General features: G+C 38.8%; 3 long non-coding RNA genes and 1 pseudogene across 4 annotated transcripts; 2 read left to right on the top strand and 2 right to left on the bottom strand.

The window, feature by feature from the left end:
- The first annotated feature begins 56,433 nt into the window (after window positions 1-56,433).
- LOC140694084 (AN1-type zinc finger protein 5 pseudogene) lies at window positions 56,434-59,096 on the top strand (annotated as a pseudogene). The gene has a single exon (XR_012069840.1). The product of XR_012069840.1 is annotated as an AN1-type zinc finger protein 5 pseudogene (transcript).
- A 22,594-nt stretch (window positions 59,097-81,690) lies between these two features.
- On the bottom strand, window positions 81,691-106,946 carry LOC140694208 (uncharacterized). The gene is made up of 3 exons (XR_012069961.1): window positions 106,873-106,946; window positions 101,562-101,620; window positions 81,691-81,766 (listed from the first exon to the last, which is right to left on the bottom strand). It is a non-coding gene; the product is annotated as an uncharacterized lncRNA (long non-coding RNA).
- An 18,648-nt stretch (window positions 106,947-125,594) lies between these two features.
- On the bottom strand, window positions 125,595-141,151 carry LOC140694202 (uncharacterized). The gene is made up of 4 exons (XR_012069953.1): window positions 140,892-141,151; window positions 138,581-138,693; window positions 131,538-131,696; window positions 125,595-125,833 (listed from the first exon to the last, which is right to left on the bottom strand). It is a non-coding gene; the product is annotated as an uncharacterized lncRNA (long non-coding RNA).
- LOC140694203 (uncharacterized) lies at window positions 125,724-127,908 on the top strand. Its single transcript, XR_012069954.1, has 4 exons — window positions 125,724-125,846; window positions 126,834-126,908; window positions 127,379-127,516; window positions 127,778-127,908. It is a non-coding gene; the product is annotated as an uncharacterized lncRNA (long non-coding RNA).
- Window positions 141,152-144,179: the final 3,028 nt, after the last annotated feature.

Below are 144,179 nucleotides of genomic sequence, written 5' to 3'. Positions count from 1 at the left end.
ACTGAAGAGGAAATAGAAAACTCAGGTAACAAATTCACAAAAACTCTTCCCTTTGATGAGAATAGGGAAAACTGAGTTACTTGAAATAAATTCTGTATCTATCTTATGAAGCATGTTTTATCATTTAACCTCGAATATTTTATGACAGAAGTTCCAGGAACAAAACAGTATGAATGTTTACTCTATTCTGTATAATACTGTTGGAATAAATACAATGACAATAATTTTCTCCAATATTTTGTATTACAATTGTTTAAATGCAAACTGAAATACAGACTAATCATAGCCGAGCATAACAAATTATAGCAGGACATATATATGGTCTTCACAATAACCTTTTAGATTGTTTTATATAATTTAGGGAATCTGACAATTACTTATTTTGCATGTTAATATATTGAAGATAATAATAAGGATTATGATAGCTCTTTACAAATTGTTTTCTTGAGCATACTATTTTTGAATGTTCTTGTGAAATACCAAAAATTATGATTTTGGACAGTTTCTGTCCGGTGTTATTCCTTTGAGCTTTTTCACTTATGTTCTCATAAACTAAAACTTTTTTTTCCTTTAAAATAAGTTATTGGATCTTGGTGGACAAAAGGCTGAAATGAGATGCTCTTTACTCAATCAAACCTGCAAATACCTCTGCAGGCTTAGACATAAAACCCAGCATGGAAATAATACTTATTTCACAATGAGGTCAGAAATGATAACTGAAACCATGGAATCCTTAAGATAAGCTACCTGTGTAAGCAGGGGAAATGGCTGAAAGCCTAGTAGAAGGCTTTGTGTTGGAGGATGGTGATTGACGTTCAGAAGGCTTAGCAGAGGTCAAGTTGGCAATGTCAGGTGTTTCCCCAAGTTTACTTCATTCAATTAAGCTGGAACAACCTGCTCCTGTGAAAGACTTAGTGGCTTTCCTTACACTGGGGGGGCCCAGGCAAAGGGGATGCTTTGTTTCCTCTGTACCAGAAGCAGTGTCTGGGATAATTTAAAAAAAAGGCATTGAGTTGATTTTCATGGAGTCTCTGTGGGAAACTTCTGCACAATATAATGGCTGAGTGTGCTTACTAAATACATTTAAAAGAGACAGAAGGTGTAGGTATTTATCTACATGTATAAGCCAACCATTGCAACCTAAATTCTTTTCAAACTTAGGTTGTTTCTGAATGGGATGACCATTTGTGTGTCTGCCACATGAACTGAGCTGGTTTTCTTCCTGTTTAGTCTAATCTACTGTTGATTGCTTTGACCCCTGCCCAGTTGAGGGACAAAATGCTCTGGGTTAAGGGCTTTCTTAAGAGTGCCTATGTTCTCAGCACAAGGTTGTTTGAGCTAGGTAGACTTCAGGGTAGAAAAGTGCCCTAAATTGCTTCCTTAAAAAGTAAGTTTCATATCCTTGACAATTTTTTCTTTTTTCTTTGTGTGTCACTTTTTTTCCTTTTTGAAATTTAAAAAGTCTTCTTTTTTAGCTAAAGTAATTATTTTACAAACATGAGTGAACTTTGTGGGGGAATAGAAATGGGACATACCCTGACTGCAGCAAATGATCAGATTACAGAGATAAATTGATATATGAGAGTTTCCGGAATACTGGGTAATTACAGCACATACCTTCAGGAAATTCACACACATGCAAACAGACACCCATTCATGTCCCTGCATATGTGTGTGTGATTATATAGATTTTAATTGTAAGAAAGATTTGGGAGATAAAACCTATTTTTAAGCTGAATATCACTAATGCCATTATCAATGTGCATACCATTTACGATACATTTCTGAAAATCATAATCCTAATAACTTTTCACTAGTCAGATACTGGGCAAAATAAATATGGACAAAAATGATTTCATCCAGTAGTTCCTAAACTGGCTAATTTTTGGATTCACTTGGGCACAGCCAGCCCTCCTAAATCACAATCTTCAAAACTGAGATCCAGCAATCTATAGTTTAACAAGCTCCCCAGATGATTCTCTTAGTCAAATTTGTGGAGCCTAAAAAGCATCAGTTTAGGATAGTGTCACTGTGTTCTGATCAGTTCGATGTTGAAACAATTGTGCAGTTTACTGAAGAACCATTATGCCTGGTTTTTGTGATGCAAGTGAACACTGTAGTCCAAAACTGCCTCATTGGTGCTTCCCAGTATAGTCCCCTGACTTAGGCACTGTGAGTTCCATTTTACAGGTGAGGGAACTGATATTGTTAAAATAATTGATCATAAAGTTAATAATTAGGAAAACCAGGATTCAGTCCCAAGCTTTCTGGCTACATGTCTAGGACTCCCAGCACATTGACTCCTGGTAGCCTTGAGGCAGAACTCTTTAGAGGACTTTTCCAGTAAGATCTCTAGTTTAGATCTAGCATTTTGTCATCCCAAATAACTTTTGACAGTGTTGTATCAGTTTAGAATACATTTATTGATTTGCTATATGTCTAACTTTGTGTTGGAGGATGGGTTAGGCCTCAGAGGGAAGAGTTTTACCCTCAAAGAGTCTTGTTGGGGAGGAAAGATTTACTTGGGACGAGAGATGGAAGCAGCAGCTTAGAGTGACTAAGTGTACCTTGTGGACTTTCAGTGCAGCAGCAGTGCAGAGAAAATGATTTTGGGCTAAAATTCCAGGGAAGACTCCAGGAGAAGCAGATTTCAATTGGGTCTTCAAGAGTGGGGTTTGGAAGGTTCAGGGGAAGACATTACAAGGATGGGAACAGCAGGAACAAAGGAGTGAGTGCGTGGATGTGTTTGTGTATTTACTCACACTCACTGCGTAAGAGAGGACCGCTTTACCTGAGGAGCGGGGAGAGCGCGGGAACAGCGAGCAGAAGGTGGGGTCTTGGCCCATCCTTCAAGGTGGCCAGACTCCACAGGGCACTGAGACTGTCGAGTTAAAAAGTGCCTTTTGGAGTCGTCGCTCTCTGCTTACAGGTGTTATTTATTTTTCTCTCATGTATGCACTCTCGGCCCCCAGAAAATACTTTAACCTAATGCTCCAAAAGCCTCTGTCACTGTCCAGAATCAAATTAAGCACAGCAAATGTGACCATCGCTCTGAGACACACATGGAATTTGGGAGGTTGAAAGACACAAAAGCCTCAGCATAATAGGCAGAGAATCAGCAGGTTCCTGGGATAGGACTAATTTTTCTCTGGCTCTTTAGTAACAGGTGGTATTTATCTAAGCTGACTGCCCTGGGCAGCTGGTTCATGGGTTCTCTCAGCTGGACATCTCCCCATTTAGTCCACCACATCTGTTTCAAGCAGCAAACAAGAGACTTTCTCATCTTTAGTATCTCCACGTGGGGATCTGGGGGACAGATGAACCATTCAGCTTCCAGCAGTAGTGTTTCATGACATCTGAGGAGCTCATCTGGCCTCCTACCAGAAAAAAGAAAGGTTTTAGGTTTAGAGGTGGGCTTTGTTGTTTTTTTCTTTTTTTCCCAGGGAGTGGATTTTTCCTGTTGGGTTGATATCTTTTGAAAAAGAGATTTTATCATGATGGCTATCATGTGATCAGATTTATCTCCCATTAAAACACCCTTTCCTTGAAGCATGCACTGACATGACTGTGGCTGTCTCTTCAAGCTTTTATTGTACTGCATTAAGGAATTGTAGAATAATCTCATGAAAGATTGATCACTTCCTGTAAGCATCTTGTACCTGCAGACAGGCAATTACTGAAATATGTCTGAAAGAAAACAATGAAGCACGTTATAATGTATCGGCCAGGTATTTTTTGGCAGTGTGACTACAAAACTTGCTTGGGTGCCAACTTTTTTGGAGCCAAAAAGGACTTCTGTGCTGAGCTAGTGGATCATAGTTTGATTTGTATATGAGTAGCAATGCTTTCTTTCTAATGATAGCCAAGACTTTGACACTGCACACGTATTTCTCTTGAGGCTGTACAAGTGTGTGTTTTCTTATGTATTTCCCTGTCTAAACTGAATGGTAAATCAATCATTTGGACTAGATTCAGTCCTGGCAATTTAGAGAACCCTATATGCCCAATGCTGAGCCTGCCAGATAGTAGGTACTCAGTAAATGTTTGATGACAGACAATCTCTATTTTATAGCTGTCAAGTGGTTACAACAAAAGAGTATGATTTTAGACGATGCCATAGCCTCAGTCCTGAAAAATCTCCCTAACCGGTATAGAACTGGGTTCACCACCACCTTAACTCAGAACTTTCTGTTTACCAGTGTCTGTGCTAGAGGCTGGAGATAGAAAAAAAAGACAAGGTCCTTACTTTTAAGAAGCTGAGATTTCCTGGTGAGGGAAATATTAATACAACATCCACAACAAAAATGTTTATGTTTATTGAGCACTTTTGTAGACATTTAAGCCCTTTGTATATATTGAATCATTTAATCCAGAATGTCTTACTGACATTATTCTAGTTTTTAAGATATGTAAACTGAGGCACAGAGAGTTGTACTTTTCTGTAATTTACTCAAAGCTAGTAAGTAATGGAACTGGGATATGAATAAAAATACAAAGCCAAACATTGAATCTGTGGAGTGCTCTGATGGAGTAAGTACAAAGTGCAGAGAGGAGGCCCCCTCACCTCAGAACAGTGGGGTCAGGGGAGAGCTTCAGGAGCAGTTGATGACCAAGCTTTTTCCTCCTTATCTCTACTTTCTGGCCCTGGGAATTGGAACATCTGTTTCTCCTCAGATCTGGTCCCAGTTCTTTCCATGTCCTTTGCCCCCAGCAGGGAGCACTGTGCTCTATGCTGTGACATCTCTCCACTGATGTCTTACAAGTTATTCAACTTTCAGCAGCTCTAATTATGTCCTGCTGTATGTGGCTCTGGAGTCAGACACACTTAGATTTGAATTTTGTCTCTTTCGTTTACAAGTTGTGCAGTGTTGGTCAAGTTACTTAACTTCATAGAATTACTTATATTCATCTTTGTGGTCTATTTAAAGAATTAATTGAGATAATATGTGTAAAACATCCATCATATAGGTGGTGCTCAATAAATGCTAGTTTTATTTCTCTTGTATGCCCATTTTTTGCCTGTGTTTCTCCCCACACCTAGCATTGCTCCCCACAAATAGATGATTAATACATGTTTGTTAATTTCACTTTATGGGAGAAGAGAAGTAACTTATGCCAGTGTTATATTATTAGATCATCATATACACATCTTCCTAGGATATTTTTCTTTCCCCCTTCCTTCCTCTATCTGCATCTACCTTCCCAGCTTAGTTTAAATCCTACTTGTCTTTCAGGTCTTGGCTTAGATAGAATCCTTTCCAAACACTTTTCCCCTCTGAGTTAGGCTCCCTTTCTCCCTGCTTCTGTAGCTCCCTGGGTAATAGGGACTAAAAGGGCCAAAATTTATTTTTTTTTAATTGAAGTGAAATCCATACAATATAAAATTAACCATTTTAAAGTGCATAATTCAATGGCATTTAGTACATTTACAGTTTTGTGCCACCTCTATCTAGGTCTAAAACATTTTTATCAGCTCAAAATAAAACTTTGTAGCCACTAAACATTCATTCCCTATTCCCCCTTCCATTAGCCTTTGGCCACCACTGATCTGCTTTTTGCCTCTATGGATTTACCTGTTCTGGATATTTCCTAAAAATGGGATCATACAGCATGTGACCTTTTGTGTCTGGCTTCTTTGACTTAGACTAATGCTTTGAGGAAATAGCACTCCTTTCTATGGCTGAGTAATATTCCATCGTATGTACATAATACATCTTGTTTATTCATTAATACATTGGTGGACATTTGGGTTACTGTGAATAGTGCTATCATGAACATTTTTCTGCAAGTATTTGTGTGCTTGTTTTCAGTTTTGGGGATTATATACCTAGGAGTGGGATCGTTGAGTCATATGGTGATTCTATGTTTAACTTTTTGAGCTGCCACCAACTTTATTATTTTCCAATTTCAAAATGGTGCCCAAATCAAACCTAAAGACAAGCCCAGAAAGCCCAATGCTGGCAGATCGTGAAGGCTTTGGTTCAGGGAAAAGGCATACCAAAAGTGGTAGATATAAATCTATTTTGTAAAAATAATTTCACTTGTGAGAAAGAAAAACAATATAGACCAATCTGACTATGAGACATTCTAATGGGGGAGAGAGGAATAACCAATCCTAACCCAGCTCCCTAGAGTCCTCCCAAGGGCCCTGGGTTAACTCTTAGTAGCTGGGCTGTTTAAGATTTCACTGTTTATCTGGATTCTATGGGTTTCACTTTAAAGAGCATCAATCCAAGCCTGGTAACTTTAGCACAAAGATCTGTCTAGAGTATAGAAAACTCAGATTCTGACTTAGCAGATAATGGGTGTGGCAGAGATCATGCTGGGCACTGAAGCAGGTGCAGTTTGGGGAGGATTTAGATCAAGTTTGTTTTTTGTTAGTTCCTTCAGTAGAGGAAACAATAATTTAAGTGAAATTGTGATGTTTAGATATAAAATTATTAACTGTTCTAGGAAATGCATGATTATACCACATGCGTGCTGCAGATGGGTAGAGGCATAGAAAGAAGCAAACACCTCATGTGAGGATTATGAGAGAAAACTTCAGCAGAAAAAGGGAACTTACGGTGTTCTGCAAGATATGTAGGATTTATATCTAGAGAGGAGCAGATGAAGGTCATCTCCAGGAAGGACATGGACTGAGGCTACTAAGTTTGGCTGTGATTTGGTCCTAAACAGGTTTATTGTTTCAACAAAACTGAAAACAAAACACATAGCAGATCACAATCACTCCAGATCAAGTGAACAGATATCTGAAAAGGGGAATACATTTCCTTAAGAAAAAAAAGAACTGAAATCTGGGTTGGAAATTGTGACCACTTCAATCTGATGAAGGGGGTTTACTGCTTAGGAACCCCAAACAAAGGAACTGAATTTCTTGAAAATTGTCTCTGGTTTTAAAATGAGATGTGGAAGTCATCTTAAAATTTCTTTCTTCTTATATAAGTCTTGGGAGTAATTACAAGTGCTGTCCCTGCTGAAAGTTACTGCTCTCTGTCTCTCTGGACCAGAGGTATGAATCTCACTCTGATAAGTTGTCTGTCTAATTACAAAACCAGTAGACTCTTTAATTCTATAATTTGGCTACTTTCAGCTCATGATTATTAGGTATTCACTTTGTTTCTCTTGGAGGGGCAAGCTGGAGAACTAAAACTGTGTCAGTTGTGGACTTGAAGTAATAATCTATGCATGTGCTGAGAAAGAAGTGATGTTTTCTCCCGTAGTCTCCAATTTCCACCTAGATAAGGAACTGGACATCTGGTGCTCTTAAATCATGATTTCTGTCATTGAAAAAGGGTTTTATTTTTTCCACTTGGGTAATGTGCTTATCAAACAGTTATATTTTCATTTATGACTTTGTCTAGTCTTTGTGTAAGGGAAGAAAGTGTCTTAGGCAAGCTCCTGCTGTAACAGTGGGATCAGTCTAGTCCTAGGGGAATAGAGACACAAGATGCTTCCTTGTAGCCTAGAAACACATCACCTTGCATCTAGTTAAAAAGTGATCATAGTTGATAAATGTATTTGACTTTTGTGGTTCTCCGGGAACATGTCTATGATCTGCCTGGATAAAATCTGGATTCACATTAGAGTACCTTTATGACATTGTGTTTTACAGGAGCCTGGACATTAATCACTTACTTACTTTCCCTGGTAACCTAAAAACAGCCCAGAGGCAAAGGAAGGAGCAACAGTCTAAGTCGCAGGGTGGGTTGGAAAAATCCTTTAAGGAGGAGTGACTGCTTGTTGCTATGGCAGCTGCATTCTGTGACATTACAGGCCTTTCCCACTGCAGCTTCATTTAGGGATGCTTCAGAGTGCCAGCTTTGGACATACACAGTCTGAGGTTTAAACCAAGGCTCAGTCTTTTTAAACTGCAGTTTTCAGATCTGCAAAATGGAAATAAAAGTATTACTGACCTCTTAGAGTTTTCATGTGGATTAAATGAAATAATGTATATGGTTCATGGAGCAAAGTGCCTGGCACAAAATAAGCTCTCAGTCCACGGTGGCTGTTGTTGGAGTTCTAGGATCATATTCTGTGTCCAGCTCATAGGTCTTAGCAACTTTTTCTTTTACATTCCCATTTTAAATGGGAAGTTTCATTTTGCCAATATGTTCCACACTTTATTGTAAATATGTGCCTTATTTCAAAGTTTGGAGAGATTTATGTTTCAAAACAATGACTTATATAGATCATATGGGAATTTATAATATAGCCTAGAAAATGTATGAAAATTTTATTTATATCAGCCAAATTAATACATGAAGGAAGGAAAGGTTTTCTTTGACACTGGGTTAAAATTGTCATTTCCCCCCTATTTTTATTGAGATGTAATTGACATACAGCACGATATAAATTTAAGGTGTACTGCATGGATAAAATTTTCAACCACTACTAACTGATAGAGTTTAAAAACCTGTTTAAGTATTATCTGGATGATTTTGAGTTGTCCCCTCCTTGTCATTGACTCATTCATTTATTAATTTATTAGTGTTTAAGACCTAAAGGGTTCAGGATTGTAATAAATACTCAGTTTTCCAAACTTATGATTTAAAAATTGTTGGTTAAATAAAATTTAATAATTAAATGACAAAATCTGGAAATAGACCAAGGCTTTTTGGCCACCAGATGATCTTCCAAAACAAAATGATGAAGAATTAAGAGGAATAAATAAGGGGTGTATAGATTTCATTTTTCTTAAAATACACTTTGAGTCAAAAATTGAGGAAAAACTGGGAGAAAAATTTTTGAAGCCAGCTTTTAAAAAAGATAAATGTTGGGCTGAATACAAAGTAATATCAAGTACATATATTTATATTTTAAACAATGTTGTCAACTGCCAAAAGATTTTTTTTGTTTTGTTTTTAACGGCAATGAAAGTTTATATGTCTTTCTTTACCAAAATCTGCTTTCTTCTTCTCTTTCCCATATGACTAATAGAAGGGTATATCCCCCAATTGTGATATTTTGGCACTTAAAAAGCATTCAAGTGCTAGTTTTCCCAGAGCTTTGAACATTCCTAGTCAGTGATTTTGGTGTGTGCATAGATTTTTAAAAAATTGACCTTTATGAGGGTTAGGGAAAAATCGATGTTTACCATATGGAAAGACAACAAAACAAGGTGAGTAAATGATATATTCTTGCTTTCAAAGGAAATTAAACTACTGTGTGAATAAACAAATTGTTTAAAAATATGAAATGAAAACCCCAAAACAGAAACAAAATTTCCTTGGGGAAAGAAATTCTAAGGAAATCTGCATTGTTAAAATCCTGGACTAGGGGCTTGGAGATTTGCACACCATATTTCCCAGTAAAGATTAATGAAAATTTTCAGAAATCAGGAACTACAGAAATGGCACTTTAAAGTCTAATTTTAAAACTTGATAATTTTGTTACTATAGTGAATGCTGTTTTCAGATTTTAATTTTTTCTTATAAAAGGACTTTTTTTTAGTAAAGTATTAACTTTCTTATTAATTAGTACACATCAGTACTTTTAATAATTCAGGTTTGTACATTTGAGTATTTTCTGTAAAACAATAAATAAAAATGCTTCATAATTGTCTGAACTTCAAATAATTCATAAGGCCAACACGTTTCTGTGAGTCTTGTCCAGAATAGGTTCATCTTCCACATATACATAAGGCAAGCTTGTACTTCTCAGAGATTGAGAGAATTATTTCCTGCCATCCCCCCAACTCCAAATAGTTCTATTTCATCTTGAAGAGCTACACCCAAACCAGATTTTCATCTGAGGAAGGAGCTGTTACAGAAGTGTTAAAGAAAATAAATCCATCTTTATAAGCTGATGCTATAAAACAGTAAACAGTGTAAAATATAATTGTCTAGCCTAAGAGAAAAACAACTGGGTTGTTCTAGAGAACAAAGAACTTTGCCAAACATGGGAAAACTCTGTGAGTCAAGAAAAGAACAAACAAACAACAAAAAAAAAAGAAAAGAACAAACATAATCTTTTTTAGACTATTAAGAATATATAATTGTGAAAGGAAAAAGTACCCTGAAGAAAGAGTAAATGAGAGTATGGGGTCTTATCCGAGACTCTAGCTCTTCCTCCAGGCAGGGAAATGTCACCGTAGCTATGGGTCATCTCTGCAAAGGCCACGCCTCATGTTTTTCATGGTCTGTGTTCCCCGTGAGTCTCAGTTTACATCCTGTAGCAGCTGGGGTTGAATGAGGAATTCCCTTTCTCTCAGCAGCAGTGAAGTCTCTGCCTAGGAGCCACCTCTCCATGAAGGGATGACCAGGTAGTGGCAGCAAGAAAGAAAGAATTTGAGGAGAGAAGACAATCAGAATGTTTATTTACCATAAGCTTCAGAAGAAAAGGGTTCAGTTGTCCCTTTATATCCCATCCCCCTGGCATGCAAGCATATAAACAGAAATTTCTCTGTAAAATTGCTCCCTGGGTCCATGTCTTCAGGCAGTCTTACAGTTGAGCCTGTCTTGTAATGAAAGGGGTTCTCTGATACCATGGAACATAGCAAATGCTGGGCCACCTATGATGGATGGTCTATTACTAAATCCTGATCTGTTGGGTTTCACCATTAGGTGAAACAAACAGAGAAAATATCTGCCAGCATGACATTTGGTACAGGTTACTTTTTTAAGGAACATTGAATAGTTAAAAAGTGATTTATAGTAATGATTCGGTATAATTTATACCATAAAATTTTGTCATTGTTAATTTGCATATATTGAATCTCTCTAACTAAATTATATGTTTATTAGGGATCTTACCATGCTTTATTATCAGTATTTACTTAATGGATAAAGATTTGTAGTAGATGGTGCTTGGGAAAACAATTAATAGCAAGACCTTGGGCATGACTCAGTGTATGTTTAACGCCTGGAAACACATGACGATCGGTGGGCACTGACTTGGTCTTATAATGCTGAGTAAAGTCTCATAGAATTACATTAAATGAGAAATGAAACTTGACACTTCTGGCTTCAAAAATTTAATTTTGAAAAAGGGGATCACCACATCTCCCAAATGGCACATGTCTGCTGACTAAGCAGTACAAGATGCTGTAACTAAATCCTAAAAGTGAAGGCTGAAAACAGAAATAATTGGAGAAAAGGAAAGAAAATTGTGTTAGTAAAGTCAGCAACCACTAATCCCTGTTTTTTGATCGAAAACGTCTAGACACCACCTAACTCCATTATAGCTTTTATGAATGCTGCAAAGGAGTGTGCATTCTTATCTTATTTACAGTGTAAAGAGGATGTCTGTGTACACAAACATCTCTTGAACACTTGTCCATTTGTTGGAGTTGCCTGTTCTCTGGGCTTATTTAGAAATCTGATTTAGTGTTAACAAGCATTCTTTTTGAAGCTACACCCAGCAGCCCTCAGACTTACTACAACTGAAAAACAGACTTGCTGTTTTGTATTTTGTATTTCATGCTGTAGTTACAGCCTGTGTAAAAAATTCTCTAGGGCCAAGTAGCACTTTTCCAGCGTGTAGCAGACGCTGAAGACATCTTGCCTCTAGGACTCACATTTGAGGGGAACAATCTTGACCGCCAATATTTTTGTCCCTTTGTCCCCCTATGTCACTTATACTCTTCATATCCTGAACATTTCATTTTCAAAATAAAAATATGATCATCATAAATATGTATCCCCATGTTTCCTTTGGAAAGATTAATGTCAAACACTTATTTGAGGATTTGTATCCCAGGTACTTTGCATACAAAGTCCCTACAAAAATCTCTTCAGAGTAAAATATCATTATCCTTGTTTTACAGACAGCAAACTGAGAACTCAGGAGGGGAAGTAGCTTCTCTAAGACCTCAGCACTAGTAAACCAAGAAATCAGGATTAAACTGAAGCCTGATTCTAAAGCCCTTGTTCTTATTACATGACTCTAGGAAGTGTCATTGGTTCAGGCTTGTCTTGGGAGTATGTTGAATGGAGGCCTTTGTGATGTAATTTGCCTGTGAAGATCCTCTGCTAAGTTCTTCCTCTATCCAGGTACCTATGAGACACTTCTTTTATGTAAAACATTGCAACACTGGGGAAGGGATGGAAAGTCACATTCACAACCTACTATAAATTAGTTAACTGAATTACCCAGCAGGACTCTGAGAATAGGATACAGGACTGATGGGTTTTAATACAGAGTGGTTCAGGTAGGGAAGTTTTCACTAAAAGGGATATAATTTGAAGCTCAAGAGATTTTGTGGGGTCTAGTTTCCACCACCAGGGGTCAGTGTGCAGGTGCTAGATAAAGACAAGGCTGCATTGGGAAAACAAACTTGGACCAAGATGGTGAATGGAAGTGGAAACTCTTTTTCAGTTTGTAAGACTTGACAAAGAGCCTCTGGCAGGTAAACCCCAAACAGAACTATAAATCATAAGTTACTTAAGATTAAGTACATCTGAAGACCTGAACATATGTCTTGTCTAGATGAAGGCAGAATGTACCCACCATTATGACTGCTAACAAGTGATGCTTTTAAACAACAGTGTGACTAAGTTATAGTACACAGAAATATATAGACAACAGTCTTCTCAAACTTATTAAAAATTCCCTTATTGGTTTCACTTTTGAGTGATCACATAACAATGAGAAGAGAGAAAGTTCAACAGAAAGAGGAAGACTAAGAGATAGATTTTATAAATTATCAAGATTTAAGTACAAGCATCTCATTTTTAAATGAGAAAAAGTACTCTCTTAATGTGTTAAGGGTCATTTCAATCTTTTATCTCTTCATTCTTTTAGGCAAGACAAAGTATACAGTAAGAGGAAGGCATTCCAAGTAATGGGAATATTTAAGAAAATACATAATCCAACAAAATCTCACATTCAGTTTTATTGCTTTCAGATACTTTACTCTTAGCTCATGTGGGAACTATTTTGCTTGGTTGTCCTAGGACTATTTTGCATCAAATATGCATAGTCTTTTCTGTAGACATAGCTATTTGGACATTTTTTAAATGTGGTTTGAAAATTAACACAGTTTAGAATTTTTATGATAAAATAATTACTCTAGGAAACTGTGAGGTATTTAGATCTATTCTTATTTTCCTAAATATAAATATATTCATTTCATAGTTGGGAAAACATACTCAAAATTGTTGTTTGTGTCCTTCATGATTTAACAAGAGCATTCATCTGGGAAAGAAAGTTAGTGAAAGTTAATTGCTGTCTACTTGAAAAGCCCGAAGCAGCAGATTTTGCGCTTGGTGAGGTAATTTTCAAAAGCAGGAACAAAAAATGAGCAAGGATGTCTCACAACCATTACTGTGTCAGATGAAAGCTTCTCTCTCTCTCTCTCTCATCATGTATATGTATATGTATATGTATATGTATATGTATATGTATATGTATATGTATATGTATATGTATATGTATATGTATATGATGAACTTAAGAAAAGAGGTCCATGATCAAAATGACTGTTTATAACCCAAACACACACACACACAAAACAAAACTGTATCAGAACACATACTATCATAAAAGGTTTCATTTGTGTCAGTGGACTTTGAGTGATGCCTTTCTAGAGTCTAAAAGTACAAATTACCTTCTGGTTAAAATACCTGCCTGTATTAGCTTTGACTTATTTCATGCAGGCCTTTCAGCACTGGGACTTAACATTCTGACCTAATATTTAAGGTATTAATCCTAATTTTAATCCAATGCCAAGACTCTCTGTTGTTATTGAATCAATTCAGGTTAATTCAGAATTATGTTGCTCCCACCCAGAATCAATAGACCCACTGTTGATTCTCTCCAAATCTGACCACCCAGTTTTGTGAGAATCTGCAGTGAATTAGAAAGTCTGTCATTGCTGGGGAGACTGGGCAGCTCAGATATGGTCTGTCATTCTCTCTGTGCAATACCCACTCTTTGTCTGCCGTCTCCTAAACTAACCTGACATAACTGAGCCTGCCAGTCAATGAGATCTTTATTCTCCTGGAAGGAATGCCTTGCACACCAGTGATATTAAGAAATTTCTGGACAATGTTTAGTGGCTGAAGAATAATCCAAGTTTCTATTAAAAAGCCATCTGGGTAATTAACAGCACATTTGCTCTCAGCCTCCTCCCAGTTTGTCCATTAGTGGCATAAAAGCTCAGGACAAAGGGTAATGTGGTTCAGTTGTATTTTACAAGAATTCTTCAGGAAGTTGAAAACACATGATAGTTTTCCAATGATATATATGTTTACGGGTCTTAAGCAACAAATAGGCAAATCCATGAGCTTTAAACTGAAGCTTTCTGCTGCCACCAGCTATTTAAATTAAGAAAGCTGATATGGAATATTGACAATCTACCCCTAGAATTGACTAGCGAGCTGCTGGATTGCCTCCCAAACATGTATAGACAGGGATGTCTCCATATTTAAGTTAAAAAAAAAATTTCCCTGAATATTTACAAATGTGAAAAAAATCCAGTACTTTTATACACTTTTAACTGATGGTTGGAGGCTTTTCTGGGATCTCTTTTAAATGTATTTTCATGGGTAGTAGCCCCAGGCAGCATATTTCTGCACCATTGCCAAATAAACTCTGTTTTTCTTATTGATGCTTTCTCTGTTAGTTTGCCTTTTTTCTTAACTGCTTGTACAGAGAAACTTTGAAGTCCTAGATATTTGAAGATAAAAGTTAAAAACACTTCTGGAAAGTTAAATGAGGATTTAGTGTGTCTCTTTCTGTCTTTTGGATTTATTTTCAAGCAGTGATCAGCTAAACAGCACAGGAACCTGGAATTTATAGGGATTACCTTGCCGCAGAGTACTTGTGTGTGTGTGTTGGGGGATGTGGTGGTGTGCAGATGGGGGCAATGTTAGGATTACAGCCAGTGTATTTGCAAATATACTCCAGTAGGTTGGGAGGTTATGAGAAAGTGAAAGAAAGAAATAGTAGAGAAGTATGGGGGTGGAGAGAGAGAGAGGAGACAGGGAAGAGAGGAGGGGACAAGGGAGGGGAGAGAAAGAGAAAGCAAAAGAAAAATCTCTCTTAGATAAAGGTCTGTATATTTTGGAGGTCTCAGATCCTGCAAGGCATTAGTTTTAGGTACCTTTTACTATGTGCCACTTTCATGGATGTTTCATATAACTTTTATAAGAGTGCTATAAAGTAGGTGCTATCATTTTTAGATGATGCTTTGAGAGGTTAAGGTCACGCAGCTAGTAAGTAGTGGAGCCTTCTTGTCTCTCTGGCCTCCAGTCACACTCCTTGCTCTCTGGCTGCCTTTCTCTTTCTCAAGCACACAGTTCTTCAGACTTGGTAACCCTGTCACCTGGAGTGCTCTTCCCCTAACTCTTTCTATGACTGGGTTTTCTCTGTCCAGCAAATGTCCATTTAAGAAAACATGCTTTGGAAGGGACCCACCTGAGCTGAGTCCTAGCTACATTTATTCATTCACTCACACATTCTTTCGATACTTACTAAATGTCTATTATGCCCCAGTCCCTGCTGAAGGCAAGATGGGGAGAGAAGATATTTCCAAACTTTTCCCTCCAGGGGCTTACAGTTTTGTTAAGGGAGAAAAACAATCAAATACTCACACAGCTGAAAAATTATAACAATTCCTGACAACCCAACTAACTCTTGGGTTGAGATCTGAAGGATGACGTGATGTGATGGAGTCAGAGAGAAGAGGAAAAACCAAGTGCAGGCTGTAGGCAGCCCAGACCTGGTTCCAGGAGAGAGTGTGGTGAGTGTGGCTGGGTCTTACAGAGCAGGGAGAAGTAAGATGGGGCAACCTAGGGCACGTCACAGAACCTTCGAGGACAGACCCTGAACAGTGGGAGACCACAAAGAGTTGGGATATATTTGGCTGCCATGACCCATGGGTTGCACTCAGTGGATACAGAGAGAGGGCTGAATGTCCCTTGCCATTGTATATAAGGGACTTGAGCATCTGCTGATTTTGGTATCTGCAGAGGAGCCTGAAACCAACCCCGGGGATACCAAGGGAAGAGTGGTGTACTTTGGTATTTCCCTTGCAGAGAAGCTCTTCCCTTTTCTTCCTTCCCTCTCCTCCTCTCCCCGTCCCCCCTCCACCTTCTCTCTGCACCCAGACTGCTGTCATTCAGGAAATTACCTATCACTTCCTCTTCTGGTGAGATTTCATTGTGACTTACAGTGGCACCTTTACCCCAGGACACCTTCAGCACCATGAGTTCAGGAGAAGGTCTGGAGGGCTCAGCCAACATTGGTCACCTCTCCTCTAGGACAGCTTTAGGTATGCGCTGCTTTGGCCCAGCAAGCACATGAAGGAAAGCACAGTTTTATTCCTAAACTGAATTCTGTTTTAGAAACATAGACTCTGAGAGAAGCCAAGGAACAAAACTGTTTAACTATCCATTTTTGACTAAATAGTTTTTCAGTTTCACTGAGTAAGGAGGTCAGCTGCCTCAGCTGCCAAAGTGTGAGGGGGACAGAGAATTAGAGGCCTCAGGCCCTGACAGAGGCTGTTCCCGGCCAGAAGGGCTGGGCCTCTCCTCAGCAGAACAAATATTTGTTAGCACTTTACACAAGAATACTCTTGAGCTCATTGTATTTTCATTGCAAATGATCTGTAAATAGCAAAGCAGTTATGTGTACCTGAAATTTGTTACTTGTTTGAAGACAACATATAGATAGAAGATGAGAGAAGTGAGTTTTGGAAGCGGGAGGAGTGCCACAAAAAAGCAAACACCGAATCCCCCAGCAGAGCCTCTCTTTGCCAGGGTAGATAGTTAAAAGGACACCCCAAAGTGAATCCCAAATGAATGCTCCATCCAGCCTCTCCCTTGGCAGGTTAAGTGGACCTAGACCTATAAACCCAACTGTCAGTACAAGTTGTCTCTGAGAGGAGTAAACAGACAGCCCCACCCTGGCTCCCATTCAGGGGTCTCTGGAGCAACCTCGGGGGTTCTCTTCCTGTAGGACCTCCCAGTGCTCAGGCCCTGTGGCCTCTAACTCATGAGCAACTTCTGGAAGGGAAGAGAATGCAATCCCATCTGCTGGAAACAACGTGTCTTCCTCCCTTTCAAGAGCTAGAAATGTCAACGTAGGCCAATGTGCTGGATAGATGAGGATCATGTGTAGAGTGCACTTTCCTGTATGTTTTTGGATCATGCATTTCCATTTTAAAATGAAAAAGAAAGGAAAACATTTTAAATAGAGAATACTTGGCTTGAGAAAAGAGAAAATTTTTATCTCTATAGAAGTATAACAACACTCTTCACATTGTAAGGGAAGGTACTGCAGTATTTTTGTCTCTGCAGCTTTAAAATTATATTTACATATATTCTACATAAGGGTTACCCTGCATGGTGTGAAGCTTCTGGAAGTATCTCTATCACTCTTCCAAAGCAGTCCCCCAACTGAAGCATGAAACCTCATCATTAATAGATTTTTCAAAATGCTAACATTTTTACTTGTTTGAAAAGTTCTCTAGAGATATGGTTAACAAACATATAATCCATCCATTTAAATTGTATAATTCAATGCTTTTTGCAGTGTTCACAGGGTTATGCAATCATCATCACAGTCTAATTTTAGATCAGTTTTGTTCCCCTAAAGAGAAAATCCCATATTTGTTAGCAGTCCCTCCCCATTCTTTTCCACCCACTCCATCCCTGGTGGTAGGCAACCACTAATCTCCTTTCTGTCTCTATAAATCTGCCTTTGCTGGGCATTTCACATAAATGGGATGATACAGTATGTGGCCTTTTGTGACAGTTTTTTTCTTTTTCACTTGTTATATCTTTAAGTTTCATCCACTTTGTCACATGTATCAGGACCTCATTTCTTTTTATTGCTGAATAATATTTCATCATGTAGTTATACCACATTTTATTTTTTGATTCATCTGTAAATGAACATTTGGGTTACTTCTACTTTTTAGCTCTTATGAATAATGCTGCTTCAAATATTTATGTACAGGTTTTTTCTTTTCCCTGAGTGTACCTGTATTTTTATTTCTCTTGGGTAGATACTTAAAAATAGAATTTCTAGATCGTATGGGAACATTGTGCCTAACATTTTGAGGAACTGCCAGACTGTTTTCCAAAGAGCTACACCATTTTACATTGGCACTAGCAAAGGGGTTTCAGTTTCTCCATATTCTCACCCATACTTGTGATTGTGTGTTTACTGTTTCTTTATGTTAAACATTATTCTTCCTTTACTACTATTTTGCAATTCAAATCCCCATCTTATCCCCTCTCCTTCCCTTCCTCTATCAAGTTCCCAACATGATAGCATGAATTCATTTATCAAATGGCTTTCTTGTGAGAGTGGGTTGTTCTTAACTTCAGTGCATCTCTGCACCAGGGTGGGCTGGGGAGAAAGTGTGGGAAGGGACCAGGCACCAGAAGAAACACGAGGCCCATGGGGCTTTGTGTACTTCACAGACTTTTAGCCCAAGGCCTGGGTGGGAGACAGGGTTGTGGAATTTCAATCAGTAAGCGTATCTCTGGTTCTTTGAAGAAGCAGTTGGAATTGTATTAGCTGTCTCTATGGCTAAGTACATTTTCAAGGACTTCTGGAACTCAGAATGATCCAGCTTGGTAGAACTCTGCGTAAGATCTCTAGTCAGTCACTGCCCACTGTGAGACAGAGGTCTGAGGACTCTTTGTTTACTGGTCCATGTCAGAAATTGAGAACAAGAGTTGAGAAATGTTTTTAATAATATGACACTGTGAAATCCAAGCAGGATGAACTCATGACTGGTGAACTCATCTCGTTAAATAGGGTTCAACTTGTTCACATGTTCTTCGCTCATTGTCTGATTCTCCTGGTGCGTTGCATGTGGCCTGAGCTGCGTTCTAGACATATGTAGTAGAACTGGGACAGATGGGAATTAAAAATAAGATTAGTCCTTGGCCACAGTGTGAAAGCCACTGTGACAAACTAATGCTTTTCAGCATTTTCCTTTCATCACCTGCGTTAGACTTTGATGCAGGAGTGGAGGGGTCCAGGGTATAGGAGAATAATGGTAATGGTGGCCGTTACCCAAGCACTCACAGGATGCTCGGCTCTGTGCTTTCCTTACAGCAACTAATTTAATTGATATGATTACTATTTCCATTCTAGGAAACTAGGGGAATGGAAAAAGTACTGGCTGCGGGTGGGTTTCTATTTTGATCATGAGTCAGTCCTACCCCAGCTTAATCCCTTCTAGTCAGGAGGGTTCTGATTTGGATCCTGCTCCCCTCTCCTCACCTTGGCTCTCCCTGTCTTGGCCTCTGGCTCTGCCGGCCCCTTTTGCTGGCTGATTGACAGGATCCCAGAGAAGTGGGGAAGTCCTGGGGGGCAAGGCGTGGGGATGCAAATAGGAAGAATCAAGGCAGGAAAAAAAGCAGGAAAGAACCCAGAGGAGCAAAGGAGAGCATGGTCAGAGGTCATTCTTTAAGGGAAGAATTGTGGCAACTCATGGAAAGTGGAAGTTGGGGGGAAGAAATATAAAGGACTACATGGGAGGGAATTGCCCATTTTGTTTCTCCACAACCTGAGGGACAATCCATGCAACTTTGTATGCTTTTGGAATGAGGTAAGTATTTTCCTTTTGCAAATGTGGTCCTGGGTGAGAGCAGGGCAGGCTACTTAGCATATTTTGACTTAGATTTAGATGACCCAGGGCCCTTAAAACTCATGTAGCTTGGGACATGCTGTATACACTAGAGAGAGGGGAGCCTCAGAGTTCTGTCTGGTATTTCAGGAGGGCTGGAGTTAGGGGTGGGAAGGGGAGAGAGTCTCCCTGCTTATTCTCTGCCCACAGAGTAACCACATGGGTGTGGAACACTTTATTCCCTCCCTGCTCCACCTGTATGTCTGCAAAATGTTACCCTGCAGAAGTCTGTTTTTTTTGTTTGTTTGTTTGTTTGTTTTTTCAAAGCCAGGATCATCTTTGCTCCATGCAACTTTTCTGAGATGGGCTTGTTCTAAGCACCTTTGCATTGTTTTTCATCAAAATAATTATTTTAATGACTTGTAAAGTGGTCTTATTTAGGGATTGGAGGTTAATGACCCATAAGAAGAGTGGCTGACCTTGACCCAACTTCTGTAGGTTTTAACCTTAAATTCATTTCCATTCAGTGAACATCATGCGGCTCCTCCTACAGCTCTACGCAGATGTGTTGGTCATTTAAAATCACATACCAAATCGATGCTTTCATTGAAAACTGTTCTTATACATCCATCCTTTCACATTGGCCTGCCAAATAGCAGTACTGGCTGTTCTTCACTGGGTTTTCAGGTAGGTTGCTAGAGATGAGATGTGCTATGTAGAATGTTTAGGAGACTTTCCTGAGAGATTTTTTGAGATGCATGTTTGCCGGCTGGAGAAAACATCAGTCTTTTATAAGTCAGATTTTTCAATTTAAAATGGAATGTTTTGCTTCTGGGGATTCTCCTCCATGGGATTGTAAAGTGCCCCTGTGTCCATGTGTAATTTATTCAACAAGAGTTTGTTTTGGGAGCATCTCAGTGGCTGGGAATTAAGAATCCTCTGTTTCAATTCCAACCTCACCAGTGGCTTCTGTGTGACCTTAGGGAAATTAGTTAACCTTCTTGGATTTTATGTGCTTCAGAATGAGGATCAGACCATTGCCTCAGAGTCTGGGCTCAAGACTCAATAAGGGGCTGAAGCCCAGTGTGATCCCCAGGTGAAGGCTGCTAAAACCAGGCTTGTGCTCTGGTGTGGAAGGCCCTCCCCAAGTTCAGAAATGCAGTATCTAAGCTGTCAGCCTGCAGTCCTGCGGGGGGGGGCTTACTGTATATGAACAATAGTTTAGAGTTGAGGAGTGGGTCATGATTTTTAAAGGATGTTATGTATTGAATCTTCTCATTTGATTTTCTCCATCCTGGGGAAGGCAAGATTTTTTTGTCATCTCAATTCTATACATTTAGTTTAGCTCATGGAACTTGAAAGAGGAGTTAGAAGTTAAAGGACTCAGTAGTAAATAGGACATGGTACATTCTTCCATAATCTAGCCCCATGGAATGATACTTCCTATGGCAATATTTACACTTTTAGTATAAACTACCCTTTGGTCGTATCTAGAATTAGAGTGGCTATGTTTAAATCTTGGCTCTGTCACTCAATGAGGAATGTTAGGCAAGTTCCTTAAGCTTCTCTAAGCCTCATTCTTCTGATTTGTAAAATGAGGATAATGAGAGCACTTATAATTTTGTTTTGAGGATTAAATGAAATTATATATATACTTAGTATACTATCTATTGTATAGTAAACTCCAAATTATTGCCATTTTATTACATTTTATTTTCTTATATATTGTTTTGCCAATATACCATCAGTTATTCTTCTTTTAAGTGTATATTTTAAATATATATATAACACATATCAGTTTATTTATATATCAGAAAAGTACAGAAAGAAAATATAAAAATGATTTGTGCTGTTTCCACTCAGATGACCCCTGTTGACATTTAAAAAAAAAACCACTTGAAAAGTTGGAAACATCATTAGTAGATATGTTTCATTAGTAGGTTGTATAAGATGGAAGGTGGGACCCTTCTCCCTTTTTGCAAGATAATTCCTATTATCATTTAGGTATTTCCAGAAAAATATGCACATTCCCACATAGAAGCATCAAACTTTTTCCTTTTCACACATAAGATATCATATGAAGCACACTGTTCTGCCATTGATGTTCACTACTTCTGTGTCTGGGAGCTTTCCCCCAGTGAGCTATTCATGTCTCTTACCTGCCCTCCCACTGTTCCATCCTACAGATATATCACAGTTCAGGTCTCTTACCTTCCCGCCCAGTGTTCCATCCAACAGATATCATAGTTTAGTTATCCTGTCGTGTATTAGCAGACACTGGGTTGTTTTCAGTTGTAGCTGGTTTGCAGTTTAATTACCCTTCAGTGACTGTCCCTGTATGCATGTCTTGGGGAAGTTTTGCAACTGTATCAATAATGTAAATTCCTAGCCCTGGGCTTGCTGAGTCAGGGGTTTTATCTTTGACAGTTACTTGATAGATCCTTCTCTACCAATTTACACCAATTTAACACTTCCACTAAAGGCCACTTCCTATGTCCAATTGCAGGTCCTGGGTATCCTCCAAATATAAGCATTTTCAAGATTAAAAAATGGCATTGTGTGATTTTATTTTTGATAAGTGAAGAATGTCTCTTTCTGGTGCTGATTTTATTTTGAGTGAGGCCAAACAGCTTGTCCTTTATTTACTGAGCATTTGTCTTTTTTTCTTTACTGTAAACTGTATGTTTTTATACTTTGTCCACTTTTCTATTAGATTATTTATCTTTTTCTTATTTACTTATGTTACTTTTAATAATTAAATATGTGGTTTTAAGGGATCTATTAAATCATAAGTAATTTTAATTATATCTTGAAATAAAAACTTTGCTTAGGAGATGTAGTAGACAAAAATTGTGTTTGCTAGCTCAGTATCTGTTTCCCCTTCTGAAAACAGCCCCCAGATTTTTCTTTCAGGTAACAGCATGTTTTTACTACATTTATCTGGGGTTTCTCTGGATCTGAACACATGAGCTAGACTTGCTCACCAAATCCCTCCAGCCCCCCTGGCCACAGAGCCGAGACAGAGACCCACATCTGGCCAAAGGGAGCCTTTCCATGACTTTGCCATATTTATTTGAAAAGAAGTGCTCTTTCTCTCATTCCACTGCAGTTGCTGAGAAGGATAGAAAGGATGCTGTAGGAGAAACAGAACAATGGAACCTTAAGTTAGGAAGCAGAAGAAGGCAAGCATATAATCAATAATCATCTCCTCTAATACCTTATAGGTAACATTGGCTTGATTTTGGAAGTTAGGTATGAAAGAAAGACATGAAGATATGCAAAGGCAAGTGGAAGAAATGCTATTAAGATGATTGAAATTGAGAATAATCCTGGCAGATCTGTGAGTGCCAGGCAACAGTTTATTCAAGAAGGGGAAATACGTACTTGTTTTGAGTAACTGCACTATGTAGCAATTCCACTCTTGGGCATATATCTGGAGAAAACTAACTGGAAATGATACATGCAACCCAGTGCTCCTAGCAGTGCTATTTACAATAGTCAAGACATGGAAACAACCTAAATGTCCATCCACAGATGAGTGGATAAAGGAGATGTGGTGTATAATATATACAATGGAATATATAGTCAGCCATAAAAAAGAATGAAATATTGCCATCTGTAGCAACATGGATGGACCTAGAGAAAATTAAATTAATTGAAGTAAGTCAGACAGAGAAAGGCAAATATATTATATCATTTATATGTAGAATCTGAAAAAAAATGATACAAATGAACTTATTTACAAACCAGAAATAGACTCACAGACATAGGAAACAAACTATGGTTACCAAAGGGGAAAAGTATGGGGGAGGAGGGATAAATTGAGAGTTTGGGGTTAACATATACACACTACTATACATAAAATAGATAAACAACAAGGACCTACCACATAGTGCAGGGAAATAGGTTCATTATCTTATAATAACCTATAGTGGAAAAGAATCTGAAAAAGAATATATATGTATATGTATAACTGAACACTTTGTTGTACACCTGAAACTAACACAACTATATTTCCATAAAAATAAATTTAAAAAAATAATCCTGGCAGAGCTGTGAATGCCAGGCAAGTTTATTCAAGAAGGGGAAATGGGTACTTGTTTTGAGTAACTGCACCATTATCTCTATGTTGTGAAATGGCCAAATCTTAACAAAAGGCTGGTATAATAAATATTAACCTACAGTCTTAGGGACAGACTTCCTGTGCATGTGATTCAATGTGCAGGAGTCTTTTTTTTTTTTTTTTTGGTAAAGTCACACACATTGATAACTACAGAAGTGTTTGAAATGAAGGATGTCTCTTATTTTCATTCTCTCATTTTTTTCTCCCTCCTCTTCTGTATTAATTGGGAATCTGGGATTTCTATTTCACCATATGTCAGAGGGTGAGGTACTACCACATAACACATATTTTAATAGCCAGAGTCCAAAATTAAAAACATGTAAAGCCAGGACTTAAGAGTACAGTTTCATAATGCTGCTTGCTTTTGGCTTTGAGCACCAGTTTATGACCATATTCCTTTTGGCCGGAAGTTTAACTTTCAGTGAGAAGAGGAAAGTGGTAAAATTTGTAAGATAAACTCATAATATTAAGCTTCTAAAACAAGAATTAGCTAAGTGAAAAAGCATCAAATCTGCTCAGAGTAAGTAAAGCTTGTAATTCATATCCACTTAAAAATGGGTTTTTTTTCTTTTTTACAGTGTGATAGTAGCTGGAGTGACAGATCAGCAAAATTCAAACCATATAATAAAACCAGCCACACTGATTAAAGAGAAAAGTTTACCCAATATAGATCAAAATGATTTTCTCTCTTCAGGATAAACTCAGACCAGGACCATATGGGCTAAATTCTGACCAATGAGCCATGGACTGAATTAAAAGGGGAGCTCTGCATTGCTTTTTCTTCCTTTGGGACTTGACTGTGAGGTGAGGCTGAAGACCAAGATTGCCACCTACTTATTGTCTTTTATAATTTCATCTATTTTGATGGAAGCCATTGTCCCAAATATGTCTTTCCCTTTTCCATATTTTTTATTGCTATGTATAAAAATGACTGTAGGGTCTGGCATTATTGGGAGTGAAACATTTTAAATATGTGAATTTTCTAAGCTACTATAGATCCAAACTTTTACACTTTAATGATTTTATTTTACTTTATTTTTTAGGGGATAGGTTTAGAGGAGGTACTGGGGATTGGACCCAGGACATTGTGCATGCTAAGCATGTGCTCTACCACTGGGCTGTACCCTCCCCCCACATTTTAAATAGTTTTAAGAGAACATTTTCTAAGGGATACTTTCACTTCCTGGTGTCATTACTAGGAGTTATTATTGTTCTTTGTGTCAATATAATTCTATGTCCACGTAACAGCCCTCAGGTCGGACTACCAACGTTGCTAGCCAGCCATTGCTGGTGTATCCAAGAGTGACCCTTACTTTTTCTAGTTTCAATCCTTAAATATGAAGTGGTGAATATACCTGTAAATTAGTTAGGGGACATATTTTTACAGCAAATTTTTGGCCATGATGTGTTAGTATACCATGGAGAGTGTTCCTATGCAGAGCACGTATTTGAATTAGACGACCTAAAAGGGCTTCAGTGACTGGTCCCTCAAGACTTGGTAAGAAGAATTCTTTCCCGTTTCCTAGATTAGTTTCCTTCCTCCTTGTTGCCTGGCTACTTCTTGTTCATTCCTTTGCTCTTAGCCACTTCCTGTGAGGGACCCTCCATGACTGCTCGGCTAGGTCTCCTGTGCACTCGTAACACGTGGACTGCCTGCATCATCTCTTAGTGTGTCACATTTTACTGTCGTTTCTTAAGTGATGTCTGTGTTTCTCAGTAGAGGCCAGACAGGCTGGCATTGTGCACACTAAGGTTTCCCTAGAACAAGCACACCGTGCTCTGAACATAGCAGGTATTTTACAAATATTTGTTTAATGAATGGTTGAATGCTTCATACTTAAGTCAAAGTGACTGTAATCCCTGCCTCACTGGGCCACACAGCTAGAGTGAAGGCCCTCCAGGGCCCAAGAACAGTCACATTGGCAACAAAATGCTGATATCTTTGTCTTCAGAGAAAGAGTAGATTATGCTACAAACTTTGGTGTGTTTGAAATGTCACATTACATTTTATATGGATGAAATTACTTCTATTTTCTAAGTTTCCTTCCTGCCCTGCTAGTGGGAGGGCATTTAAAACTCCATCGTTATGGGAGCTTGTTCCTTTTCATGATTGTACCAAGAATCTGGAGGGCTTGTATGGTTGGTACCTGGAGAAGTGGAGGATCTCTGATCTTCAGTCCACCATTGTTGCCACTGCTATTGCAATCATTCAGACCCACACACTGCTTCAAAGGTAGGCATCTGGGCTGTCAGCTGGTCAAAGGGGACCCAGGGAAATCTCTCTGCCCTCATAATCATCACCTCTGAAATCCTGTCACCGTCCTGTGGGATCTGATCATCTCTGCTCTCTTCCCTGTCCTGTGAAATCTCTCCCTTAATTCTGTTGAAAACATTTGCTTGCTCCCTTCTTTCCTAGCCCAGTCATCTCAAATAGTTCTTGTAAAGAATGATTCAGTAAAACAAAAGCCAGGAAAGGTGGTGAGCTCTAAGCAGTTTCTGCTCTATTCTGCGATACAAATGCCTCAAAGGAGAGGGTGCCCAGAGGCCTAGCTATTTGCTTAAAATAAGGAAAATGAAAGAACAAAATATAAATGAATAACAACAAAATTATCCTGTATTATTATGGACTGAACTGTGTCCCAGCAAAATACATATGCTGAAGTCCTAACCCTGTGTAACTGTATTTGGAGATAGGGTCTGTAGGAGGTAATTAAGGTCATAATGATGAGGCCCTAGTCCAACTTGATTAATGTCTTTAGAAGAGGCAGGGATACCTGAGCTCTCTCTCTCTCTCCTCTATATAAGGGTACAGCAAGAAGGCAGCTGTCTGCAAACCAGGGAGAAGGCTCTTACTGGGAACAGAAATCTGCTGATACCTTGATCTTCGATTTCCAGCCTCCAAAATGGTGAGAAAATAAATTTCTGTTGTTTAAGCCATCCAGTCTGTGGTGTTTTGTTACTGCAGCTCAAGATGGTGAAGGTAAGTACTTCTTGTTGACTGCATGTTCCCACCCAACAGAGCTACTGGGATGCCCAGCAGAACCATTCCATCCATTAGGCACCTAAGACACACTGTGGGACTTAAAGCATGGATTTAAGAGCCTATGCAACCATTGAGAACTGAAAAAATACAGTAATTGGTTCAAAATAAGAAAACCACAAAACTGAAATTAGAAACATGTTTAATGGAAGATCTATAAAATGTAACATCATGCCCTTCATTAATTGCTAAATTTAGAATCCATAACAAAGTTACTACATGTGAATATAATTTATAGGTTCAATTTTTCTCACATCTCAAGATTTCCCATGTATTCACCATGATTTCTGAGGAAGTATAACTAATAGTAAATTGAGTTATGTAAAGATAATTTTTCAAAAACAAAATTATTTGCTTTTTCAAAGCAAAATGATATTTAATATGGGGATATGAGAACATTTTAATAGGTTTGATATGGTATGAGATGAAATCCCTGAATTTCTAAACTCTGCCTGTGCCTCCAGCTCTCTCACTTCCCTTGGCAGTGTCCTGGGACCTCTCTGTTTGAGAATGTGATGTAATTCTGACACTGACTGCCTGGAATTAGCACAGACTTCTCAGGTTAAGGATGCCCTCCAGCAACACTGCCATCACTTCAGACACCAGCCACCAGCTTTGGGGCTTTCCAGACCACCTGTACTTCTGACCAGCTGGCTACAAATGTGGGGGTTCCCACTCCCCGTCTCAAGTTTGGTAATTTGCTAGAATGATTCATAGAATTCAGGAAAGTACTATAGTTATGGTTAAAATGTTATCACCAAGGATACAAAACAAGCCAAATGAAGAGATGCATAGGGTGAGGTCTGGGATGGTCCCAAACATGAAGCTTCTGTGTCTTTAGTATGCATCACCCTCCTGGCACTCCAGTGTATATCACCAGCCAGGAAACTCACCTGAACTTCAGGTGTCCAGAGTTTCCACTGGAGTTTCATTATGTTTACATGTGGTTTTTCTGACGTGGCCAGATCCCAAAACTCAGTAATGGTCCAATAGAACTTCTTGACCAATCTCCACTTAATTGTCTGGATTACTGGAAGCTTGCCATTATCTCTACTAGTAAGTAACATTCCCTGGTTCTTCTGATACACTGAGAGCTAACTGCAGGTAACATGCTTTTTCCTGGTACTCCTGGGTACATCTATTTTCTTTGGGTGATTTGCATGTTTTCCTGGAGTTGGCTGAGTTTATCTGAAATTTCTGCCTGCCAGTCATATTGGTATTGCTATTATGTTATTTAATTGAATATTATGTAAACATTTTAAATGGGAGTGCTGAAACCAAGTTGAATACTTTAAAAAAGGTTGATAAAGGTGTTTGCTAAAAGAAATTGCTGTTAAATTAGGTGTAAGACAACTGTAAAAGACTAAAAATAAATGACAAAATCCTAAAGTTTTTCTGCCCTCAGATTGCTTTGAAAATGTCCTTAATTTTCTAATTTAAAGAAATTAAAATGGAAAATCAGAGACAGTATACTCATGCATTATAGATGTGGTTATATAAGAAAGAAGATTTGGAATTCTAAACAAGATCCATTCTCACAGAGAAGCCCTTAGTCCAACAATGACAAAAAATACAAATTTGTGTAGATTTATGTATTTATAAGAGAATAATATAAAAATTTAATTTTATGAATGTAGTAATTTTTATGATTGTATACTTTAATTAGATTTTTCTATTTACTAACCAACTACTATAAAATGAGTCACGTTGTCTAAATAATCTTGGTGGTCTGTCAGTTTAACATTCCAGGATTTTAAATACTGCTTAAACGGAAATGACTTTTACAGCACTCAGACTGAATAGCCTTCGTGGGGATTTGCTTAAGCAGGTGAGACATAAGTGACGTCACCACAATGAGCTTCTGATGGCATCTAATTTCCTATTATCATAAAAAAGACTGAAATGGACAATTCTTGTCCATTGTATTTGAACAATGATTCTGACACTTTTCAGAAGTTCTCTATTATGAAGGTATGAACATAACCTCTAAGGATGAGCCACAGAGAAATCATTGTCTCTTTTCCTTTCTCTCCTCTGCCTCTTCCCCTGTTTTTTCTTTCTAAATTACTTTCCTGTAGAGAATTGAAGAAAAAGATACAAGGACAAATCTGCTAAGAATTTTATTTTTTAGGTTATCATCTTATATCTTTGCTGAGTACACTGTGACATCATGTGCAAATATTATTTTAAAAAGCTAATAAAAATGATTTAAAATAATCTATAATTCTCCTTCCCAAGTAGACATTTTATTAAGCTGAAGCTAATTTTATAGTCATATTAATGTTGAAGCCTAGTAAATAGAGTAGAAATCAAAAGATTAGAGGGAAACTAATTAATATGGGAGAAATTCTATTTGTCAAGTAGCAAACAAAATTCATTATAGACCAAGTAATAATGCAAGTCAGAATAGAATTCTTATGTTTTGCAAAGGTTATGGAAAAGTGAACTTATGTTAAATAATTAATATAGGGAGGCTATATGGAAAAAATAGTGATTTTTGGAGTTAATAAAATTAGAATGAAATGCCTGTTCTGCCATTTACTCTCATCTAAGCTTGAACAACTCAACCTTTCTTTGTCTTGGTTTTCTCATCCATAAAAAAGGAACAAAAACACCAACCTTGCAGGGCACTAAACAGTGAAATATAAATCCTGTTTCTCCACTGTACATTATGGAATTGGAGACATGCTCTACTGAGAAATTTTGTACTCTATTAAAGTGTTAAAAATCTCATATATGTTAAGGGAAAAAATACATATGTATTTCCTGTCCAGAGCAAGGGGTATCCTTACAGATTGTATGACCCTGGCCAGCAGTGAATCAACTTCTCTCTTGTAAGAATTCAAACTGGGAGCCATAGGTTTGTAGATAGTAGGCTTTTGAATGAAAGGGGACAAAGAGTTAGCCACCTTGTTGGGTCAAGTGGAAGCTAATTATTATGCAGAGAAAGATGAACTATAGATAAAGGAGTTATGAAAGATACTGAGATGACTCCATTCTGAATATTATTTTAAACACTTCCTTACATTAGCCCCGCTTACAGATAATGAAATCAAGGAAATTGAGTTAATAAGAGGTAGACCTAACTTCAGGCATTCTCAGGTGGAGTCTAAACTCTAAAGCATTCTATTCCATCATCACCAATAGCATGTAGAAGAGGCACGGGAAGAGGAGCCTTGATTCTAGTCCAGTGCCTGTGAGGCCCTGCTGGGCACAGAGCTCCTCTTACAGATTTCTTTGGTGCTTGTTGTCCAAGAGCACAAATTTATGATAAGAAAGTGATTTAGTAGATCCTTATTTTTCCTTAAGATTTTTTTCCCCTTGATGGTCACCAGTTTTGGAATTTGGGGAAAATAAGGTAGAGTACAGACTACCCAGAAGAGCAGTAGAGCTGCCAAGAGCAATTCTATTGGGTCTCAGGGAACGATTCCAGGTAGGCTGGGGGATCCACCCAGAAGTGCGTAGGGCCCAATAAGGCAGCCTTTGGGGAATGTTGCTTAACTGGCCTGTCCTTGGCACCAGAATCTTGCCTGCAAGCAAGAGTTTAAACTCATTGGATCTGGATATTTTAATCAAATGTCATCTAGAGGGGTTTTACATTTTGCTTTTGTTAAGACAACAAAGGATAAAAAGAAAATAAATTTATGCTATGAAATGGAGAATTGTATGCTATTTAAAGACAATTTACAGCAATGCATTGCAAACTGTGTTCTGAAGAAAACTTATTTAGGGAGATACTTATTGAAACCAGGCTTCTTGGTTTAAGTAAATTGAGGAAACACTGGGTTAAAGTTAAGCATTTCTCCTTAGTCAAGACTTTACTACGTTAATGTGAATCCTGAAGCTCCAAGCCGAACACAGGATACTTTCCTTTTCTCCCCGCTCTCTCCAGCATTTATCATTCATGGACTTTGAATGATGGCCATTCTGCCTGGTGTGAGGTGATATCTCATTGTAGTTTTTTTTCTTTTTTTTAACATTTTTTATTGATTTATAATCATTTTACAATGTGTCAAATTCCAGTGTTCAGCACAATTTTTCAGTCATTCATGGACATATACACACTCATTGTCACATTTTTTTCTCTGTGGGTTATAACATTTTGTGTATATTTGATTTGCATTTCTTTGATAATTAATGATATTGAACTTTTTTATGTGCCTATAGGTCATTCGCATTTTTTCATTGAAAAATTGCTTTTTTAGTTCTTCAGCCCATTTTTGGATTGGGTTGTTTGCCTTTTTCTTATTAAGTTGTATGAGCTGTTTATATATTCCAGAGATTAAACCCTTGTTAGTCTCATCATTTGCAAATATTTTCTCCCATTCTGTAGGTTGTCTTTTTGCTTTGCTTATGGTTTTCTTTGCTATGGAAAAACTTCTAAGTTGGTCCCATTTGTTTATTTTCACTTTTATTTCTATTGCTTGGGTAGACTGCCCTAGGAGAACATGGCTGCAATTTATGTTGGATAACGCTTTGCCCATGTTTTCTTCTAAGAGGTTTCTACTGTCTTGTCTTATGTTTACACCCTGTGAGAACATACTGGAGAGATACCAAGGGACTTGCTTAAGCAGTGTAGGTTTCTTCCTTTGGACAAAAGAGGTTCTTTAAGATGTTTGACCAAGTGATACATTGTTCAAGGCTGGGCTTTGGGAAGATTAAGATGAGGGTAGTATATTTGGCTGGATTGCCACAGAAGAGTGAGTGAAAGAGTTAGAACAGGCATTTGGGGGGTCATAATTGCCATTTCAAAAATAAATATAGGGCAAATCCATTAATAACTTCTGCAGTGGTTATAGTAAAAATGATCAGGGTGTATTGCATTAGAATCAGTTTCTTAATATCTCGGAGAGGGCATGGGCAGGGGGTGTGGTAGGGTGATGTGGGCTATCATGAAAGTGGGGACAGTCTCCCTTTATAGAGTCTTAGGTCTGCTCTGCTTCCTCTGTCTTGGCCATTTACCATTTCTCCATCTACTTTTGGTCTTTATATTGTGGTACAGATTTCTCTTATTTGCTATGTTACTTGGCTGTGATTTTTAAAAGGAGAAAGGATGGAAATACCTTTTGGCCACCATCTTGAACTACACAAACCCTGGTATAGGCAGCTGGAACATTTCCTCAGTAAATAGTTATAACAACTCTCTGAAGCAAGGATTACCCCTTACCTATAGATGAGAAAGTTGAGTAGGAATATACAGCTGATCAGAGGTGGAAGAAAAATCCAAACCCAAGACTATTTGACTCCAGGCTTGCTGCTTTAGGGTCATGGGACTGTATGTACATTTCTATTATATCTGTTCAAAAGTCTTCAGTGGCTTACCACTTCTCTCCAAGGATAAACCAGATCATTGCAATGGACTGCAAGGCCTTACATGATCTGCCACTTTCTCCCATTACTCTTTGATCAAATATCTTACCACTCCCTCTCATCTTCCTCCACTTTTACGTTGGCCTCTTTGTAATTCCTTATACCAACCAATCTGGCTCCCACCTTTGGGCCTTTGCAGTAGCCTTTCCTGCACTGTGGAACACCCTTACCCATAAATACTACTTTGTGATGACCTCACCTCCTTTAGGTCTATGCTCAAATCTTCATCTTTATATTTGGGACTATCCTGATCATTCCATTTATTTATTAATTAATTAATTAATTATTTTTTTTAGCAGGGGGAGGTAATTAGGTTAATTTGTTTACTTAATTTTAGAGGAGGTACTGGGGGTTGAACCCAGGACCTCATGCATGCTAAGCATGTGCTCTACCAATTGAGTTATATCCTCTGCCTCCCCCGATAATCCTATTTAAATTGCAGCCTACCTCCCCACTCCCTCATTCCCAAACCCTCTTGCTCTGCTCTATTTTTTCACAGCACTAATCATCATCTTCTACACTATAGTTTACTTTTTTAAAAACTATGTTTATTGTGTGTTTCTCCCAAGTAGAATGGAGGCACAGTTTCTGTCCTTTGTTGGTTGTTCACGGAAATATGTCAAGCATTCGAAAATGGCACCTATAAACCTAGCAAACATGCAGAAAAAAACATCAAATGGATTATTTTTCCTGCTTTTGTGTCTCCCATGGTTCATTGGAAAAGTGCTTGGAGTGCGTTAAAAGTCACGTCACGGCTAGAATGTCTCTTCACATATTCTCCTAGGAAGACATTGAAGAATGTGCAAGCTGTAGACATAGGCTGGATTTCTTCACTTCATATGTAAAATGAAGATATGAGGTATGTGAGCTACCGGTGAGTCAGATATTCTTTGTTGCAAGTTCAAGGAAAATTATTAAGATCTGAAAGTTTAATATCTGTATTATTTTAATTGTTGAGCAGATTTTAATTGCCTGGTAGTTTTTATTGACTCAGTGTTACGCACTGGTTTTCTCTACAGTGATTTCAATGGGAAGACAAAGTAGAGTTCTCTCCAGTATCAGAAACAAAACTTAAACAAAACGAACACAATGTCACAGCATTCCAGAGTTCTACCTTTGAACGTGTGCACTAAAGGTTGGGGGCTGGTTGGGGTTGTCACTAAAAAAAGAATTTACAAAATGTATTTTAGGTCATTTGGTGAGCTGGAATCTCCACCCCCCTCCCCATCCTCCAACCATTGAATCCCTGTGAAGAGCCTACATTATCTGTAATTGAGCTACTTTCAATAAAAAATTGCTGGATTTAACAACGGTCAGCAAAGCCAAGATGCTGCCTCCATTGAAGTAGCATTAAAGCTGCACTCTGAACTTCAGACTTCAAAAGAACTCTTTTTCTCATAGTTTGTAATAGAAAAGGTTTCTAGGCACAGCCTTTTAGTACCCTGTATAGTTCTCAGTACTTCATAGCTCCTCAAATTTAATTGAACTCGCACTCTCTAATCATCCAATTTCTACATGTAGTGCATCTCAACTGAGGACCTCCTGTGGACCTGAGGTCATTTAGCATGCTCTTTGGTGACCATACTTCCTCTCTGAGTGATTACAGGTAATGGTTTCAACCCATTACCTCAAGGAGGACTCTGTTTTTAAGCCTCCAATTGTACTGATAGTTTGCCACCTCACCCCCACCTCATAACATAATGCTTTCTAGACTGAAATGGAAAATGAGTACTTCCCTACTGAGTTTAAGATGTGAGCCACAATTTAGTTCCTGGGGGTCAGAGTCATATGCAAACACCTCAAGTTTCTTTAAAGGACTGGAAATAATATGAATTACTTTTCATCCATTTTTGGTCCACTGGTTCTCAAATTTTCTTATTAAGAGTTGCCTGAAGGCTGTATTAATTACAGATTCCTGGGTTCCACCTGCAGAGATTGTGATTACCTCACTGCAGAGAGGAGCTCAGGAATCTACAAATGTCACAAGCACCCCAGGGGATTCATATGCAGGTGCTTTGAGAAACAGGAGAGCTTATCACACGGCATCACTAGTGTGGAGTTTGAGAAGGTCTGTGACCATTCCCATGTGTAATACTATGAATGTAGCTGTTGGTGAAACTTTTCCCCTCTGTAATTTTATTCTGCCTAGGGATTGCCTAAAGTTCAGTGAGAACACATGAAAATGAAGAATATTGACAGGTCAGCAGGATTCTGATAGAACAGACTATCATAGTCCCCGCTTATCCATGGTTTCACTTTCCATGGTTTCAACTACCTGTAGCCAACTGTGATCCAAAAAGATTACATGGAAAATTCCAGAAGTAAACAATTCAGAAGTTTCAAATTGAGCACTGTTCTGAGTAGCCTGATGAAATTTCACACCATCCCACTCTGTACCCCCAGGAAACTCAACCGTTGGCAGTGTCTGCTCCTGGCCTCCAACCATTGACATCATTCTGGCTCCGTGATCCAGGAGCACCACGAGCAGTTGATCCTTCTCTGATTTAGGGTCAGGAGGTCAATAGTAGCCTAACACTGTGTCACAGTGCCTATGTCATTCACCTCATTTCACCTCATCACGTTGGCATTTTTTCCATAGCACATGATCACAAGAAGAAGGGTGAGTACAGCACAATAAGATATTTTGAGAGAGAGAAAGGGAAACATATACACAGAAAGAAAGGGGGAGAAGAGAGACAGGAGGAAGACCACATTCACATAACTTTTTTTTACAGTATATTGTTATTATTTTTCTATTTTATTAATCATTATTGTTAATCTCTTACTGTGCCTAACTTACAAACTAAACTTTATCATAAATATGTATGTGTACGAAAAAACATAGTATATGTAGGGTTTGGTACTATCCGCGGCATCAGGCATTCACTTGGAACATATCCCTCATTGATAAGGGGGTACTACTGTGCACTGAATTGGTGTCAGAGTGAGAAAATTAATTTTTTTTTAATTTTGAGGATTTCCCCCAAAGATTAGTTTCTCTTTTATCTCATTGTTTGCAACTTGCTCTAGCTTATAAATAAATGAGCTAGTTCCTAATCTATTTTTTTCTGTTCCCACCATACCATGAGATCTATGTGTCACTCTTAATTTTAAGTTTTTATTATGACCAAAGTCACTGAGCTACTCCAGCATACTGCTGGCATGTTAGACAACAAATATAAAAAAGTAATATAATCATGAGCCTAGAAAAAAGTGAAATGCCAGTATTCCACCAAATAGATTAGCAATTACGCTAGCAGAAATAAAGGACAGACATGGCTTCAGGGAGTCCTTTTGATCTGTACTTCATGGTGGAAAAAAACTTAATGTGTTTATACATGATTCTCAGTGACCTCAAGAAACTGCTTTTGTCACTGAAATACAGAGCACCCACAAAGTAACAAGCATCAGAAAATTTTGCTCTTGTAGTAGCTGTTTCATGTCATTTACAAATTCAGACCATTGAAATTGTCAAAGTAGTTTAGTGACAAAGTGGTCAGTTTCAAACTCCAGTGTTCCTCACTTTTTTAGGAAGTGGCACCATAACCTAACAAAAACATTTTTTTAAAGTAGCCACTGCATTTATTTCCCATTATACATTTGATATAATGTATAGTTCCTTATAGTAGCTTGTATTGGTCGCTGCTAATGAACATTTCCCTTCTTACCAGGACATTGTGTCCTTTTCACCAATTTAAAATAATTATTTATTAAAAAAAACAAAGTTCATTCTCATTCTTTTTCACTAACCCTCCTCCAAGAAAAAAGACATTAATTTTATTTTTAGTGTCCATTGAATTTAGTGTGCAGCTTATTCACCTCAAAAGTTGTGAGAACATTTCAGATTATTTTGAATTAAATTAGAAATTCTCTATAGACAATTGTTCATTGACTCTAGATAGAAAAAATTGAAATGCCTTAATTCATTATAAGAAATTACAGAGACAAAAATATTTATCATTATTAAATGATTTTGAGTCCAACTCATTCTGTTGACAAAAAAAATCATATAAGACATCTGGGTTGGGTGGGGACTAGACATTTGTATTTTTTAAAACCATGGACATGATTCTGACACACAGCTATGTTGAAACCCACCATTTAGACAAATAGGAGCCATTCGATGCCTGAGGCACATTGCGCAAGATGAGGTTTTAGGTAGTGAGGGATACATGAAAAGGCTTGTGCTAAAGGGACGCATTTAAGATTAAAAGTTGGAAAGTAACTTTTCCAACTTTTAATGTTTATTTAAATCAAATCATTTATTCAAATTTATGTAAGTAGTTTAATTATGTTTAAGCTGTAAGGTATAGTGTCTTAAAAAAATATAAGACTAGATTATACAAAATCCATCCTCCTGCTGTGAGCAGTACACTGTATTCCCGATTTGACAAGCTAAGAAATTGAAAGTAGGTGTCTTACCCCTGATTAGAAAGTAAACTGGAGTCAGGATCAGGGTTGCACTTTGTGGCCCTAGATACCTTAGTTCCCTGTTGCACTGATAGACCCCTGTGCCTTCTTTCTGTCCCCTTTTTCTGTTTTTCATGGTTGGGTCTGTCATATGATTAGCTATGCTCTTGTCTGAACCTGCCGTAGGAAGGTAAGTCCTTGGACGGTAGAGGCAGTGTTGTGGGCTCTGTGGAAGTGCCTGACCTGCTGCCCATCCATTGCAGACTTACCGTAAGTACATGTGGAAGTGGGAGCCACCTCTTGGAGGGCTAGGAAGAGGATCAGGAGAGAGATCCTCTGAAGCAGAGAACCCTGAAGATGTAGCTCTAGTTCTAGCCCTGCCGCTTATTAGCAGGTTGATATGTAACCTTCCTGAGTCTCAGTTTTCACATCAACAAAATGGGAAAACTCTGTCCCACACTCTTCTCACAAGGTCATCATGTGGGTCATGTAACATGATAAAAGACCAAACAGTCTGTGGATTAACAGGTACTTAAAAAAAAATTATGCAAGATGACATGGTGAGGTCAGTGGAAAGAAAAGGGCTTGGGATCAGAAGGCCTAGCTCTAGAACCAGCTTGAGACTTACTTATTTTACTTCTATATACATTAATGCTTAATTCTCTAACCCTCTATTTCCTCATCTCTAGAATGAAAATATTTATACCTGGCACACCTGCTTGAATGAAATGACTCATTATGTGAAAGTAGAGGTAATGAGCTTTTAACTGCACTAGGCAGAAGGGAAATAACCCTGAACAAGACAGCTTGACTCTTGTCACGGTGGAGCCTGCAGTCTCTTGGAAGAGATGATGGCTGTAAAACTACTTTGCCAACTGTAAAGCAGTAAGAAATGTGTAGTATTATAATTACTGTTAATGTTACAACATAGAAGGCCATTCTAGGTAGACTTGAAAAATCAGCCATTCACCTTGTTCTATGGTTCCAAATGTTCCAAATATAGGCAAATGCTCAGCAATTTCTGAACTGGTTTTCAGAAACTACATGAGATCTGCTTTAAAAAGTTGAATTTATTTGGGTTTCCATATTTAATTATTAAATATATGTGTGAAAATACGTAGCAGAATGTTTCAGATGTTTATAAAAAAGTAGTTATGTTGACACCAAATCAGATTCTCTAAGTGTGTAATGGAATGCTGGGTATCAGGAGGGTCTAAGAGAAATGCCACTACCGTTCTCAGGCCACTGGGACACCATAAGGAATTCCTTGTCATTTTAGTAAGTGTGGCTAATTCCATCACGTCCTGATGGGCTGTGTCAGGGGTCATAATGCTCTCCTAGAGGCATGGAGAGTATGGCTGCTGTTGGTTTACCTACAATAGTAAAGACTACGAGGAATAGTCCATCGTATCTGCTAAGAGTTTGTCTTAAGCAATTTTTTTACATGAAATGTAATTGATTTACAAGATTATATGTTTCAAGTGTACAACATAGTGATTCGCTATTTCTATAGCTTACAATTTATATAAAGTTATTATAAAATGTTGGCTATACTCCCTGTGCTGTGCATTACATCCTTGAACTCATTTATTTTATACCTAATAGTTTACATCCCTTAATCATCTTCATTGATCTTACCCCCACTCCTTAAAGTGATTTTCATTTAATATAATGTTTAAAATAAAGGCTAAAGTTGAGGTAGCTTTTTGGCTTTTTCAAAAATAATTCAAGTTGCGTTTATATTAGTTTTCTTTTCAGTGTGTTCTGGGTGACAGCATACAAAATTAGCTTTCTGATTCTGTTTCTTATATATTTGAGTGGATTTATACAAAAGGGTCTAAAATAAAAAGGAAAGCCTTTGCATTCAATGGGCAACTTCTGTTTTATATAGTCCTTCTTTTAATTGTTTCTTATTGATACTACTATAACTGCAAAAAAAATCCACAAAAAAACAAGCAAACCCAAAAATCAACCCCATACTCACCTTTATGTGTGAAATTGGGTGCATCTTCATAACCATTGAAAGTATTAGTAAAGTGAGAATACTGACACTCATGCTGTAGGAAATACAGGCATGGAAATAGAAAGTAGAGGAAAGCCTTGGTAAGCTGTCTGGTTTGGCTGCCATATCACTCAGACAGATGCCTTTTCACATGGAAACTTCATAGCATTTCGTAAATGATGCTCCTCCCCCGTGGGCAGCAGGAGGTGAACTCTCCAGTTAGGACTGTGTTAGGCTGTCAAAAGAGGAGGGGCTAGTTGGGTGGAGGTCTCCCCTTGGCACCTATTTAAGCCAGGAGGGGATGACATTTGGCATCCATGTGCTCAGCAATGGACTTCAAAGCAAATCCTTACAACAATTTTCAGGTTAGTGAGGACATCACACTCAAGTCCTGTCTGGTGCTTGGGAAAGTGTTGCTGTGTTTTGAGTGCAGTCTCTTTTGCTCAAAGCTTACTTTTGGGCCATTAGGGTAATTGATGCTCAGAAACTCTAAAACTCTTGGTGCTGTTTTCCTGCTGGCTTTAGAAGTCCTTGGCCTGATGCTCTCGTGTATAACACAAGGTCTTGCAGCAAGGAAGCTTCAAAGGCAAATGCTCACAAGGAAAGGAAGAGGGAAAAAGTCCCTGAGCCAGGGAACAATTCTTCAACAACTCCTCCTTTACCTGTAATGGTGATACGTGTTGTTTCACCCAGTGGGGCAGAGTTAGAGAATGAGAGAGTGCTATTTTTCTGGCTAATAGTTTCAGTATTTTTCTTTTTCAACCCAAAGCTTACTTCCTGGTCACCTTTCCACAAACTCTCTGATAAACTAATGGATCTAAGACATAACTGATTCCTGCCAATGTTCCACCAGGGTAATCTCTGAGCCCTGAGCCTGTCCTGCCACTCCGAGAGGCAGGTGACCAGTGGGTTTCAGTATCCCAGTTAGTAAGGACAAATAAGCTGGCCACACACAGCTGTTTTTTGTGTTAGGCCATCGCCCTCAGCACCCTTCTCTATCCCCAGCACCTGGAATGATGTGGCGGTTGTATTAGGCAGTTGACACATATTGGTACAGTGAATGAGTACAGGTGTCTCCCCTGTCTAAACAGAAGATGTAGCCAAAGAGGACAAAATTATCAACTTTACCAGAAGTGGATGTTTTGCATTTCTGAGAACCACAGACTTGAGGTGATAGCTAGTTCATGAAGCCTCTGACCTTCCCAAGAATATCTTCAGAGGTATTTCTTTGGATATAAGACTTGTAAACAGATAATAATGTTATAAATCTTATGGGAACTCAGAGAAGAAAGCATGAGCTACATATGGAAGAGAAGATATTGAACCATGATGTTGAAGTATGCCTGGTTTACCCGAGGAGGTGAGGAAGGGCATCCTGAAAAGAAAGGACAATACATTGCAAAGGAGACAAAGCATAATTGACATGGCCCCTGGGGGAGGGGCAGGGGCAGGGAAGGGTGGGTGGGAAATCAGGTCAATTGTGTTGGTGGGGGGCATCCTGAGAGGAACCATGCTGTCAAACATGAACTTCTTTTAGGTTCTAAGAAGGAAGTGGTAGAAGAATTGTCGGCCGTGTGGTGATAGAATTGGATACTGAAGGACTTCTGGGTAATCTCCGAGCGCTGAGGCTGTCCTGTCCCTCTGAGAGGCAGCTGAGTGGGCTTCAGTATCCCAGTTAATAAGGACAGATAACCTGGCAACACACAGGGAATTTATTAGCAGCTTATTTGCCATCACAGAGAGTGTGTGACATAAAGGACACACGGTCATTGTTTTAATAACGTGTGAGGTGTTGTTTGGTTTGGGGGATGAAGCTGACTAAAATGTAAAGACAAATGATTGTAAATGAAGACAGAGGTGCTGCCATTCAGAGGCTTACAGTGTAGCTGGGAGAGGTGCTGGGAAGCAATTCCTTTCCAGCACTGGTAGAAATCAGTGCAATTGTAATGGGAGAGTCTCATTTCATGCTGTCCCTTTCCTTAATAGGGAGTAGGTGGCTATTTCTAAAGCTGCCACAGAAGATGTCCCAGCTCGAATGCACAAGTGTTGTGAAACTTGATCCAAGTAAGTTGGCAAGGAAATGGAGGCTGCATTTAGCAAACCCCAGGTAGACACTAGGACTCTGGCTGGGGCAGGCGGGTGGTAAATGCTCACTGAGTGTGGGAAGAATTGTGTCTGTTGTGGGAAAATCTCTGAGCTGGAATTACTGAGGTCTGGATTCTTAATCCTGTGGTGTTGGAAAATTCATTTAATTTTTCTGGGCCTCGGTCTCCTTATCTGTGAAACAAAAGAACTGAATGAGATGCTTTCTAAAGTGAATGTTATGGTTTATTATTTCATGAACTGCAGGGAAAATTCTTACCCACATCTGGCATTGGAAAATATGGGGAGTTTTCAAATAAACAAGTGGGGATGCTTGGCTTTCAACTGAACAAAAACATCAAGGCATATCCTGTACATTTTATTAGAGAAAAAGAATCAAGGTGAGAAGGAAGAGGTTCTCCCTCAGTGAATCTAGGAGCTGTGTCAGCCCCCAGCAGTGTCTGAGGTCAGAAGGCCCATCCTGTCCTCATGTCCAGGAGGGCATTTTCCCCATGCAAATGCCAAGATGGCACTCTCACTAACCTGTGGGTGAAAAGCTGTCTGTTTTGGATCTTTACATTTAAGATTTTATTGAGACACACTCCACAGGGGGAAGGTTGTTCTTAAGAAGGGACTTTGCTGAGAATCTAGTGAGTTTGGGATGACACATCTTGGGGGTTATTAGTTGCATGATTTGACCTGAAATGAGCAGTCCAATTTAGTCAGATAAAAGCATGGAATGTTTATGTTCTCTTTGATATGAGAGTTTTCAGGACTCTTTAGCCCAAATAATTTACATAAAGGCAAGAAATAGTGAGAGAAGAGTTAAATGTCTGAGGATAGTTACTGCAAACTGGAGAGAGTGGAGACTGACATATGAGGGATGCCCAGAACCTGAGCCCTTAGTGGGATAAAGTGGGGGTCGGGGAAGAGGACTGCGGTACTGGGTATTGGGCTGGTGGATGGAGATGCCAATGAGAAAGTCCCAACCAAAAAAGTGAATTTCCTTCTTGGTTATGCCTCCAATCAGAGTACATATGTGGTGTGGAAAGTAAAAGAAACAACCAACCAGGGAAATCAGACTAAGTTAATCAGGTTATTTTCCAGGAACTCAAACCAATCCATTCAGCATCTAGCTCTGTCATAAGAAAGTGTTTGATCTGCTCCCCTGTGTCTTGAAGGTTTTTGGACTGAAAAACAGACTTATGATTTAAAAGGATGAGGCCATTGTTGTGGGCCCTAAACGCTACAGAGTGCATTTGCTTCCACGTGGGTTAACTCATCTTTGGTCTTTTTAATAAAGCAGTGGAGTTTTGGAGACTTAGACACTAAGCAGGGTCTCCTGGGACTCTGATTAAATGAATAGTGAGTCATACTGGTGATAATAGATCAGAGACAAGTGGATGTAGGATTCCAAAAACTTGGTTGTGGAGCCTGTAATAATGGCTCTGTTCATGGACTGTTATTAGATGTTTTGATGTCTTCAGGTTCCCTGTTAAAACCAGACAGGCTTTATCCTGAGAGTCCTGCCTGAATGGAACCTCCTCCTCCCCTTGGTATCCAAATTGTAGCAGCCAATTCTTTCCAAATATCTGTGATGATCTGCACTATAGCTGTTGGGTCATACAACTCCCATAATGTGGACTGGAGGAGACGTGTGGAAGAGGCTGTACTGTTTCCATGGCCCAAGAATAATGTCCACTCGGGGAAAATGACTATGATCTTGGGAAGAAATGCAACTTATGGGTTTTCTTACTTGCATCAAGTAACTTTTAGGTGATTCAGCATTGAGAGGGTTATGATCTGTATTACGAGGAGCTTGCCGGGCTGTTGTGAATCCTTAACCATCTCTTTTGGGGAACTCTGTCTGTGGGTCATTCATAAACTCAGAATGAAAAGAATTAAAAAATGGAAACCCCTAAACAATAACAAGCACAGTAAATGAAAAACTTAATCAGAATAGTAACAAAGACTTTATTTTAAAAGCTAGAATGAACATAAATAGTATAAGAAAACTAACAGGGGGGTAAAAATATATCGGGTTAAGGAAAGCCAGAATACAGTGTTGAAAACAAAATAAAGAGGTGAGAAAACTAAACCAGAGAATTGGGAAAATAACAAAACAAAACAAAAGTTCACACTGTTAAAAAGGATTAAAGTAGCCAACCTAATAGGAAATTCAGAATATTCTGCCGGGAGAATAGTTTGGAATCATATACAAGTACATGTGATATGTGATTATCTTTGGGTGAATGGGAGTATGATTTTAAAAAAGATTCATTTTGCTTGTTTGTAATATGTGATTTCTCTGAAATTATCCTGCATTGTATATGCAATTAAAATTACAAGGAAAACTGCTGATGAAAGACATGAAATTAAAATTAGTAGACAACATTCAAAAACAAAAAAGCATTAAATTAGACTAAATGGTAAAAGCAGGAAGACAAAGAAAGCAGGGAATAATGAATATTCCACAAAACTGTACAAACCAGAAATTAAGAGAATAAAAAATGTACTACAAGAATGTTAATATTTATAGAATTTGAGATATTATGGGATTTTTGAAAAGGAGAAAATGAAAAAGCTTAAAGAGTTGTTGGGGTCAATGCTTTTTTTCAGGGGCAAAGCTGGAGCACCCCCTCAGCTTGAGGTTCCCACCCACGTCCTCCGGGAGGAGATCCCAAGGCAGAGAGCAAATCTAGCCTCTCCAGCTCTCCTCATGTTGAGGGTCCCGGCTTCTGTGACTCTCTCAAAGTATCCAGCAAATAGTGTGACAGAATCAAATTCCCCTTGCTCCATACACCAACAACAGAGCTGTCAGCAGTGCAGGCATCCTCACAGTTTCTGAAAATGCCTGGAGCCTGGCAGCTGCACGTTGCTGCCATTCTACATTGTCTGGGCTGTTTCGTCCCTGCACTGAGCGGCTGCTGCAGTGTTTGGAGGCCGGCGCTGAACTTCACACATCCCAAGAGAGGAAGGAAAGGAGGAACGAGAGAACGGATGTGGTCTGGGCATCTCCTTCGGGTCAGGCGTTGTGCTGGGAATGTCACTCCTATGCTCCTTCTTTTGATCTTTCCTGTATCTCACAAAGTAAACATTTTAATGCCGGTTTTGCAGATGTTGAATCGGAGGCATAAAGTTCATGTCATTAGCTCAAGGTTACATCCAGTAGCAGAAGTCTAGTTCTAAAACCCTTGAGAGAGAACTCCTTTCTAGAGGAAGAAGTAAGTCTATGAGGATGGAGGCTTCCAACTGAAGCCAGGTCAGGGCACAGGGTGTCAGAACACATCTTCCTGGCGGTCCTGGTTAGTGTGAGGGTGAGCTTGAGAGGGTCCAAACATGTTAGCTCTTCTGCCAGAGAGGAGGAAGGCCTGCAGCCATGAGAAAGTAGCAGAGAGACTAGAAGTCAGGCTGGCAGAGGCCCTTACAGAGTGGCCACCAGACCATGGGTAGCCACTGGCATCACCTGTGAGCTTGTCAGAAATGCAGTCTCAGGCCTCATTCTGACCTGTTGAACTGGGGACTGCTGAATCTGGGTATGGACATAGGAAACTGACCAAGCTCTTTGCGTGATTTCTAAACACAACAAAGTGTGAGAACCTCTGCTGTAAGCAGGGAGTTGGGTGTGGGATTTGGAGGCAGGGTGAGGAAGCTGAGCTGCTGGGGGAGAGGATGATGAGTGGATGAGGGCTCTGAGCTTGTCTACAATATGAGAGATGGGGTTTGATGGGAAGGATAAGAAAAATCAGGCACCGAGATGATGGGGCCAGACATGGTTGTGGGAAATGGCCTCTGTTTCCAATAGCTGAGTGTCACCAGCAATCCCTTTCCTTTCCCTGAGCCTCACTTCTTTAGGCTCAGGTGATGGAGGGGCTATTGTCACTCATCTCATGGGCTTGCATTAAGGCTGCAAACAAATTAATATGTGTGTGTCCTTGACATATAGTCAGTGCTCAAATAGTAGTGTTCGAGTTTGGATTTAAACAGAGAGCTGAGTGGGTGGGGTGGAAGAGTGATGGGGGACAGCAGTGTCCTTTACCCTCTTGGTGACTTTGGCCACTCAGGCAACTCCTGTGGTTGAAATGTTCCACTCCCTTCCCCAGGCCTTCAGCCTTCCTGAGGCCCTTGTGTGAGGGGCCCTACTCTGTGAGGCCAGAGTAGTTCAGGGATGACCATACAACCCCACTGGAACCAGTCCCTGGTCTTTTACAAAAGCCTTTTGTAGGAAGGAAGGCTTATTTCCTTGGAGATTTAAATCTGGGAGGATATAGCCTGTTGGTGCTGCTGGTGACCATGTTTTCATCACAAGACCCCTGTAAATGAAGCCATAGTGGAGGACTGCAGACTTGAGAGACAGAGACATCATCTGAGCCTTTGGATTAATGTCGCTTCCTGCGTAAACCAGTCTGATTTGGGTTTTCTGACTTTTGACACCCTGAATTTCCACAGTGGGGTTGATGGTGATGGACTGGGTCATTTTTAATTAGATTTGACAGGGCAGACCTCTCTGAGCATCTAGGCATCTATAGACCAATGTGCTGATAGTGCACACCATTTCCCAGGGCAGGATTGGGGTGATTTTTTGTTAGAAACAATTTTTTCTTTGTTAATGGCAAAATATTGAATATACAATTTCAACTTTTCCTAGAAATGTGAGGCAGTCCACTGACCACACTTCTTCTTTGTCTCAGCCCCTCAGTATTGGAGATGGAACATTTCCTCCTCTCAACTCACAGGGAGGATGGTGAGGGAGCTCACAGCTGTGCTTTTGCACACACATGCACCTCATTTGTCTTCCTTTAGTAAGGTGAGGTTTTGTCCTCTTTCCTGTAACTTGGTTTAGCGTCTTTTCTAACCCAACAGGTTTCCAAAATCTCGAATCTTGTGAGGTCAATTGCAGAGTTATTTGTCAAATAAAATCATGAATTTATTATGATATCCTCATACTGGAAGCTGATGGTGACTAATAGCTTCCGGAGGCCAGGTGGTCCTCTCAAAAGAGACCGGAGTGAGGAGAATCCAAGTGTGTGACCAGATTTGTTTTCCTGGCATGTGTGTCTTCTGCTTGAACACACCCACATGATTCACAGGAGAGGTAAAATGGGAGGCTTTATTTGAATAAAAGGCCTGAAGGTAGGCTAAAGTCTCCACATAAACCCAAGGTCATCTTTGTCCTCCATCTGGGTAGGAATTAGGAATTGTGCATGAGGGGGAGACTAGGGGAGGCATGGGGCCCTTAAAATGACTAAGTTTACTAGCTCCTCTGAATCAGCTTCCTGTACTTCATCTTGGGGAGAAAAAATTCAGAGCAAGTGACAAAAAAATACTTCCAGGCTTTTTGAATATCCTCAGGGGGAAGTCTTCTAAACTTTCAGAAATCTTTCAAATTGAAGCTTAAAGAGAATGTGTGTGAGCTCTTGTGTGCTTTCCACACAAATTCTGCTTTTACTGTTAGTTGCATGGGGACTTAACTCTCCTGAAAATGCCTCTTTGCATTTACTGTGGATCATGAGATGAATAATGCTAGCGGTCAAAACCAAATTGTCTGCTGTGCCATATAGAGTCTCATGTTAACTGGATTACTGGAGTACTGTATTGTATGCTTAAAGGTTTGCTCAGAGGACAAATCTTAAGTTGTGCTCTTGTGCCAAAAATATATGTAAATAATAGGGTGAGAGGGAAGTTTGGAGGTGGTGTCTGTTTCCTGGGTGTCTACGTACCTCCAAAACCATCAAGTTGTATACATTAATTATATACAGCTTTTTGTATGTCAAAAATAAAAATCAAACTGGCCCATCTTTCCCAAAATGGAATTCTTCACTTCTTTTTCAATTCTAGTAATAAGGAGAGTTATGGTTGCTCCAGAGATGCTGATCAGTGTGCACTTCCAGCAGCAGAAATTAGAGGGATGGGATGTGTTTCTCTAAACAGATACATGTGTATCTCTTCCCTTATGTTCTACTTACATGGGCCATGCATGCATTACTCTGTAGTCATCGTTTGTTAAATAATGTGCTATTAATATTTTGCTTCCAAGATTTTGGTAACTTCATAACATACCCTATTATTCCTTAAAATCTTTTAAAAATTGAAGTATAGTTGATTTATAATGTTGTGTCAGTTTCTGGTGTACAGCTTAGTGATTCAGTTATACATACATGTACACACATTCTTTGTCATATTCTTTTTCATTATAGGTTATTATGAGGTATTTAATACAGTCCCCTGTGACAAATGAACTTATTTACATAAGAGAAACAGACTCACAGACATTGAAAACAAACTTATGGTTACCAAAGGGGAAAGGGGATGGAGGAGGGATAAATTAGGAGTTTGGGATTAGCAGATATACACTGCTATATATAGAACAGATAAACAACAAGATCCTACTATATAGCACAGGGAACTATATGCAATACCCTATTATTTTTAATTATGAATTTTTAGACATGTCTTTAGACATAAAATCTTTAGAGATAAGAGTACAGAGAATAGTGTAATGAATTGCCATAAACCTATCACTGAGATTTAATACATATTTGCTTCATTTTTCAAAGTATTTGAAAGTCAATCACCGACCTATACCATTCCACTCCTAATATTTTCTTATGTGCACCTCTAAAAGAATTTTTCTATAACAACACTAGTGTCACCACACCTATAAAAATTAATAATTTTTATTAGTAAATATAAGTAGTAAAGTTTTTTAACTTTATGTAACAGAGAATGTATTTTACGTGTCAAGTTTTTAAGTTTATACTCAGAATCTTCTTGAAATTTATATCATTATCAACAGACAATAGTTTTGTTTTTTATATTTGGAAGAACCTTGACAGAACATTATGGAATGAAACACTTCTAGTGTTCCATCCTAGAGGTTTTATTGAAAATCTCACGGAATAAATCTACATCATTTTTCTCTCACATTCTTTAACATAATGTTTTCTTGTTCAAAATACATGTGCTCTTATCGTGAATAATCATCTATTCCTTTATGATTTGTTTTGGTAGGAATTGGCTTAATCTGAGAACAGCTGAATCTCCTCTCAAGTCCTACTCCTGGTGTACATGAGAACAGATGACATATTAAACTGTTTCCATTCTATGGGGTTTAAGTCACTAATATGTTGGAGGGTCAGGTGTAAGAATTACCACATTAGACCAACGAAGTTCTCTCTAAGGACCTTGTTAGAAACCATGTATTTTCACAATGTCTGTGGATGCTTTATAAGAACAGCTACTAAAAGGTGACCAATACAAAAGCTCATCCTGAACATTGGGAAAGAGCTCTAGAATCCCAATAAAAGGCAAGTGTTGAGTTCCAGCTTGCATCTTACCTGCTGTGTGAACTTGGATCAGCCAACTGACTTCTCTGAGCCTCAGTTACCTAATTTGTTAAGTGGAACAAATCACAAAGTTATGGGGATTAAATGATATATTAAAAAAAACCAATACTCCATTGATGTAAAGTGATAGGGGCTGGGCTACAGACAGACTTCCAACTTCCAGAACCATGAGAACATAGGCCTCTGTTAAGACATAAAGCCTGTGGTCTCTTGCCATGGTCACCCAAACTGCCTGACATAGGGTGTAAGAAAAGAATGTGTCCTGTGGGTGGTGATCTCTTCTCTATTTTAGCTAAAAGATCAGGAAAGTGGGTGTACTTAGTAATAGCAGGAAAGTAGGTGAAGCATCATGTAGAGGAGGAACCCTGGCCAAGAATGACAGCTGGAACTTCTAATCTTGCCTCGGGCCTTGCCTGTCTGAGTGATCCTGTGCAAGTAAAAAAGATGAAAACTTTTAGAATCTTAGTTTCCTAATTTCTAAAATGAAGACATTTTAACAACATATCTTTCAAGGTCTTTTTCCCTCTTAGAAGTTGGTTCAAGTTCCATGATCTTTTCTGCCTTCATCTGATAAAGCAGTGGGGCACTTGAGAGCTGTCTGGGAGAATTATGGAGGCATGCACCATATAAGTGAGACTGAACCTCACCTGTCTTGAATAATACCTGCTGTTTACCTGTGAGTAAACATGCTAGTTTCTCTCTGGCATTCTCTCTGGTCACCAAGTTTTCTGGTACCTGGTCTTTGCTTTAAATAGTCTGTAGATAGAAATCATAGATTTTTTTTAATTTGATGTATATTTGATTTACAATGTTGTGTTAGTTTCTGGTGTACAACATAGTGGTTGAGTTATACATCTATATATACACGTTCTTTTTCATTATGGTTTATTACAAAGTACTGTATATAGTTTCCCTGTGCTATATAGTAGGACTTTGTTGTTTGTCTTTTTTATATATAGTAGTTTTTATCTGCTAATCCCAAACTCCTACTTTATTCTCCCTTCCCCTTTGGTAACCATAAATTTGTTTTCTATGTCTATGAATCTGTTTCTGTTTTGTAAATAAGTTAATCTTGTTTCATTTTTTTAGATTTCACTTATAAGTGATATCATATGACAGTTGCCCTTCTCTGTCACATTTACTTCACTTAGGATGACAATCTCCAGGTCCATCCATGTTGCTGTAAATGACATTCTCATTCTTTTTTGTGACTGAGTAGTATTCTACCATGTATATATACCACAACTTTATCCACTTATCTGTTGATGGACATTTAGGTTGCCTCCATGTCTTGGCTATTGTCAATAGTGCTGCTATGAACATTGTGGTGCATGTATCTTTTTGAATTAGAGTTCCCTCCAGATATATGCCCAGGAGTAGAATGGCTTGATTGTATGGTAATTCTGTTTTTAGTTTTTAAGGCATCTCCTTAATGTTTTCCATAATGGCTGCACTAAATTACATTTGTACCAACAGTGTAGAAGGGTCCCCTTCTCTCCACAGCATTTCTTCTTTGTGGACTTTTAAATGATAGTCATTCTGACCAGTGTGAGGTGATACCTCATTGTAGTTTTCATTTGCAAGAAATGATACATTTTTTAATTCAATAGACATAAGCTGTGGTGGGGTTACTAATCCAGGTAAATGTATGTTAAAACTTACTTTATACCTTGAGAAAGTGTTTCACTTGTTTTGAGCCTGGCCTTGTCACAGTGATTTTAAATACACACACACACACACACACACACAGAGACATTAAATGGTGGCCCCTCTAAAGCTCTATCACCTGGAACCTGTGAATATGACCTTAGGACCATGGTATTTGCTGTAATTCATGAAGGATCTTGCGGTAAACCTGAATTTCCCAGGTGGGCCTTGAATCCAATGACAAGTGTCTTATAACAGGCAGAAGAGGAGAAGCCACAGAAGAGCAGAAGGCTGGTGGAGACAGAGGTAGAGATTTCATTTGGTGCAGCCACAAGCCAAAGAAGGGATGCCTGGACCCACCAGAAGCTGGAAGATGCGAGAAGGATTCTCCCCTGATGCCTTCAGAGGGAGCAGGGCCCTGCTAACACTGATTTCAGACTTCTGGCCTCCAGAACTGTGAGAGAATAAATTTCTGTTGTTTTAAGCCTCCTAGCTAACTCATGGTGAGTTGTTGTGGCAACCCTAGGAAACTAATACACATACTCTTTTATTGTCTATACTTTCATTTTATACCACTTCCCAATAGATCCACTAACTAGATTGAAACGATTTTGTATCTTACAGAAGACAGGCGTGTTTCAGGAGTTAAGCTGTGGATGTTTCTGGCGCTGAAGGGTGAGTACTTATCAGCACACCGATACGCTTCTGGTTGAATATTGAGGGGGATCTTCCTGGTGATTAATGTTGGATCAGTTCTGAAAGATGGAAGGACAGTGGTAATGTTGAGTAAGATGAGGTTTTTAGTGTGAACAGGATTTTTCAGCCTCAGTCCCAGTGATGTTTGGGGCCTGGTAATTCTTTATTGTTGGGGGCTGTTCTGTGCATTGTAGGGGGTTTAACGGCATCTCTGGACTCCATGCACTAGATGCCTGTAGTCCTCCCTGCCAAGTCCCCACCTGTGACAACTGAAATTGTCTCCACACGTTGTCAAATGTTTCCTGGGGGCAGAGTCTTCACGCCTCCCCCATTAAGAACTGCTGCTTTAAAAGATGACAGATGTATAGGCTCTGGGATAAGGACAACAGTACAGCAAAAACGGCAGAGGATTTTCAAAGCAGAACCATTTTCTTAACAATCATAAATGACTCTGTAACTTAAAAGCGGATGTACATGAGAAAACATCTGCCATTGCTATGATTATCACTCTGACAGTTTTTAATGTGAAAGAGGATCACCCTGTGACAGAAAAGAGATCTTTTCTCAGAGTGGAAAATGATATATATGTCTGTTTATATACATATATATTATACACATACACACACGTATACATATATACACACATTTGTGTACATATATATGTATGAATGTATGTGTGTGTTTTATACACATATGTAGATATGTGTATGCATGCATGAGTACATGTGTATGGCATGTATATGTGCGTGCATATGTGCAAATGCTTTGTTAATGAAGAGGCCTGCAGGGGTTTCATATTCTTCGTTGTCCTGCTCAGGAATTCTGAAGTTACAGAGCATAATGAGTCATTTCTAATGATGACGGATTAAATGATAAGCCTTTGAGAAAACTCTTCTTTCAGAACAGGTACAGGGCACATTAGTATAAGCAGGTTGAAATGGAACAATAGTGGTGCTATTGTTTTCCAAAAGCCCTCATGTCTCTCATGGATCTAAGACTCGTCCAACTAATATGAAAGCAGAATTTTGTTCTTTCATTCTGTTCCCTGCAAAGTGCTTGTTCCCTATTTGGAGCATTGTAGTCCTCCCCATGCAGTGCTGTGAGCCACCCAGCTGGGAACCACTCTGCCTGCTCACACACACAGTTGCCCAATGTGTCTCATAAGCTGCATATAATTACAGTGAGTGCATCCTTCTAAGGATACATTTGTGGTGAGCCTGGGTCCTTCTGGAAGAATGTTCACATGCAGAGAAAAATGCTCCTTTGACAGTATCTAAAATCCTCTTTAAGTAGAGAAGTGTCTATTTATCTTTACCTTTAAAATACATTTCACACAGTGCAGATAGAGGCTGAAATGTGCTAAAGGCTGTTTCCTGGCTTGGCAGTTGGACCGAACTGGCTGATCTAATGGTTCTCTGAGATCTTGTTAGAATGACACCCCTTTCCAGAGACAACGAGAATCATGAGATAAGCTCTGGAAACAAATCAAGGATTTTGTGAGCAAAATCCTGGGGTCCCAGGGAGCAAGGAAAACTGTAGGGAGTGTCTTCTCAAAACTGACTTTTGAAATTGAGTTTTGTGAGTCACAAGTGTTCCTCAGATTGTCTACAGATGTTACAAATACTCCAGATGGTAACTGAGACCCAGGTAAATTAGCTTAGAAATGAAGGAGAACATCAGGCCGGCAGACAGCTATGCGGTTTGCTTGCACAGGGTTATTGGGGGCAGTTTGAGAATTCCTTTTCTGCTTACAGCTCATTCTCATGTTTGGAATGACTAGCAGTCCACTGGTGGTGGGAGCAGTGCAGTGCCCTGAGGCTGTAGCCCAGTTTGGAGTCATGTCCCAGGTGCATGTCATCTGGGAAATACCTTTGTGCCTGAAATAATTATTAGGATGCCCAGTTCTGGTTATAGAACACACTAGCAGGTTTTTTTTTTTAATTGAAGTATAGTTGATTTACAATGTTGTGTTAATTTCTGGTGCACAGCATAGTGATTCAGTTATACATATGTATATATTCTTTTTCATTATAGGTTATTACAAGCTATTGAATATAGTTCCCTATACTATATGGTAAGACCTTGTTGTTTATCTATTTTATATACAGTAGTTTCTGTCTGCTGATCCCAAACACCTAATGTATCCCTCTCCCCTCTTGCCCCTTTGGTAACCATCAGTTGGTTTTCCGTGCCTGTGTGTCTTAGAGATGATCACGCTAGCAGACTTTTGAAGAGAACGGCACCTGCTCTCAGCCTGCGGTCCCAGGCCACAGGGTGCGGCCGTTTCAGTGCCAGTGTGTCAACCGCTGTGTGGATGTCGCTGGCGTAGGCTGGGTTTTTCCACCGTTAACTGGACAAGAACTTGTTCCTTACACTTTTGTTTGTAGAAGTGCTGGCTTCTGCCCACACAAGCAACTCCAAACTCCAAACTGTAAGTCTCATTTGTGGTTACTGGGATGGGAGCTGATGGAAAATTTGACCATAAAGACAAAAAACGTCATGTGAAAAAAAAAGTCCTTTCGTACAGAAATCAGGAAAGGATTCAAATAATATATTTGTGTAACCAGCACTTGCTTCCCTAACATTCACAGCAGCCTTCCGGCTACATGAGCCGGGTGGTGACAACACTGCCACCACCAACACTTTATGATCTGAATCCCCACAGCAGGGTCACCGGTCTCTCAAAACTAGCCTTTCCCTGCCAGAGTCTGAGGGTCTCCCCCTCTCTCTTTCCCACCTTGGATGCTCTCCTGGCGCTGCTCTGCCTCAGAAGTGGGTCTCTGCAGCCTCACCTCAGCTCCAGAAGTGGAGCGCCCCTCGCACCACAGTGTTATAAGTTCTTCTGTCTCTAAAGCAGGAATGACTCGCTCCTGCCTGGTGGATGCATCGTGTTAGGCCCCGCAAAACTCTCCTGCTGCCTCCAAGTTATACAGTAATAACAGTAGCCGTCATATTTATATCTGATATAGGAAATGACTGTTTCTCTTATAGATAAGTTATAATATGACCTTACAATAAGATACTGTATCTTAATATTAAAAAAAACTGTGCATGGACTCATCTTTAGAGAACTTCACTCTTTTTATCAAACTAACAAAGTCTAAAGTAAAAACATATTTTTATTTTTTTTTAATTGAAGTATAGTCCGTTTACAATGTCATGTTAATTTCTGGTGTACAGCATAGTGATTCAGTTATACATGTATATATATATATTTCTTTTTATATTCTTTTTCATTATAGGCTATTGCAAAGTATTGAATATAGTTGCCTGTGCTATACACTAGGATCTTGTTGTTTATCTATTTTATATATTATAGTTAGTATCTGCAAATTCTGACCTCCAAGTTTATCCTTCCAGATCCCCTTCCTCCTTTGGTAACCATAAATTTGTTTTCTGTGTCTGTGAATCTATTTCTGTTTTGTAAATAAGTTTATTTGTCTCATTTTTTCAGATTCCATGTGTAAGCAATATCATATGGTATTTTTCTTTCTCTTTCTGGCTTGCTTCACTTAGTATGATAGTCTCTACATCCATCCATGTTGATGCAAATAACAGTATTCCATTCTTTTTTATGGCTGAGTCATATTCCATTGTGTATATATACCATATCTTCTTTCCAGTCATCTGTTGATGAACACTTAGGTTGTTTCCATGTCTTGGCTATTGTGAATAGTGCTGCTGTGAACGCTGAGGTGCATGCATTTTTTCAAATTAGAATTCCTTCCAGATATAGAAAGTATGTCTTTAGAATACAAACTCCACATGCCTCAACCCCCCAACCAGGAGGCTTTTCTGGAAAATCCACAACATTTTCTTTCAGGGGGCTAGGTTTGTGTTTGTGTTTTCAGCGTCCTGGAAGCCATTCTTTAAGGAACCTTGTGACTGCTTTCCTAGGACCTGGGTCATTGGACAATTAGGGTGTCCCCACCACCTCTACTCTCAATTGATCCTGGGTCTGTCACGCCAAAATTTGCTTCAAAAGTCACTCTCCATCTACGCTGCATATGCCACTGCTCTCCATTTTGAGAATAAAAGCTAGCAAAGTGTTGCTTCTCTTCTTTTTTTCTTCTTTTCTTTCATACTCTGAAATGGAAATCTCATCCATGGGAGACACAGTGGAGGCACTAAGAGGCTGTAGGGTGAAGCCACGTGGATCTTGAGTGCTGGGGGCTGACTTACTGCTTTGCAAATCTCCATGTTGCACTATAACCACCTTCCACCTGACTTTCCACTGGATCTCTGAGTCTCAGATTGGGGAGGAATGTGTCACCTTGTGGTTATGTGGCTAAATCGTTTATTCTCATAAAACATTGAGCGCAGTCAATGTTTGACAGACAGCCCGCCATTGCACCTCACCATCATCATCTCCATGAGAGAGCTGAATTGGCTTTTTGTGCCAAGATGGATAAAGGGCTTTTTAAGTGGCTGGGGTGGGAAGAGGGGGACCAAGTCAGGAAGCTGCCTCTCTCCCATCCCAGCACATCTTCCCTCTGCTTCTCGGTCTTCCTTGAACTGGAAGGTCTTCCTGAAGTTGTCTGTCAGGGGCTAAAGTAATGGTTGTAGAGCAGAGTCAATCAGAGGAGAGCAGTTTGTTATTTATGTTTGGAACTAACAGATCCCATAAGATCCCAGAACTGCGCATTGGAGCTGCTTTCATTTTTTTTTTTTTTCTTATTTCTAGGGATACGTGACTTTCAAAATGGAAACTTGAGGAGTTAAAAAAAAAGTCATCAAATCACTTTATAAAGACTTCTTTTTTCCTTCTAATTTCTTTTATCTCATACAAGTCTTCATGGAAATTCACAAAGCTTTAAAATATGCCTAAAAATCCCAACAAGAATTGTGTCTATTTGTCTTCTGTCTTACCCACTGCAGAATGGCTCTCTAGGGTTGGCAGTTCTCACAGTAAATTCTTCAGTTTGGGGTCTCCACAGCTATTTTTGAGTACAATTTTAATTTTTTCTCTGAATGTGATTATAATCGAGGTAGAACTATTCAAAAGACTTAGAGTCTTAATTAATTGATTTTCTTAAAACATCAGGTGAATTTTTGAGCAATAATTATAAAAATTAGTGGAAATTTGAGTGGTGGTCAGCTAACGTGCATGCCCCCAGCATGGCACCTCACCTCAACCTGGTCTCACTGGGGAATGACCCTCACGGCACTTTTAAAATTAACATTCTCATTCCTTCCATTGGATAAATGGTTAACTTCAGGAGAAAAGGAATCAGATAGCATTTACTACTAGGTACTTTATATATTCTGCCAGGGAACTTTACGTTTTAAATATTTGAACTTGGTAGACTAAAGAAGAGGAGAATGGGACAGAAAATGTCAAATATGCACCTTGTACTTTGTGCATGTGAGAAGTCACCTTGCTGTACTAGGAACCCCGCACCCCTCTCTCTCCCCCTCAAAAACCCAGTGGCTGGAATGAATCAGGGGTCATTTTTATCTCATGCAAAGGCAGGATGGAGATAGGTAGTTTGGGACCGGCATGGTGACTTCATGATTCATCAAGGATTTGGGCTTTGCCTTTGCCATCCTTGAGGAATGTGTCTCTTGTCCTCACGCTCCCAAGATGACATCTGAGCCCAAGCCAACTTGTACACATATCAGGGAGAAGAAGGGAAAGGGGAAAGGACAAAAAAAAGTCCCACCGGCATCAGTAGCCTTGCAAGAGTTTTCAAAACCCTGTCCGGTCTCTCTGCTTATACGTCACTGTCTATAGCTTGTGACCACCCCTCGCTATAAAGGAGGCTGGAAAACACAGTCATTTATTTGGTTCTTTGTAACTGAGCACTTGCAACCCTGGAAAAAATTGGGTTCTGCTGGACAAGGAGAGAATGAGTTGACTCTTGAAGAGGAGTCACCAGCTCTGCACTCTTCTTATCATACAGCGTATAAACATCCCAGTTAGAGAAACACTTTATCGACTAGAGTCAACCCCTGAATCTTGACCAGGACTTTTTAGTTTGTCTTCTGTCTCTCCCCACTGAGGAACATGGCTCTATGGGGTTAGGAGCTCTCACAGAGAACTCTTCAGCTGTGTACATCCACAACCTGTTCTGAAGCATTTTCCACTGTTAGAGCCATTTATATTTAAACCCATTTCTACTGGTAGAACAACCCATCTAACAACCCTGAGCATTAAACACCTTAAAACTACTCATAATTCACTGACCGAGCGGCGGGCGGAGAGAGCGCGTCAGTCCGCCGGAGCGGGGAGCTGTGTGCACCTCCGCTTGGGACTCGTCGCTCCCGGGAGCCGCGCAGCTCCCTTCGCGGTAGCAGAAGCGACAGAGAGCGCCATCCGCGGACCCTCGCGGCGCCCAGGCCTCGTTGCGCGCGCCCCGCTCGCTCTCGGAGTCGGCCCAGCCCGCCGCCGGTGGAGGCTGAGGCGACGACGGGCGACCGCCGCGAGCCGCCTTAGCCGCTGCGGCCTTCGATCCTCCCTCCGCCTCCTTCTTTGCCCCCCCCGCTTCCCTCCTCCCACTTCCCGAGCTCCAGCGTGTCCCGGCCACGCTCGGTGTCGCTGCGGGAACAAAGGAGGAACCCGCGGCGGCGACACCACCTCCGCCTGCGGCTACGACCTGCTGCCGGCCGGCCGCGGCGGCTCCAGGGCGGCCGGCTTACCTATCCCGGAGGCCTCGGCCCGGCTCTACTGCGCCGGCGTCGCGCGCGAGCCCGGCTCCTGCCCCCGCAGGGAGAACAATGGCTCAGGAGACTAACCAGACCCCAGGGCCCATGCTGTGTAGTACAGGATGTGGCTTTTATGGGAATCCTAGGACAAATGGAATGTGTTCTGTTTGCTTCAAAGAATATCTTCAGAGACAGCAGAAGAGTGGCAGAATGAGCCCAATGGGAACAGCTAGTGGTTCCAACAGTCCTACCTCAGATTCTGCATCTGTACAAAGGGCCGACACTAGTTTAAACAACTGTGAAGGTACTGCTGGCAGCACAACTGAAAAATCAAGAAATGTGCCTGTGGCTGCCTTGCCTGTAACGCAGCAAATGACAGAAATGAGCATTTCAAGAGAAGACAAAATAACTACCCCGAAAACAGAGGTGTCAGAGCCAGTTGTCACTCAGCCCAGTCCATCAGTTTCTCAGCCCAGTACTTCTCAAAGTGAAGAAAAAGCTCCTGAGTTGCCCAAACCAAAGAAGAACAGATGTTTCATGTGCAGAAAGTTGGCCTTACAGGGTTTGACTGCCGATGTGGAAATTTGTTTTGTGGACTTCACCGTTACTCTGACAAGCACAACTGTCCTTATGATTACAAAGCAGAAGCTGCAGCAAAAATCAGAAAAGAGAATCCAGTTGTTGTGGCTGAAAAAATCCAGAGAATATAAATTACTACTTGTGAAGAGACTGAAACATTGTTTTTATTTTAATATATCGTAGGAAAACATTAAAGAGCAGATGCATGGCCATTTTTCTTTGATGTTCTCCAGAGTTTTACTTCACACTTGTCTGTCTTATAGTTGATATTTTAGTTTGTTTGGGTGTTTGTTACAGGCAGAATTGGATAGATACAGCCCTACAAAATGTATATGCCCTCCCTTGAATAAAATTGGATGAAAATCTGCACAGCAAATTGAAATACACAGATAACAGGGACAAAATTTAGTTCCCTCGTGCCAAACAATATATGTGAAATATCTGCATGTTTGCAGCATATCTGCCTTTGGGAATGTAATCAAGGTGTAGTCTTTGGCTAGTGTTATGTGCCTGTATTTTTTTTTTAAATGGTACACCAGAAAAGGACTGGCAGAAGTTTAACTTCTACCATAGTTAAACTTCACGCTGTTAATTTCTACATGTTCTTTGGAAGCAGGAAGAAAGCTATAAAGTGGATCAGACCTTTCCGTGAAACCAGTATTCGGTGCCATATGTGAGCCTAGTTAATTAGTCTTCTAAAAGCTGTCAAATAAGACATTCTGTGAGAGGTATACATCGCAACTGGTTACAAAGAGTAAACATCAAGCCAACAGGGTCTTGAGCTATCTTTGAAACTTACTGTGCTGGCCTGCACCAGAAGATATCTGCATTATTCTCATTGCTAAAAATGCATAGCACAGAACTGCACTAGGATTAACTTGTTTACAAGAAGAAATTAAAACTCTACGTTTGGTTTTCACATACAGTAGCTCTGTTGAATAACATGCATCTGAATTTTAAGTTGCAAAGGTATCTCAATAATTTTTCATGTGCATATTTTGTTGAGTGTTTTGGTTCAAGAAAGAATGTTTAAAGCTTTTTTAAAGACTTCAGTTCTTAATGTAACTGTACCCTTCTGCATGGAAAATCATAACCAAAATGGCTGCAGTAGACTTCTTAGTGGTATCCAGCACCACTTGCAGAGGGCTGCTTTATCATATTAATTGTACTTGGGTGTAGGACTCTAGTGTTCTTGGGTGTATTGCATGGGCTGCATTATTTACAGCATTGTACAATAAAAACTAGAAGAGGCAGTATACTTCACTGATGCTTGTCTGGTAATATCACTTCTGTGTTATAATGGAAGGTTTTTTGTGATGTATGAAACGTGTTTTTTTATATATAAATGAGTATAGTTAGATTAGTGTCGTGGTAATGCCTGTTTTCATCTGTAAATTGTTAAGTATGTACACGAGGCAATACTGATTTACTGCAGTGTTCAGTCTTAGTTTTTACTTTTATTCTTAAAGCATTCAGTTTTGCTTTCAATTTTCTGTATCTTAGTTTCAGTTAGATCTGCAGATGTGTACAGATAGTTCATATTTATGTATTGCACATAATCATGCTATTCAGCATTGATGCTATATTGTATTATGTAAATAATAAAAGCCATGTACAGAGGGAAACTTCCACTTGTTCATTGGGTTTTTAAGCCATAGTTAGAAATCCTAAAGGGGGATAATTAGAAAATGTTACATATTCAACTTTTTAGTTGCATATGTAGGCTTTGCATGGTTATATTGTAAACTTTTCCATTGCCATCCCTGAACATGATATATTCAAGTGAGAACCATGAGATGAGTGTTGTGAAACATCTTAAGTATGGTATGTAGTAGACAATTTAATTTTGAAGGAATGTATAGGCAACTTTTAGGATCAAAACAGTCTTAGAACTTGGGCCATATTTGTTCAGTCTTCACATCTCTTCTTTAATTTTTTTATTTCATTTTTTGCTTTATAAGTAACACTTCATGCATGACAATTTGTGTACAAAAACCGGCAAAGTTTTACCTGTTAGGGGTTTGGTTCTAATGTTGAGATGGACCCATGGGCTTGGTCTTTGCAGGTCACAGGTGTCATGTGAGATAAGAAAGAATAAGGAATAACAGTGACATGCTGACCTTGCCAATGCAGTTGCTGAAGTGAGATAGCAGAACCGTGGCTTCTCAGTGATGGAATTTGAAATGGAAATGCCTGATGCACTACCATCTGTCACAGTTCTTTGAATGCTGCTACTTTTGCTTCAGGTGGGAGGAAATATATACTGTACTTAGGATGAGCTAAAGGATAGTTATCTCCTAAAATACGAAGGATATTGAAGTCACAGTTGAGCTGAAGTTCTGGTATTTGGAAGACAAACTTAATTTTTATTCAAAGTTTCAAGATGTATTTTCCCTCTTAATGCTATCTCTGTCATCAAACATTTGATAGATTTTTAAATCTTAAGGTTTTGAAATCAGAGTAGTGGGTATACAGAAGACTTAGATGGGAAGATGATGGACCCTTCAACTTCATTGGTCTGTAATGATCTTTGAAATAAGTAGCATGAAATTGTAATAATTTCCATAATCATTTCTTATGAGAAACATTAATTTAGAACATTTGGCTTTGTGGATTTGATTGGTCAGGAAAATCAGTTGTGGAGAAGAATCAAATGTGTAAAGTAAGGCAGCTAGGAAGATTCAATTTCACCTAGACTCCTGTACTCAAACCTAAATTTTTCTCAGGCAGGACTATAAATGGGCTTTAACTTTGTAGTGATGTACACTGAGATAGAAAACATTTCAAGAATATACCACTTTTCACCTTACAGATTCACTTCACATCCCCACTCCAAAACTGTTTTGGGAGGACAGTGATAGGAATTAGCTGTATGGCCTAGAGCTAGTCCTTTTGTCAAATCTATTCTTCAGTGGACTTCATCTGCAAAACTAGAGCCTCTGGTTTGAGCTGGTGTTTCCCACAGCATGAATTTGGAAAGGAAACAATTTTGAGTGGGATGGCATAGTGGTTAAGATTATTGTCCCTGGAGCCCTGTTTCTCTATCTGTAAATAAGTATAGTAACAATGCCCAGCACATAGTAAGTGTTCCCTGTTAAATTTTTTAAGAACTTGGGTTTTTTTAGAGCAATTTTAGGTTCACAGCAAAATTGAAAGAGGTAAGTGCAGACTTCCCATGTACCCTCTCCTGCCACACGTACACAGCTCCTCCGTTACCAACACCTACCACAAGAGTGGTACATTTGTTAAAATTAATGAAAGTACATTGACACATCATAATGACCCAAAGTCCATAGTTTGTAATTCACCATTGTTTTCTATGGGTTTGGACTAATCTATAATGACATATCAATCATTATAATACAGAGTATTTTCACTGCCCTAAAAAATCTGCTCCGCCTACTCCTCCGCTCCACCCCAGCCCCTGACAACTACTGATCTTTTTACTGCCCCCATAATTTTGCCTTTTCCAGAATGTCATATGGGATCAAAAAGTATGTATGTAACCTTTTCAGATTGGCTTTAGTTACTGTTACTCATTTAAGTTTCCTCCATGTCTTTTCATGGCTTGATAACATTTCTTTTTAGTGTTGAATAATCCATTTTCCAGATGTCCCTCAGTTTATCCATATACCTACTGAAGTACAACTTGAAGCTTCAAAGTTTGGGCAATTACGAATAAAGCTGTCATCAACAGCAGTGTGCAGGTTTTGTGTGGAAAAACTTTTCAACTCCTATGAGTAAATGCCAAATGTTATTGCTGGATTGTATGGTAAGAATATATTTGATTTTGTAAGAAACCACCAAACTGGCTTCCAAAATGGTTGTACCATTTTGCATTCCTGCCAGCAGTGAATGAGAGTTTCTATTGTTCCACATCTTCACCAGTATTTAGTGGTGTCAGTGTTCTGGGGTTTTGGCCATTCTAATAGATGTGCAGTTAAATTTCATTGTTTGAATTTGTATTTCCCTGATGACATGATGTTGAGCATCTTACAGGATTCTTAATTTGCCATCTGTGTATCTTTGATGAAGTGTCTAGTAAGGTCTTTGGACCATTTTTTAGTTGAGGCTGTTTTCTTACTGAATTTTAAGAGTTCTATATTTTGGATAAGAGTTCTTTATCAGATGTGTCTTTTGCAAGTATTTTCTCCTAGTCTGTAACTTGTTCTCTTGGGGTATTGTTGATTTTAATGTCCTAGAGTAATGATTTCTAGAACTTGGAAAGAGAATTGTTTGATAACAAGATTGGTTGCAGTAAGTCTTACATAGTGAAAAGGTAAAGGTCTGTAACTTTTAAAAACTTTAATGTGATTAGAATCATTTTTTTCAGCTGCATTAAATGAAGTTATTTGCAAGAAAACTAAAAATGAGCAAATGTCTACTAAGTAATCTGATAGCAACATGTTAAGCATGCTGTTATAATTGTATTTTTTGAATTGGTACTACATTCACAGGGTTCAAAAATGGATTTATTGATATACACTGAAGCATAGCTTCTCTCATCCTGTCACATGTGTCCCACTCCAAAGACACATTTTAGGTACCTGTCATAAGTTGGAAGGTTTCTCTCTTCCACATCATGTAAACATCTGACTGTGTACAGAGACTTAATTTGACTCTTGTTTGCCTAATTGTTTGCAAAGTTCTTACAGCGATTTTTGTTCATAAATTTAGCTTATAATTTTGGAGAGAATGATGGGTGTGGTTTCTGGTTGATGAGCAATAGATTATACAGCCTTAATAGAAGGGTTTCTGTGGGTGAAGTAGCACATTGTTAATGAAAGTAATTTGAAATTTGAAAAAAAAATAAAATAAATAAAAATAAAATAAAACTACTCATATAGTTTACTCTTTAGCTTACAACGTGATTTACACCATCCTCCCAAAGAGGCAGTCAACTGAGCATAGCCACCTGTTCCCCCCAGCCTCACCCCTACCTGGCCTTTAGGTAGAAACAGCATCAGCCTCTCAACCACTGCAGGGCTTGCTTTGAAGTCACAATTTGCTAAGCTGTCCTGGTCAAAGCAGCAACAGTTAAGTCTGCCTTTTTAACTGGAATATTTGTCTGTGAATTTCTAAGTTAATGCATTTTGACACTAACCTGGTTTTTTGATCTTGATTTTCTTCAAGTCCAATTTATGTTCTTAGTGCCTCAGAACTTCCCTGAAGTAGTCTTCCACCTAAATGATGCTACTTTTTCATGTAAACCCTGGGCTGTCGTCTTTACTACCCCATTACCTGAAGAAAAAGGTACTTTACAGTGTTTTTCCTGCCACATCATCTATAAGGTAAATCACTCCTTTACTCTTACCATTGCTAAATTATCTGCCTATGGCAAGAGATCACAGAGAAACTACTAACAGGGGTCTATCCACACTGCCTGCAGTCTCACGGGTCTGGCAAGAAACTCTTTCTATTCCAGACTTCTCCCTGTTCATGGCGCTCTCTTCTTTAGCAAGTTCCCTCTCATGATGCTTGCATCCTGAATGTCTCCTTTCTCTCTGCACCCGTAACTACATCACTAGCTCTGAACCCCTTCACCCATATCATGACAGTGAAATTATCTTAAATAATGAAGTAAAAGAGAAATGATGAGCAGAGTGTGAGAAAGACTTTCCAAAGAAAACCCTGGAATGTTTCTGATGTATTTTAGCCATGTGCACCTTTTTTTTTTAAGCTCTTTATTCATGAATTTGTGGTAGTTCCCCAAATTATATCTTTTTTTACCAAGTAAATTTAAAGTTCACTAAATTGCCTCAGATTTGATGAAGGACCAAGCTCTGAAATGTGATTGTTTAAGTGAGGCATAGATTAGCAAAATGATTTCCTTTTCTCTACGCATGGAAAAGATTATGCCACATTTAGTGAGGACATACTGGAATTCTTGACTGCAGTTAAACCAAGTTAGTATTTTCCTTTAGGTAGATGCAGAGTGGTTGAGTCTGGTGAATGATTCCATATAGGTGAAAACTTGGCGAGGAGCCTTATAACCTCAGACTGTGAATCTGAGCTGAGCCATAATTTCCACACATCCCTCCACATATCTTAGAATACATATGGGGACTAAGTTTTAAAGAGATACTGGAATTATTTCCATTTACTCAAGAACTGAACAGAGCTATTAGGAAGAAATCTTCAAGTCTTCTGTGGGATGAAAATAATTCTTACACTGCTGCAAGACAGTGATGGAAGTTTTGTGAGCCAAGAGGAAGGCAGCTGAAAAGGAAAAGAAATGTCATTACGAGCATTTTCCACTCCTTCAAGTCGTTAAAATTGGCTAAAACTATTGAGAATGATTTTTCATTGCAATAGCTCCTCCTACTGTAACCTGTCAAAATAATGGTTCCCTTTCTTTCTTGATTTTTAAGTGTTACACTGAAGTAAGGTAAGTTTATTCAGAATCATGACTGTGCTGATGTTTCTAGAAGCATTCACGCTCTCAGGTGCCCCTTTCTTTCTTAATGAGCATAGGTTTTTTTTAAAAAACAAATTTTTAGAGCAGTTTTAAGTTTACAATAAAATTGAGAGGGAGGTACAGAGATTAGAGTTTGGACATCCACACACAAGAATAGCCTCCTCGTTAACAGCATCACTCGCCAGTATGGTCCATTTTTTACTAACGATGAGGCTACACTGACACATCACAATCATCCAAGTCCACAGTTCACCTAAGGGCTCACTCTTGGTGTCGTATATTCAGTGGATTTAGACAAATGTGCACGATTGGTTCTTAGTAGTGATAATACTGAGTCAACAAGAAAGTATACTTTTTATTTGATAATTATTAGCAAATTTCTCTCCAAAAAGGCTGCCCCAATTTTGACTCCCCAGTAAAGGCGTCTGAGAGTGCTCAAAACTCCAAGCCCTGACCAGAGCTTGATATTTTAAAAGTTTTAATTTGGTGGCCCTCTGAGAGGTAAGATCACCTATTATATTGGCAAATCATTAGTACAGGATTTAAATCTTAAAGTCCCGGGCAGTTTCCAGGAGCCTCATTCATGAAGTGCTATCTATATTTGAAAAACATGACCTAATTTCTTCCTTCATTTGGCTTGCCTTTCTTTCCACTGTTTAATTTCCAGGTGAAAATACCCTCCTCCTCCTCCCCTCTACGTCCTTCCAGGCTTCTGCTGAGTCCTGTTTGTTAGCCCAAAGTCAAACAAACAAGGGATGATCTTGTCATCACAGTCCCTTATTGCCAGAGAAACTTCTCTAGGCTAGTCCTGTCTCAAATCAGCAGAGACTGCGATGTTCAAATTGGAGTGTGTATAAAAGTCAGAGCATTGTGAAAAAGATTTGTGGGGTCTCCTTAGTAGGGTCTCATCCTGTAGATCTAAGATGGAGCCTTTAGGCTGTAATGAGGCTTTGGGAGGGGCAGCTAAAAAGCCAATACCTGATGGCAGTTAAGAAAGGATTTTATTCACCTGGTGACCACTCAGTCACCTGTAAACAACTCCACTGAAGCTCCTTGGTGCAGCCGCATCACATGCCCTTCCAACTGCTCTCTTCACTTCATACCATCTGGACCACTGTAACCTCAATGGAATTGGCAGAACTGTCAGGGGCATCACCATAACTGCGGTATGTAATTGTGTCTTGGGAAGGGAAGGAGGGAAAGGGGGCATCCAGAAGTAGCTCTTGTTTGTCTCGGAGTTTTTCAGCTCTCTCATCAAGTTTGTAGATGTTGCTATTAATTGGTTCAGCTGGCCTGGCTCTGCTGGCTTCTGATTCCTTTTGCTGGCTTGATCTGCACTTAGCACAGTTCCCAGCTCATGTATGTAGTCAATACATGTTTATTGAAGGTTCATATGTGCCTGCAGCAGATGTCTTTGGAGAGTCTGACTCTGGGTGGGCATTTGGGTCCTAGAGGTATGAAGGCAACCAAGGTGGACGTGGTCCTTGCCCCAGGAGGGTTCACATTCTAATTGTCAAGTCCACTGCAAACTGTAGTTCTATCAAGTGCTACAAAGAAGAACATACAAGCTATTGTGGGAATGAGTAATCTAACTGGGGGATCAAGCTCAGAAAAGTGTTCCTTTGGAGGATTCAAGACCAAAAAGGAATAAAGTGAATCTTTAAGTCAATATTATCATCTGTTTTGGAGTACTTTAAGTCATTCTAATGGAGAGCTTTCCAGGACTGATGGGTTTGTCTTCTAGAGTAGATGTATAATGTATAGGGCTTCTTAGTCTGGCTCCCTGGTTCATTCTTAAAGTAGGCATCTTTTGCCTCTTTTTGCCCAATATCCAGGCATGTGCTAAGTTCCCTGTGATCTTTCAAATATCAGAGCTAATTTTAGGCCCCAGATGTGGCTTCCAGCCAGAGCGGTCATGTGACCAGCTCCTGATGTGCTCCTGGAAGCACAATGACTACTCTCTGGAATGCTGATCAGACTTCTCTGAGCAGTGTGTTTTGTAGACAGATGACCCCATGGATGGATGAATGGTGAACAGCTTGAACATCCTTATGCACTTGTTTTTCAGATATCTCTTCATCACTGTATATAGGGACATCTGCCATTGGGATTCTGTGAAATAAATTAACTTATTATGATTTGACCAGTCTGCACAGATGACCTGGATACTCTGGTTTTCTTTGCTCCTACTATGCAAATAAGTAGTTACTAATACCTATTAAAGTAATCCAAAAAAAGTATGTGCTGTGGACACAGTGACATAATTAAGAATGCTCTCTGATCCACAGGGAGAAAGCTTTTAATGTGCTTATCACTGATACCATTGTAAGCACGTGAATCCAGAAGTGGCTGTGGAGTTGCAGAGTGAAACCTCTCTGAGCTAATTTCATATAGAATCTGAAACTCCAGCAGTACTCAAATTTGAGAATGCATAAACATTAGAGTGTCTGTAAGGGATTGATGCCCTCTGGCATCATAAGATGAAATATTAAGAAGCAATGGTTTGTGCTTATCAAAATCTGATGATACCCATTTACCCTTCTGGAGAGTGGCCTTGGACTGACTTAGAATTCCTGAAGTGACTCAGCGATTGTCCAGGTCAACTCGACATAACTGATTAAAGACCTAAACTGTTCCAGGGACACTGTGCTGGATGCTGGGAGGTGATAAGAATGAACAAAGTAAGGTTTCCACCCTCAATATTCAATTAACCCCAGGGAATTTGTGGTATAGAAATCACAGTGCAGTTGACCAATATCAAGACAGTTTACTGTAATACCCCTTGTAACATAGGACAAGGTGCAGTAGGTGTGGTTAGTGACCAGGGGGTGAATAACACAGTAACGCCAGCCTTGATGGAGTGACCAGAGAGCATCTCATTTTTACATCTTTCCTAAAATTTTCACATCTAATATAACAGAGCAGTTCCAAACTAAATGAAATCTCTCTGGAAATTATTTTATTGGTCTACTGTTCACTTTTTAACATTTAGTGCAGTTGTTGCCTCTCTTGTGTGGCCACCCTGCCTGCCCTCTCACTTTGATTCACACTATGCCCTCTATCTTCCCACGGCTGAGGCGGCTCAAGCCGCAATGAACACTGCCTTCTGAGAATCAGAACTTTGGAGTATTAGAGAACAACTAAAAAAAATCAATCAACTAAAAAAAAAATTCTCTGCATAGCCCATTTGGATCCAGTCAGCTATTGCACTCATTCCGTTAAAAACAGGAATGTACTTTTTGCACCAGGGAAAGGTGGGTGGGGGAGGGGAGTAGGAAGCAGGCATCTCAGTCTTAAATAAGCTGTCCTGGCAGGAGTTCTACCAGTGGAGGTTGCTGACACCGTGTCGGTCTGCACTGAAGGCCCATGCTGAAGTGGAATGAGGGTGACTTCTTGCAGGGAAGGAGACAGAGCAGCCTGAACCTGTACTCCTACAAGTGTCAAAACCATTGCTCTGGCTGAACTGTAGCTCTTGACCAACTTATCCCAGAAGGCTGTCAATGGTACTCCTGCAGATGCCCAAACACAGCCATGTCCGGAAGGGGGGAAGGCAGGAGGGGTGATTGAGCTCCTCCGCTGAGAAGTTGATGGAGTTAGAATGTTGGGATGGACAAAGATGGAAGGTTGTTCCAAGTGCTTTTTTGGTGCACTTGGAGAGTTAATAAACGGTTCTGTGATTTGAGCTGGGCCTGCCTGGGACTTCAAATTCCTACTCCCTACATTACATAGCCGGCTAGCATTTGGGGGCTTCTCTGCCTAGAAACCATCATGATCATTCAGTGTCAGGTAGTGTGAATGCTTACATTTTCTGGTTTTAATGAATGAGTATCATAGTTTCTCAAGATGACTTTTCCTGTTTTAGAGTCTGTATTTCATAAAGGGAGTTTGATGTAATGTAAAGGGTGTGGGCTTTGGGGTCAAGTGGACTCCAAAGTGGGATTTGTCTTCAAATCCTGGCTAGGGCCTCTGGTAGTGCTATGACTCTGGGGCAAGTTACTGAAACTCCCTGAGCCTTAGTTTCCTCATCTATCGGGTTGTGAGGAAAATGCTCACCTTGTAGGATATAGTGATTAGCAGTGATGTATATAAGGCATTTAACATAATATCTGGCCAAGAGTAGGTGCTGAATAAATTACTGAATCATTTATTTCCTTGAATCTGCCAGCAGGGCTTTGGTATAATCTTCTATAGTCATGGTCAGGGCTCAGCTGTCTAAAATGAGTTATGTATGTGGCAAAGAGTACCTTTCTCTTCTTTCCATGATCCTCTGGGTGAGCCTGGGCAGAATGGATTTCAGAAGTTGCTCTCTTTAGAATCTCCCAAATGGGGGGGGCGGGGTAGAGAGTGGGAAGGGATAGACTGGGATTTCAAAATTGTAGAACAGATAAACAAGATTACACTGTATAGCACAGGGAAATATACACAAAATGTTATGATAAATCACAGAGAAAAAAATGTGACAATGAGTGTGTATATGTCCATGAATGATTGAAAAATTGTGCTGAACACTGGAATTTGACACAACACTGTAAAATGATTATGAATCAATAAAAATGTAAAAAAAAAAAAAGAATCTCCCAAACAGGGCTGCATCTGGTTGCCTTAGAGGCAGAAAATCACTCTAAGGTTGTGGTCCTATCTGTGAAATGTCAGTCTCCAAACTGTGCCTGAGGATGGTGAAAAGACTTCCTTCCATAACTGTGCAAGCTGGTCAGATATCTTGGCACCACATGAAGCATGGTTTTATGGGAGCTCACTACTGTACATGTTTTGGCTGTAGAGATGGGAACTCTAGATCTTTTTGTTCAGGATTATCTATTTTGTTTTTGGAAAAACAGGCAGAAAAGTTATTGGAGTTTGACTGGCAGCAAGTATTAGCACACTGCTTGTCTACCCCTGAGATGCTATTTCCTGTGCGAGATGGCCCCAATTCCGGAGTAAAGGGCACACCCAGTTGCCTGCAAATTATATTGATGCTGAACTCATGCTGGCTGCTTGATTCCTTTCTTCATCTTGTCACCTCGGTATGGATTGGTTACAAATGGGCCAGATGCTGCAGGGGAGGCAGAGGTGACCACAGGCTCCTCACCTGTGTACGCAGCTTCTGTGGGAGGGCACAAGGGGCATACACCCCAAGTGTGGAAAGAACTACTGTACAAAGTACTGGATGAGAAATGTCTTAGGAGGTGTAACAGCCGAGTGCCATGGAGATTCCAAGGAAGGCAATGCTAAATCCAGGGGTGGAGAGTTGGGACATTTTTGGAGAGGAAAACTCCTTCCTTGTGGTTAGAATATCACGTGTTGGGTAGCAGTAAACCAGGTAAGAGGCAAGTAGGTCTTAAATAAAACCATGCTCTGTTATTGAAAAAGCAGCATTGGACTAATATGACTCTTGGTCACTTTAACATATAAGAACAGAAAAGGGAACCACTAGTGAACTAGGGCTCCCCAAGACACACACTGCAGACTCTTCCAGGAGACAAAAATGGGATTTCTTTTTAGTGCAAGAGATTATAGCTTATTAATTGAAGCTTAAATACATAAACCTAAATAGAATGAGTGCACAGATTTCTGAAGGCCAGTATCTCTCTGGAGGGTAAGTAAATTTTTTTTAGAAATGTTACCAGTGTTAACAGTGTCAAGGATCCATAAATCCACCATTCTGTGTTTAGTTCATAACACCTTCAATCCTAAAATAAAGCAAGCCTGGGTGTATGACATATTGATAGGGTCTTAACTGGCTTAAAATAAATAAAATTTTTTTTCTTTAAGAAAAGGTCTACTTTTTCTTTCTCAAAACATTGATGGCAGAAACATGGAGAGATGTACCAAATTAAAGGGGGACCCACGTCCCCATTTTATCTGAGTTTTATTGTGGGCCTGGAGTGGCCTTTGTATTTCTCCTCAGGGCTTTGTGTTCTTCTGGCAGGGATGGGATTTTATAATTGAAGATTTTTCCATCTGACTTTGGCCCTTCAAGTAAATACTGTATAAGCTTTTCATTTTAAATCATGCTGAGTTTGAAGGGAGTCAAAGCAGATGTGCAGTTCCTGTCTCCACCAGGAGACTCCCCTGCAAGCAATCTCAGCTGCTCCTGGTCTTTATCTGCAGGGGATGAAGATAGACAAAAAAGGGATTTTGTGACTGTGCCATTCAGTGCCTTTTAATGCTGCCCCAGTTACTCACCGTCCACCAGGAACATCCCCCAAAGGATCAGTGCTTAACGCACCTTTCAGCATAAACCCCGAACGGCCCCAGCTCCACGCCTCCCTGCTTTCTCCTCTCTCCTGTGCTGTCTTTGTGCTCTGTCTCCTCCCCACTCCTCCCCACCATCCTCTCTGAAACCTGAGTTGTTGCTCACTTGCTGCCTGGGACGCCCTTTATCCCACTCTCCATGGTAATTTTCCAATTGTCTTCCATTCCACAGCCCCATTAAACACCTCTTTTCTCTCTTGTATCCACAACCTTTCCCTCCCCACTGGCTTATCTTTTCCTTCTGCTCATAAACATCTTGTTTTTTTCATGTCTTAACAAACAAAGATTAAAAACAAAGAAACAGCGACAATGAAAAACCTTCCTAGACACGTAATGGTCATTTCTGATTTCTTTGATATCCAGACTTCTGATGAGACGAGGCTGTATTTCTAAGCTGTTACTTATTCCACTAAATGTTGCTTTCCTCTCCAAGCTCTTCAGACAAACTGCTCTTCCGAAGGTTACCTGAGGCTCCCTGAGATCAGATGCATTGCAGTCTCTCCACGCCCATGTGAGCTGACTTTGTACAAACTCTGACATTGTCAACCCTTCCTCCAGCCCCCTCATCCTCCATCCTTTAGATCTTCTCCACTGCTGGCTCCTTGTCTCCCATCTGTTCCTCAGAGGCATGTGTTTCCCAGGGTTCCGTGCTGACCTCCTGTTTGCCAGGCTACGTTTTCCCCCAACTTGTCTCATTTAGGCCCAAAGCTTTGACTGTCATGTCAACACAGATGACTCCTAAATCTGGCTTTCTAACCCCAATTTCTCTCCTAATTACAATTCTTTCCTGAGACTGTTGAAAAAATCTGTGGATATGCATCCAGGCTTTTTAAACTCAAAGCATATACGTCCAGTTCATCTCCAGTTTATTTTCCCATCTAACCCTGCCTCTCCCCTGGCAGCCCTCATCTTTGGTAGTAGTGTCCATCTCAAAGACAGGCAGGCTGGGCCCCTTTGACCTGGTTGACATGTTCTCCACCTTCACTCTTGTTGTCTGGTCAATCCAAAGTACCCCCAGTCCAGTAGTGGTGGGGTCAGAGAGTTCTGTGTCACTAAAGGGGGCTGGGGTCTGAGGAATATATTTTGGACATCAGACTGTACGTTTTCCCAGAGAAATGTACAATGAGCAGAGATTGCGGGCACCACGATCCACAGAGGGGCTGTGGGAAAGGGACTCAGATCAGGTTCGGGAGGTGCTTGGAAGACAGTGATTCTCTGATGCCCTCACATGGACTTCTAGAACAGTCTCAGAAAGGCTCTATCCCCTTTCTTATTGTGGTCATTCATTCACCTGCTTGTGCTTTACTTAGGATGACCTGTAATTCTATTAGAAATCTATTTGGCCCTGAGAAGTGACTTTGCATTTTCATTGGTAAATAATTTTTTTTAATTAAAATTATCTAGTACAGGCTACTTTCAAGCTGTGATCAGCGCAGTGTTCTTTCAGTGAATGGAGGTGATTCCCATTCTGTAATGTGTGCCCTTCAGTGTTTAATAAAGCTTGTAATAAAAGATGTTTCTAACATCAGCAACAAAAAGTCCTCAAGTGCTAGGGAAGCTATAATTTTTCTGCCTTGTGATATATTGAAAAGCATCCAACATCTGCAGGTTAGTGGTCTTCAGGGTATGTTAGAAGGAAATGTAAAAGATTGTGGTGATTCTGAGTTCATTTGGGAAGTCTTTAACTGTTGGTGAGTTAAAAAATAGACCAAAGAAACAAATGAAATGCTCAAAAGATTATTTTATCCTCAAACTCTTTGAACATCCTAGGTACTAGATTTCTCACGAGATTTTAAAAGTCTGGTAAGATTTGAAATTTTACAAGGGTACAAATTTGAATTAGATATATGATTGAAAAGTTTTAACTTAAAAACACTAAAAATCTTTGTTTCTATGATTTATAAATTCAAATCAATTTATAAAATAATTCCTTTTCAATTTTGTCTTAGTAGAACAACAATGTTTTCCAAACTAAAGAAATTAAATATAGGATGTTGGGAAGTCATAGGATGAATTAAGAATGGGTTAAAATTCAAAATTCTATGACTAACTGAATCAAATCAATGACTACTCTAAATATGGATCATAATTTTATATCTCTATATAAATATGGATGAGAATTTTAAAATAATTTTAACATGTACCATATATAAAATCTGAATGGTAAATTCTTTCTTTATAAGAACAAATTCAAGTTTTTGTTTTCATGATGGCATGTGGCTAGAAGCTTGGTCTCTGGGACCATACTGCTAGAATTCAAATTCTAGATCTGCTGCTCACTAGCTGTGTGGCCTTTGCAAGTTTCTGAACTTCTCAGCCTCAGTTTAGCTATCTTTAAAACAGGGATAATCATAATAGTTATCATCTTTTGAGCATTTTAATGTCTATCAGCACTATTTCAAACGTTTTACATATATTATAGTAATTAATTTTCATTAATATTCCTATTTTGTTGATGAAAGACACAAAAACACAGAGAGGTTAAGTAACTTGCTTAAGGTCATGCAGCTAGTTAAGGGTGTAACCAGCACCAGCCCTATCTCACTCCAGTATCCATGCTATGCTCTTAAATGCTTAACTACTAGGCTAAACTCTCTGGAAATACATCTTAGGGAATCTGCTTGTTGGATTTATTATTATAATTAAATATAAAGTCCATATAAATGGAATTGTCTCGTTAAGTTAGATGAGCACTTTTGTGTTCAGTTAATGTTAGCAGATGAATTATTATTATTATCATCACCATTATCATTAATTGGCTTTTCACTTGGTTGCTGAGATACATTTACCATAAATGGACTCCCAGTTGTCTTTCACATTAACTATCATCATAAGATCTATTCAAAAGTATGCAGCTGTTTCTAAAATAAAAATTTCTGGCATTTCCAACCACAGTGTTTTGCAGTAACAGGTATTTTGAGGTATATAGTTTCTAAGCTGTGTCAGCAGAAAGCCATTCTGGTCAATTTTTTAATATTTGACATCTAGCACGATTTGTTTTTCCATCTTGCAAGGTCCAAAAATGTATTAGGAATGACCAGATCTTAAGAAGCTATGAATTCAGTTTTTAAAATTAATTTGAAGTAGTGTTGATAATAAAAATGTGCATAAATGTAATAGTGTATAAAAGTCTTGTATCCACCGTAAAGACTGACACATTGAAATTTTTATGTCAATGCTGAATCCTTATTCGGCAACAGCAGTGTCTCATTTAATACATCAGGAACATGAAACTCCACAGGGGGTGAATGTTCCGATACTTTATGTTGTCTCCTCTGCATATCTTTTTCATGTTAGCCCCATGCTGCATAGCAGCCTCCTGTTCAATCTGTCTTAAGAGCCTCAGTTGCTTAAATCAAGATCTCCATTCACATAAACTTGATTTTGCCTTATCACATGCTTTACTAAGACCTTTGCTTGTGAGATTTTGGTAGACTGAGCTTCCCTGTAATACGAAAAACAGCTTTCAAGTTTGGCTGTTTTCCTGTTTCCAAATCAGCTCCATTCTGAAATATGAGTTTCTTCCTTAGAAAAGCTTTTATTTTTCTTCTTTACAGCTGACTTTCTCTTTTCCACTATCACCACACCTGTGTCATATTATCCTGTAAATGCATATTGAGTGCAAATGTATTTTTCTCTTTGAGGGATATAAAGTAACATGTATTCAGAAATATGAATCCATTTCTACAGAGTATATGCAATCAATCATTGCATGAATGAATGAAACTTTGGTACTAATCTGGTACTTTCAAATAGCTTCTTAATAATTTTAGATATTGATAAATTAGTGTGCCATTAACTTGTATGTATATGGCTCCCTTTTGTAACAAGGATGTGTTTTAGAATAGTTTTTCCCCAAAAGATTTTAAATGCAATTAGAGAATGAAGTAGGTATGAGTGGATAAATAAATAGCTTAGAATAGATGGCTACTATGAATAAAAATCAGAAGTGAATTCTTCAACTGATAAATATGTTTCCTAAAAGCTGTTCATTCTAGGGACTTAAGAATTTGCCTTCCAAAAATGAACCAGCTGTTTCTCACCTCGATGAGCAACTAGAAGCATATGGTGAAACTTAATAACTTTAGTATATAGCACCTTTCACTCAGGCATCTCCAAATACTTAATAGATACTAAGCTTCTGCTAGACACCAACTCAATGGCACTTTTCAGAAAACAAGCCATTCTCTCAACCAACTAAAACTGAAGTAAGATTTTGGTGGTGATAGGTCTGCCAAGGTAGTCATGGCAATTCCTCATTAGCTATTGTCTAGGGAGGAAGGAGGGTGGGAATGAGCTAAATGCTGCACAAACAGGATCTGGAGGACTGCTACAACATCCCTCAATGTTAGGGGCATGTATATCCCATAGTCAGTTCACTATTGGAAAACCAAAATCCTCTGTCTACATCTGGGCTTAAAAAATTGAGTCATAACCCCACACTCCAAATTCCACCTTAGTTTCCCATTTAAACATAATTAGAGCTTTTTCTGTTTTGTTTTGTTTTTTTTCCTTAACTGGCTAAACAGTGCTGCTCCCTGCTATTGAAACCCTTTCTCCCTATTCCTGTTTGCAAGCTATTGTTTAACCACAATTGCTCATTCTCCTCTTGGGAAGTCTACACTGTGCAATTTTTCCACACTTTTTCTATATTTCTCAGCTACCAAAGACTCAATAGTGCCCATTTCTCAAGGACTTCAGCACCTTCCTTCATTTAATAAATATTTATTGTCTGCCTACCATAACAGAGCCAGAGAAAAGCTGGTAATTTTGTTCCCTGCTCTATTGAAGTGTAGATTGGCAGGCTTGATTGTTCACTCATCCATATCTGTGTTTCTCACGGATTCAGCTGGATATAATTTTCACATGCTCACCCAGCCTATGTACAGGCAACTGTTCCATGTATCATTAAAAAATGAATTTAATTTATAAATGTTGACAGGTCTTGAGTGTTAATAAGAATTGCTTTGGATTTTTAAGTCTGTAACAGGGGCACACATTCGAGAATCTGCTTTTACCTTCTGAAAAGCTATATTAGGTGTCGGCAGCCTTGAGTGAGTAGGCCGTGGGGCCCAGGCCAAAGTTCACAATAGCTTGCACCTGGTAACAGGTAAATGTATGCGTGTGCTAGTAGCATGAGTCAGCATTATGAATAATATGCATGTGCCAGTGCATGAGTCAGCGTTATGAACACTGCACATGTGCCACTAGCATTATAAAAGTATAAGTGCGTGCACCTGAGGCATGCATGCCACCTGCTTGTACTGCAATAAAGTGCTGTTTTGCTCCATGTCGGCTCCTTGCGCCTTCTTCCAGCTGGGCAGCTCACCTCCTCGAATCCCTCTTCAGCCACCCTCGGCTGACATTAGGTTAATGATTTGTTGCTCTTTCAGTCTTTGGACTTTGAAGGATAGTGTTTCAAAAGACATTGCTAATCATGTATTCAATAACGTATAGAAATAAACTAGATGTGTGACTACTTTATTAACTACAAAGATCTTCCAGGGTTGTGTGTGCATTTGTGTGTTTGTCACTGAAAGCATGTCAATAAGTGTTTTCCTGCAAACATCAAGGGCTGTCAAGGAAAACCTCAGGGATCAAGAACATGTGCAGGACACCTGACCTAGCCTGAGGATCAGCCCTGGTCCCTGTGGGAGGGAGACTGTAATGGAGATTGGATGGATCTTGATTAGCAGGTCAGATGCAAGCAAGAGTGATTCCGCTGGAGGGAGCAGCACGTCAAGGGGACAGAGGTTGTACTGCAAGAAGGTCAGTGAGAGGTGGCTTCAGAGACCAAGATGGATGGTTTGAGATGAGTCTGAAGAGGTGGGCAGGAGTAGGGTCATCAGGCCTTTAGAGCCACCTTAAGGATTTTGGCCTTTATCATATTGGGTCACCATTTTCCACTCTCTACCATCTCCCACCATTACTCGTCAGAACCTCAACCTCTCTTTTGTTGATTGTTCTCAATCACTGGCCTCATGATTCCTCAGCACCTCTCACTATTCCTTCACAGCTGGTGTAGGTATACCAGCTAGCACAAAAATTGTTAACCTCAGTGCTGGGTGGAGAGTACTAAGGAAGGGACCAACAAGGAAAGGCTCACAGAAAATATGATGTTTGATCATCAGCATTTCTACAGGTAGACATGGGCATTAAAAATCACACCCGGATGCTGCTGTCATTCTGTGAAGACTTAGCATTCAGAGGCTTTAACGCAGGGTGAGGGTGTGATCAGTTTGATCTCTTAGGAAGATACCTCTTAGGGGTAATTTGGAGAAAGGACAGAGCAGGCAGGGACCAGAGACAGCTTCCAGTTAGGAATAGGTCTTGATAGTTTAAATCAGACATAAGGAGGACGCAAAACTCAGGAACTATTTTGGCAAAAAGAGTGCTAGATGAAAGAGATTTTCAAAGAGAAAGATCTATAGGATTTGAGGACCAAGGAAAGCCAAGATTGACTTACAAGAGTTCTTTCTTTTGGCTAAGAATATGAATAATGAAGGCAATATAAGAAGTGGTAATGACAGAGGGTAGGATATATTTGGTGGTGAAAAAGGATAACTGAATGGGGATGAGGAGGAAGAAAGAATGGGGTGATATTTGAGATAGGTTGGGTTCAGCATCTGTGATTAATAGGAATTTCAGACTATCTTTACTTTCCCAACTTCCATCTCCCCCTCTAATATCTCACCAGTGACTCATGTCAGTTAATTCAAGGACTTCAGTTGGCAAGGCTTCCAGATTCACATTTCTCATTTCAGCCTCTCTTCTGAGCTCCAGGTATGCATGTCTAGGTTCCTGGCACAAATCTATGCCAGATCTGGTGCTCTCAGGGACCTCAGATTCAACATATTTAATTGGCTCTCCACGGCTCTTTCAAAGACCCCTGTCTCAGTTAAAGTGAGATGATGCTTTGAGGCATTATTTTCAATACCTCCTCTATCATGCCTACATCCAAAATCATTGCCAAGTTCAGATGATTACATGTCTCAGACTTGCTAAATCTTGTTTCCCTTCTTCCCTATTTACACTACCCTTGTCTTAGTTTGTGCCTTCAATATGACTCAGCTGTCCTCTCCACCACATGTCTCTCCTACTTCCGTTCCATCCTGCACGTGGACGCCCAACTCATTCTCTCAAAGCTCAGATCATCTAATCATGTTTTTTCTAGGCAAGCAATAACAACACCAACCAACTGACCAAAGACAACAACAAAACCACACACACACAACTTTGATAATTCTTTGCCTAACAAAATGTCCATTTTATTTTCAAAGAAGATGTGTTCTTCATGCTTTGTTTCCAGCCTACTTTTTTCCATTTCCTTCCAGCAGGCAGTTTCCTGCACCCAATGCTCTATTCAATGTAATCCACTTGCTGTTTTTCTCCCTAATTAAACCGCTCACCTCTGTAACCTTTGCAGTGCCTGAAACACTGCTCAGAACATGGCAGGTACTCAACAGATGCATTTGTATTTGGAAATGAGGTAATGATAACTGTGTCTGAGTGAAGGGAGGATTCCTGTATTTTAGGGGATGGAGCAAAACAGTAACAAAAAAGGTATAAGATTTACTTCCTTTTAAAGATTCATTAACATTTAAAAATAAGTTAAAAAGATACTATTATACATGTGTCCCTCATCAGAGTGAAGGAATGTTTTTACCCTGAAACTTGGGTTGAAGTAAAGTAGAGCCCTCAGGTTCTAGACTTCTTCTTGGTTTATAAATAGTTTTATAGATTTGTGCACTTTGTTTGTAGGGGTGATATGGGCAGCTGATGGAATGTATCACTCTGGAATTTACTGTTTGTTAGTCCATTCTTTTTTTTTTAATTGAAGTACAGTCAATTATAATGTGTCAATTTCTTGTGTACAGCACAATATCCCAGTAGTTTTTTTCTTCTTCTCCCCTCTTCCTTCTTCTTCCTTCTCCCTCTCCCTGCCTCCTCTCCCCCTCCTCTCTGCCTCCCTTCTTTTTCTTCTTCTTCCTACATTATGTAGCAATTCATTCCTTTTCTTTCCTGAGAAAGTTAAAATTGTTAATTAGATTATGCCCAATATGTGCTTTGATCACTTCAGAAATGCCATAATTACAATTAAATTTTAAATGTCCCCAAATACACAAGGTAATGATACAGATAAGTGGAGTACTAAATCCCCAAGCCCTATTTTAGGACATTTAGCTTCAACATTCCCCCATACTAAACCTTTCAGGAGTTCTGTTATAAACAGTGGAATGATATGCTTTATGTCTTAAACCCTTCTTTCCTTAGTGTCAGGAAAATATGTAACTATAAAAGAAACTAGAAACAATACCCACAAGAAAAGCCATCAGTGTTCTAAAAACTGGAAATTCAGATACTGATCAAGTTGACTATAAGTACTAGATTATGTAGAAAAGATGTTCAGACTAATTTTCCTAATTTCCATTGAGCAACACCTGTTTAGAATTCAGGAATATTTAGGGGTCTTCATTTCATGGCTGCAAGAGTGACCCAGAAAATAGGGTGATTTGTCTAAAACCCCATGTTTACCTGATGGCTTTGGTGGGGTATCATGTGGGCGAGCAGTAATTTCTAGCTTACAGTTGGGGTGACCATTTCTACGACATTTCCCGGAATGTGGAGGAAGCTCATCAAAGGTCACAATGTGTATAATAATGCTGCATAATTGAGATTGCCCTGAAGGCCACGTTTGTACTTTCTTCTCTGAGCCGAGGAGCTGGTGATGGGGGCAAGGATGGTAACAATGGCCATCAGAACTCACTCTCTCCCTGAACTTTCAGAGAACCACTTTTCATATGTTATATGTTTCAGATTATATTTGAAAACTGAAGTTGGCTGAATATATAAATAGAAGTCTAGGGAGCGTTTGTCTTTTTCTGTCTTCTTAGTGTGGTCAGGTCTTCTCAGTGATCTTATGAACAATAAATAGTTTAATTTTTTTCTTTTTCTAAGAGTCAGTCTGAGGTGTAGATGAACTTCTTATGTGGCTAAAGCTTGTATATCATTGTAATAAGAGACTGTCATTAAAAACTTTCTAGAAACAAGTTCTTACTGTATACTTGCTGAGGAAAGTAAATTAATCATACATGCCAGCTATTTAATATTGTAATTGGGTGTATTTATAGATGCATCATCGATGTGACACCAACAATTATTGGCAATGGATACATCATTAATGATCATTTATACTCTGAGGATCTTGCTTCAGTCTTATTAATGCTTTATTGTGGAAAGGTGGCAAGTTCATTAGACCGTATGTATATGCATGTGTGTATATACAATATATGTATTTTTAGGCTAAGATAAATGTTTCTACATTTTCTTTCTTAGCTGTTTTCACAACATAAAATGATGCTCTTTTAGAGCTTTAGAGAGAATAAAGGATGCCATTGGGGAAGAAGTGCATTGTAAGAAGGGAGATGGGGGTCATGTGAGGGAAAGGGGCAGAGGGACAGTGAGAAGGAGAGATCAGCGGAGCTGTGTGTGAGAGACCTGAGTGTGACCTGAGGGGCGTTTGAGGCCCTTGCCTCACCAGTTACCTCTGATCGCTTCTTCGGTATCACTACACAAAGTTCAAAATTAAGTAGAAGCCAAGGTCAGACAGGACTAGCAGGAGGCTGTTTTCTTTCCATTACAGTAAGATCTTCTTTCTTCATTCAGCCCTTTATTGCTTTGTTTCATCTTTCCACTGCTTGAAGCTGTTGCTGTGTTATCTGTGGAGTAGAAACAGTATCTCTGATTTTAGAACTAGAACCCTGGTCATATACGAATGAGCACAAAGGTGGTGCTATCCATGCTTTCAAGGGCAATTCATCTATTAGGCTAACACCCATGGACTCATCTTTCCAAAGAAGCAAAGGAAAAAAAAAACACATTCTCTACCATTCTGTAACTCCAGGGTTATTTTACTAACTAGATAAAGCTCTTTAAAATTAGACTTTAAATAAATCTTATTTCATTCCGATTAATTTGAAGAAAAAGCACTGGTTTCTACAGAACTTCTTTCTCCAATAGATTATTTGTGTGCAAAATTTAGAAGAACATATTAAGTTATTTAGGAGCGTGAGTACTTGGTGGGGGATGGGCAGTGTAGCTTCTATTTTGTTATGCTGTTTAGTTTTAATGCCAAATTGTTTTATGAAAATCACATTGTCATGAATCACTCATGCAGAATCTATTTGGTTGTAGGCCATGTAGGTTTACATTAATATTATTTTCATTATTGAATAAATCAGGATTTTTCAGAGGTTTAATAGTCTGTTTTAAAGAAGCTTTTTTCCCAAACATGTCTCAAAGGGCTCATAGGACTGTTTTTTTCATGTGTGATAAATTTATTTGTGTTGGTTTGCATGGATATAGCAATGATGCGCATGGGGAAATGAGGAGATGTGTTAAAGCAGCCATCTCTGTTAAGCATGGTAATAAATGTTTTCTTAGATATTTTCCCCCTTAGTTAACATAGATTCTTAACAAAAAACTCAGTGGATAGTCATTACCTTAAATTCTGGGTATGATAATTTCCTGCCATTTTTTTCTCCAAAATCTGTCTGACTGTTAAATTCTCTTCTTCCCAAATTATTCTTATAGAGAGAATCTTCTTGAATATATAAAGGCAAATATAAGATGTCTTTTCTTTGAAGCATAAGGGTAAAGCAGCCCAAATAAGGAATCTGTAAGAATAGAAAATGAATCTTTAAAATTATCTAGGAACAGGAGATAGATCAAATGTTTCCAATTTATCCTGGAATTTGGCATATGGCCTATTTAAAATAAAAGATAATTGGGGTCAAACCCAATGGCCTTGGGGATTCTTTTGACCACCCACCTCACCTCATGATGTGTGTGTGTGAGGGGATAGATGTAATTATATATCTTCTGATCTTACTGGAACTACTACTGGCTATGAAGGCAAGAAGAAGTCCCATAGTGATTTGAGGCTGATTAACTTTAGCCCATTTGTTCACATGTTTTGCCCTTGAACCAGCCTCAGTGTGTACACTTCTGTTCATCTATATTTAGCTCTGAGAATCGTTGGCTTTGTCATTTTCTAGACACAGGGCTTTTTTTTTTTCCTGAGCTTTGGGGGAATTTATTGAGAGCAGCTTTCTTGTACCAAGACGATGCTGAGCTTTTCCCCATCACTGGCAAGTGTCAAAGCAGGTGGCCTCTTGATTGCCACTAGTGTGGGGTGTGAAGATTTCAAGTGAATTAGTTTTGAATAAAGAATCTGAAAGAACAGATCTGATATGATCACAAAGTATCTCATGATTTTGTAAGCTAGTTGCTTTTCCTTTATATTTCAAAGTTTATTGATTCCATGCCTAATAATGAACTTACATGCAGTGTGATTTTTATCAAATGTGGATAAAGATGAAACTCAATGGGAAAATTTACCTGATGTCATTCTTTTCTCCTGTGTACATTTTTATTCATTTAACAAGTATGAAATGAATGTCTGCAAGTGAGATGGAAAAATAGGTGGCATGCATGCTGTACTTTCTCCTCTTGAGCTCAGAGCAGACATCACTAATCAATCATCTGCAGTCTTGCTTGGTGTAGTCTAGTCATGAATTCACAATCTTTCTCTGTGTACTTCTCCCTAGACAGACACTGCCACTAAAGTGGAAATGGGAAATAAGACATTTGTTATTCCTACTTTATTTACTCAGCTCCATTCTAGGCATTGCAGGGAAACATAAGTGTGAGACCTAAATCTTTAAAGAGCTTATAGTCTATTTAAAGAAAAACAAAAACAAATAAAACAATTAGAGAGCAGCATAAGGCTTTAAATTTCAATTTAAAATGAATTGTAATTAGAAGAGGGAAATATTTCAATCATCTGTCATATATTTAATCAACACAGCAATAATGTTTCATTTATTCTGATCCAGTCATTTGAAATTTTATCTGTTCATTTCTTCAATTTATCAATAATTCATGAACTTTGAATAGCTCTTGAAGAACATCTCTGTGTCCTTGAACACAATTTCCTAGATATTTTGAAGACGATTTTGTTTCCTTTGTTCCTCTGTTTTAGCTTCATTTCAGGATTAACTTGGCTAAAGATCAGAAGATAGACAGCCTAGTCAAAAGTTACAATGTATTAATAAATTTCAAGGGCTTCCAATGTTTATGTTCAGAGATGTCTGTGAAGAGCTAATGAAAATCTGAACTTAAAATAAAATATCCTTAAATTGGATTAATTTGGAACTTATGATAATCTGGTCAGGGCCTGGGTAGATGGTGACCAGTCTGTTAAGTATTTGAAAGGACTTAGAAAATGTTAATGCTGCAAATAAAGTTATAAGACAAAGTCCTTAATGATGTTAGAGTATTGTTTTTAACAACTTTAGAAGCATCTGCTTTAGTTTTTACAGTATAAGTGCATGTAATCAGAGGTTTGCCTTTTGAATTCTATTTTGATACAGTAATTATAAAGCCTACTAAATTATGACCTTTTCTAGGCATTGTTTCTTGACCTCGTTCAAATTCCATTGTGTACTTAGAATTAATCATAACATTTCATTAAAGAATTTATAATTCAGAAATTAAGCAAATGTATTGACTTCCCCTTATGTAGTATGAGACACTATCTTGATGCTGGTGGTCTTCTTTACCTTATTTCATTCAAAAAAAATTATTTCCCCAATCATATTTTAAACTCCAAAAAGAGGCATTGGATCTTAAAGGTCCTGGAAACCAGATGGCTTAAAATTAGATGTCTAGATGGCATTAGGGTCCTAGCTCCACCTCCTTCAGGAGTGAGGGAGGCAGTAGAAAAACTAAGAACTTTGATGTCCATCAGACCCAAGGCCAGGTCTCAGGTTGGCCTTGCTCTCTAGGTGTGTAAATGCAGGAACTAAACTCATTTCTTCATTTATGAAATGAGGATAATTCCTGTCATCAAGGGGCTAGTCAGTCATGATTTAGTATAATAATTTTTGTAGAGAATTTGGCATAGGACCTGTATGTTAGATAATATACTTTTGGTTATAAGAAAAGTAAACCGATTGCAGCTAACTTCACATAAAATCAACTTATTACAGTTTCTCTCTCTCTGTCTCTCTGTTTCTCTCAAATCTAAAGTTATTGCTACGTCTTGGGCAGAGGAAATATCAGGGCAGTGTTGGGGTTCTCAGCAGTAGGATTGCATGATTATTTTCTACAAGGGTTTATGTTAATAAAGCTCAGGTTTAGCCAGCCTCTGTTTACATTTCAGAGGGAGAGAATCCCATGAGCTCATCTAGGTCTGATATAGATCAATCAGCTATGGCTGGGAAGTGTGGAAACACTGATGACATAGCTCCTGGGGCCCCACTCTGTGTAAAGTGTGCCTCCCTCAGAGGGGGAGTCAGGCAGCGAACCGTTTACTGTGTTCCACCACATAGCTCCTGATGCTCCTGCTCTTGCTCGTGCATTTGTATTCACACAAGCCCACCCTACTTTCTCCTATTTTCAGATATAAACTGCTATTTGGTTAGAATTAAACTGATTAATCTAACTTCCCTCTGAAATCTTCCATGGAGTCCAAGCAGAACCTAACTGCTCAAAGGAAAGGAAAACTGGTGGGCCAGCCAGAATCATAGATTAAATTTGAGTCTTAGAACTGATTTTCTGGACCTTCCCATTCAGTTAGTAATCTAGAGTCTGGCCTCTGTAGTGGTACAGTGGAGATTTCTGAATTCCTTTATCTACCTTTAGTCTATCAACAGTGTGGCCACCTCTGAGTGATAGACTTTCTTCTGTAACATAGAGCAAAAGCCCAAGAGAGTTGGAGGATTTAACTCAAGTCCACCCTTTCAGGCCACAGGTATTGTGAGGAGACAGACACTTTTAAGGGAAGCTTGGAATGGAACACAAGTTGCCCAATTTCTCTCTCAGACCGAAGTTCAGAATAAAGGAGACCATCATTTCAGTTGATGGGAATTTGAGGGTAGAGTGGATTTTATCATGTTCATATCTGGGAGTCTAGGAAGAAGTGGCCCTAAGCAGTGGTTCTCAAAGTGTGGTCCCAGGATTACCAGTAATCAGTATCACCTGGGAACTTGGTGGAAATGAAGATTATCATGCCCAACTCTAGACCTACTGAATCTGAAACTCTGTGATGAGGCTCGGCAGTCTGTGTTTTAACAACCCCTACAGATGTTCTGATGATTGCCTAAGTCTGAGAACTACAACCCCTCTCCTCCTTCCCTGCCCCATCTCTGCTGCCCCTATTTAGGGAAGAGGAGACTGGAACCAGAGACAAGTTTGTTCCCCAAAGGCCCTTGAGATTCTGCATGTAAAAGATAATTGTGGTCTTCTGACTCTTTACCGCTAGCATCACAGTACACAGAGGTGCCGTATGGAGGCTCCTCAGGTTTCAACTGTATTCCTCTTACATCCTGTGGGGAAGTAGCAACCATATTTTCCCCATGCTATGAGAAATACTCTAGCAAAACAAAGATCTGTGCCCCCCCTTACCCACAACTCTTGAAACGGCATATGGAAGAATTGCCTTCTAATGCAGTGAAATCATTATTTGTCCCTAGGAAGAAAAATTCCTCTTTTGGGCACTAAAGTCTTCAATCAATAGAGTTTAAAATCTTGACCATGAAGCAGTTACTTTGCAAATGAATCATTAGGTATGTTGATGAGAAACACCAGCTCCACCTACCCAGACAGCTCCCCAGATTTCTTATATTCTGACCATTAAAGAAATGGCAATATATTTGGGCTGTAGGCCTACAGTATACATTGCATCCCTCAAGACAGTATCCCAGAATCATCACTATAGCTGAGTCATAAGGTCAGTGTCATCTTTCTAAAAAGTCATCTACCTCTGGATGACACTGAAAGTAAGAGGACTATAAATGTCATAGGGATGAGCCCATTACCACACTATGTAAGAAGTCAAAGCAGTGTGTAAGGGATTCAGTAAATCCATGTGCAGAAATGATGGTGGTTTATCAGCCACGCAGCCTACAGCATTCTGTTATAGCAGCCTAAGACAGTAAATAACAAGCAGTGAACCGAGGGGTACAAGTTGGGGACACCAGGGATGACTGTGGAGGAATTCCTCAACCACAAGGCTTCTTATAAGTAAATGGGGGGTTAAGAGGGTCAGTATTATCAGGTGTGGCATTCTCTGGCTTGGGGACCTGGTACCAGACATCAGCAAGAATGTAGAACTGAACTCTACTTTGAATAGCATGAACCTAGAAAACCAAAATTATTTGTCCAAGGTTACACAAGTGACTACTGTCAGATTGAGAGCTAGTATTCCTCTCAAACTAGCCATTCATTAGGACATATTCAGCACAGGGAAATATAACCATTATTTTGTAATGGTTTTAAGGGGATATAATCTATAAAAATATTGAATCACTATGCTGTACACCTAAAACTGACATAATATTATAAATCAAGTATGTTTCAATTTTAAAAAAAATAGGCAGCTGGTTTTCACTGATGACCAACATGTTCACAAAAGTCATTCCAAGGAGCAACACAAAAGCAGTGATATCAGCATATAGCAAAATCAAATTCTTTCTGGGATAATTAATTACAGAAATTGTAGTCACACAATGGCTCAAACTTCAGTGATCCCAAAATCTAATTTTCATAATCTCATCAGCAATATCACTTTAAATTTCCAGTGACCAGTTTAATAGTAAGGAAAGATAGTCAACTATAAAATTACCAAGATTTCATTGCTTTTACAAAAAGCAGTAGAAAGCAGTTCCTGGCATGTTACAAAATATCATAATTAAAATATGTCTATTTATTACAATAGCAGGATAGTGATGCCATAGCCTAGTTCTTTATTTCCTTTAGTAACAGTCATTTGTAAAATTCAATAACTTCCAGAAGTTACCTGTTATTAGTACATAATGGAATACCATATATGATTAATGACAAAAGAGAAAATGGGGCAATGACTATATATTTTACTGAAAGACAAAAATTAAAGTTTTCATTTGGGAAAAAACAATTCAGAAATGAATCAATATTTTGCTAGCACTCAGTTGAAGTTTTGGAGACAATTACTGAAGTTCTACTTATGAGTAAATTACAGTTATATTCAACATCGAAATGTTGGTTGAATCTGTCTCTATTATTGAAAATATCAATATGAAATTCAAACATCAAAATTCAAAAACCTTCTCACTTGTTTTAATAGTAGTAGCTTCATTTGAGCAGAGAACATGTAATCCAACCTCGACAAACTGTGTACCAAGAAACTATGATGAATTTGCAGATTATTTTTCCCAACTATGGACAATATCCAGCACTAGATTTTTTTTTTTTAAAGATCACTTGATTTTGGAATTGAATTTGGAATCAGCTTTCCTGGGTTCTTCAGGGTGGTGAAAGAGTTAATGGCACCTTACTGTTTTTCATTATCTCCTGATGGGAGTGTCTTCCAACAACTAATTGCTCCTATTTTGCCTTCTCCAAGCCACCTAATTTTTATCCATGTCCTTAATTGCTTCAGCCATTGCCACCATATGTGTCAGCCCACAAGTAACAATCTCAGTATCATTTGCTGCAAGATGATCCTCGTTCCAGGTGGTTTCATAGCAAGATGAACAAAGGTGAATGAGAAAGTAATTTATTTTTTAAAAACCAGAATGCCAGTTTACTAATGGACAGTTAGAATTGTAACTGTCACACAGACTAAAATATGCATCAGTAAGAGTTGGGCTGATAGGAATATTCTGGTCTGTGTGACAGTCATGAATTTTATTGTAGCTTACACATTTGTTAGCATGTAGGCTGGTGTATAAGGAAAGCCAACTTTCATCCAAAGAGTGAGTAAAGGAAAATTTTCTATTTGAACATTAGTAGTACCAGGCTGATAAAACCTGGGGCCATAGCCATTTCCAAATGGGGTGAGCCTATTATAATTTTAGAATAGAGTCCTATTGTGCACCTGAAAGTTAAGAGATTGTTATTTAATCACATTATGTCAAAAATAATCCAAATTTTACATGTAGGGGACTATAGCAATAATATTTTGGCATATCTAATTATTTTTTCAAGGATGTAGTTCCTGAAACATAGGATCATTAAAGATTAAAATTAATACCTTGAATCTTGGAAAAGAATAGTCAGCCAACATAGTGTGCAAAGCACTGAATAATCTCAATTCAAGTCATATTTGATGATACATCTCAGAATAAAGAATTTATATTTCACTTATGTGTTGAAAGCAGATATTAGCACTTTGGCATGACAATTGTAGTGCATCCATTTTTGTTTTATTATTTTAATTAACTCAGCAAATTCTTATTTATTTTATAACAAAATCCAGTCTAAACAAATAGTATTTATTAAAATTAACCCAGTATTTACATTAACATTTTATTGTGTACCTGAAAGACCACATGCAAACATATATTAGTAATTTGAATCCATTTGTGAAAATGATTTATATGTTTGACTATATCTAAATAGCCAGCATTTTATCTATGATATTGGTAATGTCTTATTTTCCTAGGTGTTGTGCAACATTCATAAGTGCTGAGAAGTTTGAGGTTACATTTTGAACATGGATGTAATTTTTTGGGAAGCTGATAGAAAGTATTATTGCCCTCCTGTAAAAAACACACACAGACACAGATAAATACACGTAGTTTTTCTGACCATTTTTAAAGACACAGAGAAAGAGTTGATGAGTAAACAAGATGGTAAAATGATTTTGAGTGATACCATGTCCTTTAAAACAAATCACATAAGTTGTGTTAACAAGCAGGAAGTTAGTCCAGTTGACCCTTAAACAACACGGGGAAGGTTAAAGGGGCTGACCCTCTGCATGGTGGAAAATCTGCATATAACTTTTATCGCCCCTCCTTACCTGTGATTCCACATCTGCAGATTAAACCGACCAGCAGATCCTATAGTACTATGATATTTACTACTGAAAAAAATCCATGTATTAGGGGACCTGTGCAGTTTAAATCTGTGTTGTTCAGGGGTCAACTGTGTATTGAAAAAGCAGTGCAACTGACTTCAGATCATCTATCTTAATTCATCCATTTGTTCATGCCTCCACTCATCTACCAACATACCCTTTCAGGGTCCGTTCAGAGAAAATGAAAATTGGTCCTTTCTGTTGACAAGTGCACAGTCAAGACAGGAAGATTATTTAATCCTTTAAGCAGTGAATATTACTTTAGGTCATTGGTCTTAGCTTGTTCTTATATTATTGTGTAGTGTGATCCTTCCCCCTTTCAACTTAGGTTTCTATTCACTATAGCTCTAATTTTTTGTTTTAATGCTTTGCCTTCCTTCGCTGCATTCATCACTTCTCACTGAATTTCTCTGGATACATTTTCTGATAGGTAATCTGCCCTCTTCTTGGTTTTACTCTTTGATGCTTGTTAATTGTTCTCTTCTGGACCTCATGGCCATCCATTGCTTGGTTACCCACCCTCTCCTAAACTTTCTGCCTCTGATGGGTCTGGCTTCTGTTTTACTGGAAGGTAAACCATGAACCAGAAGGATAGGGACCTGGGTCCAGATAAAGATGGTGACCATGGTTGCAATAACCATCACCATAGGCTGATGTTTCCCTTAGGGGAAGGGCTTTCAGAAGTCATAGTTTTAAAAGATGAGTGGATTAGTTAGTCCCTGCCAAAAACTGTCAAAATGCAGAAAGAGAGGGAGAGGGGTTTGGAGGAGATTGAGATTACTTTGGCAGTTTTCCAGAATGTAACTTTAGGATAAAAATGCTTATAAATTTTCTAAATTTAGTTTTCCTGTATACGATGAGATGTAACATTTTCCTCAGTAAAACTTAAGGCATTCCAGTAGTCTCTGGGACTTTGGAGTTGGTTTTGTTTGGATGGAGCAATGTACTGAGACCAGCCTTAAAGAGAGAAAAGGAGTCTGGTTGTATTCAGGATGACTGTACTGTGGTGCCATCCTGGTCAACTTCAACTTACTCCCTGACGCTGTTCCTGACATGATAAATCATAGTTGCTATTAATAGTTCAAGGAATGACACATTTTTTTCTTGAACATTGGGATCCTTCAGGGTAGATGTTGCTAAACTTCTGATCATGATGTTTAGCAGGGACTTGAAACTGGTGCGCATCACAATTATCTACACACCTTTAACAAGATACAGCCTCTAGACAGGGCCACAGACCAGACCCACACAGTCAGCTTCTGCCAAAGGGACCTGCATGTGTGCATTTTCAATAAGTTTCTTAAGTATTTCTGAAGTTCAGGATGGTTTGAAAGCTTTCATGCCTTCCTTTGTCATGACCTCAGGGGCAAGGAATTCTGACCATGTGCTCTGCTTTTGAAAGTAGGAAAAGTGGATGTGGAACTTAGAAGCCTGGTTGTATAAGGTGTTGAGGTCATTTTGCTGAGGGTGCAATAGAAAAGGAAAGAAAAGGAAAGCCTAGGAGGAAGTGCTGAAGAGTGCATTTAGTGGAGGACCTTGGAGGAGGAGTTTTGTTGGGGAAGAAGACAAAGGCAGACCGTCAAAGATGTCAAGAGCTCCGTCTTACTTGAGGAGGGTGGAATTATTCATCAGGGCTGATGCTCCAGGACGGTGAGAATGCCGCAAAGGCAGGTGGACTTGGTGATCCAGAGGTTTTCAGGGATGTTCAAGGGAGAAAATAGTGTTGGAGGTAGAAATCAGGTCGCAAAAGTTGAAGGCTAGTCCTATCAATCCTGACTGTGCCTCATAATCACTTGTGAAGAATTAAAACCAAAAGAATTTCCGATTTCTAGCCCAGATGTGCTAAACTGGGATTTCCAGATGAGAGGCCTGAACATTTGTTATCTGGATTTTCAGAAAGCTACACAGGGCATTTGGTACAGAAGCTGAGCCCAGGGGCTGGGGAGGAAGTGGAACATAAGGAGGGCGGCAGGAATATAGACCACTCTCTGAAAACAGAGGCAGGGAGGAAGAAAAAGCAGATTGCAGAGAATGAGAGGTAGGTAGAGCAGGTGGAAGGAAACTTCTATGCTTTTGTATTTTCTCTGGAAGGAAATGAACATGTTTGAAGGGAAAGAATGGTTGAGACCAAGAGGTTACAACAGCAACTAAGAAAGAGTAGTTGAAGTAAAGTCCTTGAGAAAATTGCATTAAAACCTACCTTGGTGTAAGGGGAAGGTTAGGTCAACAATCAGCTCTCATTTCATTGTTAAAATAGCTGAAGGTCACCCTGAAGAGCCAGAAAAGTAATTGGTTCTTATCTGTAGCTACTGAGGGTTCACCTGTTTGAATGTTGCTTTTCAGTGTAAACCCTTCAACCCACTTCCCAGCTTTGACAATGAGGGGCCAATGTCAGGCTTGAACAAGCTAGAATGGACCTGTGGGGGTGATCCTGAAGAAGTTCAGGAAGGCCTGAGAAAGGTGGCTGAATGCTAGGTGTTTCCATAGGTTTATGGAAATGGTAATTAGGCAGAGTTTAAGCTTCTGTAGACTTTCAGGTATATTAACCTGTAACTTGTCTATTAACAAGTTATAAATCTTCTGTATTTCTCCACAAAGATAGCCATTGATTCCGAACAATGATTTTTTCATCACATTTGAGTGCTGAGCAGCACTTATTTCTGCTCTCAAAGAAAGTTACCTTTTGCTCTAAGATGATTGATTTTTTATTTTAGGGGACTTCCTTTCTCCTGCCTTAAACTGTAGGAAATGTGGGGGCGATGGGTATTCAGCACGTATTGCAAGTAAATCATTAGAACTCTTGCAAACACACCTTATAGCTGTCAGCCAGCTTATTCTCAGTGAATGGCTCTTTGGCAAAATGTGTTTAAGCTGGTGACAATGAATACAAAACACGGGGTCGAATTTTAACACATGTCATGCCCAGGCAATAGCTTAGTTCACCCAGCTACTACTTATTTTCCTTTTCTAGGTGCAGCAAACAAAATTTCAAAGAAAATAACCTAACTATTAAATTGTTTTCAATAAAGTCTAGGGCAATGTGGCTGCTGCTTGTCATTGTGTTTATCTATTCCCTTACTTGTTGTGGGGGACAGTCATGCCTACCTCCCCTTTTATTGTATCATGCCCTCTGTTTAAGGATTAAGAAATGCAGGTGAGCTTATTTAAGCTAATGATTTCAGAGTTAGACCTAAGCAGTAAATTTTGTTAGATTCTCTTTTTCATTCAGCTGTTGCATTTTGTAAGATAAAGTTAAAATCCACTGGGCCCTTGAAAAATATGTCAAAGGGATGCATAATCTACTTGTTAACTTTACAGTCTTTTTGAAGCAAGGGCCCAGGATTGAGAACTCACAGAATTTCTCCTGGGTGTTTATATTGCCTGGTGAGAAAGAGGTGAGACTTGTTCCTGGGGCCTCTTGGAGGAGGATTTTCTGTCTAAAGTCTAGTAGATGCATATGTTCTATAGTAATGCCACGTGGACCATTTGTGGTTATTTTAGATGTTACTCTAGTAAGAAATTACTTTTCCCCCAAATTTTGAAGACTTTATTGCTAAATTCTAAATAATTTTTACAAGATCATTTATTTATTCTGCCAGCAAATGGAGTACCTTCTGCTGTGTGCTAGGCACTGAGAGTGGTGTTGAAGTCACAGAAATGAATAAAATGGATCCTGAATGCAAGAAAATCACAATCTGATAGAGCACGCTGGCTTGTCTGTTACTAATGGTTAGTACTTTAGAAATATTTTAATATTATGCATATTTGAATGAAAACCTGTACTTTCCATGCTGGTGTGACCATTTAAGAGTGGATTGCTAATCCCCGAGAATCAATTAGGAAGCCTGGAATAGTCTTTGAAAGGAAATGCCTTCACCTGCGAAGCAATTGAAAGCCCCACCTCCCCCTCGCCCAAACCAGAGGGCAACCAGGAGGTGCAAGAACGTCAGTCCTCCTTAAGAAGTTACCTCGCCTTACTTGACCATCACTTCAGTTCTCTCCCTGTGATAAATCACTTCAGTTTAAATGGAAGAGGATTTCTGTTGTCAAAAGCCCATGGTAGGATGAGTTCCTTCGGTGAAAATCCAAGCCCCACCAATATTGAAAGTGAAAAGGAAATATACTAAGAGGAGAAATCTATCCAAAGATTGATTTTGTTTCCTTCAACAGCCAAAGTGGGTTTTGAAGATCAATAAGTCCTTTGCAGTGCTGCCAAAAGCCAGCAAACGTGCCAAGTCATAAGCTGTCCGAGGAGTAACTACAGGAAGGCTGCCGGGTCTGAGGCAGCTGCTTCACCGTCTGGCTGCCACTGGCCTCGCCACGGCATGGAGCCGGAGCTGGAGCCGTAAATCTTCACCTTGTCGCCGCCGCGGGGTGACTTAGGCTTACGGGCAGCACGTGGATGTGAGTACTTCAGATCTGGGGAGCCTCTCTGACCTGGTGACTGAGTTCACACACTCATGTAAGAACCTAAATATGAGGAAAAGCAAGTCCTATTCTTCCTTTTAATCTCATTTCCCCAGGAAGAGATGGGCCCCAAACTGTGCCATCCTTTCCAGAAATGCTGGAGCTGGTGTGATGGCTTTTCGGGGTTTTGGAGCATGTACGAGGGGTCCTGGCTAACTGGCAGAGATGTCAAATCCATGGGAGTGATTTGAAGCTTATTTTGCAAGTAGCTCAATATGGGCTTCTATGAAGCAAATGCCATTATTAAAATAAGTTTTCCATGGGTGTTCAGGTGGAGAGGAGAGAAACAAGTGGCTCTCCTGAAAAGACAGACAACTGTTTCAGTTGTCAGAATGTTCTCTCAAGAAACCAGGATTATTTGCTGGATTTTGATAGAAATCTTAGGAAAGTAGTGGATAACTTATGTTGAAGTAACTGAAACAAATTTTAAAATTGGTTAAGTAACTTCTATGAACAACCACAAAGAACTATTTTGCAACCAAAAAGGTTGTGTGATGCATGAGTGAAGTGTCTCTGAAACGACATCACTAGATGTGCAGTCGCTGTTCTCGGTTGCATCGCTGCTGGACTAAGGGGAAGTGGTGCAGAATGTGGCAGAACGTGACTTGGGCCCATCTCTCAGCTCTGTTAAATGAACCTTATGGATTGGCACATCAGTGAAATAGATGGGGTCTCCGATTTGCATGATAAAGAATTTGTTTCACTTGCTATGTATTTATTTATTTATTCATTCATTTATACAGTACCTAATTAACTCACCCAGCAAGGGGCTGGGTGAATAAGTCACCATGAAAAATATCGCAGTCTACAACCTTAAGGCACGTAGCACCGAGTTAGTGGGAGAGAGACCTGCAGGTGCCGTTAATGAGGAAGCCAAGCAGAACAAAACTGAAAGCTTACATTTTGTCAGAAGTTATTTACTGAAAGTGAGGTGGAAATGGTTGGCCATTTAAGCAGTGCTGGAAAGATTTGGAAAGGCTAGCAGGTAGCACTAATTTGCCTTGATGAAGCTGAACCATCCTCAAAAGTTGCCCTGTGGCAGATAATGAGGACCAGGAACACATAAGAAAGTCCTGCGGGCTGGAGGCCACTGAGGGTGGTTGTCTCAAAACAGGACACTTCTGTCTTCTTAAGAGATGATAACTCAGGAAGCATGGAGTGGGAAATAATTTCCAGCCTTGCCAAAGGCACATAAGAGGGAAATGTTAACAGGCAAAAAGTCACTAGTAATGAGTCAACATCATGGGGATCGGGGTGAGAACACAATCTTGCAGTGCACCACTGAGGCGGTGGGGTGTAGCAGAATTACTGTGGCTTTTTGTAACTCTGTTTAACCTTTAGAGGAGCTGCCGAAATGTTTCCAAAGTGACTGTTATCCCATTTGATATTTCCACAAGCAATGTATGAGGGATCAAATTTTACCTCATTCTCGTCAACCCTTTTTAATTCTAGCCATTCCAGTGGGTAGGGAGTGGTGTTTTATTGTGCTTTCGATTTGCATTTCCATTACGGCTACTGATGTTGAGCATCTTTTCGTGTTGTTGTTAGCCATTTGTATGTTTTCTTTGAAGAAATGTCTGGATACTCTACCTGGCTTGTCTTTTACTATTGAGCTGTTAGGTGTTCTTTAAGTGGTCTAGGACAGTTGCACATCAGGTAAATGCTTTGCAAATATTTCCTCCCATTCTCAGGTGTTTTTTTTTTTCATTTTCGTGCTTTCCTTTGAAGCACAGATTTAAAATTTTTGATTAGATCCACTTTATTTTTTTTATTATTTGTTTTTGCTTTTGTATCTAAGAAATCCTTGTCTAACCCAAGGTCATGTAAATACTCCTATAGTATGACTTTTGAAATAGGAACTCTTGGATATGGATAGCTGAAATGTGATACATCCAAACAGTGGAATATTAATCTTAAACATAAAGGAATAAAGTACTAATACATGCTACAAACTGGTTGAACTTGGAAAACAGTATTTTAAGGACAAGTAGCCAGCCACAAAACAGCAAGTGTTATACAAGTCTATTTACATGAAAGGTCCAGCACAGGCAAATCTATAGAGACAGAAAGTAGGTTAGTGGTTGCCTATGGTTGCAAGGTTGGGGATGGGAGGGTGGGGGATGGAAAGGATTGTGGGGAAAAAAGGAGTAATTGCTAATGGAGACAGATTTTTTTTTGTTTTTGGTGAAGATCTAAAATTTACTGATGGTCGCATAAGTTTGAATATACGAATATACTAAAGGACATGAATTTTATACCTTAAGGGGGGTAAATTGTATGGTATGTGAATTAGCTCAGTCAAATTGTTATGTGTATTCTTAAAAAAAAAGATTCTGTGAGCAAGACCTCTGCCAAGTCTTTCATATTAATTATATTGTTTAATGATTACAGCAGCCCTGTTAGGGGGGATTATTATTACCATTTTACAGATGAAAAAACTGAGGCTTAGAGAGGTTAAGTAACTTGTCCCAGGTCATATACTTTGTAAATAACAGATTAAGGCAGGCAATGTGTTTGCAAAGCCCAAAGCTAACCACGGACCTCTTCTAGCTAAGGAGACTTTTTATTTCAGCTCAGCTGACCTCTGCGGGTCATTTTTTCCATCGTTGGTCATACTTTTTGTATCAGTATAGGGAAAGAAAAATGGAGGCTAAAAGCTATCTAAATAATGTGAGTAGCCTTATAAATTTGTACCTACTAAAGAAGAAGCAGAATGATGGATGCCAGCTACTTAAGATGACAGCTCAAATCTCCATGTGTTTTTTTCTGCATAGACACATTCTTCAAGAGAATTTATGTCTATGAACATTTTTTAAAAAGACTGTTGGAGAGAATGGCTTGTTTATAACACTGATTTGTGCTGCAATGAATTAAGGCAGGGGCATAAGGCTCTATTTTGCTCTTTTAAAACTCTTTTGCCATCTTGTTCTCAGCGTCCCCTCAACATAGTTTTCAGGCTGTGAAATTCTGTACATCTTTGTGAAGCCCAAGACTTGACCTTTGAGAGGGAGAAGTCTTAATTTATTATGCTGACACAACACAGCATAACTCTTATTTTGCTTGGAGATCTCATTCAGTGTCATCACCAACATGTGCAACAAGAGATATGTCATGTTTATCGCTAGAATATTCCTTTTATTTCCAGTTACAGTTTTCCCATAAAATTTCTACTGAAAATAATCTCCATGCAGTCATTGAATATTATTGCTTGGAACAGAAATGCTAAAACAATTTGCTTATTTAGGATCCTGAGTATTTCCCAACATTTTGAAGCATCTCAATCCTCCACAAAATATCTTTCCAGCCAGAGCAGTAGTAATATAAGTCTGTGGCTTTTCTTGTCGTGTATTTTATGGGACTATTACCTCTCACGTGTATTTTGTATTCCTCCCACGTGTATTGGAGAACAACGGGGAAATAATTCTATTTGGACTCTTCTAGATATTTTATAGCTATGATTGACATTCTCTCAAGAATTGTTCATTAAAAAATAAAATTTCCCAATGAGATTCTTGGATGGTGAAAGGCAGAGTCTGCACATCATACTGAAATACATCTTCAAAGTTAGACCTTGTTTTCTCCCTATCTTTTTCTATATGTACAAGTTCCCTCTTGACCTGGGTAAGCAAGCTGGGAGGGTGACCTTGCCCCAGGAGGCCAAGGGCAAGAGAAGCAGGGTCCCTGGAGAACCCTGAAGGTCAAGTTCTGGGAACAAAATTCAAAGGGTTGATGAGGGGGGAAGGTTGCATTGGAAGAAGCTGAAAACAAAGGTCAGAGAGGAAGAGCCTGGCAGAACTAGCAGGACACGGGCAGAGGAAGCAGTGATTTGGGTGATTTCCATAAATGGAGGCGAATGTGTAAAACTTGGTACTTGTGATCTGATGCAGTGAAATGACTGTGGTTTTGGAGTTGGATCTGAGTTCAAATCTTGCTTAGTAAACTAGCTCCAAGAAGTGATATTCCCCTCTGCACCTGACCTTATCTATTTGATGAGCGTCTTCATCATCACATCAACATCATTACAATAGCTGTCACTTTTCAAATACCCGTTATATGCTAGTTATATGCTACATAGAAAATTGTGTTTAACCACTCATACAATCCAATGAGGTATTTCTTTTTTATCCTCACTTTGCAGATGGGGGAAATCAAAGCTCAGGGAAATTTTAATTTGCTCAAGGTCCTTTCCAACAGCTGAAAAGTAATAGAACCAGGATTTTAACCCAAGTCTGTTGGACTCTGTAGTCCACTGGACCACTGGCTCAGAATGATCTGGAATACATGTTACCAGAGGCTCCAAGACTCCCCCATGAAACTTCTGTGCTTGCATGTCTGTGGTGGGTCCCAGAAGTGTGCATTTGAACTCAGCTCTCAGGTGACTCTTATGCTCTACATAAAAGTACTTGCTCCTCAAGGTGGGGTCTGTGATCTAGGGGCAGCAGCCTCAGCACCCACTGGGAGCTTGTTAAAAATGTAAATTCTCAGCCCCTACCCCAGTCCTGCTGAATTAGAGTCTGCATTAGAGCTAACCAGGTCCCAAGGTGATTCATGTGCCCTTAAGTTTTAGGGAGACCTGTTCTACAGCGCTGTTGTGAGGATGAGAGTTACCAAATGTAAAGTATCTACCATACCAAAAGTACTCTTTGTTACCATTCCCTTTTTGATCAAGTAGAAAACGGTGTTCTGGGAGAGCCCACAAGCATAGAGTTAAGGGTAAACACCTGTTCTGCTCTCCCCTTCCTCTGGGATCTATGTCAAGTGCTGTTTTGGGATTTCCCAGTGTATGCCACACCCCCTTCCTTTCCTGAAGGCAGGTTGTGATGTCCTTCCTCCACCAGCACTGGAGTCAGAAGATATGGCTTTGACTCTTGGCTTGGCTAATTATTGTCTGTGTCTTTGGGAAAATTAATTAGCATTTTAATGGCCCTCAGGTTTATCAATTATAGAGAGAAAATGATGATGAAAGTAATACATTTTATCACACTAAAACTGAGTTAGTCCTCTCTGCCTATAGCATTCTTGGGGGTATCAATTGGAGAAGTAAGCAAGAAACAGAAAAGTCTTAGAATGTCTTTTCTAAATTTTTAACACTTCAGTCCTTTGAATACACTTATTTAAAACAAAGGCCATAAAGAAGGACATTTTATAATGATTAAAGGAGTGATACAAGATGAGGATATTACACTCATTAATATCTATGCATCCAATATAGGAGCACCTAAGTACATAAAACAATTACTAACACAGATAAAGGGGGACATTGATGGGAATACAATCATAGCTGGAGATTTTAACACCACATTAACATCACTAGACAGATCTTCCAGACAGAAAAGAAATAATGCAACAGAGAAGTAATACAATAGGAAAATTAGATTTGGTGAATATTTTCAGAGCATTATACATTCTTTTCAAGTGCACATGGAACATTTTCCAGGACTGATCATGTACTTGGGCACAAAAGAAACCTCAGAAATTTTAAGAAGATAGAAAAAATCTCAAGCATCTTTACTGACCACAATGCCATGAAACTACAAATCAACAACAGAGAAACAAAGGAGAACAAAAGGAAAGCATGGAGATTAAACAATATGTTATTAAGAAACCAATGGGTCAATGAAGAAATCAAAGCTGAAATTAAAAAATACCTTGAGACAAATGCAAATGAAAGCACAACCACAAAATTTATGGGACACAGCAAAGGCAGTGCTAAGAGGGAAGTTTATAGTGATACAGGCCTTTCTCAAAAAAGAAGAACAATCTCAAACAATTTAACCCACCAGCTGAATGAACTAGAAAAAGAAGAGCAAAACAACCACAAAAGGCAGCAGAAGGAAGGAAATTATAAAGATCAGGGAGGAAATAAATAAAATACAGATTAAAAAGACCATAGAAAAAATAAATTAAACCAAAAGCTGTTTTTTTGAAAAAGTAAATAAAATTGACAAACCTCTGGCCAAACTCACAAAGAAGAAAAAGGAGGGAGCACAAATAAGCAAAATAAGAAAGGATAATGGAGAAATTACAACAAATAAAATAGAAATACAGAAAATCATACAAGAATATTATGAAAAACTATATGGAACCAAACTAGACAATGTAGAGGAGACAGACAAGTTTCTGGAAACATACTGTCCACCAAGACTGAATCAAGAAGAAACTGGCCACTTGAACAAACTGATCACTAGAGATGAAATAGAAATAGCAATAAAAAACCTCCCCACAAATAAAAGTCCTGGACCAGATGGCTTCACTGGGGAATTCTACAAAATGTACAAAGAAGAACTCATACCAGTCCTTCTCAAACTCTTCCAGAAGATTGAAAAGGAGGGAATACTCCCAAACTCATTCTATGAAGCTACCATCACCCTGATACCAAAACCAGGCAAAGACATTACCAAAAAGAATTATAGGCCAATATCACTGATGAACATAGACGCCAAAATCCTCACCAAAATATTAGCAAATAGAATCCAACAACACATAAAAAAGATTATACATCATGATCAGGTGGGGTTCATCCCAGGACACAAGGGTGGTTCAACATATGCAAATCAATCAATGTAATACGTCACATCAACAAGAGAAAGGACAAAAAACACATGATCATATCAATAGATGCAGAAAAAGCACTTGATAAAATTCAACACCCATTTATGATAAAAACTCTTGACAAAGTGGGTATAGAGGGGACGTATCTCAATATCATAAAAGCTATATATGACAAGCCTACAGCCAAAATAGCACTCAACGGTGAAAAACTCAGAAGCTTCCCACTAAAATCTGGGACAAGACAAGGATGCCCACTATCATCACTGCTATTCAACATAGTCCTGGAAGTCCTAGCCACAGCAATCAGGCAATAGAGAGAAATAAAAGGGATCCAAATTGGAAAAGAAGAGGTGAAAGTGTCACCATATGCCAATGACATGTTACTATATCTAGAAAGCCCTAAAAGGTCCACACAAAAACTACTAGAGCTGATTGAAGAATTCAGCAAGGTAGCACATTACAAGATTAACGTTCAAAAATCAGTGGCATTTCTTTACACTAACAATGAATCAACAGAAGAAGAAAGTAAAGAAACAATCCCCTTTAAAATAGCACCCAAAGTAATAAAATACCTAGGAATAAATCTAACCAAGGAGGTGAAAGAATTATACACGCAAAACTATAAACCACTGATGAGAGAAATTAAAGAAGACTTTTAAAAAATGAAAAGATATCCCATGCTCTTGGATTGGAAGAATCAATATTGTTAAAATGGTCACACTGCCCACGGCAATCTACTGATTTAATGCAATCCCTATCAAATTACCCAGGCTATATTTTACAAAACTAAAACAAATCATAATGAAATTTATATGGAACCATCAAAGACCTAGAATTGCCAAAACATTAGTGAAGAAAAAGAAAGAGCCTGGGGGAATAACTCTCCCAGACTTCAGGAAATACTATAGACCTACAGTCATCAGGACAGCATGGTGTTGGTACAAAAACAGACATATAGACCAATGGAACAAAATAGAGAGCCCAGAAATGAACGCACAAATTTTTACTCAACTAATCTTCGACAAAGGAGGCAAGAATATACAATGGAAAAAAGACAGTCTCTTCAGCAAATGGTGTTGGGAAAACTGGACAGCAGCATGTAAAGCAATGAAGCTAGAACACTCCCTTACACCATACACAAAAAATAAACTCAAAATGGATCAAAGACTTAAACACAAGACAAGATACAATAAACCTCCTAGAGGAAATTATAGGCAAAACATTATCTGACATACATCTCAAAAATGTTCTCCTAGAATAGTCTACTCAAACAATAGAAATAAAAGCAAGAATAAACAAATGGGATGTAATGAAACTTAACAAGCTTCTGTACAGCAAAGGAAACCATAAATAAAACAAAAAGACAACCTACGGAATGGGAAAAAAAATTTTTGCAAATGAAACTGACAAAGGCTTGATCTCCATAATATATAAGCAGCTCATACAACTTAATAAGAAACAACCAAACAACCCAATCCAAAAATGGGCAAAAGACCTAAACAAGCAATTCTCCAAGGAAGGCATACCAATGATCAATAGGCACATGAAAAAATGCTCAGTATCACTAATTATCAGAGAAATGCAAATCAAAACTACAATGAGGTGTCACCTCACACCAGTCAGAATGGCCGTCATTCAAAAATCCACAAATGACAAATGCTGGAGAGGCTGTGGAGAAAGGGGAACCCTCCTACACTGCTAGTGGGAATGCAGTTTGGTGCAGCCACTATGGAAAACAGTATGGAGATTCCACAAAAGAGTAGGAATAGACTTACTGTATGACCCAGGAATCCCGCTCCTGGGCTTATATCCAGAGGGAACCCTACTTCAGGATGACACCTGCACCCCAATGTTCACAGGAGTACTATTTACAACAGCCAAGACATGGAAACAGCCTAAATGTCCATCAATGGATGACTGGATAAAGAAATGGTATATTTATACAATGGAATATTATTCAGCCATAAAAACTGACAACGTAATGCCATTTGCAGCATCCTGGATGTTCCTGGAGAATGTCATTCTTAGTGAAGTAAGCCAGAAAGAGAAAGAAAAATATCGTATGAGATTGTTCATATGTGGAATCTAAAAACAAAAACAAAAACAAACAAACAAAGCATAAATACAAAACAGAAATAGACTCATAGACAGAATACAAACTTGTGTTTGCCATGGGGGCGAAGGGTGGGAAGGGATAGATGGGATTTCAGAATTGTAGAATAGATAAACAAGATTATACTGTATAGCACAGAGAAATATACACAAGATCTTATGGTAGCTCACAGAAAAAATGTGACAATGAATATATATATGTTCATGTATAACTGAAAAATTATGTTCTACATTGCAATTTGACACATTTTTAGATGATTACAAATCAATAAAAAATTTTTAAAAAAGAAAAGCCCAAAGTTAACAGAACAGAAATTTCATCTTAGTTAGCTGAGCAATTAAACCATAACATGGAAACCATCCCTTCATGGTCAATGGGCTCACCTTGGGTCCTGTCCATTGTCATCTGAGGAGACATCATCTATATGAACTTGGTCACATTCCTAAAATGGAATTAAAATGATACATGTTAATTTTCAAAAAGCATCTACATTTTGGGGGGAAAAAACAAAAAACAAGAAACCACATACATAGCTATTTTTTACTACAACTGGAGTGTTTTCCAACCATGTCAATCAGTAGGTGGCAGTCTTGTTAAATTCACATTTTTACCTACTTTAGGTCCTTTTTCACTATTAGAAACTAGCATGTCATTAAGAACTACTGTTACTCAGCTTCAGAAAACACAGTTTTGTGCTTAGAAGAGAAAGTGACTGAAAACAATCAGCATATGTATTCCATGAACCTCAGGTACCTGAAGACATTGCGCTGGTCAGAGAGCTGATTCAGTCAGTGCCGAAGCATAACTGAAACCAGACATTTTGGTAAACCTAACATGGTAGAAAAACTAAACCTGCTGCTAACTGCCAATGAAATTATGACCTTTGATTGCTGTCAAGCCACACACCAACACAGCCCGAGGCCAGTGTGCGGAGGAGCCCAGACCAGAAAATCTGTTACTGGTTTGCCATTGATTTGAGAGATGCAGGTTTTATTCTTTGTGTGTGAGCATGTGCGTGTGTGTGTAGGAAAAAAGCATGGAAGATGACTTCACAACCTAAATAAAAATAATCAAACATATTTTATTTATTTTTTACCATTTTTAAAACTTTTTTACTCTTTTTTTCCTACTGTTTCACTATTATTACACATTCATTTAAAATACTGGATTTCTGAGTTGATTAGACAATAATGTGATTTGAACAGACCTGGTTTTTAAATCCCAAACTGCGGGTAAACTATTTAGAATAGAAGGTGTGATTGTGGGCTGAAGCCCCACTGGACAGTTTCATGGTTATGAACATGCGGACACAGAAGCTCCCCATGTCTTACTGGTGTGTCCCAAGCCCTGAGCATCTTTATGGGAAGAGCAGACCCTCTATAAATACTCGTTGAACAGACGAATGCATACTAATATGGAGACAAGGTCTCCAGTCCAGAAACAAGTAGCACGCACTTGGCATGCGTGAATATTTTAGTCATGATCCTTCTTTAGGCAGTCAGCCTCCAGACACCCCAGAGGGCTTTATGACAGTTACTTCCATGAAAAGTTTTAGTTAAAAAATATTCGAAGAAATTTGCAAGCCTGCAACCTGTATTGTAAAAGGTTCTTCTGACTAAAGCTCTGGTCATCTTTACTGTGTAGTTCATTTTATAAAATCTAACCTATCCCTTGAGTGCTTTACATGCAACTTGTAACAAAGATAACACAGGTAAAGCACCGCCATAATAAAAGGTGTATTTTTATTTTGTCGGTACCTTCTGAACAAATTATTTTCTCTCCATGGATTTGCGAGGAAGGGAGCAGGAAATAGAAGTGGAAAGAAACTCAAACCAGCTGTTGCTTTAACAGAATTAAAATTGTGACCCCCCCAACCTCTTCTCTAAAGCATCTATTTTCCAGTCAACACTCTCCCAGCAAGCAGCAAGTTCCAAGGAGGAAAAGACTTGGAACTTGAAACCCTCTCCTGCTCTCCTGAGGTCCATAACCCCAGATAAGAAAAAAGGAATAGAAGTCCAGGAGGCCTCACAGGCATTTAAAATACAGGTCATTCCTGGAAAACATGTTTGGGAATTTCTCAGTTATTAATTTAATCATAATTTGGAAGATGAATGATAGCTGTGTCTTTTCAACAATGTACTTCTGGGTTTAAAAAGTTAGTAAATTCCAAGTTTCTACTATAAGCCATTTAACCAGCCAGAAATACAAAAATGGTGCTGTTGGTAAAAGGCTCTTTCAGAGTGCAGGGCTAGTGTACAATGCAAACAAATGCAAAAAAGCGTACCCCCTTCAAAGAAACGAAGCCATAGCACCGTAGTGGAGGAGTTTCCTCTCTTGGGAGAAAGAATAGAGGGGAGGAGGAAGCTGAGGATTTAGAAAAGATACGTTAAAAAGAATTTAATTCAAGGAATCAGAGCTGACTTAAAGTTATGTGGTTAATTCTTGGGGTGGGAAGAATTCTTTGGAAAAGCAGGCTTTTCTTAAGCTGATGCAGTCGATAATTTCCATCACTAATAGAGCAGCCTTATCTTCTCAGGGCTGGGGATGACTCCAGTCTTCCTATTGTTGGGCCACATCTTTTATTTGTTTTCTCCTGCCAGCTTTAGTCAAGACTTTTTGTTCCCAGGCTGATGTCCTTATTTGAAGTATTGTTCAGAAGCGTCATTCGCTCTAATTAAGTAAGTGTCGACAGTTTCTAGCCTTTACCTGCAGATACCAAACTCACTTCACAGTGATCTGATTAAAGCGAAGTTTGGTGTGATGGCCACAAGGAAATCCTCCCTCCCTCTTTTCAGCAGAATTTTTGTAGAACAATTTATTTAAAATTTTTTTTAAAATTATTTGTAGGTTTATTTTTTGGGGGGTAATTAGGGGTGTGTGTGTGTGTGTATTTTAATGGAGGTACTGGGGATTGAACCCAGGACCTCGTGCATGCTAAGCACACACTACCACTCAGCTATACCCTCCTCTGCATAGAAACATTTTAATCAAAATAGATTAAAAAATCAAGAGCATTTTAACCCTGGAATTTGACACAACATTGTAAAGGGCCTGAGTAGTGCTTTTAGGAATTAAAAAAATCAATCATTAAAATGTCTATGGAAAATGTACTTTTGGAGTTGGTGTTCACCCAACAATAGACAAGTATTCTGTTGCACAGACTTTGACAAGATACATCCTAAAGCCTCATCACCACTAAGTCTTTGTATGAGTTTACAAATAATGGCAAAAATGTCTTGGGAAATAAGTTGTGTATTTTTTTAAAAAATTAATGAAAAACTAGGATATCATGATTTTGATGATGACCTATTAAAAACTTTAATTCCTCAAAGAATGGAGAATATTAAGATACCAAAATACCATTTCCTGTCCCAGAAGAGCCGTGTGATGTGTGCACCTGTACTAAATGCATCTGCGCCCATGTTAGAATTGGTGGGTCTCTGCATTCTGACTTCCTGGAATTGTTCCCATTGTGGGGCTGAGACCCCCCCACCCCCACCTTCTCCAACTTTTCAGAAGCCATCTAGCTTTTTGTTTGTCTTCCTAAGAGCCTCATTTTAGGTTTTCATTTTTGCTTTCTATAGTTGGTTGTTTTTAGTTTCTGCATTCGTTACAAACCCAGAACTTGAGGGAGGGGGAGCAGAAGGGGCCCCAGACCCATCAGGACAACAGCAGCAGCAAACGTTCAAAGCCCCAGTGGAAGAATCGAGATACTCAGAGGACAAAAATGAAAGCTTTCTACGGTCTCAAGTGCCAAATATATTCCTAAAAACCCTAGTCAGGTGCTTCATGCACAGAGTGCGGAACATACAGGAGTCCACGAGAAAATAAGTTTTTATTTCAGAAAGACTGAATGTGTTGAAAATGTACTTTTGAAAAAAACTTCCAAAAAGTATGTGGTAGGGTTTTAAAGAGTTCAAGTCGTCACCGAATCCAAGTCTCAGCAGAGCACTCACACAGGGTCCACCGCTGCCAGTTCAGCCAGTTCAGCATATTTTATGCAGTAATCTGTCCCGTTGAACCTTGAAATGCCCAAAGGGCCCCTAATCCGTTTGGGTGTCAGACTTGGGGCAGAAAGTACTCCTCGTAGATTCTGCACTCAACACCCATCTAAGCTGTTTGATGGGTGCCTTTGCTTAGAAAGGTGGTCATTTACTCATTCATGTGTTTGATTATTTACTAAGGGGCAGCCGTGATCTGGCTACTGTTCTAGATGCTAAGGACACACCATGAACACAAAAATCCTTACCATCTTGGAATTCACATTCTAGTTGGGAGAGATACCCAAGCAAGAGAATATGCAAAATGTACAATCTGTTAGATAGGGGTAAGTGCGAAGGAGAAAAAGACAGCAGGTGAGGGGAATATGCAGGCTGTGAAGGTGTCTGGGAAAGAGCTCTGCAGGCCAAGGGAAGAGCAAGTTCAGAGGCCCTTAGGCAGGAGGGGAGGAATCATGTGGGCCAGCAGGTGACAGTGAGGAGCTGGCTTTGCCTTGAAAGTAGCATCAAGTGATGGTTCCCTGCCCTTAAGACACTTACAGCTTTGCAGGAAAGACAGAAGCTAATTAACTAACCACATGTGTGAGAAATTAATTGCAGTTGTGGGAAATGCCGCAGTCCCTTCTTGGAGCCCAAAGGAATATCCTCTTGCTAAGTAGTGGAAATCTGTTTAGTCCAAGAGGGTTGCAGAGGTCTGGAAAACTGAAATGATAGTTTGCTAGATCAGGAGGGACAGCCCAGCCCACTGTTCATCTTGCTGCCTTTGTGATGAAAGGACTCTAATAGAGATATGCAGTGGAGGACGAGAGATGGTGCACATTCACTGAAGCTGTGGTAATGGAAGCAAAGCATAGCTCTTTGATCCTAGACTGTCAATGCTGGTCCTCTACTTCTGAATGGCTGTGGGTGGGAATGGGGGAAGGTGGTACTTTCCGGGCAAGCCAAACTTCTCTCTAGGAAATACCCGGGCCTTAGAGATGCAAAGGGACTCTGCTCCGTGGCACCACGGGCCACGTCAGCCGGACGCGCACAGGAGAGGCGGCGCGCAGGCCCAGGCGGGCGGCTCAATTGTCAGAAGCAGAGTCTGCTATCAGGCCAGGGCCCACGCAGAGGAAAGCCCAGAGACCTGCAGGCGGCCGGCGACCGGAAACCCTTGGTGACAGGCACCGAGGAAGACCGTGTCAGCACCTATCTGCTAGGATCTGCGTCTCAGGGGTCAAAGCCGCTTCTCGCTGCACCTGCCCAGCCTCTCTGGCAGCAGGCATTGACCAGGGAACTTCTTACCACCCATGCCTGACCCAGGGCCTCCCCCAATCCTCTCCGCTCCCTCTCTGGCTGCAGACTGGCCCCTCAGGGCCCCTCTCCATCCACACCTGAGGAGTCCTCTGGCTCCGCGCGGGGCGAGCTCACTTCCCCCTCCCTCCCCTGCAGGCTGTCCGGCGAGCCCGCCCTCCGCCAGCGCCGTGGGGTTGGCAAGGGCCCCGCGGGGGTCTCGGGCTCCCAGCCCACTGCCCGCCCTCCCTGCCACCCACTAGGCATCGGCCGGGGACGCCCATCTCCAAGAGGGGCTTCCGCTGAGAAAGGACGCCCCTCGCCGAGAGAGACCCTCAATCCGAAGTCACCAGGCCCTCCGCACCCTCCTCGCCGTGCCATGCAACTCCGCCCCCGAGCCGCCCTTCCTATCTCCGTGCAGTACCCCTCGCCCCTCGCTGGGAAGAACGCAGTGATTCCAGCAGCCGTGGTGGCTCTTTGAGCCCAAGGAGCGGGCGGGGCAGCCATTGGCGGAGGCCGCTGCCTCCGGCTGTCAATCCCGGAGCCCGGCCCCGCCCCACCAGCGGAGCTTAGCAGGACGCAGGGCCGCGGGGGCTGTCGGGACGGCTCCAAGATGGCCGGGCGCTTGGATTCCGCGTCTGCTGGCGGCCCCGAGCCCCATTCACTGCCGCCGCTGCTGAGCGGAGCCGCCAGTCGGCCCAGCGACTCCTGGGGCTGTCCCTGCGGGACGGAAGGCCGCCATGGCGACCCTGGAAAAGCCGGTGAAGGCCTTGGAGTCCCTCAAGTCCTTCCAGCAACAGCAAAGGCCGCCTCAGCCCCCTCAGCCGGCGCCGCCGCCGCCGCCGCCTCAGCCCCCTTAGCTGGAACCGCCGCCGCCTCAAGCCCCTCAGCCGGCACCGCAGCCGCCGCCGTCTCAGCTCACTCAGCCGGAACCGCCGCCGCCTCAGCCCTCTCAGCCGGTACCGCCGCCGTCGCCTCAGGCCCCTCAGCCGGTACCGCCGCCGCCTCAGGCCTCTCAGCCGGTACCGTCGCCGCCTCAGCCCCCTCAGCCGGCGCCGCCGCCCGCCGGGCCGTGGCCCAGGAGCCGCTGCACAGACGGTGAGTCCCTGCGGACCCCGACCCCAGGGCCGCAGACCCTGCGCGGGTCTGTGTCCCTCCCTCGGCCTTCCCCAAAAGCCCGGGCGGTCCGGGCCCCAGGCCGCTGCTTTCCCAGCTGCGAAACTCGGGAAGGAGCAGGACTGTGTTGTGAGCCAAGGCCGCGCTTCCCGTTTGGCTTCCTGTGGGCCACTCCCCACCCCTCTCTTCCTGGGTCCAGGTGTAAGATTTTATCTTCCCTTTTCAACCGACGTTTTGAAACAGTGTTTCAGGTAACTGTCAAAACGCTAAGCATGCAAAACCCTAGGTTAACTTGAGGGAGTAGGAGAGAAGAGAAAAGGAGCGAAGTTCACTGGTCACTTGCTGTGGGGGTGGGTTAGATGGTCACAGTGGTGAGCGTTTACTGTCACATGGCTCCATATACTTATCATTATAGTTATTACTGTTACTAACCCCGGACAGCACAGGTGTGGAGGAGGCATGACCACGGAACATGTGCTCATTGAGCTTAATTTTACACAAACAGTAAGATTTCCACAGAATCAAGACAGGCAGTAAATGCCAGCTGCAGAGGACAGCCTGTGCAGGGTTGGGAAACAGCATGGCATGATCAGAACTTTAGCTTGATTGGCTTGAAATGTAGAGGGAAAGGGAAACTTCACACTGATGAATCAGAGAGGATACAGCTGTTTTTATTAAACTAAAATGGTTAAATCAGTCTTGTTGGTTAATGATTTGCCTTAGCTATGTGAATTTGGAGTCTGCAAGTATTTTATAAGTTCTATAAGAGGCTTATTTTTAATTTCAGAACTCTTAAGATATTAGAAATTCAACTTTATTTTATAAGAATTTTTTTAAAAAATTTATGTAAGTGCTTATTAAACTCAATTAGAACAGAGTTCCTTTAACATAGGAGACTTTATTATTTCATGTATTAATACCCTCTAGAGGTACACAATGAAAAGTGTAGGCCTTTCTGATTTATAAACAGACACACAGACACAGGGAAAACAAAGAGCATGTAGCTTCAGTAACAGTTCAAGAGAAAACTCAGAAACAGAAATTTTCCCTGGTCAAAATATCAAAAAAAAGCACCTGGGGCTTATATCCCTTAATTGGTTTGAGCTCTAAATGGACAAATACACAAATTTTTTTTTAAATTGCTAAAAACAAGATTCTCTGTCACGTTGAATAATAGAGTATTTTGAAGTTTAAATAAATACCAATAATAGAGGTATGAGGGAGGAAAAATATAAAATACTGATACTTTTTTTTTTATTTGACCTTAAGATGCATTCTTAAGTACATAGGAGAGGAATGTCATGATGTGTGCAGCTCACTTGCATATGGTTCTACATTATTAACAATGATTGAATTTACGTGGTGGGCATATGGGAATTTATCATCCTATTAAACAGTTTTCTGTACTTCTGAGATTTATCATAATAAAACATTGGAAGGAATCTGTTAGACATAATGCTCTATGTGAAGTAATTTGTTTCCTTTGTGAAATTCTAGGAAGGTTAAAATGCACGTTCATAACATCAAGAAAATCACAAGCGTTTACGATGTAATCAGAACTATCTGAGGAGCTGTGATACCTGGTGAGTTGGTGAATTTTTTAAAATGTCTTAAAACATTTTGTTTTTACAAAGATTACAGGAGTAAGAGAAGATGAATTTTAATCAACTCTTGATATTTTTTTCCTGGTTGATGTGATATAATTAAATGTGAGAAAAAAAAGGTAAATTCTAAAAGGAGACTCTGCCTTGGTGGTTTTCTATGGAGGAAACTCAAGCAGGAGAAAGTTTAATTTAAAAATATAAATTACTGTTCTTTATAATACATTCTAAGTTGTCATTGTTTTGAATGTCTTCCTTTCCAGACAGGTGTGTTATTCTGGGAGGTCATCAGGACACCTGGCTATTTGGAGGTATTGACCCAACCAGTGGAGTTGCTGGTTTGTAAGAAGTTGTCTAGAATTTTGGAAAACTGATTAGTAGAGGTAAATAATGTTTCCTTGGCAAGTGATGACAGAAAGTGACTCAGTGAATTTTCCTTTGTTTTTAGGCAGGTGTACCTAACCATGTATGTTAACAATGATTACAGGCAGAAGACCAAGAAGAACTACCATGTTTGCCAGCTGGGATGCAGAAGAATTTGGACTTCTGGGTTCCACAAATGGGCTGAGGTAACTAAGATAGAAAACTTCTTATTTTCTTGGTCAACATGTATCTCAGGGTAATCAGATGTGTTCCATTACCTGATATGGTTTTAATTTGTATAAATACTCAAGAAAATTTAAGAAATAGAGTTTGTTTTTGCTTTTACATCAGTTTGGCAAAACAGAACAACCTCTTAATTACTGGGCAAAAGCCAATTTTTTCATTATTGCTAAAATATTTTAGTTTCTATTTGTATTTGTTTTGTGACAAGTAAGTAAAATCTGTAAGCTCAGAAAATAGTCAAACCTAGGAAGCTGCTTCTGACAGGTGAATTAGCTTATCGAAAAGCTGATATAGATCCTTGGCATTAATTTTCAAGTTTTTACAGTTTCCTTGGATTTCTTCTGTCTAGGAAAACAACATGCTCTTTTAAGATGACTATACTCTGAGTATAGTCTCTCCCTTATGGATTCCATACTAAATTGTAACCATAGGTGTATTTTACCATTTACAAAAGTGCCTGATTGGGGAGTATAATACAATGATTTTGTAAATTGAATTACTCTAATATTTTAAGGATTTATTTTTAATTCAGTTATGATTAATTTTCATTTGTCACTGGCTCTTAATGCTTTATTTTAAATTGTCTCTCATAGGCTCCCTTCTTTCATCTTCTTCCCTTAGGCTCTCTGTCCAGTAACTCTGAGCTCTTACATGTTCAAGGTAGGCTTGTGTATTTTTTTTAAAGGCAGGTGCACCAAAAAGCACTGTCCTTTGACCATCCTCTGCTTTGTTCATCATTTATGAGTCCAAATTTTATAGAATTGATTTAAAGAATGTCATATCTTTCTTGCCATTGTGTCTGGTTTTTAAAATACTTTCCTTCTGAATCATTTCCTCATACTTTAAAATAATAATATGAATCAAATAAGTATGGGGATAAAATCACAATTACTTGTATCACATTTGATTCCATTTATACTGCAAAGTCTTACTATTATGTTGGTGTTACGAAATTGCATCTCATAATACACTTATTTAGATGAATCAGATCTTATTCATTAAGGTCATTTACTTTTAGAAATATGTAATTTCTTGTGAATACATGTATACAGAAATACATGTGTCTTTCTATAATCTAAGCAGCTTAAAATATAGGTAAAATAATCCAAGATATAAGATAATATGCCTTGTATTAATTTAAATTCATGTGAGTTAAAAGACAACTTGAATATTATTTCCCATTTTCTACTAGCTTCTTGATCATATTCAGCAGTACATTTACTTTCTTTACATATAGTTAAGGAATCTTCTTTATTTCTACTGTAACTCTGTCATAATGGAAACTCTCAGCAGAATCAGCTGTCATCTATCCTGTGTGCAGCGGCGAGAATCCTCATTTGTGGGATGACCACTCACAGCTTTAAATGTTTTTACTGTAACTGTTCTTATAAGGTAGCAAGCTAGAGAGAGAGAAAGAGAAGAGTTCTCTCCTCATATTCCCATCTGTGTGTGATGACGTTAGTCTTCCTCTGTTGTATTTTTCTAGAATGTGTGTGCATGTGTGCGTGAGAGAGAAATGTCTTGTCTTTGTCCTAATAGCCACTCTTCTCTCCCTCTAGTTGTTTCTCTATCCTCTCCTTTTTTTTTTTTCTTTTTTTCTTCATCAGTATCTTCTTTTTCAAAAAATTCTGGATAAATCAAATTTCCATCTTCCTCACTTTTAATATGGTAAAGTTACTTGGATCCCCAACATCAAGGGATCTCATACTTTAATGTATGTAAGGATTGCCAAGGACACCTTTTAAAAATACAGATTTCCAGGCCTTTGAGCAGTTCTTATCCAGTAGATACAGGGTGAGGTTGAGCATCTCCAAGCCTTCCCCCTTCATATTATGGTGCAGGGGTTCAGGGACAGTTTTCCTCTGCATCTCCCTGCTGTTGCTATGAACAGTGGCTACAGCATCACTAATATTTTCTTTCTTGTTTTAATTGCATTAATATTGTTAACCAGTTAATAGCATTTTCTTAAAATTATGGTCAGAGGCATAGGCATTTGATTTATAATGGTATCTGCAGACCACTCTTTTATTGAATTAATTTGTTTTGTTTCTATTTCCACAATTGTAAATGCTGGGAGTTAAGTGACCACTTTACTTCAACTACAGGAGAATGTGAAAACACTCCAGGAGAGAGGGGTTGCATATATCAATGCAAACTTGTCCACAGAAGGTAAATTTTATTTCAGATTGTCATTAAATAGTATACCAGCATTTAAATCTATCAACTCCAACTCATAAACTAAGATTATCCTCTTTCTATGAGATGCCTCAATAATACCTCCATTTTTCCATTTTACCAGAGAGAAAATTATTATGAATCATAACTAAGCTATTGATCCTGACTTCTTTATTATGTGTACCATTTGCCTATCTTGGATTACTACTTAAAACTTTAGTACTTTTCACATTCTTCCTGTGGAGCTATTTTTAAGTTGGGCTAAAATATTTCATACAGAAATACTTCCTATATGTATTGGAACGACTCTGAAATAAGCACCCACTACAGACTTCCTTTTAACCCTGACATGTGGCATGTGCATCTGTAGGCTTTCATCGTATTACAGTTATTTCTAGGTAAGTGTCACAGGACACATGTTAGTTACTGACATACTCTAATGTCTTGATGTTGAATTGAATGAATGAATAAAAAATGAACATTATGGCCTTAATGTTTCCTTTGCCAAAGACCCCTAAGTACTGCTGCCGTAATGAGCAATGACCCTTACTGTTACTGTGGGAGCTGTGGCCTTAGCAGCAGAGTCCGCTTCTGCAGTCTCCTATCCCGAGTGTGTGCTGCAGCCTCTCTGGCTCCTGAAGTTATTTCCACCTTTGTGTTTTAGTTTTACCCAGACTGTCTCTCTGTCTGTCTATGTATCTATCTATTTATCTATGTATCTATTCTAAAATTTTATTTATTTGTTTTTACTGAAGTATATTTGACTTGTAAAATTAGTTTCAGGTGTACAGCAAAGTTATTATATATATACGTATACATTGTTTTTAGAATCTTTTTCATTATAGGTTATTATAAGATATTGAATGTAATTCCCTGTGCTATACAGTAGGTCCTTGTTGTTTATCTGTTTTATATGTAATAGTGTATATATGTTAATCCCAAACTCCTAATATATCATATATCTCTCCCCTTCCCCCTTTCCCCTTGGGTAACCATAGTTTCTTTTCTATGTCTGTGAGTCTATTTCTGGTTTGTAAATAAGTTCCTTTGTATTTTTTTTTTTTACATTCCACATATAAGTGATATAATTTGATATTTGCCTTTCTTTGTCTGACATACTTCATTTAATATGATTACTCTCTAGGGTCCACCCTATTTTTTATTCTCCAGGAATGATGCCTTCATTTTGAAGTCTGTTATATCATGTTTATAATTAGAAAATAAAGTTAGAATTAAATATAGGTTTGAAGTCCATTTGGAGGTATTAAAATACTCTCTTATTTAATTTGCAGGCAATTATACTCTCAGAGTGGACTGTACACCACTTCTTTTCCAGTTGGTATATAAACTGACAAAAGAGGTATGTAAATAGATCTGTCATAATGTTTTCTGATGAGTAGATAAATCAATAACTTTTGTTTTCTAAATCACTGATATTTAAACTGGTGACAGACATAGCTGATTTGTATAAATAACAAATCAGAACGAGCTTTAATACACTACTTATGTGACATAACTATGAGAACAGTAGTGCTAGTGTCTGTTCGAATAATAGTTCCTAGTAATTATATACATTTGTTATAATGTGCAGGGTCTATTGTTTAATGGGGCAGAGTCTCTTTGATATAACAAAGAATACTGAGCTGGGATGGGGAAGCCTTGGCTGTGAAGATTGCCTTGGCTATTCATTCATTCATTCATTCATTCAGCAAGTATTTATTGTGTGGTTACTATGTATCAGGTCCTATGAAATGAAGTCTAGCAGCAACAGTGATAAAAGGACAAGGTTACTGAATCCAAATACTTTGTCATCTAGAGAGGCCACAGACCTGTAAATGAGGACTCAGACTTCACTTGAATAGTGGATACTACATACAGTGGAGGACAATTATGGAAGAGAGAAGCTAAGACCCTGGGGTAGCTGGTGAGCTTGGGAAGCATTAGAAGGTGTTTACAGAAGGATTAGTGGTTAGGCTGTAAAATGGAAGGATGTGACAGTCGGGAGAAGGTTTTTCCTCAGAGGACACAGGACCTAATAAAGATGTGGATGTGTGAAAGAACATATTTCCTGACCTCTGGGTAATGCAATATGACCTAAATGTAAGGTGTTGGTGAAAAAACTGGTAAGAAATGGGGCCTGACACATAGGCCTAAATGTTCATAAATCTGGTGATGGAGAAATTAAAGAATCTTTAACAAGGTTGTACATTATCATATTTATTCATTAGAAAGATTATTCTGTATCAGTGCAGTGAATAGGTTAAGCTGTAGTAAGTCTAAAAGCAAAATGGAAGTAATTCCACATGCTTATTTAGCAAACAGGAATTTATAACTACAAGTTATTGATGTAAAAATTACTCTGAAAACTCTAATGCACTCTGAATCTCTAAAAATTATGTAATCTACTCATTGAGTATATGTGTGCTTCATTTAAATATTCCCCCATTATAGAATTTAACTGTAGAGAAGTTTCTTTCAAGTAGGTATCACTTAGATGACAGTGGGAAGTAGATGTCACATCTCTGTGGGTTCTGTTTCCCAGTCGCCCTTTGTCTTGCCCTGTCCTTTTCACTATTAGTGTCTTTAACATCTCATCCTCCCAAGTGAGCATCCTCCCATGCCCATCACAACTCCCACCATGCTGGAAAGCTTAGGTCCTTGATCCTTTTATTGAAATGTCCCATAAAAACATCTTATCTAAAAGCACGCTGTAAAGACAGTCCCTGTTGGAGAATCCTTCTCAGGAGATACATTTACACTCTGTCCTACAGAGGAGGCTCCTGCCTTTATAGGAGGGGTAGTAAGAATTTTAGGGCCAAGAAGAAGCTTAGGTCTATCCCCTTTGTACCTTTATTCAATAAGTATTAAATGTGTAAGTGGTTACCATAGTGACAGGATGAATCAAACCTAGATTCTGCTATTAGGGTGTTAACTGTGTAGCCAGGAGAGACTATGATAAAGAATTTTCAAATCCAAGATAGAGATTAAAATCACCAAAGTGAATACAGATAAAAGCGGTGTGGGAAGCCAGAAAGAAATGTCTCAATTTATCATTTTACACGTTGGAATTAAACAGCCTGCTTAATAGGAAATTGCAAAAATTTTTCCCACTTTAAAGGCTCTTTTATGTTAATTTGAATTTAATTTTCATGCCACTTTAGATATAATGTATTTGTCTTTCAGAGTTTTTGTTTTAGGTATTTTTTTAACAGTTTAACTGGAAAATTTAAATGTATCTTTAGAAGTTACATTATCAGGATGAAGTAACTGTCCAGAAGAGAAGAGTGAAATTTTATAATCTTGTTTGATTTGATTGTCAGTGGAGGAATCAGACATCATTCATCTGGAGAAATGCTATTGGTTGCTGAAGGCTCAATCGCGAACTGGATGATTTGATTTAGAGACATTTGGCCCATTGGTTTCACCACCAATTCGTCCATCTCTGAGTGAATGTGGGAATCCTTCTATTTTCTACAAATGTTCTTCGCTAAACACGTGAGCCCTGTTCTACCTTTGGAGCCTTGTGTATGTCGGTTTACCTTTCTGCACCTGAATATTCTCATATATAAACTCAATTTGACCAAGACAGTTGTTATGAAACTGCTCCAGTGTGGTGCCTCAGCGTCTGGTGCAGGGGTCAGGGTAATGGACATTGAATAGGCAAAGCTCTAGCTTCCACGCATGACCCCACCTCTTCCTCAGCTGAGGAGTCTCTACTGTATTTCTTTTATATAGAAGAAGTTTCCACTGCTGTATCCTTCCCCCACCCTTAAAAAATTAGGAAACCACTGGACTTGACCATCTCTAAGGTCCCCACTTAGCTCTGATCTTTTCACTGCTATATATATATGTTTTTCAAATGAGGTTTACAAAGAGTAGTTGTGGGTGATAATCACAAAAACTGTATTTGAAATCTGAAAGCTTGGGTTCTGCTTCTGATTCAGACCTTTTTAAAAAAACCTATTATTTTTAGCAAGTCAGTTAACTACTTCTTAGCTTCAATTTTCTGCTCTTTGAGGGCACAGAATTAGATTCTTAAATAATCTCTATTCTTCAGATTTCTAGTGTGTTTTAGAAATACTTGTTAGGGGAGCTAGAACAGACAGGGCTTCTTCAGAAGTGCAGTTGTGTTTTTACCTTTTTAGAATTGGAGATTGAGAAATCATTTCATTTGAAAACAAAATGATTCCATTTATTTTTTATGAAAAGTTTAAAAACCACAGGATTAGATTATAAATTGCCCTTTATTTGTGAAATTTAATATATTTATACAGATTAAGTGGTACAATGAAGACTGCAGTACAGAATTTCTTTCTCTTATAGTGTGTTTTCTTTGCTTCATGAAGGAGCTGTATGAAGCTTGTTAATATCACAGTATATGTTTGATAAAGTTCAACTTTTCTTCTTTTTTCCTTTTTCTTCTTAATCTTTCCAAATTAGGATAATTGTGGTCTCTGACTTTTTTCCAGGTAAAATTTTAAAACATATTTTTTTCTTTTTTAAATACTACAATCATTTTTGACTTTTGGAACTAATATAAGATAGAGACAGGTAGGCAGACAAAACCAAACACTGAATGGTAGTATTTTCTTCTAGGAAGTTAAATTTTGGTTATAATTATGCCAGGAAAAACAAAAAAAAAAAACTTCATAAGACAGTGGAAACTACTGTTAACTTAAAAATTAAGTCAGTTTATGGGAGTCATGCCTCCTTTCATAAGCATGCCATTATTAACAGGAGCTTTGTTGGCTGTGATTTATTGTGTGTTTTCCTATTTTACAGGTTTATTTAATGCCTTTGGTGAAAATCATGACAGCCTCATAGATTTTAAGGAGATATTCTGTGGGTTAATAGCCTGTTGCAGAGGGCCTCTGGCTGAAAGACGGAAATGTAAGTGTGTTAAACATCACAAAATTTGGAAACTATACAGGAAAAAAAATCAGCATTCATTCATGTAAAAAACCATTTGATTAAGGCTTGAATTAATCACTTTGACAAATAGCAGTCTCTTCCTGAGGTTTTACTGAGGTCAGTGTGAAGATTCAATCATCTATTCTTTTTTACTGTGGAGTAATTTAGGATCTTTGTTATTAATAATGGTTGATTTTCCAGATGAATGTATAATTCATGATAAATGAACTACGTCAGTCATGATGTGTTTGAAAATGTTAAGCATATAGAAAATATTTTTTAGTAGTCTATATAGAAAATTTGTCTTGCTTAACTTGAATTCCAGCTTATTTTCTATCACTTGTGTGTACTGATATTTTATTAGCAAAATTAAACTTACGATAAAACATTTTTATTAAATACTAAAATTGTCTTTTAAACCTAGCTAAAATGTTATAGTGTAATTTATAAGCATATTACAGTAATAAATCTTAACCGTATTTGGGGAAATGCAGCAGTTTACATTTAATTGGAACCTAATTCTTATATATTAACTAGGATCATTATTTCTGTATCTTTCTAAAATAGAACTTCACAAATACTGCATATTTTGGGTATGATACTTAATATTTTCATATTCTTTAGTAATGTTGTACTGTGATGCACTCAGTTAATTTAATAGTATAATTATTACAGGAGTGTTTGAAGTAGATAATTATTTAATCTTAAAAATTTAGATTTCTTTTTTCTTCCCTGATAGTATACAATTACTCTAACCTGGCTTTGTGATAGATTATTTGTTCACATTAAAGTTCTGATATTAAAGAGGCTGAAGTCTTTGTTTCTCAATTGAGGTTAATTATTGCCTTAATTTTTTTTTATTTATTTTTTCCAGTGTACTAGTGGAAGTTGACCAACTAGACTAACTAGTAATTTTGCTGATATTGATGTTAACTAGCAAAGTGCTGATATTTTGGATTCTTAGCTTGTTGTATATAAACTTCATTGAAGATTTGAAATGGTTCTTTGGCAAAAATATTGGGTGCATGTTAACTACATTGGAGAGCCTCTTTATAGAGTCATCCCTCATTATCTGCTGAGGATTGGTTCTGAGACCCTCTCAGATACCAAATCCATGGATGCTCAAGTCCTTATGTAAAGTGACATAGTATTTGCATATAACATATGCACATCCTCCTGTATACTTTAAATCATCTGTAGGTTACTTATAATACCTAATACAATGTAATTAATTGTAAATATAATGTAAATGATATGTAAATAGTTGTCAGTGCATAGCAAATTCAAGTTTTGCTTTTGAGAAGTTTCTGGGAAATTTTTTTTTTTTGATCTGTGGTTGTTTGTAACAGGTACAGAGGGCTAACTGTACCAGCCTTTTGTTGATTCTTAAAGTAGATGGAATATTTTCAGCATTATAAGAATCAATTCTGATCAGTTTTAAATATTATAAATTAATTTAAAGGCTTGAATTACCTTCTTAAAATCTGTGAGATATTGTAGAGTAACTTGGCCCTTCTTTTTCAGTTTGCAAGAAATTTAACTTTAGATTTAGGTGAAGGATAGTGTTCTCTAACCTGGCTAATGACATAAGGAGAGAGACTTGGGAAGTGTATAGGACTTCCTACAAGTTCAAAGGACTTTAATGACACAATCTCCTCCAAATAAGAACTTAATCCAGAATGTAGTTGTTTGAGGAACCAAGTAATTTTACTAGGGCAGCTTCTAATAAAATGCATTATACGTCAGAATATTAAAGTGATTTTCCTCTGTATGAGTCTTTTCTTTAGTTTGCTTCAAGGTATTTGACGTTGACGGTGATGGAGTTCTTTCTAAGGTTGAACTGAGAGACACGTGGTTGCACATTTAGAGGTCTGGATGGACAACAGCACCGATGATATCCTGGTAAAGTCTGATTGTATACATTTTCTTGCATCTAAACTTTCAACAGGAACATAGAGTGAAGAATTTTTCAAAAGAGGTTGAGAAAAAGGTTTCTTACTACTTCTAGTTGCTATATTATGCTACTCAAAATATTCATAGCCAAAGATGCAAAATTGGGAAGAGAATTTGCCTTAGAAAATTTAATAAACTAAATGTATTATGTTAAAAAAATGAAACCACAGGAAAATTCTCATAAATTTTTAAGGCAAACAAGCAATCTATTTCTGGTAATTAAAAAATATATATATACTTGACCAAAAAGTATTTTATAGTTCGGCTACTGGTGAATAAAAATAATACCTGCTGTTTCCTAACTACTAATTTGGGTGTCTGTTTTTAAAGGAATTACATGTGGATCTATCCAACATTGTAGAAGACACATTGAATGTGCATGACACCACAAAGGTGAGTCTAGCAGAGACTAATTTATTCTTTTCTAAAAATACGTTATATTCTGAATTGGCATATATACCTTACATATACATACTTGAATCTTTTCTACATCATCCCTGCTAAATGCTTATTTGGACCTGTGGTTACAATGCCTCCAAGTTGTCTCAAAGGAAAGCCCATTCCATCTTTAAACAACTCCATTAAGTTTTATTTACATAAAAACATTTACTATATTTTATAAGCTAGCCACTTAATAAAAATTAAGTAGACACAGCCCTTACCGTCTGTATTTTATAATCTTTACTTCTCCCGTTTTAATACATTATGGTAAGAATAATTAAACTGTAAATTAGTACGTATTTATGCATGATTGTGCATGTGTGTAGAAGAATTTGTTAATCTGTAATTTGCTCACAAAATCACTCAACTTGGAAAGCAAGCTTCGTATTATAAAAATTACCTCACTCAATTCAGATTGTGCCAAAGGTATGTTTTTAGGTAACCCTACAACTACAGATGCTGAATTATTAATCTTTCCCCAAATCACATTTAAACTGAAATCATAAGAAATTTTTACTGTTGGCTTTGCAGCTATCAGTGACTGTCTAGAAGTGGTCAGAATTTGTTTTCATCCAGTGGTCTTAGTGTCAGGAAGAGCTCCTTTTATTGCTTACCATTTAAATAAGAGTTGGAAAACTCCCAAATGGAGCTTTTCTAGTGCCATATGACAGCAATCAGAACATGCAGGAATAATCTTGAAGGTTTGATTTGTAACATTGTTTTTACCTGGCTCTTTACTGCCCCCTCTTGATGTTAGAAAATACTCTATTGCAGAATACCTTGGTTAGTAGGGCAAAAGGAAATGAAATAAAGCCCAATCACTTGAGGCTATGAAAGATTCTGTAAGAGTTTATGTTTTAAAGAGTTTGAGTGTTAACTCTGCTATCCTTTTAGAATATTGATAATGTGCTACTCATAAAGCACTATTTTGATGATAAAATGTTTTCCTCTGTCTTTGGGCCAGCAAGCAAGTTCTTGGAGGAGTTATTTAAAAACCCTGTTTCAACAATGTGAATCCCAGTCTTGTACATCTATTTTGTTTTAATGAAAGACAAAAAATATATAAATAGTCCAGTCATACAGAACACAAATAAACTATATATGGAAACATTTTTGTTCTACTAATACAAAAAATACAGTTTAATCAAATTTACAGTATTCTTTATGTGTATTAAAGAAATGGGGTGTTTTATAGTGATGCCCAATGATAAAGTTTTATGAAAGTAATACACATACATTTCTGGAAATATTGCAAATTGCTGCATTTTGGGTGGCAGTATGACTTTAAAATAGTTAATGACATGAATACTTCTGTACTTTTTTACTTGTAATATCAGTCCTAAGAATTTGTCCTTTCAAAGACCATCATTTTTTATGTATGAAATATGTCAAAGTGAAGAGTTACTGTGTGAGGGTACTAAATTGCAGATAATATTTAAGATTTTTTTCCCCTTAGTTTTGATGTTACTTGTTTTTAAATGACAGGGGATAAAATACCCACAGGAGTCTGAATCTTGGAAGCAGAGCTTGAGAATCTTCAAAGCCGTGTAATTTAAACCTGTGAATTTCTGTAATCTAACTCAGTATAGGCAGTGAACCTATTGAACAGTTGAGTTTAAAAATAAATCTCAGAAATTGTTTAAAAATGGCAAGTTTTATTTCTTTTATAATAATCACTTTGTATCTTTTAAAACAACAGGTGGTCAAGAATAACAAGACAGAAACCCCAGAGTTGGAATTATTTCCTCAGTATCTTCTCTTCCTGTGACAGCAGCCTGCCGCTTGGACACAGCAGTCTAACATCTGGATGAATATGGGTATGATGTTCCTGAGAATGTTTCCTCAACATTTACCAAGAGGTAACTTAAGAATGCAGCAAGGATACCATGTGTTTCCTTTAAAAAATAAAAAACAAAAGCCTCAAATTCTGGTGCTCAAAATCTGCTGCCACTGTACTAGTAACATATTTCCATCTATTTTCATATGGAATCAATAAATCACTGTGGGGCTTAGATCTGTGGGCATGCACAAGACTAGATGGGATAGAGGCAAAATCTCAGCAGCCCACTGAGAATGGTCCCGTTTTGGTTTGTGAACATACAAAGATAATGAGTAGAAGTAAATTATACATACTTTGTTTCCTTGAGAACAAGCCATTATACGTTATGTGCTTGACCTAAATTACAGTCTGCCAGTCAATGACTACTCATCTCCACTCAGATTTCTAAGAAGTAGTTTCCTGGGCAGTATCCTCTTTTTTTTTTTTTTTAAGCAAAACATGATATATTCCTCATGCTAGGTCCAAGGTGCCTTTAAAAAGACAGATAATACAAAACAAAGAATATATTTTTGAAAATGACACATTTCCTCTGAAAAACATCACACCTATCAAAATGACATATAAATAAGTTCTCATTTTATGTATTACATGCAAAAATCTCCCTTTTGTTTCTCTGAAGTTAAATTTTATTGATGGCAGGACTTGCTCAATGCTTTTGCCTTGCAAATATTTGAAGTAGTTTTGAGGTCATCCATTTACACAAAAACTTCATGTTACCAGTGCCAGAATGTCATTATAATATAATAGTATGCAAGAACTACCTATGGACCCAAACCACCCCTGTAAGTGGAATCCTTCCTTTGAAATTTAATAGGGTTTGTTTTATGTCTTAAAGGTTATGTTCAGATATTATATGGAGACTCTTTACACTGTTTGGTAAGAGTTACAGGAGAGCAGTAGACTCGGCCTAGCTAAATTTCGTTTTCAGTGAACACATCAAAATCACAGAACAGAGAAGTAAGAATCTCTAAGAAACACTCTTGATTTAATTTTCCATTGAATAATAGCTTTACATTGCTTTCATGTACCCATAGCACATATCTTTTAAAATTCTCTTTGAAAGGTAACATGAGAGGCAAGATGTGTTGTTGCACTTTCAGTTAAGTATCCTTTGTAACTCTTGCTGAGCCTAAATTTTTGCTGCTTCTGTAAATTCCACTAGATTTGTTGGTGCTATTCAGATGTGCAAAATTATGTATAATAAGTGGCTGCCTGCTTAATGAGCGATGCTACAAAAACTGTCTAGAATTCAAATACATTTCTTATGTGGCTTAGGACAATAGAAATTGGACACTACACTTGCAAATGCTTCTGAATCCTAGAACTGGGTCATTACTATGTTACTGACTTCAAAGATCATCCTGCTCACTGCACAACAGGCCAGTAAATCAGGAGATGAGTTGTTGGGGCAAGAAATAGCGATTTTATTTGGAAAGCCAGCAGATTGAGACCGCAGACTAAGGTTTTGCAGAATCATCCTGCTCCAGTCAGAATATAGGCTCCTTTTATACAAAAAAAAAAAAGGAGGGGGTATGGTTGGTTGTTGCAAACTTCTTGCTGTAGGAATTCTTTGTTCTTGCAGCTGTCCACGTGGGTCAGTTCATGGTGTCCCTGTAAACCTCCAACAAAACAGAGATTATTTTCTATTCTGCAACTTACCTTTATGTGCGGAAGTGTTAATATCCTTAAAGGTCAGAGCCTTGAGAAAGGCTCTCCTATTTACCAGACAGGCTAAGGGCAACATTGTTTTACAAAAGGTGCAGAGATAGGAAGAATAAGCCTAGAAAACAGGGCACAGTGGTTAAAGCTAAAGGAACAGATGCAATATAGAGTCAGATTTGTTTTCCATTACAATTATGCTACAAATTTGTTTTTAATTTGAAATTTTATTTCTTACTAATTCATTGTGAAATCAATCATTAATCATTTTGAAGTTTATAAAAATATGCTTTCTTGTTGTAATCTTATAACTAATCCTCTGATGTATAATTGGAGAAATGTGCTCCCTTCAGGAATTATCTTCTGCTTGCTAATAGTAAATGACTTGTTTGGCTAGATGTTTAAAAATTGATCATAGTTGCGTTTTGTTCTCCATAATGTAGTTTTCATCTTTCTCATTACTCTTATTTATCAACTGTTTACTAGGCTGTTTTATTCCTTTTGAAGTGACAGGTATACAAACCTTGCCACAGTTACATTGACTTAAACATAGCCTTTTCAACCGACAAGGCTGCAAAAGTCATTGTTAGATGATTTTTCAGCCAGTTTTCAGTGAGTTAATTCTTTTTGGAAGCTCTGAAAAAGCAGATGATGCCAATACTTCATTTTTATTTTTTAGTAGGTGAAGACTCAAAGCACATTTAATGGGAGGAAAAAAGCTAAGTCACCATTAAATAGGTGGGAAATTATCTAGAGTGTATAATTGTACCCTAGATGTGTTATATTGATATGTTACATGTGCTTTTGTTTTGGGTTGCTCAGTAAACTATAACCTTCCATAGGTAGAGATGACCATTTTAAGCTACAGCTTTTGTCTCTAGATGTTGGCTGAAACCAAGGTTTAGCAGATTTTCTTAGCAACCTACTTTTGCTTTCCATAATCTGTTATCATTTCTTCTCCCTTCTCTTTTGAAGGATGTGGTTAGACTTTATATATTCTTCCTTTAGTCTTTACTCATTCCCCATGTTGCCACTCTTTGTTTCCACCTTGAGCCCTTTGAGAGCTCAAGGTCATCTGCTGTCCTTTTATTGGGTGAGCAGGCCATGATTCCCCCAACACACACTACCTTTTAATATGGCTTTTTTTTTTTTTTTGGTCATGGGAAGCCTTTTGGCTTCATTTTAAAGGTCTATTTGGCCATTTAGAGTCTATGCCAACTTCAAATTTTAGTAAAAATTTCCTGTGTTACCTGTGTTAATTGTACCAGTGTGCCAGGTAATTGGGCCACTTAATGAGAGTGATGGGATTAATAATTCAAAGACAGTTTAAGAAAGCAGATCAGGTAAATCCAATTATCTATCTGAAATTCAAGTCCAGTCCCATTTTAGCTCCCCCATTCTTACACTGAGTTGTGGCTTTGCTGTTGAGTGTGACCCAGCTGAGGGCAGCCAGGACACCAATGTCCACTGACATTTGCCACTTTTCAGGGGATCCAAATACTGCCTTTTGTTTTTGGGCCGTTGTTTCATTGTTCTCCCTTTCAAAGTCTCACTCTTAAGACAATTGAGCCGCTTACCTTCATTCTAAAGTTTTTAAAGTCTCTTTATAAAACTATTAAACCTGTAATTCTCACTTCCCATCATTATTTACTTAAGTGGCCTGGCCTCCATTACTGAGAGGGGTGCTGTCATACTCACATCTGCCCTTTTCGTTATGTGGTCACTGTGACAATAGGAAATGTCCCCTCTCCAAGTGCACTGTCAAAGCAGGTCTTAGCCTGTACAGGCTGCGTTAGTCAAATGCAGACCATCAAGGAAAGTCTTGAATATCTGTCTCAGAGGCTGTGCATCATAGAGGAGGGCATGCACCTGTGGCTTACAGCAGTGAGGTGAGAGGACCTCAGGGTTCTGAAAAGACCTGAGTGTCAAAGCCATGTTTCATGTGTCTGGGGTTTTTGTCTTCAGTAATTATGCTGAAAGCCATATCTAGGATCTCAGTGGAAACTTAAACTTTTAAAGTACTGTATGCACAGTTAGATATTTGTCACCTGAAATTTATTATAAAGTAACAGCAAAATCTTTTTTTAATAGAGTTTATTTTGGATTTATTTTAAAATAACATACACATGTTAAAAAAAATTTAAGCAATGCAAAAGTATATAGTGAAAATTCTGCCTTCCCATCTTTTGACCCCTATCTTCCATTCTCTTCAGAGGTAGTGCTGTCAGTTGCTTATATTCTTTCTGACACATGCAGTAGGTCTTCATTGCATTGTGAATTTGGATTATACATAGTTTTAACCAATTCTCTAGTCCCTAGTTCTTTCTCTCCTGTACCCTCCTTTGGTCACCGTAGAGAGGCAGTGTAGTGTCGTGAGTTAAGAGCGCAGCTCCTGGAGCCATGCTGCCAAGAATCAAATCCTGGCTCTGACATCTGTTAGTTGAATAACCAAAGGCAAGTCACTTAACTCTCTTGTCACAGTTTTCTTATGAGTAAATGAGAAAAATAATGGTTTCTACCTTAGGGTCATTTTAAGATTTAAATGAATTAACTTTGTGAGTGCCTTAGACAGGGTGAGCATCAACAAAAATGTATAGTTCTATTTGACATTTGGTTTTAATTTTCAGTTCTTAGTAAGCAGTCAAGTTCCATCTTGATCACAAGCACACTTACTGAATTTCATACTACATACTAAAACAATTTTTCTGTAAGCTCTTAAGAAAAATCTAAATCTCAATGAATTTTGGTTTGATATGTGTTAAGTCTTTTCTGATCTCCCCATAATCCTACATAACTGTTTTAGAGACATAAAGTTTATGTTTACAAAGTATACATATTCTTTCCATCATTTTACCATCAGAATTACAAGTATTTCTGAATAACAATAATATGCTAAATATGTCACATGAGTTATGTAACTACAAGGATATTTTTAGTTGTCATTCATTTTTATATCTGCATTTGTTTCAAGATTAGTAGTTAAATTAACAAACCATTTCCTCCTCCATATACAGAATTGCCTCACTCTTTTGAATGATGCGGATCGTAGATTGGAATATCTGAAAATCCAGGATGAGCAGCACCTGGTAATTGAAGGTACAATTGAAGGGGAAGAATTTAAAGGTTTAGTTACTCACTGATAATCCATTTTATAATTTTTCCAATTATTATTAGATCATTATATTCTTCATGGTAATGAAAACCATGAAACCTTTATGTGATCCTATTGTAATACTATTTAAATTGCTTGAAAAGATAAATATGTCTACATTGACTGGCTGGAAATGGTGGGAACAGGAGTTAAAGACAGGTGAATTCATTTATAAATTCACAAAGCTTTTTAAAAATTTCAAGCTGCCTCTAAGTTAAAGAGACTAGCAAGGAGGGTATAGCTCAGTGATAGAGCACATGCACACACACCCCTACCCCTAACCTTCCCCCACAAAAAATAAGGAGAGTAAATTTGTTGCATAGTTAATGGTGCAGGCTTTCATTAGTCAACACTGATCACTCACCAACAGAACTTAACTTGTATAAGCACAGATTTACACACTGGCATGCACATGTCACTGAAAACCTGGTGTGTCTTTTCTTATCATGATTCATGAAATACTGCTAACAGCCTTTGTATTAAAATGAATAATTACTCTGGCATGTGTCACAAGGTAAGAAAAAATTGTAATAGTTCTAATGTACTAAATTTAAGAGCTTTAATTAGTCCTATAGATGGTTGAGTATAAATTTTTAAAATATTTTCAAAAAAATTTAATGGAGGTATACTAGGGGTTGAACCCAGGACCTGCATGCTAAGCATGCGCTCTACCACTGAGCTGTACCCTCCATCATTTAAGTATTTTACTTAAGGTATGTAACTGATGTATTAGCTTACTAATTAATTCTTATCAATGACTATAAAGTCTCCAGTATAAACAATTGAAATGGTTTCAGAGTCAGTTACTAAAATTAACTTGTTTTTTTCTCTAGTTTCTGGTTTAGAAATAAGAACTTTGTTTTTAAAAGTAATTGAGTGGATGTGATTTGAATGGATAAGAAATTAACACTTTGCTATCTCTGTCTTTCCAGTTTGAAATAAAGATATGAGTTGGCCTGAGGAAATGTCCTTTATAGCAAACAGTAGTAAAATAGATAGACACAAGGGTAAGTCTCCAGTGTATTCTTTTTAAAGAAATTATCTTAAAGTCATTCTTTTATTTTTTTTTTCCTTTTCTCACTATTGAGGTGTTAACAACTTGTGGCTTTCTGGATCAAATGTGATTAGGCCTCCTCTTTTCTTTTTCCTGAAGCATCAAATTTCTTTTTAACCTTGCAACAAAATAAGTATACATTTTTTTAAAGATACAATACTAGAAGAGAATTGTTTGAATTTTACAAAACTGTTATAACAGCTAGAATCATTGCTGCTTCTTGATTACAAATAAGCATAGATATTATGACTGCCAATGATGCTCCATGAAAAACATCTACTTTAGCCTTGCAAGACCAGATAGAGAAATGTTAGCTCCATTTAGCTGATTGGAAGAGTTATAAAAATCATTGCACTGAATACAGCTAACTGGTTTAAAACATTTAGCTACAAGTAGCATCAGTTCTCATATTGTTTGTTCCAGTTCTGAAAGAAAAGGGAGCCAAGGGTCTGAGTAACCTGGGAAACACATGCTTCATGGATTCAAGCATCCAGTGTATTAGTTCATACAGCCACTGACACAGTATTTTCTCTCAGGGAGACGTCTTTATGAACTCAACAGGTAATTTTCTTGAGTCATTGACTTCTCAACTGTTGCAACTTTGTTATAAACCCAGTATTACCTAAATCTCCTCTTTCTTCACCCTGGGAGAGAAAAGTCTTAATCTTATTGGCTCTATTTAGCATGAAGTAAGGACCAAGAGTTACTACTCTCATTTTGAAAAGATATTTTGATGTGAGAAAACAGATGCTAGGTATTTTTCTGCCCATGTGATTGTAATTTAAAAATCTTTGGCAACAAATTTTCTTCTCAAACTTCTAGGACAAATCCCATTGGTATGAAGGGGCATATGGCTAAATGCTATGGGGATTTAATACAGGAGCTTTGGAGTGGAACTCAAAAGAATGTCACCCCATGAAAGCTTCAGATGAGCATGTTAAAGTAATATAAAGGTATTTAAGTCCTAGATGGTTAAGTAATTATTTTTCTCTACATGTTTTTTATAGTTCACTTTTTAGTTTTAATTTAATGTTTTTGGGTCCTTCACAAGGCATAAACTGGATGCCAGATAATTTTACTTGTTCACATATATGCAAAATACTGCTACAGATGTAGTGGGTAGGAAAAGATCAAAAGTACAGTCTAAATTTAGAATGCCATTGACTTTACTAATTTGTCAAGTGTCTTGTATATACAGGAAACCTTCCTTTCTTAGTCCTTCACTATTACAGTGTTCTAACTGTAAGGTAGACCTCTGAGTCTAATTAATGATTCTCAATCCATTTTCAACATTACTAAGATAATTTTATCTATAGGGTAAAATGTAGCAGAAATAAAGAATGTAATTAATGGATAGAAATTTGACATCAGTATCATATATGGTGACTTTTAGTGAAATGAGCATTATTCTTTATCTTTAAAAGCAAGACAAAAGCTTTTTGGGTCAAAAATTAATAATCATAATAGGTTAAAATTGATTACTTACAACTTACCAGCCACTATTCTAATTACTTTATGTGTATTAACTAATTTAATCTTCTAAATGACCCTATAATATAAAGTAGTGTTATTATCTTCACCATGTGGCTCAGGAAGCAGGCTTTTAGCAGTTTAAATAGCTTGTCCAAAGCTACAAGCTAGTATAAGTCCTCACAGGTAAACACAAGGCTATCTTGCCTCTAATAATAAAAGTTAGGATGCAACAAGACCAGAAAAGCTAACTGTAAAAGAAATACTATAAGGGAATCTTTCGGTGTGAGAAAATGCTATTTTAATATTTCTGTCTTAAGTAGCATCTGTGTACCTAAAGAATTGTTTGCTCACATGATACTAAACTGGAACCCAGTATTGGCCATGATACTTTTTAGGGGGAGAAGAGGGGTCATCTGAGATTAAGATTAGAAAGAGTTCATGATTATCCAAAATATGTTTGCTGAAATAGACACAGACTAAATACTATACTATTTACCTTCTTCTAATGCTCGGATTGAATTATGGGCATGTTCATTCTAAATTTTATAGATACATAGATATATACATATATAGAGAGAGATATAGAGATAGCAAGTAATGAGTTTGATTCCTCTTATATTTATAATGGACCATAGCAACATATGCTCCCCGATTTAATGGGTTCCAGCAACAGGACTCCCAGGAACTTCTGGCTTTTCTCTTGGGTGGTCTTCATGAAGATCTCATCTGAGTGCATGAGAAACCATATGTGGAGCTGAAGGGCAGTGATGGCCAACCAGACTGGGGTGTAGCTGCAGAGGTTTGTCAGTATGGAAGAAAAGTTAATTGTTTTCTGGGAAAAAGGCCATTTATGGTCAGTAGTAATCAGGTTTCTGGATGGTAAACAACAGGGAAAGAGAACTGATGACCTGCAGCTCGCTGGGATGTAGTGTTGGCTGTTCACATGGAGCAGATATCTGCATGCACATTCAGTACATTCCAAGTTCTAAGTAAGTGACCTTATCATTTACAAACTTGGTTTGTAAAACTCTCTGTAATGCATCCATTTTACAAAGAACATACTTTATTCACATGATGTAAAAATATAGTATGACCAATTTTATTAGAAACAATATGAAATTTTATAAACAGTTTATACGCAATATTGGCAAAGTAAGCTGACAACCCATATCATTAGATTTCATCCTTTTCAAGGAAGGGATGAAAATTGTCACAAAGAACCACTTCAAAAATGTAGTTTTTCTCTCATTGTATTTTAACTTTGTAGTTTTTAATAAAAAACCTTTATGTCAGGAAAATACAAACTCCTTAGGAGTTACTATTACTTTTCTTGTACATCTTCTGAGGAGCTGGGCAGGCTACTTTGTTCCTGACTGTGAAATGTTAATTAAATGCCAGTTTGAAATGTTCCATGGAAAATCATGGCCAAAACTTAGCAATATGTCTTGTCTTTATATATTTTTTAAAAATCATGATTTTCTTCCATCTTGTCTAGTTAAAATCTTATTATGAGGATAGACCAGTAACCTAGATCTCTCTTGCTGTCCTGCCTCCTATTTCTAGTAATAAACTAGGAAACCCAGGCACTATGTAAAAGCTCAGGCCCATCAGAAATGTATGACACATTAATACACTTTCCCCCTTCTTCCTGCAGTGTTTATTGCCTTGGATGATGAAACAGTCACCTGTCAGGTGCCTCTGTGTGAAGATCTGAGATGTCTGCTGTCTGGTCCTGATCATCCTTATGCTGCCAACAATCCAAGATCTAAGTATTTTCTTGCCTGGGGAGCTGAGGCATTCACTTCCGGTCAGCATTACTAGGAGGTGGCAGGCTGTGATAACTTGATAATTGGGGTTTGTAATGATTCTCGGACAAGGAAGAATGACATGGTGGTTGACTTGGAGGGAATTTTTCTCCTTTTTTGTATCAAAGAGATCAGTGCTGTCTCTTTACCTCCTCCCCACCATTACCTCAGTATTTACCTCAATATGTCAAAAGGCCTCTCAGCCACATAGGGGTGCTCCTAGATTATGAAGGTGGTGTGGTGAGCTTTGTCAGTGTGGCCAGCAGTTCCCTCATTTGTAGTTTTCTCATGCTCATCTCCTCTGAAGCCTTTTCTTTGCTCGAGACACCCATGATTAGGGGCAAGTGAGAAATCTGACCACAGGCATCAGGAATGTCAATGACTGAGATCACTAAGTTAGTGCCTGCCTGATTTTCTTTAACTTCATCTTCCTTTGTGAAATGTATTGATTTTAAAGGGTTGATATGTTATTGTTTAAATTCCATTCTCTTTAAATAAAAATAATATCTCTTGAAACACTGTGTGATCTTTATTCTATGTCTTGGTATTTCACTTGATTTTGAGGGAGGCTGGAGGTAACAGAAGACCTGGGTGTGTTTCCCCAGCTTAATAGGTTAAGGCAAGAGCACAGGTTTCTTCTCAAGAGCAGACTTGGAATTCTCTTCTCCTTGTTGTGCATCTTATAAATTATGTTCCTTCATCAAGTCTCAGTTTTAAAATCTCCTTCATGGTATTATTGTTAACCTCTGGACTAAATGAGTCCATCTTGTTGTAGGGACTCAGCACACCTTACACTTCTCTTTTTTAAAACTCAGAGCCTACTATTGGCCTTTCCATGTAGTTGACTTATTAGAAGAAGGTTTATGTCTACATTATGTACAGATATATTCCAAAGAAATAGCAAAGACCTGCCTGCTGGAAATATATCTTGAGTAAATTAACACATGTACCAGGTCATGAATAAAAACATGCTGTATCACTGTTAAAAAGCTCGTTAAATGTAAGTGTAATCAGATGGGAAAAGGGGGGATAATATGTAACAGAAATGTGAATTAGGCCACTGCCATGTGATCCCCATCTACCTACGATCCGGCAGCATCTCTTCTGGGTATTTGAGAAACCACCACCAACTAGGAAAGGTACATGCACCCTAATGTTCACTGCAGTATGATTTCCTGTGCCCCTTTATCCGAAGTTAGGTGGGTATTTTTCCCTGTCCTGTGTTGCAGAGATATGTATTGAAGAACTCTGTGCAGAAATTGCTGGACAAAGCTACCTATGTTCATAAGATTAAATTCACATACTTCTTCAGGTGTGTGGGCTAATTCTCCCCAGGCAGTAGGCAAGAAAGGCCAGGACCTCTGAAAGGCGGACATAGAGCAGACTTGAGAAGAAAAGCAATACCAGCCATGGGGATTCAGAGACGCAGGTCCGAATCAGGCTTCCACACATCACCACGCCACCTGCGACAAAATCATCAGTTTACGTGGGTTTTTTTGCAAAAGTACAATTATAAGTGTATTTTTTAAATTGTATTTCCATTACATAAATACAACATGTAACCTTGTTCCATATTAGTATATATAATGTCTTTTCAGCCTCTACTAAATATTGCAATGTATGCATGTAACAGTTTCCTTGACCATTCAATTACTGACAATTTTTAGTAAGATTTTAATCTTATTTAAGAATACTTTTAGATTTATAGAACAGTTGCAAAGATAGTACCAAAAGGATATACTATTCACCAAGTTTTAATTTTCTTTAATGTTATTTTCTTGCATTTTCATGGTTGGTTTATCAAACCTAAGAACCCAGATTGTACATTCTACTCTCGACCTCCAGATATTATTCATATTTCACTTGTTTTTCTATTAATGTCCTATTTCTACTCCAGAATCCAATCCATATGCCACACTGCACAATTGTCATGTCTCCTTACTATCGTTTTGATCTTTCCATGTTTTTCATGAACTTCACAGTTTTGAGATGTACTGGTCAGGTATTCTGTAACCGTCCTTCAATTTTGAACTTTCTTATATTTTTATGACTGAATTGGGCTTATAAACTTTTGGGAGGAAGAGCACAGTGTTGAAGCACCCTACTCTTCACATCAAGTCATAATCCCCACATGACATCACTGGTGACATTAAACTTGATCACTTGGTCATGGACCTCTGTGCTAGATTTCTTCATTGAAAGTTCCATTTCACTTTCCCTACTTTATTCTGTGCACTCAAGTCACTAACTGCAGGCCACCCTCAAAGGAAAGTAGGTGAATATTTATGGTTTGGAATTTCTTCAATAATAAATTCAACAGAATTTTATAGGTTTACTAATAGTTAGCAGCTTTCAAAATGATTAGTAAATATCTTTTACATCCTTCTTTGTATTATATATTGGGTGGGTGATGGGCAGGAGAAGTCACCATGCTGGCCACAGGTGTTCTTACACCGAAATCTTGCTTTAAAATTCAAAAATTCATCAATTAATAAAATTAAGCACTTTCTTCATTACAGAATATATTTAAACAATACCTCAGGAAACAGATTTCCATGTTTTCAAATACACTTGTTACACACCTTAACTGATAAAATAACCTTTGCATCCTCTTTGGTAAGTTAAAAATAAAAGTCCTTCATTTTTCACAGAACTAGAATAAATCATAAAATTTATATGGAATCACAAAAGACCTAGAATTGGCAAAGTATTACTGAAGAAAAAGAAAGGCTGGAGGAATAACTCTCCCAGACTTCAGAAAATACTACAGAACTGCAGTAATCAAAACAGCATGGTACTGCTACAAAAACAGACATGTAGATCAATGGAACAAAACAGAGAGCCCAGGAGTGAATCCACAGACTTGGTCAATTGATCTTTGACAAAGGAGACAAGAACATACAATGGAATTAAGACAGTTTCTTCAGCAAATGGTGTTGGGAAAACTGGACAGCAGCATATGAATCAATGAAGTTATAATAATCCCTCACACCTTACACAAAAATGAACTCAAAATGGATCAAAGACTTAAACATAAGACAAGAGGCAATAAACCTCCTAGAAGAAAACATAGGCAAAATATTATCTCACATACATTTCAGCAATGTTCTCCTAGGACAGTCTACCAAAGCAATAGAAATAAAAGCAAGAATAAATATGTGGGACCTAATTAAACTTACAAGCTTTTGAACAGCAAAGGAAACCATAAAGAAAACAAAGTGACAACTTAGGGAATGGGAGAAAATATTTGCAGAAGATGAAACCAACAAGGGCTTGATCTCAAAAATATATAAACAGCTTCTATGACTTAGTAAGAAAAAAGAAAACCCAATCCATAAATGAGCAGAAGACCTAAACAAGCATTTCTCCAATGAAGACGTACAAATGACCAATAGGCACATGAAAAAGTGCTCAATATCACTAATTGTAACAGAAGTGCAAATCAAAACTAAAATGAGGTATCACCTCACACCAGTCAGAATGGCCATCATTCAAATGTCCATGAATGATAAATGTTGGGGAGGCTGTGGAGAAAAGGGAACCCTCCTACACTGCTGGTGGGAATGCAGTTTGGTGCAGCCATTGTGGAAAACAGTATGGAGATTCCTCAAAAGACTAAAAATAGACTTACTATATGACCCAGCAATCCCACTCCTGGGCATATATCCAGAAGGAACCCTAATTCAAAAAGACACTTGCACCCCAATGTTCACAGGAGTACTATTTGCAATAGCCAAGACATGGAAACAGCCTAAATGTCCATCAACAGATGACTGGGTAAAGAAGTTGTGGTACAGATATGCAATGAAATACTATTCAGCCATAAAAATGACAACATAATGTCAGTTGCAGCAACATGGATATCCCTGGAGAATGTCACTCTAAGTGAAGTTAAGCCAGAAAAAGAAAGAAAACTACCACATATCACTCATATGTGTAATCTAAAAAAAATAGAAGACAAATAAATATAAAACAGAAACAGACATAGAATACAAATTTGTCATTGCCAGTGGGAAGGGGAGTGGGAAGGGACAGACTAAGAGTTTGAGATTTGCAGATAATGACAAGTAAATATAGAATATATAAACAAGTTTACACCGTAGAGCACAGGGAAATTTATTCAAGATCTTCTGGTAGCTCATGGTGAAAAATAATATAAAAATGAATATATGTATACTCATGTATGACTGAAAAATTGTGCTGTAGACCAGAAATTGACACAACATTGTAAACTGACTATAACTCAATAAAAAAACTTAAAAAGCAATCATATTTTAAATGGCATTAGAAATAAATAAAACATTTAGGAATAAATTAAATTAAGTAGATAAAATATCCATACACCTAAAATGACAAAACGGTAATGAGCAAACTGAGAAAAACAGAAACAATGTTAACAGTTTCCATGGTTATGAATTTGAAGAATAATACTGAAAAATGTCTATACCACTCAAAGCTGTCTATAGATTCAATGCAATCTTTATCAAAACTCATATGACTTTTACACAGAAATAGCGAAAGCAATCCTAAAACTTGCATGGAACCACAAAACACCCCTAATGTCAAGTCAACCTGGTTAAGAACAAATCTAGACATATCACACTCCCTAATTTCAAATTTTATTACAAAGCTATAGTAATCAAAATGGTAGGTAATGGCGAAAAACAGAGACCAAGTCCAATGAAACAATCAGAGTTCAGAAATAAACCCATCCAAATGCAGTCAACAAATATTTCACAAGGGAGCCAAGAAGAAGTAATGGGGAAAATATAGTCTTTTCAATAAACTGCACGGGAAAAACTGGATAATGACCTACAGATGAACACAACTGGACCCTGTTCTTGCAGCACTCACAAAAGTTAACTCAAAGTGGACTGAAGGCTTAAATGTAAGACTTAAAACTGTAAAACTACTTGAAGAAAACATAAAGATAAAGCTCCTTAGTGTGGTTTTGGCAAATATCTTTTGGATATGACACCAAAGTTACAAGCAACAAAAGCAAAAATAAGCAACTGAAGCTACAGCAAACTTAAAAAAAAAATTCATAGCAAAATAAACAATCAGCAAATGTAGAAGCAGCTGCAGAACAGGAGAACATATACACAAACCATTTTTTCATTTTTTAACCAAAAAAACATTTTTGATAAACTATGTAAGTAACTCATAAAATACTAGCAATCAAATAAAAAATTCAAATTAAAAATGGGTTAAAGGACTTGAGTAGACTTTCTTTTCCCCAAAAAAAAAGACATACAAATCACCAACAGATATTGAAAATATACTAATCATCAGGGAAATGCAAACCCAAACCACAATGAAACAGCACATCACACCTATTAGAATGACCATTATAAAAAATAAAAAACAAATATTTGTAAGAATATGAAAAAAAGGTAACTCATGCACTTTTTGGGTGGAAATGTAAATTGGTACAGTCAAATGAAAGTAAGAGACTTAAAGTGGACTCCATCTTACACTATTCACAAAAATTAACTCACAATAGATTAAAGAGTCAACTGTATGACTTCAAACCATAAAACTCCTAAAAAATCATAAAGGAAATTCTCCTTGACCTTGGTCTTGGGAATAATGATTTTTTGGATATGACTCCACAGGACAGGCAACAAAAGCAAAAGCAAAAAGAAACAAGTGGGACTAAGTCAATGTAAAAATCTTTAGCATAGGAAAAAAATTGAAAAAATTAAAAGGCATCCCATGGAATGGGAGCAACTATTAGCGAACCATCTTTTGATGAATGGTAGTTACTCAAGTATATAAATAAATCATACAACTTAACAACCAAAAAAAAAATCTAAGTTAAAAATACTGGCTCTGAATAGACAAATTTTCCAAAGAAGACATACAAATGTACAACATGAAAAGCTGTTCAATGTCATTAATCATCAGGGGAATGCAAATCAAAACCACGAGACCATCTCTCACCTGTTACAATGGATATAGTCAAAAAAGACAAGTGATTACAAGTATTGGCAAGGATGTGGAGAAAAGAAAATCCTCGTGGATTGTTGGTAAAAATGTAAATTACCACACCCACTATGAAAAGCAGTTTGGAGGTTCTGCCAAAAATTAAAAGTAGTATTCAGCTGTCCCAGCACCATCTGTCAAAGAGACTGTCCTTTGGCCACTGAATGCGCTTTAGTCCCATCTCAAATATCCATTGACATTTTATACCTGTGTTTACTACTGGGTAGTCTGTTCTATTCCTTTGTTAGACTACGTGTGTATTTTAATACCAGCATCATGGTGTCTCATGACTATAGCACTATGATATAGTTTTAAAGCAGAAAGTGTGATGGCTCCCAGTTTATTCCTTCTCAGGCTTGCTTTGGTATTTGGGTCTTTTGTGGTCACATCAAAAAATTTTAAGATGGACTTCTATCTTTGAAAAATATTATTGGAATATTGATAGAAATTGCTCTGAACCTATAAATGCCTTTGGGTAGTATGGACATTTTAGCATTAATTCTTCTGGTCCATTAACCATACATCTGGTCCAGTATATCTTTCTACTTGTTTTGACTTCTTCAATTTTTTCCATAAGAGTCTAATTATAGGTTTTAAAGTACAAATTTTTCACTTCCTCAGTTAAGTTTATTTTTAAGTATTTTATTGGTTTTAAGGCTATTTTGAAAGGGGAAAGTCTAGTGCCTTCAACAAATGATGTTGGTTACACTGGAAAACCACATGCAGAAAAATGAAATTGGACAGCTATCTTCTACCACTCAGAAATATAACTTAAAATGGATTAAAGACTGAGAGGTAAGATCTGACACTACAAAACTCCTAGAGGAAAACATAGAGGAGAAGCTACTTAACACGGGCTTGGGCAATAATTTTGGGATATGACCCCAAAAACACAAGTCAGAAAAGCAAATATCAACAGGTGGGACTACATCAAACTAAAAAGCTCCTGCACAGCAAAAGTAACAATCAGCAAAATATAAAGCCTAATACAGAGTAGGGCAGAATCTCTGCAAATCATATATGGGATGAGGAGTTAATATCAAAGCATATGTGGACCTCATACAACACAATAGCAAAAAAAAAAAAAAAAAAAAAGCCAAACATCCAATATAAAAAATGGGCAGTAAAATTAAATCTATATTTTTCCAAAGACACCCAAATATACAAAAGGTACATGAAAAGGTGTGCAACATCACTAACAATTAGGTAAATGCAAATCGAAACTGGAATGAGATATCCCCTCCCTCCTGTCAGAATGATCATCAACAAGAAGACAAGAGACAAGTGCTGGCCAGGACGAGGACAAAAGGAAACCCCTGTGCACTGTCGGTGGGGATGTAACCTGGCTCAGCCATTATGGAAAAGCTACAGAGGTTACCCAAAACTTAAAGACAGAGCTACCATATGCTCCAGCAGTCCTCCTTCCTGGTGAGCATCTGAAGGAAGTGAAAACAGGGTATTGAAAAGATAGCTGCACTTGCATGTTTATTATAATGTTATTCACAACAGCCAAGATATGGAAATGACCTGAGTGTACAACAATGGATGAACAGATAAAGAAGAAGTAGCATTTATACAGAATGGAATATTATTCTGCATTGAGAAAAGGAAATTCTGCCATTTGTAATATTACAGATGGACATTGAGGGCTTTATGCTTGATGAACTAGACAGAGAAAGATAAATGTAAGATACCAGGTATACATGTAAAAAAACAAACAAACTCTTAGAAACAAAGTAGAATGGTGTTGGGGTGGAGGAACTGTGGAGACATTAAAGGGTACAAACTTGCAACCTGAAGATAAATAAGTCATGCAGATCAAATGCACAGCACAGTGATTACAGAAAACAGTGATGTATCAGTCTTCAAAGTTGCTGAGATACTATCTTGTGAATGTTCTTGTCATAAAAAATAAAGAAAATTATACTTGAGAGTCATGTGAGAGGTGTTAGTTAAAGCTGTTTGTGGTCACATTGCTGTATGTAAGTGGATCAAATCAACACACTGCAGACTGTGAAAGAAGAAAAAGTAGAACTGCATGATTTCACTTACACATGTAATCTAAAAAAGCCAAATTCACATAAACAGAGAACAGAGTGGTGGTTGTCAGGGCCTGGGAGTCAGGAAGTGAGAAGATGCTCAAAGAGCACAAATGTCCAGGTTTAAGATGAGTGAGTTCTGGGAAATCTCACGAACAGTACTGTGACTACAGCTAACAATGCTGTATTATTTATCTGAAAGTTGCTGAGAGCAGATCTCAAAAATTCTCACCACAAAAGGGAATTAGGTGAGTTTATGGAAGCAGCCTTACTATGAAAATCACTCACAACATATATGTGTATCAAGTCGCCACATTACTTACTGCTAGGGCTGTGTCCTGGGTCACTGTCTAAGAAGCATTTCACCGGAGATGTCTCTCAGGACTCAGACATCAGGTAGTCTGTTTCACTTCATGGGTGAACATATTCAAATGGCCTGTGTATAAAATAAAAATATAATGACTAATAGTTCATTGTGAATGGCTCCCAGAATGTGTTTTAAAATTTTTGTTCCCATGCTTACATTTCACACTACTGTAACAAAATCAAATATGAGCCATCACAAATGGCACATTAGAACAATGATAACAGAGTCCTGAACACAAAGATTCAATGTTTCTTTCTGGTGTTTTCTAATCAGAAGTGTTTTTAAAAATATTTGAACTCACCAGTTCCTAGGTGACAGCTGAAAGTGACAAAATCAGAGAACCCAAAATGGCAGATGATCCTGTATGTGATTATAGATGTTGCTACATTTTATGCCAGAAATTAATTATCTATTAGAAAGTTTCATTAAAAACTTGAAGCTCAAACCCTGGAATGCTTCCCAATTTTGTTAAACTCATGTTATTATAATGTCCGTGTCCATTTAGCTGATGAGGTAGGTGAAGATAAAAAGTGATCTGTTCCTCTGTGTTTAGTACAATTAAAATAACTAACAACAATTATACAATGCTTTGAAGAATTCAGGTTAGATCTGGAATACAGATGGAGATATGAAAATGCTTTTCCTTGCTCTATGCATGAGTAGTAGCCCATCATGTACAAATATGTCAGATGACAAGGTATCTTCATGTTAAAAAAAATACCATCACCACAAAGGAAAGCTTTACTGATTGTACTGAAAATAAAAGGAAAAAAATAGAATTGGAAAAAGATCATGTTGACATAAAAATGCTTATGGTCACAGATACTATAGAGGAGCAACTGTGGCAGATGTATGAAGATGTAGAAGCTATCACTCCTCCACTGAATATCATTACACCAAATTGTGACTTAATCATTTCATAAACTTGACAGACATTTCTGCTTCTATAATTTAAAATATAACCTTTAAAATACTGTATAATGAGAAGTGTGATATTCTAATATCTGTTCTAAGAAGTGAGTTAGACACACATAAGAATAGCCAATGCTCAGAAAGATCACATGCAATCAGTTACCACCCCATGCAAATTAATGGCATTTAGCAGATATTCATATATGTGTGCATACATAAAATGTGTATTGGTATATATATAAATCAAGTAGAACATTATATTATAATCTAATGTAAAATTGTATCAGCAAAAGCACTGTGCTGATATGTGTCTTGGTGTAAACAGATTACAATTTTTTATTGAGTTATCATAATGGGATAACATTGTGAACCAAGTAGAAATTGTAAAAAAAGTTATCCAAAAAAAAAAAAAACCTGACTACATGAAAAGATGCACAGTTACTATAAGGCCTCTTTCCTTATTTACTATCAGTGTCAGAAAGTCACTTGGAATAGGTTAGGAGAATTAAAAACTCTGACAAGACACAAGAATGCACTCTCTGTTAAAGAAAATAAACCAAAGGAAAAACCGAATGGACAGTTAAGATCCTACAGATAAAAATATCAATTTTATGGGAAATAGGCTTAAAATAAAAAATAAGGAGATTATAGTCTGTCACCTTTTGAATAAAGATATACATTAAGCTGAATACCTTCGTATTTTGCGCTTATGGAGAGAAAATGTATTTGCAATGAAAAAGCAGCTATTGTCCTGCCTTTTCAGTATTCTGAAGGTTTAGGTTTGAATATATTTCATCTTAAATGGTCTTAAGCACTATGCAGTGGTTGGTGTTTTTAAAAATACTACTGTGTTTGGAACTTCTGAAAGTGATTCAAAAAAATTTTAATTATTTTTTTTAATAATTTGGTAGTGGCCTGGATATTATTTTAACAAGACTACTCACCCTGGAATGCTGCAAGTTTTTTTCAATGAGTTTATATTTACACATATTTAAGATTGTCACTATATTTTGAGAAAATGTCAACCGTGGCAGTATTTTGACTTGAAAACGAGATAAGCTGAGAAGTATATTTTACGTATAAAATAAATGATTACATTCCTTTAAAGACAGGAAAGTAAAAGCATAATAAACTCTGACTTCGACACACTTAAAATATACAAGTTAACATAATGTGTTTTTACACACTTCTCTTTAACTCTTTCATTACTTTCTCAGCCCCTTTCTCATTACACCCGCATCCCCGCTCCTGACCCGCGCTGTACACACCTCCGATCACACGGGGGAGGGGGGACCCGGGCGGCGAGGACCAGGGGCGTGAACACCCCCGCGGCCCGGATGGACACGGACACTCACCCGCTCCCGGAGGGCGATGAGAATAGTCGAAGCGGGCCCGACAGCACACCCGTCACCTCCTGCCCGGCCGGGGTCCCAGCTCGGTCAGGTCCACACAAACCCCGGCAGGAAGCGGGCTCAGGCCGCGGGAAACCGGCATAACCTCAGACAGTGGGCGGGGAGCGTCCTTCTCCCGCAGACACGCGGGCCGCGCGGTCCCGGAACCGCCATGGCTGCCCCCGCTCCGTCCTGAGGAAAACAAGTTCCGCCCCCAGGGAAGACGCTGGCTGCTGACGCTGACTGCGCATGCGCACCACCACTTAAGACCTGCTGACTTCGCGCACCCCCTGTAGGCCCTCGAGGGCGGTGCAGGATACTCAGCACTCACTGTAGAACACGTGACCCCTCCCAGCTAAGATGTTAAATCACTGGAAATCTCAGTGCCCTGACCTCTTTGTTGATGGCACTGGTGATGCTGTCATCCAGCCATGCCTGCTCTCTTGCCTGGCACATGCCTCAGTCCTTGGAATCCCGCCTGAATCATATTCTGTTCTGGAGTAAGAACAGGTGCCCAAGAATCTCAAAATACCTGACTTAGAAGATGATCAGGAACCCAAACTCAAATCTGGCAACTGCCTGGGGTCTTCTGAGGAGTGTGGTTTTCTCAGAATCATCTGCCCTGTGTCAGGGGCAGACCAAGCCTCAGGTAGCTTAAAGGGGCTATCATGCAGACAATGTTTTGGACAGTCCTCAGTTCTGACCTGCATGATCTTGAGACGCTTTTGTAACTCCTAACACTCTGTCTTCTCATACCTATAGTGATGGTTATTGACGACTAACTGAGTTATGCTCTTACAATGCGCAGGTGCTATTGTTCCTCAGATAACATAATGTTTTGAACGGATCAACTCTTTATCACTCCCCTCTAATCAAATATATTTTTAAAGCACCAGTTCCTAAGGTGCTGGCAGCTTCTGCTCTGAGCTCCAGATCCTGATCCTGCCAGTGGTCTATGGTGATGCCAGTGTGTACATACCCTTCCTTGTGCACCGGTGTGGAAAGGAGACAGCCCATTCCCCTGCATGAGGCTGCAACATGCTGACACTCAAAGCAGGCACAATGAAGAATTAGCTAGAGTCCCCGGTACCAGCTGTCCCAGGTAGAAACATCACCTCCACCACAGTGTTTCTGTGCTCCTACCAGGCCTTCACTACTCCCAGCAGGCCATGCATGAGCAGTGTGACAGTGTGACACCTGCACAGCATGGTGGTGATGATCCCACCTTATCTGTTTGTTTTTGGAATGTCCCCACACCTCTCTGAGCTTCACTTTGCTCTTCTCACAGGCAGGGTTGTACAGGCATGAACCTCACAGGGTTATGGTAGGTAGTCACAGTAGCTGCTCACCCAGTGGCAGGCTCTGCCGAGAGGGCTGCTGGGAGTGCTGTGTGTCTTCACACTTGTCCTTCACTCTCCCCAATGAAAACACTCTTGGCCTTTTCCTTCCCTGGCCTGTGGCCTTTCTGTGTTTGCAAAAGAACATGGAAACAATCTGTTTGCAAAGAAGTTTTGAGATTCTGTCCACCTGGTCCAGGAAATGCTGACTCTGCTACATTTGCGGGTGGGTGGGCTGTCATGGGAGGGGCTGGGGCAGGGCTTCCCTTTGCAATAAGCTGCCCACCCAGGCCTTTCCATGATCCAGACTCCTGGGATCAGGGTGCAAATCCCCAGCTCCCTACTTGTCAACCATGTGACCTGGGCAACTTTCTCAAACCCAAGCCTTCTCTGTCCACCCGATGTCAGCAGAGATGGAGGATAACAGGATGTCCTGCACAGAGTGTCTGTGAAGATTAAGTGAGATAGAACAGATAGAACAGTGGCTTGGGCCTGGCCCATTTGTTGGCAGAAGGGAGCTCACCATGTGCAGCAAGTTCCGCGGGTCACCCAGCAATCTGCCCAGAGGCTTAGCCACTCCATCGCTATCACGCATCTGAAGTCCACTTAACCACATGGGAGAGAAACAAACACATCTTCTGAGTGTAGCTGCCACAGGGAAAATTACATCTGAGTAGGGAGTCAGACCAGAGGGTGATTAGGATGGTGGAAGATGCCCCCTGGGGTTGAGTAGAGTGGAGCTGCCCTCCGGAGCCTGGGGTTAGTGAGGATGGGCTTGTAGAAATGCCCCTCTCCTTTACCCACCAATGCTGGGTCCTGCGGGTACTGAGTCCCAAAATTGGTGTTCTGCTAGTGCCTTCAGCACAGAGGAAAACCCCAGGGATTCCCACAAGGCTCTGTCCACGTCCTGGGCTTGCTGAACTCCCACTCTGATTGGTGACCCCACCTGGGATGCAGAGAGGAGGAGAGGCAGAAGACTGTGTTGTCAACATCACTGCTCTACCCTGGGAATCTGGCACACAGTAGGTGCTAGGTAACTCATTTTTTAATGAATAGCAATACTGGGTCCAGTTTCTGTAGGTGTCTGTGCCCCCAGATCAGGGACCCCTTGGGGCTCACCTCACAAATGACATGAAATAATAATCCCACCAGGAGCAACAACAGTTCCTCAGAATAAGTGGGCTTTTCCAAGCACTCTCCACCTGTTACAAAGGCCTCCCAGCAGGGAGGTGGGCTGTGAGGGGCAGCACTGCACTCGCCACTGTAACAAGGAGAAAGCCAAGGGCCACAGGGAGGAGTGCCTTTCCAGTGTCACTGCTTAGTTTCCCACCTTTTGGGAGACTGGGAGACTTTTCTGCTGTATTCTGGCCCTGAAGCCCCAATACTGTGTGGATATGCCTCCCTCCCTTGAGCAGGGAACCACTAAGTGACCTGTCACCTGTCACCAAGCAGACAGGCTCATTCCAGCTCATTGTGCCACCTGCAGGTTGTGCTAGTAGCAGGATCCTCTGGGAGACATCACACTCTCCCAACCTGGAAACAGGTGAACAGCTCACAGGTTTCCTGGAGAGGATGGTCACATGGCCTTGATCTAGCCAATCAGCATTTTCCATCCTCCCTGGCCACTGTGATTGGCTCACGGCTGGGCACCAGCCCAATCAGGCTCCACAGATGTCAGGCCTTGGTGCTGGAATCCTGGGGGAAGAGAAGTTCTATTTCAGATGGGAGTTGAGTGGTGGTGATGTCAGCCTGTGGCAGTTGGTGGCTGTCTTGCTCTCATAAAGGCAGGGTGATGTGAAGATGACACCAGTGGCAGAGCCCAGACGTGGGGAAGGATGACTTCTGCTGATGTCACTGAGCACCAGGTACAGCCCTGCCTGAAGCTGTCTCCCTGTGGACGCCTCAGGTAAGTCAT

This window comes from Vicugna pacos, unplaced genomic scaffold (genome assembly GCF_048564905.1).
Source record: "Vicugna pacos unplaced genomic scaffold, VicPac4 scaffold_20, whole genome shotgun sequence".
Classification (NCBI taxonomy): Eukaryota; Metazoa; Chordata; class Mammalia; order Artiodactyla; family Camelidae; genus Vicugna; species Vicugna pacos.
This window is presented reverse-complemented; position numbering and strand designations above follow the sequence as displayed.